The 139,874-nt window shown below is 35.1% G+C and overlaps 19 protein-coding genes, 4 long non-coding RNA genes and 1 other non-coding gene across 26 annotated transcripts in view; 13 read left to right on the plus strand and 11 right to left on the minus strand.

The window, feature by feature from the left end:
• Positions 1-284: 284 nt before the first annotated feature.
• On the plus strand, positions 285-10,102 carry LOC149730133 (von Willebrand factor-like). Its single transcript, XM_089885850.1, has 19 exons — positions 285-861; positions 1,082-1,202; positions 1,270-1,458; positions 1,543-1,898; positions 2,195-2,421; positions 2,742-2,959; positions 3,136-3,384; positions 3,648-3,834; positions 4,193-4,416; positions 4,500-4,643; positions 4,915-5,034; positions 5,347-5,487; positions 5,881-6,038; positions 6,404-6,569; positions 6,886-7,082; positions 7,399-7,679; positions 7,957-8,207; positions 8,615-8,795; positions 9,181-10,102. Exons 4-19 carry the CDS (start codon positions 1,633-1,635, stop codon positions 9,480-9,482), a joined length of 3,312 nt encoding a protein of 1,103 aa, XP_089741976.1. The 5' UTR covers positions 285-861; positions 1,082-1,202; positions 1,270-1,458; positions 1,543-1,632; the 3' UTR covers positions 9,483-10,102.
• A 1,192-nt stretch (positions 10,103-11,294) lies between these two features.
• LOC149730134 (forkhead-associated domain-containing protein 1-like) lies at positions 11,295-26,857 on the minus strand. The gene is made up of 28 exons (XM_089885864.1): positions 26,683-26,857; positions 26,218-26,424; positions 25,923-26,052; positions 25,584-25,703; positions 25,324-25,421; positions 24,647-24,950; positions 24,197-24,327; positions 23,701-23,778; positions 23,168-23,380; positions 22,634-22,761; positions 22,185-22,302; positions 21,838-22,039; positions 20,017-20,197; positions 19,705-19,840; positions 19,305-19,394; positions 18,967-19,086; positions 18,687-18,804; positions 18,301-18,437; positions 17,988-18,103; positions 17,589-17,705; positions 17,289-17,421; positions 17,007-17,145; positions 16,611-16,735; positions 16,344-16,448; positions 15,743-15,963; positions 15,219-15,384; positions 12,549-12,704; positions 11,295-12,341 (listed from the first exon to the last, which is right to left on the minus strand). Exons 1-28 carry the CDS (start codon positions 26,779-26,781, stop codon positions 12,189-12,191), a joined length of 4,041 nt encoding a protein of 1,346 aa, XP_089741990.1. The 5' UTR covers positions 26,782-26,857; the 3' UTR covers positions 11,295-12,188.
• A 1,115-nt stretch (positions 26,858-27,972) lies between these two features.
• On the plus strand, positions 27,973-37,100 carry LOC149730135 (uncharacterized). Its single transcript, XM_089886678.1, has 21 exons — positions 27,973-28,132; positions 28,326-28,401; positions 28,723-28,837; positions 29,150-29,329; positions 29,610-29,753; positions 30,261-30,390; positions 30,533-30,659; positions 30,947-31,176; positions 31,390-31,550; positions 31,835-32,003; positions 32,350-32,543; positions 32,806-32,928; positions 33,120-33,274; positions 33,541-33,682; positions 34,027-34,161; positions 34,362-34,575; positions 34,865-35,115; positions 35,228-35,372; positions 35,555-35,669; positions 35,954-36,033; positions 36,310-37,100. The coding sequence occupies exons 1-21, from the start codon at positions 28,087-28,089 to the stop codon at positions 36,444-36,446; spliced, it is 3,069 nt and encodes a 1,022-aa protein (XP_089742804.1). The 5' UTR covers positions 27,973-28,086; the 3' UTR covers positions 36,447-37,100.
• LOC149730136 (vacuolar ATPase assembly protein VMA12-like) lies at positions 36,898-38,323 on the minus strand. The gene is made up of 2 exons (XM_089886704.1): positions 38,156-38,323; positions 36,898-37,947 (listed from the first exon to the last, which is right to left on the minus strand). Exons 1-2 carry the CDS (start codon positions 38,300-38,302, stop codon positions 37,498-37,500), a joined length of 597 nt encoding a protein of 198 aa, XP_089742830.1. The 5' UTR covers positions 38,303-38,323; the 3' UTR covers positions 36,898-37,497.
• LOC149730137 (uncharacterized) lies at positions 38,317-42,006 on the minus strand. The gene is made up of 6 exons (XM_089886702.1): positions 41,866-42,006; positions 41,305-41,377; positions 41,020-41,082; positions 39,745-39,919; positions 39,347-39,524; positions 38,317-38,955 (listed from the first exon to the last, which is right to left on the minus strand). Coding segments are annotated over exons 1-6 (675 nt in total). The 5' UTR covers positions 41,868-42,006; the 3' UTR covers positions 38,317-38,771.
• LOC149730138 (sorting nexin-2-like) lies at positions 41,927-44,052 on the minus strand. Its single transcript, XM_089886695.1, has one exon. It carries the CDS (start codon positions 43,984-43,986, stop codon positions 42,421-42,423), a length of 1,566 nt encoding a protein of 521 aa, XP_089742821.1. The 5' UTR covers positions 43,987-44,052; the 3' UTR covers positions 41,927-42,420.
• Positions 44,053-45,682: 1,630 nt separating this feature from the next.
• LOC149730139 (uncharacterized) lies at positions 45,683-46,437 on the plus strand. The gene is made up of 3 exons (XR_016385845.1): positions 45,683-45,809; positions 45,864-46,011; positions 46,325-46,437. It is a non-coding gene; the product is annotated as an uncharacterized LOC149730139 (long non-coding RNA).
• A 665-nt stretch (positions 46,438-47,102) lies between these two features.
• LOC149730140 (uncharacterized) lies at positions 47,103-47,696 on the plus strand. The gene is made up of 2 exons (XR_016385843.1): positions 47,103-47,359; positions 47,515-47,696. It is a non-coding gene; the product is annotated as an uncharacterized LOC149730140 (long non-coding RNA).
• A 1,523-nt stretch (positions 47,697-49,219) lies between these two features.
• LOC149730141 (uncharacterized) lies at positions 49,220-51,294 on the plus strand. The gene is made up of 3 exons (XR_016385844.1): positions 49,220-49,261; positions 50,862-51,018; positions 51,179-51,294. It is a non-coding gene; the product is annotated as an uncharacterized LOC149730141 (long non-coding RNA).
• Positions 51,295-52,448: 1,154 nt separating this feature from the next.
• On the minus strand, positions 52,449-55,102 carry LOC149730142 (spindle and centriole-associated protein 1-like). Its single transcript, XM_089886687.1, has one exon. It carries the CDS (start codon positions 55,068-55,070, stop codon positions 53,073-53,075), a length of 1,998 nt encoding a protein of 665 aa, XP_089742813.1. The 5' UTR covers positions 55,071-55,102; the 3' UTR covers positions 52,449-53,072.
• LOC149730143 (L-2-hydroxyglutarate dehydrogenase, mitochondrial-like) lies at positions 55,091-57,482 on the minus strand. Its single transcript, XM_089886697.1, has one exon. The coding sequence runs from the start codon at positions 57,380-57,382 to the stop codon at positions 56,045-56,047; it is 1,338 nt and encodes a 445-aa protein (XP_089742823.1). The 5' UTR covers positions 57,383-57,482; the 3' UTR covers positions 55,091-56,044.
• Positions 57,483-58,864: 1,382 nt separating this feature from the next.
• On the plus strand, positions 58,865-59,682 carry LOC149730144 (uncharacterized). Its single transcript, XR_016385846.1, has 4 exons — positions 58,865-58,988; positions 59,043-59,136; positions 59,320-59,388; positions 59,510-59,682. It is a non-coding gene; the product is annotated as an uncharacterized LOC149730144 (long non-coding RNA).
• A 636-nt stretch (positions 59,683-60,318) lies between these two features.
• On the minus strand, positions 60,319-62,558 carry LOC149730145 (uncharacterized). The gene is made up of 3 exons (XM_089886700.1): positions 62,360-62,558; positions 61,646-61,830; positions 60,319-61,428 (listed from the first exon to the last, which is right to left on the minus strand). The coding sequence occupies exons 1-3, from the start codon at positions 62,413-62,415 to the stop codon at positions 60,953-60,955; spliced, it is 717 nt and encodes a 238-aa protein (XP_089742826.1). The 5' UTR covers positions 62,416-62,558; the 3' UTR covers positions 60,319-60,952.
• Positions 62,559-64,344: 1,786 nt separating this feature from the next.
• LOC149730146 (DNA-directed RNA polymerase II subunit RPB2) lies at positions 64,345-77,628 on the minus strand. Its single transcript, XM_089886677.1, has 24 exons — positions 77,481-77,628; positions 77,120-77,195; positions 76,645-76,795; positions 76,379-76,476; positions 75,824-76,058; positions 75,314-75,472; positions 74,810-74,974; positions 74,343-74,539; positions 73,939-74,122; positions 73,516-73,638; positions 73,141-73,284; positions 72,613-72,752; positions 72,281-72,401; positions 71,862-72,004; positions 71,185-71,383; positions 70,660-70,925; positions 70,300-70,448; positions 69,900-70,048; positions 66,721-66,858; positions 66,379-66,480; positions 65,868-65,987; positions 65,367-65,527; positions 65,018-65,222; positions 64,345-64,510 (listed from the first exon to the last, which is right to left on the minus strand). The coding sequence occupies exons 1-24, from the start codon at positions 77,494-77,496 to the stop codon at positions 64,430-64,432; spliced, it is 3,522 nt and encodes a 1,173-aa protein (XP_089742803.1). The 5' UTR covers positions 77,497-77,628; the 3' UTR covers positions 64,345-64,429.
• On the plus strand, positions 67,257-69,804 carry LOC149730147 (uncharacterized). The gene has a single exon (XM_089886684.1). The coding sequence runs from the start codon at positions 67,392-67,394 to the stop codon at positions 69,711-69,713; it is 2,322 nt and encodes a 773-aa protein (XP_089742810.1). The 5' UTR covers positions 67,257-67,391; the 3' UTR covers positions 69,714-69,804.
• Positions 77,629-78,601: 973 nt separating the features above from the next.
• LOC149730148 (claudin-1-like) lies at positions 78,602-80,553 on the plus strand. Its single transcript, XM_089886701.1, has 4 exons — positions 78,602-78,899; positions 79,284-79,420; positions 79,774-79,972; positions 80,241-80,553. Exons 1-4 carry the CDS (start codon positions 78,727-78,729, stop codon positions 80,413-80,415), a joined length of 684 nt encoding a protein of 227 aa, XP_089742827.1. The 5' UTR covers positions 78,602-78,726; the 3' UTR covers positions 80,416-80,553.
• Positions 80,554-80,845: 292 nt separating this feature from the next.
• Positions 80,846-85,086, minus strand: LOC149730149 (poly(A)-specific ribonuclease PARN-like). The gene is made up of 10 exons (XM_089886690.1): positions 84,826-85,086; positions 84,435-84,540; positions 84,087-84,256; positions 83,770-83,938; positions 83,406-83,597; positions 82,992-83,181; positions 82,599-82,758; positions 82,173-82,282; positions 81,738-81,944; positions 80,846-81,507 (listed from the first exon to the last, which is right to left on the minus strand). The coding sequence occupies exons 1-10, from the start codon at positions 85,022-85,024 to the stop codon at positions 81,082-81,084; spliced, it is 1,929 nt and encodes a 642-aa protein (XP_089742816.1). The 5' UTR covers positions 85,025-85,086; the 3' UTR covers positions 80,846-81,081.
• A 2,748-nt stretch (positions 85,087-87,834) lies between these two features.
• LOC149730150 (metastasis-associated protein MTA3-like) lies at positions 87,835-98,698 on the plus strand. 2 transcript variants are annotated; one of them, XM_089886689.1, is made up of 18 exons: positions 87,835-88,005; positions 88,703-88,770; positions 89,377-89,470; positions 90,077-90,200; positions 90,468-90,531; positions 90,674-90,791; positions 91,139-91,241; positions 94,270-94,369; positions 94,684-94,872; positions 95,240-95,373; positions 95,701-95,774; positions 95,998-96,158; positions 96,395-96,614; positions 96,910-97,038; positions 97,378-97,476; positions 97,641-97,672; positions 97,887-97,978; positions 98,323-98,698. In XM_089886689.1, the coding sequence occupies exons 1-18, from the start codon at positions 87,975-87,977 to the stop codon at positions 98,465-98,467; spliced, it is 1,977 nt and encodes a 658-aa protein (XP_089742815.1). In that variant the 5' UTR covers positions 87,835-87,974; the 3' UTR covers positions 98,468-98,698. The 2 variants fall into 2 exon arrangements, with proteins under 2 accessions (XP_089742815.1, XP_089742814.1); XM_089886688.1 differs by having other exon boundaries at positions 87,836-88,005; positions 97,378-97,485.
• Positions 93,766-93,838, plus strand: Trnar-ccu (transfer RNA arginine (anticodon CCU)). Its single transcript has one exon. It is a non-coding gene; the product is annotated as a tRNA-Arg (tRNA).
• A 418-nt stretch (positions 98,699-99,116) lies between the features above and the next one.
• Positions 99,117-107,032, minus strand: LOC149730152 (vam6/Vps39-like protein). The gene is made up of 21 exons (XM_089886683.1): positions 106,814-107,032; positions 106,515-106,609; positions 106,061-106,288; positions 105,616-105,726; positions 105,278-105,410; positions 104,809-104,952; positions 104,452-104,572; positions 104,127-104,244; positions 103,686-103,809; positions 103,271-103,413; positions 102,835-102,972; positions 102,427-102,568; positions 102,133-102,216; positions 101,899-101,972; positions 101,726-101,824; positions 101,377-101,494; positions 100,959-101,084; positions 100,459-100,607; positions 100,084-100,221; positions 99,704-99,838; positions 99,117-99,402 (listed from the first exon to the last, which is right to left on the minus strand). Exons 1-21 carry the CDS (start codon positions 106,884-106,886, stop codon positions 99,229-99,231), a joined length of 2,667 nt encoding a protein of 888 aa, XP_089742809.1. The 5' UTR covers positions 106,887-107,032; the 3' UTR covers positions 99,117-99,228.
• Positions 107,033-111,124: 4,092 nt separating this feature from the next.
• On the minus strand, positions 111,125-124,212 carry LOC149730153 (glycogen phosphorylase, brain form-like). Its single transcript, XM_089886681.1, is given in 22 exon segments — positions 111,125-111,538; positions 111,850-112,057; positions 112,325-112,446; positions 112,676-112,775; positions 113,141-113,262; positions 113,472-113,597; positions 113,863-113,943; positions 114,267-114,368; positions 114,655-114,784; positions 115,084-115,247; positions 115,648-115,887; positions 116,267-116,410; positions 116,802-116,884; positions 117,280-117,391; positions 117,631-117,777; positions 119,975-120,111; positions 120,765-120,795; positions 120,797-120,913; positions 121,319-121,471; positions 121,969-122,082; positions 122,400-122,584; positions 123,925-124,212. Coding segments are annotated over 22 exon segments (3,000 nt in total). The 5' UTR covers positions 124,118-124,212; the 3' UTR covers positions 111,125-111,349.
• A 1,134-nt stretch (positions 124,213-125,346) lies between these two features.
• Positions 125,347-126,098, plus strand: LOC149730154 (histone H3.3A). Its single transcript, XM_089886705.1, has one exon. The coding sequence runs from the start codon at positions 125,426-125,428 to the stop codon at positions 125,834-125,836; it is 411 nt and encodes a 136-aa protein (XP_089742831.1). The 5' UTR covers positions 125,347-125,425; the 3' UTR covers positions 125,837-126,098.
• On the plus strand, positions 126,036-133,651 carry LOC149730155 (rac GTPase-activating protein 1-like). Its single transcript, XM_089886692.1, has 16 exons — positions 126,036-126,246; positions 126,485-126,579; positions 126,755-126,862; positions 126,972-127,075; positions 127,193-127,364; positions 127,556-127,612; positions 127,882-128,014; positions 128,336-128,403; positions 128,605-128,682; positions 129,075-129,209; positions 129,518-129,706; positions 130,003-130,116; positions 131,768-131,965; positions 132,216-132,348; positions 132,560-132,653; positions 133,075-133,651. The coding sequence occupies exons 1-16, from the start codon at positions 126,132-126,134 to the stop codon at positions 133,133-133,135; spliced, it is 1,854 nt and encodes a 617-aa protein (XP_089742818.1). The 5' UTR covers positions 126,036-126,131; the 3' UTR covers positions 133,136-133,651.
• Positions 133,652-133,971: 320 nt separating this feature from the next.
• Positions 133,972-139,874, plus strand: part of LOC149730156 (hepatocyte growth factor-regulated tyrosine kinase substrate-like) — an 8,032-nt gene continuing 2,129 nt past the window's right edge. For both annotated transcript variants that reach the window (XM_089886685.1, XM_089886686.1), the window contains exons 1-15: positions 133,972-134,162; positions 134,496-134,659; positions 134,959-135,051; positions 135,245-135,368; positions 135,595-135,647; positions 135,857-135,925; positions 136,267-136,391; positions 136,747-136,822; positions 137,067-137,243; positions 137,522-137,602; positions 137,803-137,931; positions 138,209-138,416; positions 138,670-138,842; positions 139,217-139,363; positions 139,538-139,580. In XM_089886685.1, coding sequence (XP_089742811.1) covers positions 134,126-134,162; positions 134,496-134,659; positions 134,959-135,051; positions 135,245-135,368; positions 135,595-135,647; positions 135,857-135,925; positions 136,267-136,391; positions 136,747-136,822; positions 137,067-137,243; positions 137,522-137,602; positions 137,803-137,931; positions 138,209-138,416; positions 138,670-138,842; positions 139,217-139,363; positions 139,538-139,580 — 1,699 coding nt within the window. In that variant the 5' untranslated portion in view covers positions 133,972-134,125. The remainder of the gene's footprint in view (positions 134,163-134,495; positions 134,660-134,958; positions 135,052-135,244; positions 135,369-135,594; positions 135,648-135,856; positions 135,926-136,266; positions 136,392-136,746; positions 136,823-137,066; positions 137,244-137,521; positions 137,603-137,802; positions 137,932-138,208; positions 138,417-138,669; positions 138,843-139,216; positions 139,364-139,537; positions 139,581-139,874) is intronic.

Consider the following 139,874-nt stretch of genomic DNA (forward strand, 5'->3'; position numbering starts at 1 on the left):
ACCATCTGGAGAATATTACCCAACACCAGAACAATATGGTCCAGTTCCATGCCTTGATAAATATGTTCCAGAAGTTGGAGTTGGTGTTCCTCAACCCATCCCTACTGGTTTTGGCCCAAAACCGGTTGTTGAAATATTTGAAGAAGGTTATCTCTCTCCTAACAAAAAATTCTCACCTGAACCTTGCATTGAAGTTGTTATACCACCACCAACTCCATTTGCTCCCGAACCTTGTGTAGACACATTTATTCCATCATCTGCTCCATTTGCTTCTGTTCCATGTATTGATACCTTCGTACCAACTGTAGGAAAGGCTGTACCACAACCATCTGGAGAATATTACCCAACACCAGAACAATATGGTCCAGTTCCATGCGTTGATACCTTCGTACCAACTGTAGGAAAAGCTGTACCACAACCATCTGGAGAATATTACCCAACACCAGAACAATATGGTCCAGTTCCATGCGTTGACACCTTCGTACCAACTGTAGGAAAGGCTGTTCCACAACCATCTGGAGAATATTACCCAACACCAGAACAATATGGTCCAGTTCCATGCGTTGACACTTTCGTACCAACTGTAGGAAAGGCTGTTCCACAACTATCTGGTGAATATTACCCAACACCAGAACAGTATGGTCCAGTTCCATGTCTTGATAACTATCTTCCAGAAATTGGAGTCGGTATTCCTCAACCCATCCCAACAGGTTTCGGCCCAAAACCAGTTGTTGAAATATTTGAGGAAGGTTATCTCTCTTCTTCCCAGAAATTGCCACAAAAACCCTGCACTCAATCTGTTGAGCATGTTGAAATTCCTTGTGTTGAGAAACCTTTTGATTTGAAATCAACCAAAGCAAGGTATTTTTGTTCAAAAATGTTTTTCTGTTGATTGATATTGTGTTGATTCTTTTCCACCTTAATTTCCTTTTTTTGGAAATTTGTTATCTTAAAATGTTACTTTAAATGTTACTTCTTTTACAAAAAAATAATGTTAAGATTTTCTTGTTTATTATTAACAAACATTTTATTTTTCTAATATTTTATTTCTGGAACTTTTTCTAAAAAAATTTAAACACAGAGTTTGTCCTGGTGTTCCTCAAAATGTTGATATTCAATGTCCTTGTGATACTTATTGGGATGGTAAAACTTGTGTTGGAATCCATGATTGTCCATGTGTTTCTGAGGATATTATTCGCCAGGTATTATTTTATTCATAATTCTTTTAGGACTATTTTATATACTACAAGATGTTTATTTCTTTGTTAGACTGGCTCTGTATGGAAAGAGGATGAGGGTTGTACAAACTGTATTTGCATTGCTGGTGTCTCAAAATGCACACCTCAAATATGTGACATCACTTCATGCAGCTTAGGATTTAAACTTGTTACTCCAGTTGGTTCCTGCTGTCCAGTATGTGAACCTATTGACACTACATGTCTGGATGGAAGCAAATTGGTATGTTTTTATACGGTTTTCATAAATGTGTTTTTAATTTTGTATTTGATAATTGATTTAAATTTTTGTTTTTGACCAATTTAGGTTGGTGAGACATGGACTGACAACTGTGAAGATTGCATTTGTACCGAAACTGGTGTGACTTGCAATCCTGTTCAATGCCCACCAATAGTCATGCCTGTATGCAGCCCTGGTTATGAACTTGTTCAAAAACTTGGTGGTTGTTGTCCAGTGTATGAATGTGTATGTGACAAGAGCTCATGCAACAATGAAGTACCAGTTTGTGAACAATACTATGAACCAGTTCCTATTGATATTGATTCATGTTGTCCTAAATATCAATGTGCTTGCAAGATTGAGTTGTGCCCTAAGGTATTCTGCAAGGTAGATGAAAGGAAGATCCGAGTCTATTCGGATAATGCATGCTGCCCAGAATACAGGTTTGAAATAATGGGAAAAATATTGTAAACCTAGATTACTTATTGTTTAACTTAAATCGTCACAAGTGGTTAGAATGCCTGCCCCTAGCCCATATTTGGTTTCTCTAAATCATCAACCATACATTATTACAATAAAAAAGAAAATCTCTTATCAAAAAATTATCACCTACAAAGTTACATATGTGATAACTTATGATCGGGCCTGAGGTGTATGGATTCGAACACTTGTTTTTATAACAACTTATATTTCTGCCATACGAAGAAGAATAGTAACATTATTTCATTCATTCAACCAGGTGTCAACGTGTTGGATGCGTAGACAGCAAGGGAGTTGAGCATGAAGTTGGTTCATACTTTGTTAACCCATTGGATTCTTGTTCTGAATGCTCATGTCTTAGTGATGGTGTTGTTTCATGCAAAGCAAAGGCATGTAACACACAATTCATCAGTGTATGTCCAAATGGAGCTATGCCACTTAAGAGAACCACATCGGACGGTTGTTGCACAGAATATGTTTGCGACTGTAAGTTTTAAGCTTACATCTATCACAGCCATATAAGTAACTAACGCCTTATAAGTTAATCAAGCCCCTTACCACCTAACCACAGTGGTAAAAACAATCACTAACGGTTTAGGCATAAAGTTTAACAATAATTGCTCCAATCTAATAGTTACCCATTCATATGTTGTTGAAATTTTTACTTTTACATGAAAGAATAAAAAAAGGGATTTAACTTGTAAGCAAGAATGGTATATGTGAAACAGGGTGTTGTAACAACTGTCGATGCCATTAAAAGATAAAGAGTTGACATTCATTTATAAAGTTGTACTTTTATATTCAAGGTATGTGCTCTGGTTTGAACTTTGGATGGAATACTTTTGATGATCGTTACATGTCTGACAACCAAGCTGGTGTGTTCACTGTTGTAAAGGATACCAATTCTAAGGACTTCTCTATATCCATCAACAAGGTTGAATGTGAATCAGGAATGTGTGTTGAATACATTCATGTAGAAGACTTTGTTGCTAAACATTCTGTCAAAATCTTTGGAGATGGAAAGGTATGTTATGTTTTTGATTGCCGGGTATTTAACAGTTTTATATAATCTTGAGTGCAGATTAGGTGTTACTTGAATGTTTAGTTTAATATGCCAATTCTTACCTACAAGTCATCTAGCATGCCTTGCTGCAGGAGCTTACCACTATAGATTACAACAGTGAACTCTGGTTATTTCAGGTTGAAATTGACGGTGAAGAAGTTTTAGTATCTGCTGACAAAGAAAGCACAATCAAGGGATTCAGAATTTCCGTTGATTCAAGTGGCGAATACAAGGTTACTTCTGAAGTAACTGGTATCTTTGCTTCTATTAGCAGCGGAGGTTCCTCATGGTCAGTAAGAGTACCTGCTGAATACAGCGGCTCTACCATCGGTCTGTGTGGTCAATGTGATGGAGACAAGTCAAATGACTGTTGGGATGGCGTCAAGGTATGATGGCTGAAATTACACTAAATGTTTTTGCTCATTTTTCTTCAACTCAGATAGTTTTTAGCAGTCTTATTAATTGAACAGAATTGAAACTGTTTGCTCTACAGACAATAAACATACACCTCTATGTCTTTTATTGTGTTGTAATCACTATTGTGTTACTTTTACCCCCAACCTGCCTATTTTTAGTACATTGTCAAAATTATTATTACTGCTATGAAACAGATAATTTACATTATTTTTAACACACAAATCTTTTGCAGGTTATTGACAGCGTTCAAGAGTTTGTCACTTGCTTCGGTGCTTCACCAACTATGCCAATGTTTGTGCCACAGCCAGAAGTCTGCATTGAAGGAGATAAATGTGCAGCCCTTATTACCAGCTCATTTGATACTTGCACAGTCACACCTGATATGTACATTCAATCTTGTGTTGCAAGCATTTGCAATGGTAAGTATAATGTTAGAAATAAAATAGAGTTGTTTATTTCCCAACAAATTTCGTGCAATAGCACAGTAATCAAGAGATTTAATGCCTATTGCTTCAATCCTACTAAAACTAATGTTCGCAAACAAGAGATTTATTGCTTTTTGCTTAAACTCAATGGCCACTAATGGGTTGTCAAGTTTATTTATTTACACAGAAACAAAACAAGGATAAAATTATGATCACCCACAAAGTAACATATGTGGTAACTTGTAAGCGGATACAAGTATGTATAAAACAAAGTACTTAACAACTGTTGTTTCTCCCCTGCAAGAAGTAATAAGTGACCATCATTTATTAATTCATTCAACAATTATCAAAGGTGGAGACGAATGTGAAGCTCTCGCCTCGATGGCTTCTGCTTGTCGATCGAATGGATATTGTATTGAATGGAGAAGTGACACTGTATGTCCTCTGACATGCCCAATGGATAAGATTTACAAAGCATGCGGTCCAACAGTTGTGAAAACTTGCGAGAACTACAAGACCTACGCCACACTACCAGTTGAATACACAGCAGAAGGATGTTTCTGTCCAGACAACTTGGTAAAATATATTTTAGGAATCTTGCAACATATCTTACAAATATAAAAAAAATAAATATTTATATTTAAAACCGTGCATTACAGGTGTACAGTGAAGGTAGATGCATTGCACCATCTTCTTGCCCAGTCTGCACTGACGAACTTGGCTGTGGAAGATATGCCGGAGAATTCTGGAAACACACAAGAGATGCTTGCATCACTTGCACTTGTACCAATGAAGGAACAATTGTAAGTGAACAACAAAACTTAGGCTGTTTATTTTTACCACTACAATTTACTAATAAATATTAAAGTTTATCTTGAATTAATATTCTTATTTTAACCTTAACTTCTTGAAAACAATGTTTACTTTAATTTGTGTAAATTAAGACTATTTTAACTTAAATTTGTGCGGTTTAGAAATTATGCCTATTTATACTATAAACTATACTTACTCAAAAGTAAACTAACTTTAACTCGTGCCACTGAAAATGACACTGACTTTAACATATACCACCAGGTTCAATCTGCTGTGACTTGCTCTAGCAAACCAGAATGTGCTGCTGATGAAAACTTGGTTATGATTCAAAATGATATCTGTTGCCCAGTTTACGAATGTGTACCAACTGAGAAATGCCAGGTACTTATATTGTTTAAAGGTATTACAGTGTTGAAAATATAAATCGTAAAGCTGTATTGTATTAACAGTAGGTCTTTTTTTACAAGGGAACAAACATGACGCTAATAAATTAATTAACATGATTTAGTTTCCAAATAGAAAATGTTTAGAAAGTTTTTCTATCCAGATTTAGAGCTACAGAAACACCATTCCTATAAAAAGTCCTTTAAATTATAAATTATCTATGATGTATAACCAGTTCTATTTCATAGGAAAATACCAAAGTTAAATTTAAATGTAAATTAAACAAATTTAAGATTTCTTTTTTCACAGAATGTTATTTGTCCTGTCTACCCAACACCTGTTTGTGGAGCTGGGGAAGAAGTTGAAAGCATAGTTCACGACGAATGTTGTGTTGAATTCAAGTGTGCTTGCAATGCAGACTTGTGTCCAATCGTTCAAGTAACTTGTGAGGTAAGTTGGTTTCTCCATTACTGTGAGCATGTCTCTTTCAGACGTAGAAGGGTGTTGGGGTAATAGGCCAAAGTCGGCCGAAACCCCAGGTCCTGAAGGACCTTACCCATACAGAATAAAAAAAAACAAAAATAATTGGTTTATCCTGATTTCAAAGTTAACTTTTGTAATTATAAGTTATGTGTAAAATCACTTCGATATAAACATTTAATGCATACATTTTACTGATTTATTTGGGCAAATCTTTACTATACAACAAAAAATTACATGTTTGAAAAATTTTAGCCACTTTTAATATTTCAGACAATTTGATGATCTTAGCTATAATGAATTAATTGCAAAAATAACTTTTTTTTTAATTATTTTTATTCAATTTGATTTGCCAAACAATAGGAAGGAGAAGAAATTATGACGGTTCCCAGCAAATGCTGCGAATCCAAGGTATGTGATTGCCGACCAGAGACATGTCCTGAACCACCAACTTGCGAAGAAGAAGGTTTCGATCTTGCTTTGGTCAGCTGTGGAAGATGTTGCTCTACTTATGAGTGCAGGTATTTAAACTTTATGTAGTGATAAACCAATCTGGCTTAAATCATAAGACTGATGTGGGACCTTACCCTCACAGAATAGAGCTTGGACTCGTGTGTATATGAGTAAGGTCTTATGACAAAGATCGCCAGGAGATTTACTTGTGTTACCAAAATAGGTATAGGTACCAGAATAACTGAATTGGGCAGCGAGAATTGTTTTAACACAGGTGTTTTGTTTCATACACCTTGTGCACGCTTTTGAGTTACCACATAGGTAACTTTGCAAGTTTCCAGGTTTATTTAAACACCATGGTTTGGTTAGCAAATGCTCTTGGATTAATTAAATTTTAAACAGAGTTTAGTAAGTAAGGCTTATATGTTACCAGATGTACAAGATCTACTTGTCCAGTTGATGTTATATTGTCTTGCGACCTTGGCGAAGTTAAGACAGTCAAGAACCCTGGTGAATGTTGCACCAAGTATGAATGTGTTTGTGACAAATCTACTTGTCCTATCGCCATCAAATCTTGCCCACAAGGATATAAACTTAAGGTGAGAAAATATTTACATATTTGATTATTGTCGATTATTTATCCTTGCTTGGTTATGCAATTTCGGAAGTTATAATACAGGTATTTTATTTCATACACCGCTTGCTCACAAGTGGTATGTAACTTTGTGAGTAATTGTTTTTTTTTATGTCTCCATTATTTGACAATTGGAAAAATACATTAGGGTCCTGTCCAAGCACCCACACACTCCCATAATGGTGGCACTGTATGCCCACAACAGTGTCATCATCAAGCCTAGACCCCATTATCCTTTGATGTCATAGTTCCATTAAATTAATCCATGTATTATATCCTAGACCACAACTCTTGAAGGAAAGTGTTGCTCGGAAGTTACTGAATGTGTTTGCGATGAAAGTGCTTGCCCAACATACAAGGGAGCTACATGTGATGCTTCTGCTGGTTACAAGGCAGTTACTACCGGCTCAGTATGGACCACATACGTTGTACCAGACTGTTGTCCAATCATCTATGAAGAAGTCTGTGTTTGTGACAAGTAGGGACTTTATTTTTACGCAGTAGTTTTTAATCCATTAATAGAAATTTTAGAAATATCTAAAACAAAATGATTGGGCTGTTTACCAAACGATTTAATACATTATTTCAAACATTTTATAAAAATATATAAAAGAAATACATACATTGAAGTTATACAAAAAAATATTTAGTTTTTGTGTCGTAATATAACTGTAATTTTTCCATTTTTTCTCATATTATTTTTACCTTTGCTACTGCTATCAACTAGAAAAAATAAAATATATTTATCCTGTAATAGATTTAAGTGCTTAAAATTACCGTTTTTAAATAACCAGGTCTCTCTGCCCTGCTGTTGAAACACCACAATGTGAATCTTACCAAGTCATGATCCAAGAACCAACATCAGCTTGCTGCACTGAATACAAATGTATCTGCGACATTACACGATGCAATGTTGGCGTCACTTCTTGCCCATGCAACAAACATGTTGAGATCACAAGAGAGAATGAATGTTGTGAACTTGCTACTTGTATCTGCAACACATGCGTTGAACCAACACCATGTAAAGAAGGATGGACCGCTGCTGATCTTACAGATGACTGTGGCTGTATTACTCGTAAGTTCGAACAACTTTATCATTTATTTTATTACAATTATTATTTCAACTTGAAGTTTTATTTTGTATACTATTTTTTATTATGGTTCCATTACTCGTAAGTTCAAACAGAATTTATAGATCACAAAACAAACAATTTTTAAACCTCTTTCAGGCCTATTATACACCCAGCGACAACGTATACAATAATTATTATAACATATTTTATAACAATAATACATACCACATAATTATAAAATTGTTATACAACAGAATTTATAACAATATTATATTTCAGGAACATGTTCACCACCCCAGAAATGTGTATACAGCGGAGAAGACCACGCACCTGGTATCACATGGCAAGAAGACATCTGTCTTGAATGTACTTGTCCAGCTTATCCAAATGCTCTTGGTGAATACGTTGCTGAATGCACAAACATCCAATGCGGAAAGTGCAGTGCAGGATACACCTATGTACCAATTCCAGGAGCTTGCTGTGGTGATTGCGTTCCTATTACATGTCACTATGAAGGAACTCAACATTCTGTAAGTTAAATTTTTTATCATTTTGTTAACATGTGCAAATTAATAAACTATCTTTGGTGTATTTATAAAATGAACCATTTGCACCTGGTTTAACAGAACAAATAAAACAACTTTTTATCTTTGCTTGTAGGCTAGTTACCACATATGCTGTGTGAATGATTCTTAAACAGTTTCATATTTTTACACCTGTGACTGCTTAAGTTAAAATATGAGTGAATATTTAATTTTCTTGCATTACTGATAATTAGATTGACAATTTATTGAATACGTATACAAGATTCTATTTAAAAAATAAAGTGAAGATGCCATTTTTAGGCGAAATTTATATCTTTTTTTATACAATTGGTTGGAATTTTTGTCTTTTACGTTGTCATAGCACCGGATTTTAACTCCACATTGCTTCCCAGGTTGGACAAACATGGTCACCATCAGGAGATCAATGCACAACATGCATGTGTGATATGAACTCCATCACTGGGGAAGTCTACACAACATGCACGGCGGTGGCTTGCGCACCAATGGACCCATCATGTCCTGCTGATAAGATCCGAACAACTGGAGATGGATGTTGTACTTATTGTGATCCAAGTAAGTTCATTGTGATACATTTTATTTCTAATTTGTATTAATTGAATTATCAAAGCTTGGCAAAAGATAAGTTCCTTAAAAATTTGATTAATTGAGATATGCACATTTTATTTGTACTTTGTCCTAACTGATGAAGGACATCTGAATTTTATTTCTTTGCCAGTTGAGTTTGGCATTTCCAGTTTAACTAATGAATGAATGTACTATACATAAGCTATCTATATGTTTTCATTATGATAATTGTCTATTTTTTTAACGTTGAATTTTTTAATTAATTGACCTAAAATTTATTGTGCCAGAAATTCAGTTCTAAATGTATGTTATGCCCTATGAAAAATTAATGCTAATTGATTGTTGTTAAACTTATTCTACTTTTTATTTCTAGCATATGTGGTGGAAACAGGAGGTTGCGCACCAAAGCAGAACGCTCCAGAATTCCTTACAATGGATGGATGTACAAGTGATGAACAAGTTTGTATCAGCACATGCGAAGGTGCTTGTGTCAGCAAGTCAACGTATTCTCTCGAATCCAACAACTTCACACGACTGTGTAGCTGTTGTTCAACCACCGAGACAGAAGAACGCACCGCAACACTCACTTGTCCGGATGGATCCAAGAAAACAGTCACCTATAAGGTGGCTACAAAGTGTGGTTGCCAGGCTAGCAAATGTGAAGCTATGCCATAGGTCAACTGCCTTGAAATAACGCCAACAAATGTATAAGTTATAACAAAACTATAATCAATATATTTCTTACTCTATTGTACTTCATTAACTAAATGCTGAAACCAAAATTTTGGTGTAATTTATACAACTTTGTTACCAAACCCAACCCAACCCCCCCCCTCTTTTTTCTTTATTTATATTTCCTTGTGTGAACTTTTATAAAAAATGCAACTCACACTCAGCTCTGTATATCGGTAGCAGCCAGGAGCTTCGACTTTTGTCGTTGGTTTCTCCAGGATTGCTCTGGCATTGAGTTTGATGTGGTTGTCGCTGTGATCTTGTCATAACTTGTGGCTCTTCTACTTTGGTCACTTACGAACCAACTTCATTATTGACTTTCTTTCAGGTTCTTAAGTCTTTGTGTTGTTTGAGTTCGTAACTTGTATTGAAAGTACCAGAAACAAACTAACATTGATATGTTTCACATGCTTCCACCTTATATTCATTACGAGCAAAATGGACGGAGAAGTCGTTGGGGGACGCTTCAATGTCATTGTTGCTGTAACATTTTGATTAGTTGATAGTTTCATCCGCCATGTTTAAAACCAAGTCGCACAAGGAAATAAATCATTGCATTAAAATCAAGTGTGTTATGTAATATAAAAAAAGTTTGGAACAAAATGTCCAGGTTACAAAACAGCCAGGAATAAAATATAAAGTTTAGTAAATTTAACAAAACATGGAAAAAAGTTGGACAAATTATGGACAGAACATAGAATAAAAATTTAAATAAAAGATGAAAAAAAAGAAGAACATGACTTACTGTATCAAACCACTGCCCAAAATTTATTTTTTCTATGTACCCCTCTTAAATTTTCAAACAAGAATAAATTTTATGGTTGTAAAAATTGACTTTATTAAGGTTTATGTGAAACACCGTAACATATGTTATTGTAGATATCATTATTATACACATAATTACTGTGTACTCTCATTCTAAATTATACAGATTGTAACAAAATAAAAAAAATACTTTTTCTATGTATAACCTCTCTTTTGCCTGGTTGATTTCTGACATTTTTTTTAACTAGAATGAATTTTAAAATTGTAAAAATCGACTTTATTAAGGTCTATGTGAAACACATCATTGTAATTAAAAAAATGCGAAAGCAAAAACAAATTACTATCATATTATATGTTACTGTAGATATCATGATTATACACAAAATTACTTAAAAACCAAACCTGCAAATTTATTATATTTCTTGTGTTACTAAATTTTTTTCGAAGAAAGCTGTAATGTACTACTCTCATTCTAAATTATACAGAATTTAGCAAAATCAGGATTTTTTAAAAATTAAAACAGGTAAAACCGCTGCCCAAAATTTATTTTTCCTATGTATACCCTCTTTTTTTGCCTGGTTGATACTTAATTTTTGTCAATATTTTAAACCAAAAAAAAATTCATAGTTGTAAAAATTGACTTTATTAATGTTACACAGTACTGCAATTAAAAAAATGCGAAAGCAAAAACAAATTACCACCGAATTATATGTTACTGTGGATATCATGATTATACACATAATTACCTCAAAACCAAACCTGCAAATTTATTAATTTTTTTGTGTTACTGATTTTTTTTCCCAGAAAATTGTAATGTACTACTCTCATTCTAAAGTATACAAATTTTGACAAAATCAAAAATTTGTTTATATTTAAAAAATTAAAACAGGTAAAACCACTGCCCAAAATTTATTTCTCCTATGTACCCTACATGTTGCATGTCTGATACTTGATTTCTGTCAATTTTTTAAACCAGAATAAATTTCATAATTGTAAAAGTCGTCTTTATTAAGATTTATGTGAAACACATCATTGTAATTAAAAAAATGCGAAAGCAAAAACAAATTACCGCCGTATTATATGTTACTGTAGATATCATGATTATACACATAATTACTTAAAAACCAAACATGAAAATTTATTACATTTTTTGTGTTTCTGAATTTTTCTCAAAGAAAATTGTAATGTAGTACTCTCATTCTAAATTATACAGATTGTAACAAAATGAAAAACTTGGTTTTGTTAAACAATTAAAACAGGTAAAACCGCTGCCCAAAATTTATTTCTCCTATGTACCCTACATGTTGCATGTCTGATACTTGATTTCTGTCAATTTTTTAAACCAGAATAAATTTCATAATTGTAAAAATTGACTTTATTAAGGTTTACGTAAAACACAGCATTGTAAATTAAACTATAAAAAAAATGCGAAAGCAAAAACAAATTACCGCCGTATTATATGTTACTGTGGATATCATGATTATACACAAAATTACTTAAAAACCAAACCTGCAAATTTATTAAACTTTTTGTGTTACCTATTTTTTTAAAGAAAACTTCAATGTACTACTCTCATTCTAAATTCTACAGATTTAAACAAAAAAAAATTATTTGGCAAATTTTGGTAAACATGACATTGTACTACAGTGACACAACTAAACAGTGGTATGAATATTAATGCCACAAAAAACAACAGTATTATAATTTGTAATTTAATAATGTGCTATTTAAAAAAGAAGTAAATATTACAGTAAGAGCAAAACTTCATATTTAGTAAAAAAAGAACAGAATTTAGTTTATGATTCAATACAAACAAATCTTTTAGAAAAACAGTTACTTTAAAAAAGTGACTTGTTTTAAAATGCTCGTGAAGTGCAGACAGTCTTAGTCAAAACAATATTTATCATTTTCTCTTTCCATTTCTCGTTCGTTGTAAATACTCGATAATTCATCTGTTGGATCGTCAGAAAGAGTTGATTTTAAGTTGACAAGACGAGCAGTTGTTTTACATAAATCTGATTCTTTTCCATGAACTTTCTGTGTGAACAAAAACACCCAGTGTGAAACAGTTACATAAGTGGTAAGCCAGAACAATGTGTACGAGAATGTTTCAAAAAAATTTAAAAACCCATATGTTCTAAACATTCACAAAATTTGTGTTCATATTTTGGAAAAAAAAAAATTTATGCAAAAAAAATCAGTCTTGTGTAATAAGTTCAATAATTAAAACAAGAAGGGTCATACCTGTTTCAAAACATCTATTTCATATTGTTTTCGTTTCATTCTTTCAAGTTGTTTTTGTTGTTTCTTTTCTGCCTTAAATCTGTTGCCATCAGCTTGGTAAGAAGATCGAGCTTTAGGTGGAGATTGTCTGTAGTCAAGATTTTCTAGATGGAAGGTCTGTGGTGTAATAAAAATAAGTTGGGTAAGTTGGGTGAGTTGACTGAGTTGAGTAAGTTGGGTAAGTAAGTTGGGTAAGTTGGGTAAGGTGGGTAAGTTGACTGAGTTGGGTAAGTTGGGTAAGTTGGGTAAGTTGGGTAAGTTGGGTAAGTTGGGTAAGTTGGGTAAGTTGGGTAAGTGGGGTAAGTTGGGTAAGTTGGGTAAGTTGGGTAAGTTGGGTAAGTTGGATAAGTTGGATAAGTTGGATAAGTTGGGTAAGTTGGGTAAGTTGGGTAAGTTGGGTAAGTTGGGTAAGTTGGGTAAGTTGGGTAAGTTGAGTGAGTTGGGTGAGTTGGGTAAGTTGGGTAAGTTGGGTAAGTTGGGTAAGTTGGGTAAGTTGAGTAAGTTGGGTGAGTTGGGTAAGTTGGGTGAGTTGGGTGAGTTGACTGAGTTGAGTAAGTTGGGTATGTTGGATAAGTTGGGTGAGTTGGGTAAGTTGGGTGAGTTGGGTGAGTTGGGTAAGTTGGGTAAGTTGGGTAAGTTGGGTGAGTTGGGTGAGTTGCGTGAGTTGGGTAAGTTGGGTAAGTTGGGTAAGTTGGGTAAGTTGGGTAAGTTGGGTAAGTTGGGTAAGTTGGGTAAGTTGGGTAAGTTGGGTAAGTTGGGTAAATTGGGTAAGTTGGGTAAGTAGGGTAAGTTGGGTAAGTTGGGTAAGTTGGGTAAGTTGGGTAAGTTGAGTAAGTTGGGTAAGTAGGGTATGTTGGGTAAGTTGGGTAAGTTGGGTAAGTTGGGTAAGTAGGGTATGTTGGATAAGTTGGATAAGTTGGGTAAGTTGGATAAGTTGGATAAGTTGGGTAAGTTGGGTAAGTTGAGTAAGTTGAGTAAGTTGGGTAAGTTGGGTGAGTTGGATAAGTTGAGTAAATTGAGTAAGTTGGGTAAGTTGGGTGAGTTGGGTAAGTTGGGTAAGTTGGGTAAGTTGAGTAAGTTGAGTAAGTTGGGTAAGTTGGGTGAGTTGGATAAGTTGAGTAAATTGAGTAAGTTGGGTAAGTTTTGTAAGTTGGGTAAGTTGGGTAAGTTGGGTAAGTTGGGTAAGTTGGGTAAGTTGGATAAGTTGGGTAAGTTGGGTAAGTTGAGTAAGTTGAGTAAGTTGGGTAAGTTGGGTGAGTTGGATAAGTTGAGTAAATTGAGTAAGTTGGGTAAGTTGGGTGAGTTGGGTAAGTTGAGTAAGTTGGGTAAGTTGAGTAAGTTGGGTAAGTTGAGTAAGTTGGGTAAGTTGGATAAGTTGAGTAAATTGAGTAAGTTGGGTAAGTTGGGTAAGTTGGGTAAGTTGGGTAAGTTGGGTAAGTTGGGTAAGTTGGGTAAGTTGGGTAAGTTGGGTAAGTTGAGTAAGTTGGGTAAGTTGGGTAAGTTGGGTAAGTTGGGTAAGTTGGGTAAGTTGAGTAAGTTGAGTAAGTTGGGTAAGTTGGGTGAGTTGGGTGAGTTGGGTGAGTTGAGTAAGTTGGGTAAGTTGAGTAAGTTGAGTAAGTTGGGTAAGTTGGGTGAGTTGGATAAGTTGAGTAAATTAAGTAAGTTGGGTAAGTTGGGTGAGTTGGGTAAGTTGAGTAAGTTGGGTAAGTTGAGTAAGTTGGGTAAGTTGGATAAGTTGGGTAAGTTGGATAAGTTGGATAAGTTGGGTAAGTTGGATAAGTTGGGTAAGTTGGGTAAGTTGAGTAAGTTGAGTAAGTTGGGTAAGTTGGGTGAGTTGGATAAGTTGAGTAAATTGAGTAAGTTGGGTAAGTTGAGTAAGTTGAGTAAGTTGGGTAAGTTGGGTAAGTTGGGTAAGTTGGGTAAGTTGGGTAAGTTGGGTAAGTTGGGTAAGTTGAGTAAGTTGGGTAAGTTGGGTAAGTTGGGTAAGTTGGGTAAGTTGGGTAAGTTGAGTAAGTTGAGTAAGTTGGGTAAGTTGGGTGAGTTGGGTGAGTTGGGTGAGTTGAGTAAGTTGGGTAAGTTGAGTAAGTTGAGTAAGTTGGGTAAGTTGGGTGAGTTGGATAAGTTGAGTAAATTAAGTAAGTTGGGTAAGTTGGGTGAGTTGGGTAAGTTGAGTAAGTTGGGTAAGTTGAGTAAGTTGGGTAAGTGGAGTAAGTTGAGTAAGTTGGGTAAGTTGGGTGAGTTGGGTAAGTTGAGTAAGTTGAGTAAGTTGGGTAAGTTGAGTAAGTTGGGTAAGTTGAGTAAGTTGAGTAAGTTGGGTAAGTTGGGTGAGTTGGGTAAGTTGGGTAAGTTGGGTAAGTTGGGTAAGTTGAATAAATGGAATGTTACTTATTTATCTCTGCGCCCTAATGAAGTCTTGCTATATGGCAGGGAACGATTTTATACCAAAGCTGCCCAATGGCAAGATTTACTACATTTACTTAATATTTTGTTACTTCTGCTACCAGGCATAATGTAAATAATCCTTCAATGGCTCGTTTAATTTAAAAGAACGTGGTGCACTAGAATATTTACATTTACAGAAAATGAATATTTACATGTACATAATTCTGTGAAACATTAAACCAAACCAACCTTTCTTTGTTTAATCATCTTATTCAACCTCTTCTCAAGTTCAAGAGCTTCCCTGCATCTCACAAGAGCTTCACGGAGATGTTCAACTTCCTCGGCTTTCTCCATCAACTCATGCGACATTACTTCAAGTCTCCCGGACTTTTGGGAAGCAAAAGTTTCGGCTTCTCTGAAATTTAAGATGTTTTTGTTGTTTATAAGCCAAACAAATAAAAGATTAATCTTTATGAAAATAAAATAAGATCGCCAATTAGTAAGTGTTTCAAGGACAACAAATCTTACCAACTCTTGATCTCCAATTTTAAATTGTTTAAAGTTTTATTTATTTTAAAAGAGGTTGGTGGGTACAGAGCATTATTTTGTCTTCAAAATAAATTGTCAGCCCTAAATTTACAAAAAACTAAAACAAGGATCAATAAAAATTGTTTTTATTATTGAATTTAAGCCAGTTAAAGGTTATGTTCTCAAGAATGCTAATTAGAGTAATCGGTGTTAAAAATTATCAACATAGAGCCAAAGTTGCCAACCTTAACTTTGTGAGATCTTTTTCATATCCTTGCAACAATTGTTCCTTTCTATCCAACCTCTGTATCAAAGATTTAATCCTTGATGTTATCTTTTCAAGATCTGCTCTACGATTCGCAGACAACCTCTCTCTTTCATCTTGTGGTGCGTGTTGTAGAGATGACATTCCATCAAATGCATTGATACCAAGCATACCTCCAACGCTGTTCATGAGGTCCATGTACTGAAGAAAAAAGTGTTAGAAATATAAAATAAAATCATGTTAAATAAATGTTAAATTGGTAAAAAAAACATTAAAAAAGAAAATGTTAAAAAAAGAAAATATTAACAAAGTATATATTTGTATAAATATATGGTGTTGCTACCATGTGAACTTAAGTCTAAAAAGGAACCTCTGAGAATTTTATTTATATATTGAAGGACCATCTGCCATACGTATAAATAACAGCAATTTATATTTCCATTCACAAGGTCTATGTACTCAACATATTTGTATATACATATGTATATATATGGTGTTGCTACTAAGTTATTACAGATCGCATGGAGATCTTCTGGCAATTATTTGTTTTGGGATCTTGTATTATCAATTATATAACTTACACATCTTTCACTGCATTTCACGCTTTCTTCAATTTGCTCTCTTGTTGTTCGTTCAATGGAAGCTTGGGTGGTAGCTGACTTGATTTGTTGATGAGCATCGACCACCTGTAAGTATCAGTGTTTGATAAATATTAATATATTAAATGAATGTTACTTATTTATCCTCGATTAGCAGGGTAAGGACAGTAGTTATAACATCTTTCAAAAAAATATTCAAGATTTAGAAGGAGTTGAAAGAATTTCATTCTATAATGGGACTAAACTTACATCTTGGTCAAGCGACATTTTCTGTTGAAATTGTTTGTCTTCTTCCATAGCTTGCTTGGCACGAATTTCTGATAAATCTTTCTTCAGAAGAATAACTTGTTGGAGGGCTTGCTCTTGGCTTGGTACTGTGTATAAAACATGCTTGTTAAACAGAGTAACACAAACCATAAACTGGTGTAGTGACATAGTGGGCATAGTGCTTGCCTCATAACCAGAAGTTACATTTGGGCCTCAGATCAAAACAATTTAAAAACAATGTCATAGAGCAACAAGTAATGGAAATACAGGGAAGTATTTTCAACATACTTAGTAAGCACCAAATACCTTGGCATAGTTTTTCACCCATATAGCATTAAAAAAGTTAGAAATAAATATATATCAAATATATCAATGTACTTGGTGGCCTTATCTGTTCAAGTGCTTTGACTCTAGCTCTCAATTCAGCGAGTGCTTCTCTCTGTTTTAAGATCACATCTTCGTGTCTTTCCCCACGACATTGGGCTCCCATGGATGACAACTCGGAACTTAGTTTTCCCTAGGAAAGAGTATTATGAGTGATCAATAGGTGACAAGTGCTATAATTGTATTAAATATAACATTTCCCCTTCCCTGCTGACTATATGGTTACACTGTGAGTCATTTTATATAAAAATAAAATTTTAAATATCAGAGATTTACTTCTTTCTCCTTGATTTTATTTTTCTTCTCCAATTCTTTTCTTTCCATCTCTTGTTGTTTGTGTTGCTCTTTTAAACTTAGGTCAAGCTCAGTTGCCGTGCTGTTAGTTTCCCTCAGTTTGGTTTCATTTAATCTGTGTGGTTTGTTTATTAAGTTATTTACACCTCATGCTCACTGTCAGGTTATAACAAAAGTGTATTTTAATATTTGTATACACCAGACACACATAGTTTATCCATACACCTTATGGTCATTTTGAGTTAAAGTATATTAGTACAGTTTCAAAACAAAAATTTTTACCTCAGTTGTTCTTGCGACAATCTGATTTGTTCTTTTTGCGAGTCGACCAACCCTGACATTTTCAACAACTGTTGGCGTATTTCGTTCAATTCAACTTCCTGATTCTTGACAAGATTTCTGCAGATACAGTGTTTTTTTAGTAACAAAAATGTTTTTGAAAATTTGAGTAGTTTCAGGTAAGTGAGGGTGATAAAAATAGATGGATCGAAATCTTTTTTTTCATAACACCAGTTTTTGTATATAGCCGGTATTATCGACTATCATTTTACTGATGATTTCCTTCTCTCCGTTGTTTTAGGTTATATAACTTTTTTTACTGTGATAGAAAAACAATAAATAAAACTATTTTATGCTGTGGGACCCCCTTATGTATAAGATCAAATAATAAAAAGTCCAAACCTGTTATGTTCCAGTTCTTGTTTCTGAGACTCACTAAGTTCCCCGATCATGTCCGACATACGAGATTGTGCACCGGATAAATCTCGCTTCAAACCAAGGATCGTGTCTTGCTGGACCTAGAATATCCCATATTAAGGTGCTGAATATATTTAAATGAATTTAACACATATATTCAGGAGTTGCAGGGCTATGACAATCGTCATAACATGGGTGTTATACCTCATACACCTCGTGTCCGCTTACAAATTACCACGAATGTTTCTTTGCGGGGGATGGTCATTTTTGATGCTGAATTTTCATGTAGATTTTATACCTGTAGTTGTCTGTGAGAGTGAGACAACTCGAGTTTAAGAGCATCAATAGTTTGTTCAAGTATCGTAACATCTTTGTTTGTTGCTTCATATGTTCGTTGGGGAACATGGGCGGCTTCCCTATGTTGTGACTCTGATTCTGTAGATTAAAAATAAATTTTGAGTGTTAATCACAGTTTATGTAGGCTACCCTAATAAAATTATTGTCAAAGAGACAAACAAAAACATGATGTTTAAAACATGCCATGAAAAAATTGTGGTAAGTTCAATTAGAAAATTGCACCTCTCAGATAAATTACAACAGAGGTAAAAAAAACATGCCAGCCCATTTGTATAATACATTTATCATAAAAAAAAAACTGTTTTTAACACAACTAGTACAACATACTGTTTTTTCTTCCTTCAATTCTTTTAATCTTTTCTTCAGCTTCCTTTCGCTTGTGGTTTAATTGTTGTAACTTTTCCTCTAATGATACGATGGTTATCGAATGCTGGTGAATTTCCTCCTGGGGTGGTTTATAACAAGTAGAGTTAATTTCAATTAGTATTAATTGTTACATTAATTGTTATATCGTATATTATAACTTGTAAAGTGACAGCAGAATAAGTTAAAGACATTCATTCATTAACAGTCACAACCACATGCATTCAAACACACCATACATTACCTTGTACTGCATAAGATCGTGATCAAAATCTTTCCTTAGTTGTTCCATATTTGCATTCACAGCATTAAGTTCCAGCTTATATCTCTTCTCCAATGCTGACATCTCAGTCCTTAGTTCATGCTGGAGGTATTCAAATGTTTAACAACAAAAATAAAGCTATTCGTTTATGAATGGTTTGTATTTTACATTTTTATAACTAAGAGCTGTGACAACTTATATATTTTCTGTAATGCTGACTTCTCAGTCTTTAATTCATGTATTTATTGAAATAAATAAGATAGTAAGAAGATAAGCATAACAGGTTGCCCATTTATGACAAACCATTAAGTTTAATTCACCTCAGCTTGTTTATGAAGCTCCATGTTTTGCACAGCATCTTGAATTCTACGTTTGTATTCATCTAATTCAATATTCTTCTCTTCCAATAGCTGCAATATAAATAATATAAACCACATCATATGTAAAATTTTCTGGCAATTTATTTCTTACAGTATGTAATTTGTGGCTATAAAAATATTAATACTATTCTATAAGTGTTTAGCTTACCACTAGGTTAGAGCAATGTCTGTTAAGTTTCGTGCCTAAAATCACATACACCTATCAAAATCTACATTCAAACTCAGGATCATTCGGTAACTTCCAATATAACCATCTAACCACTGAGCAAAGACTCTGGACTTACATTACAATTGCATAACTAAAAACATTTCCCTTTTTTTTATTGGGTCACATATCCACCTGTTTAAGTTGATCAACACTGCAGTTAGCAGAAGTAACTTTCTCCTGTTGACTCATTAAAGCTTGAAGTCTTTTCTCTTCTTCTTTTGCTCGTAACTCTTCCACAGATTTCTCAAACTCTTGTTTTTCTTGCATTCTATAAATACAATCAAGTAATCACAACCAAATTATAGTATCATCATAAATCATAATATCTACAAAATATTTCAGTTGGCCAAAAATATATAGGTTTAATTTCTTTCTGTATTTTTTTATATGAATTGGGACTCTGTCACTGTAACCAATAAAAATCTAAAGTTATATCATGTTCACCTCATTCTTTCCAACTCATCAGCCAATTTCTCTTCGTTTTCTTTGAGCAATTTATTGACATGGCTCTGTAGCTCCATCTGGTGCGAAGACTCAAGGTCTGCAATTGATTGAACGACTTTCTTCACTTCATTCTTCTCGTGGAGGAGGGCTTGGTGTAAGTGAGATATATGGACAGCTGGGTCTGTAAGTGTGTAAAGCATTAAATAAACATATGATCGTGTTATGTAATCATGTTATACTAATATGTTATCATGGTATATGCATTGACACAAACCCTATAGGAAAAAGCTGTTCAACCATAAACAGAGCAGCTTTGATTCTATAAGATTAGTTTAACAAATATTGCTCAATCAAATGGTACTAGGTTCGAGGTTCGAAAAAAATTATGTTTTGTATTTTAAACACCCTTTATTAGTATTGTACAGAAGGCTAATGTCATAATTGGCAGGCAATAATTCTAACAGTTTCCAAGTTACATAACACTGTGTACCGGTAAGCTGGTTACACGTTAGTGATATATAACCTAATTAATCAATACATCATTACAAGTGTGAGTTTAAAGCACACAACAACTATTTTAACAAACAAAACATTAATAATAATCACCATCTTGCGAAGTATCACTGGAATACGATGTCTGAGCTGAACTGTTTGCTTTCTTCTGCTTCCTTACTTTACGATGGGAATACTTTGTATATGATGATGCCAGTGGCGATGGGTACCTCGCATATTTCTCAACTTTAACTGGCCCACTCATACTAAATATTAATACCTTTCTATGTATAAACTTTTTTTAATAGCCTATTATATATATATTGAAGCGCTTGTGACAAATTTTAAAAAACAAAAATTAATTTAAAAATTATGCATTGTAAATCATAATTAAAGTCAATAACCTTTCATCTAAATCTGTTTAATGAAGTTTATTGACATTAATCTGTATATATATCTACAATATATAAGCTTCTGCCATTGCTGGCTTGCTGCCACACAAATCAGACTAAGCTTTTCTATCAATTTATTTTTTGCAACTAATGTTTTGATACTTTTAAAATATAAAGGCTACCTGAAAATAAGGGAGAAACATTTGTTTTTCTATAAACCTGCAAAATTTGACTTAAACACCTGAATAGTATGGGCGGAGTAATGCCCTCCTATTCTGTGTAATTACATATCTACCCTCAACTATCATATCATGTTTCATACTTTCTTTATGATCAAACAATTGCCATTCATACAAACAATCCTTTCTATCAACCAAACAATCACCAGTAAACCAGAAACAAAGGTTTCCGAGGTTCTTGAGTTGAATTACACGCTTAATTCAATGCTTAGTGCGACATATGTGGAACTTGTTGCCAAAGCTAATCAAGCAAGGGTGAGTGAAGTAGTTTAACAATAGTAAGTATGTGTGTTAAATTTACCATGATTGTTTAACACTTAATCTGCCATTAAGATCATTAACAATACATTTAAATGCTGTTGCTATATTAGGCTTACAATTATCTACAGATAAACTTGATTGCAATGCTTGTTTTAATTAAAAGTGTTACAAAATTCTTATTTTTTTACACTAAAAATACGCCAGTCATTTGTCAAGTATTTTGCAGTTACTTATGTACTACAAATGTAATGCTTTATCATACTTTTTTAATAATCTACAAAACCGGCACCCCACACTTTGCTACGTAAGCAACGTTTAGTGTTAACTCATAAGATTTTTAATCTGTCTCTAAACCCCCTAAGACTAGATTACTATAAAAGACATGGAACAAAAACATCTTTATTATTAAATAATGAAAATTGTCATTAAACACTTACTTTCATCACTGATTGTGACATCATAACCAGCTTCACAAAGTGCTGAGTCAACTTGTTCTAACCATGACTTCTCACTCTTCATATAACTTGCAAATACTTGGAATATCCATGCCAGAGATTCATGAATGTCAAGCGTGGATAATAAAACCTGGGATTCTTCACTGAGTAGCTTTGTATGGTGGCCTCTGCTTGATATTCGATCCTGATGAAAATAAGATTGTTTTACCAAATTGAAAGTATGAATAATTTTTTAAAAAATAACAGAAAAGCTCTCTCAGACGTACAGTATGCCTGGCAACAAGGACCTCACCCATATAGAATGGTATATAATCATATATGATGCATACCGTAAGTTCATTGAGTATCTGTTGACAAGTTTCATGAGTTTGATTTATGTCAGCAAGATCTGAATCTTTTAAACGAACTTCATCTTCAAGTTTACGAATCTTGTCGTGACTTTCGGTTCTGAGAAATATTTGCGTTATTCAAAAGAAATATAAGTCAAGTTTAAACAAGATTGTTCTGTTGCATAGAAGATAGATAAGCCTGGGGTTTCATGTCCCAACCCAGCTTTTGAATAAAAATTAATAAAAAAAGTATTTCAAAATAAAAAAATATATTTAAGCTGTAATCTCATCTTTCTAACATCAGAACTTTGGAATGAGTATTTCCAATTGTGCCATGTTAAGATTTAGATTTTTCCGCCGGAAGGCAATATTGTACTAACTTTTTTCCTAAATTTTCTAGTTGCACAAATATTCTAAGAAATCTTAAGAAGTTATATTAGCATCTTCACCTGTTTTCGATGATCTTCTTTAAATCGCCGAACAATTTATCATCAACTACTGCATCCAGATCATCAGGAGCAGCTATCCCTGGTGCTGAGTAAACTACACGGACACATCGGGTGTGGAACCGCGCAAGCTAAAAACAAGGTTGAATTTTATATGGATTGAAATTATTCTTGCAAGTGTTTTACATGAAAGGAATTATTATGTGTAAATTTATATGGAATTCAAAGTATTACGATTATTAATGAAATATGATTATATTGTGCTCAGTCAGCATATGCTGAACTTCATACACGATACACCATGTAAAATATTAATTTTACCAGTAAGGGGCAATAGGCCAACTATGGCCTAAATCTCCTACCCCAGGTATAACAAGTCAGAAGAACACTATTATTTCTGAGCCACCATATTTTTAAAGATATAACCAAAAAGGGCAACAATAGTCATTATAGCACAGGTGTTCTGTTTTCTTACACCAATAGAATGTTACATCGTAAAACACCAACATTTAAAATAAACTTCCATTTAATACAAACCTGTGATTTTGAATGTTCAATATCAACTCTTAGCAAGCGTTCTTGTCGCTGAACTTCATAATATTTCTGTTTAAATTCTTCACTCTCTTTTAATGCTGAGGTTTTTTCTTCAACTGTTTGCTGGTTAACCGCTTGTTGCTTGCGCACTTCTTCTTTGTATTTTTGCAGCAATTCAAGTTGGTCTCCGGCTCGACAGTCGAGAGATTTTAGTTTCTGTGGAAAATTAATAAATGAATGAACAATGAAATTTATTTATCCTCTCGTGGGGGGGTAAATGTTAAATCAGTTGTTTGCATTTAAATTGTTCAAAGCATGATATTAATCTCGATCTAATAAAGCTATTTTGTTAAAATTTATTTGTAAACCAATATATTTTTTTATTATTATTTTGCAGAAATATTTCATTTGTAAACCATCATTTTTTCAAAAAACCTTCATTAGGATAACGGCAGAAAAGTTTTTTCTTAGATTTATAATATTGTCCAACAACAACAGTTTATTTTACATCTACTGTTGGCAATTATTCTACTTACAAGTTTGAGATCTTTGACTTCTTTAGTAAGCGCGCTATTCAACTCATCTTTGCTTTTATCTTGATGGAGTTGAGTAAACTAGAAGCAATTAATATGAAGCAGCTACAATTACAAGCAATACTACATACATGAGGTTTAAATCAATAACAATAAATGGGAAAAGGTCTTGAAGTAATTAAATGGAAACTAAAGCATGTTATACAGCTGTAAATGCTCTTATAATACATGGTGTATTTATGTAAGTACATGAATGGGTGTAAATTGAAATTCATTATGTTTACATTAAATTACCTACTTACTGCCATTAGATTAGTTTTAAACTAGTTTGTAATTATTGGGGTTTTATTTTTAATTATTGTTCTAATTTAAACTGTGTAGTCAGTATGTTGATTCTGATTTTATATTGCCAAGATGTTTCCTAAAAAGTTTAGGAACCCATTTTATGTATAGTGTTTGCAAGAAGTGACTATATGACTATGTCTATTTGAACACCAACCTTGGATGAGATGGATGAAAGTTGAATGTCTTTCTGTTTAAGTTCATTTTTAACATGAGCCAGTTCTTCGGTTTTCTTCTGCAATTTCAAATCTTTCGTTGAAATTTCTTTTTGTAAAGATTGGATGAGACCTGCAACAATATAACCATGTTTATAGTTTAGTAGTTCAATGGTACTTGAGGGATTTGAAAGGGAAACAAAACCAAACGTATATTCATAACTCAAAAAGTCCCATTGTTGTTACACTATGAGCTACATGTGTGGCCCAAAAGCAAAGGATCTACTTTTTTTCTTTTAATTGCAATTTTTCAATAACAAAGGGTTTTGCTACAATTGTCATATGTGCACATTTATGCAATTACTGAAAGAGTGTAAGTTCCATTGAACTGTGAAATAATCAAGATTTGTTGACAAAAACAAATACTAATAATTTATATAGCACAAAATTACCTTGTGACATAATGTGTTCACGTTTCAAAGCATCCAGTTCTTGACGCAAATCATGAATTTTATTTTCTTTATCTGAGAGCTGAGTTGTCAATGTTGGTGAGGTGTGTAACTTTGAATTGACAGAATCCAGTTGTCGCTTAAGATAAATAACTTCGTTTCTTCTTGATTCAATCTCTTTTTCAACACTTTGTAATTTACTAGCAAGCTGGTTACCAGTAATGAAATGTTCACTTGATATTTTATCTTCAAGCTGTGACAGTTCCTCACGTAAGTTGGAAATTATTGAATCTTTTCTTTTTGATTCCTGGAAAAGATAAATTAATGTCACCTATTTATGTACGTTTGGTGGTCAATTTTATAAGCTAAAACAGGGATGGCTAATTGGTACACATTGTCTAGTCATAAGTTATAATTTATACAGACTTGTGGGTGATTGATTTTTGTGTTGCTTATTGGCTGACAATTTCAGTAATTTTTCCCCAAGCACACATACATCAACACCAGTAGAATCATTGGGCCGGTTTCTAATGAAATACAGTGATAAATTTTTTGACATAATATTGAAGCCATTCAGTTTTTCTGTACACATGGAATATGCTGTACAAAGTTCCCATAAATTATAATACTAATACATAACATAAAATATGCATTTCCTTAATATAAATACAACAAGTAACCTGCTCAAACACTGCCAGTCGATTAATCTCGTCTCCCATTCGAAGAAGTTTTTGATCTTTTCCCCTTGAGTTGTCCACGGTACCCCCGTATGTCCATGCTACGTGTTATGTTAAGTTGTAATGGAATGATTATACAACAGATTCCAATTTGACATAATGTAGACTTATAATATGTAATATGGGTGTCTTCTTATACACCAGACACACATGATAGATTCATACACCTCATGCTCACTTTCCAGGTAGAACAGCACACTTACCTTCTCTAGGAAGTTGATTAGATGAATATTGATTATTAGCAGCACCTGCGCTATGAGGTCGATATCTTAATGGAGGATGAGGTTGAACTGTGGTCTTGCTGCCATTGGTTGTTGTTCGTACTGGATGTACAAATGTATAAAACATATGCCAAGCTTTTTATTGGTTCGATTGAAAAAAATATCCGTTGTGATAAATAAATTTAAAAAAAAAAGAATTTACGGAATTATATAATTGTAACCTGCGACTCTAAAAGAGCGTTGCTCATTGTTAAAAAACACAATTAGAAAATAATATGTGCTAATGATCTTCTTCCACAGTATACATTTCCATCAACTTACATGTTGGAGCTGATATATTGATTAATGGAAGAGAAGTTTGTTTTGAGTCAAAATCTCGTGGAGTTGAAACCATGACTTGTATCGGGGCGGTCCATGATGGTCGTTGTTGTACGGGGAGGTATTGAGTGGACTGGAATGTAGATGTGGAAATATATTATTATGGTGAATAGTGTAAGGGAACACTACAAGTATTTTAAAAACACAGAAAAAAACAAATTTAGTAAACATAATATAATTATGGTGAATATTAATATTATACAAAAAACAGAAAAAAATTAAACAGATAAAACCTCACCCCTGCCATTCCTTCAACCACAAGTTGAAATGACCTTCCATTGAACCCACACTTAATAACATCCCCTGGTGCCAATCTAACCGCTGCGTTCTGTACCCGACAGTCGTTAACATAAGTTCCGTGTGGTGTGTTCAAATCATGAAGGACAAAGCAATCTTCTTGCTGACAATACTCAACTACTGCATGAGTTGTGTCAGATATGGAGCCCTGGGTTGGTGTAAATAGTTAGTTAATTACCAACACATAAAAACCCATGGTATATAAAAACAAAGTGCACGTGATATGTGAAACAAGTATGATACTTGTACAATAAAACTAAAATCACGCGCAAAGCTACATACAGAGTAATTCGTATGCAGGCACATGGTGTATGAAACATGGCACTCATGTAATAAGCAGCCCCAAAACAATAAATGATCATTAAACTATCAAATACCATGCATAAACACAGTCATTAAAACTTACATCATAAATAACTTCTCCACCATTTTCCCCGATTAATGTTCGTGTTTGTGAAAGCTCAGTGATGTCACCACCACTCTTCAAATATGCTTTCCCAATCATATTTAGTATAACAGCTTAAAGCCACATCTTAATAATGTACAATCTAAATATCAAAATGTAAAATTAATAACAGATTTTAAATATTTCAGCAAACAACATGTTTTAACACTAGAAAAAGTGAAAGTTTATACATATATTGATATATACATATATATATATACATATATAATATTAATTTTATATATACATATATATATATACATATATATATATATATATATATATATGTATGTTTAAAACCTTCATCCCAAAAGCACATTATTGACTCTCAAAGATTTAGACTAAGTCTAACTCTTTTTTCAATCTATTTTGTATAATAAATCACTCTGTATTTACATTTTATTACTAACTTTTATAATTCTGGATAAAATTTTATGTTTTCTCCTTGTATTAAACATATACGTTTATCGTATATTATGTATCTACATAGCTAAACCTTGTACTTGATATATAAACAGTTTGTGAAGTGTTTGAATTGTGTGTTACACCCGACACGCGAAGTGATTTCGATTGTTTACGAATCGGCTTCGCCACCTGTTACCGTTGTTACTATGCCAACTACATAAAAATGTTATAATTTCCACCCCGAATATACAAAAAAATATTTTAATAAACCTTCCAAGCTTGTATAAATTAAATATTTTTGTTATATTTAAAGTTAAAGATGTTGCGTTGTTTTTTGAGTTGTTTAAATGCTAGTAAAATAGTATGGTGTGTTCAAATAGTACTAACTGCAATCATATATAATTGCTTATAAAAGCATTCAAATAACAACATTACGTACAAAAGTATACTTTTGTACTTACATTTAAAGAAGCAAGACTATTTTAATGAAAATACTTTAAACACGTTTTTGAAATACTTTGGGCAGCACTGCGCTTTGTGTTTTGTTTACATTGGTTGTCTTGGTGCTTCTTATAAATTTATACGTGTTGTACCTTTGTATACATAGAGACAGTACGTCTTTTGTTTGTCTTCTTATATTGACATGGATTCTTCCATTAACCAAATATTGACACAAATCCTAATAATCTGAATGACTGTGTTATTGAATAACTAATAACGCATGAACACAGTATGGAACATTGTTTTCTGATTTTTATTTTTTATGATTTAACTTAAATGTATTAGGATATCAGCAAATAGGGATAATCTATTTCTAAATATCTATACAACAGAATCAGTATAAATACAAAATTTATAACAGTTTATTTATTGTTGTTAGGATATTTCGTTTATAATTTCTTTATGAACAACTAATAGATTGGATATTTAGTATACTGTATGTTTCTACTACTATAACAAATGGATGAAGAAGCTTCTATCAGTTCGAGTCCTCCAAGAAATAGAGGTTTATATAAAATCTGTGACTTAATTTTATAGAAATATACCAATTTTAATCTGTACTTTTTCATAAATTCTCCATAGTGGATCTAATAACTCACAACTGTCTTTTTGTCATAATTCATATATTTCAAATTGGTGTGATCTTAGTAATTGAATAAGCTCACAGAAGTAATATGCATTTTATGTATAAATTCCAGGGGGTGTAAATCACAACATTGATGATGATGAGTTTACAAACATACAAGAAACACCAGATGATGTCACAGAAGAATGGTGGGTTGTGGAATAATTGTTTGTCATGAAAGAGTGCTTGCTCCTTACAGGGTATCTTGCTCAAAATTGTCGGCAGAAAAAGGCACTTAATAGCAATTTCTCCAACCATGCAGTTTCATATGGGTTGTCTAAATTGTCAGCTATGCTAAAAATATGAAAAAAAAGTAAATAAATTGTGATAACTTTTATGTGATACTTATGTGATAACTTTTAAGCGGGCACAAGGTTTATGAAACAGAACCTGTATTATAACGATAGTGCTTGCCCCAACATGCGAGGATAAATAAGTTGCATTATTTGTTTATTCAATTCATTTGATAGGTTTGAGCCACCACAGAATCACAATGAACTGAACAGTTTACTTCAAACATTGGATGACAAACCACACACAGATGATGAATTTTCATTTGAAAAAAAGAAACTACCGGAATATCATGTAATTGAAATTTTATGACATTTATTAATATTACTTTATTAGATGTTTTTACCTAACATTTTTTTATTCTATAAAAATAAATACGAATCATTATGTTTTTCATAAACTTCTTAACAAAGTTTAGCAATTTTTTTTTAAAAAACAATAACTTCAGTGTGCTACTGTCCATACAGAAAAAAACAATCATACAATCATTATGAACATAAGTGGAAACTTGTTTTGGGCATGGAGTGTACGAAACAGAACCCCGTGTTATAACGACTGTGGTTGCTCTGCCGTGCAAGGATAACTAAGTTAAATACCTTTATCCAGACCAACATTGAAACCCTTCGAGATGAGATGGAAAAAAGTGGAACCTCACTTAAATATATGGAAGATTTTGAACACGTTGTTGAGAAAGATATTTTGATGATTGGTTCAGTCAGTATTGAAGATTTGGAGAAACATGAAAACAAACAGAAAGAGGAATATCTTCAAATACAACAAAGACAAGTAAGTTATATCTGATAATGTGGAGCACTTGTTGTCAGCATGTAAGAACATAACAGAAGTTTAATTCAGAAGAGCATTAAAACTTGCATTTTTGCAAGTAATTTTATGCATTTTTGCAAGTAATTTTAGTTCTCTTTTAGATTTTATTTATTAAGATTTATTGTAGTAGGCTAATAAACAATGTTAAATGAATTATAATGTTATATCACGATGGTATTCGAAACATAATACTTAAGACCCTAAACTTAAAAACAAGAACTTAAACTTAATTATCATCTAGGTTGCTTTGCAACAAGAAAGAACAAAAGAATTAACAAAACTTGCTGAACTTGCAAAGGAAAGAGTTTGGTTGCAACTTAAGGAACAACAGAAAGAAGCGAATATAAGAGAAGAACTACTTGCTAAACGGGAGCGATTGTTTCAAGTAGGAATATAATTAATTTTATTTATTTGTTTAAACATTTCGATTTTTTCCTGGGTAGTTTTACACAAGATGACAAGTCTTTTATTTTTTATCTTTATTACTGTAACCAAAAGAATAACTTATAGTTACTTTATGTTTTATGTTAAAAATATAAAGTCGTCCGGCGCCGTGGCGTAGTGGTTAGCGCGCCTGCCTCTAACCCAGAGGTAATGGGTTCAAGGCTCGTCGCTGCTACCATTGTGGGCGTATGTGTCCTTGAGCAAGACACTTAACGACAATTGCTCCAACCAAGGGGTCACTAATGGGTTGTCCAAATTATCAGCCATACATATAAATGAAAAAAAAAATCCAAAAAAAAATAATCACCCACAAAGTAACATACTTGGTAACTCGTAAGCTGGCGCGAGGTGTTATAACGACTGTCATTTTCCGGCCACGCGAGGATAAAGTAAGTTACATTCATTCATTCATTCATTCATTCATTCAAATTCAATGTTAAATTAACAGGAGCAGGCGCAAAAGTCATTTAGACAGTCAGAAAACCAACTGAAACACGCACTTGAGAAGCGACAAGCAGAAGTGAAAGCTTTCTATGGAGATCTTACACTTGCTGATAATCAATATGGGGATAGTAAAGGTGGGTATGGCATTCCATCTTAATTTGATTTTATTAAAGACAAGTTAATATAAGATAAAACTCCTTGTTTATTAATATTGTAACACGGAATTTATAATCATATTTGTAATGTTGCTACAGAAAAACATTGTTTAAACTCCAGGTCGTAGATGGAGGGTAGAATGGTCAAAAACTCCACAACCTGTGCAGATTAAACTGAAAACTATTCGTGGAATAAGAGACAAAGTTCCTAAGGGAAGATATGTGGTTATGATATCTTTATACGACAGGTTGGATGTGTGGTTTTTATTATGGTGGAGATTTGGGCAAAAGTTGATCTGTTACCTAAATATACTGTTGTATTTTATTGTATATGGGCAAAGTCCTGCGTGGCACGCGATGGGACTTGAGATTTATGTCAGAGTTGGCCTATCATCCTTGAACTAACTTACAAGGGGTCTTGATGTAATTGTTTATGTATAATAATAATATAGAGAGCATTACCCCTACACTGTACAAATATTATGTAAATCTGATACATAATTATCGTATTGACATATTATATTTCTTCTTATAGATTGGGAGGCCATGTATTAAGATGGTCCAGAAGGTTGGGCCAGCAATGGGGAGGTGCTACACTACCTGTATATCATGATGGGCATTACTCTAACACTGAGATACATCTCGAACAAAGTGTGTTCACTGTGTTACCACCTCAATGGAAAGTTCAACCTGGAATGATACTCGTGTTTGAGTTGTTTCTGTTGAGAGGATCAATCAGTCCAATTGATCGAGTGGTGGCTTGGGGTAAGTCGTTTATTGTGTGGGAATGATAGAATATAAATGTTTAATGGTGTAACTGTAAACTGATAACATTTTAGGCTTATTTACGTGCATGTACTAATATTGGATAAAAAGTGCCTTCGTCATAATTACTTAGAAAGAAAGAATAAATTGTTTTTTTTTAAATTCCTATTTAAATACTTTTTTTTAATTAATAAAAGTATTGTTTTTTCTCAGGTGCTTTTCCAATATGTGACAGCAACTTTGCTATAGTGCAAGGCCATTATAAGTTGCCTATGTTACGTGGACATATGGATTATAGGATCACTAAACATGAAACTATAGAGAAGTTGATAGCATCTGATATTGATCATTGGATATCCAATCTTTATATTCAGGTGATTGAGTTGTGAAAAATGTTGTAGACCTCATGCTCACTGTCGATTTTTCATATGTACGCAAAACTGAATATGAGTTACCACATATTTAGCTTTGTGGATGTTTTTTACGGTATGACTGGTTTGGAACAATTGTTGTAAATTCCTGCTCAAGGTCACATACGACCACAATGGTAGCAGTGACCAGCCTTGAACCAATAACCTCTGGGTTAAAGGCAGGTGAACCCACCACTGTGCTACAGCAACGAATTATATTGTTCCCCTTAAATAGAAACTTCATGCAGGTCGTTCGCTTGCCGAGATATTTATCGGGACAGAAAGAATATGAAGTTGAACTCCAGTTTACATCGGGATTGCTGAGTCATCCCGACAGGATCGAGAATTCTGAGGAAGCTGTTGATGGAGAGAAGATACCGATTATGGAGGATGGAGAAGATAATAATTCTTCTACAGGTGTGGGGTGGTTGCTTTATGTGAAATATGTGTCTCATACCATAGGTCATTTAATATGTATTATGTTATAGGTGAGTCTAGGACTTGTTTACGCCAGTCGCATGAACAACTTACATAAGGCTTCTTGATTGTTTGGATAATGAGGCCAAATTTGGCCTAAATCTTAGGTCCTTGACAAGAACCTAACCCATATAGAATGTACTATAAGACCAAAGTTAAATTTGTTTATAGAATTGGGCAGCCAACTACCCCTCATTTTAAAAGTTTGGCACCTATGATTTTATATACAAATGAATCAGGGCCCACAATTTATAGTCATACCTAAATACTTGCCACAAACCTTCAGATGATCGTAGTTCCAACATCAGCATTAAGTTTGGTACAAGTGGGAAGAGCGGACCATCAGTTGATCTTACGTCTTCCACATCCGGAGTAAAGTCCGGTATGAGCAGCTCCATCAACGAGGGAAGTGGGAGCAACGTTCTTCGGAAACGGAAAATGTCGCGAACATCTGTGGAAAGACATTCGCCAAAAGTTGATGTGCGGATTTTTTTTAACTTTCTTATCAAATTTAATTTGTTCAATAGTTTAGGTCAGAACATTTATCCTAGTGTTGTATAATATGCACGTATTAGTTTATATGAGTAAGTTTCTATGGCGAGACAAGTGTCTTTTTAGGAATAAATTGTAATAGTTATTTGTATTGGTTACTATATGTAGCTCATGCTATAATTTAGAGTTGCACTGCCACGCGTGGATAAATAAGTTACATCTACTTTATAAATAATGTTGATTGTTTCAGTTGTTTGAAGATTTGGATTCCGAAGATTCAGAAGACACAGATGAACTAATTCCAGTGAAAGGACAGAATGGAATGTTTTATAAAATTCATTATAAAAACCCAGTGGAAGATTATAATGCAAAGGTTAGTTTATGTTGTCTATAAATAGAGTGTAACGGTCACGCCTTTTTCCATGACCAAGTTTTAACAACTGCCGTTTTACCGCTACTACCCCTTTTTATTGCTTTTATAAACCTTTTCGTTATCCTGCTTTTTAAATGGTTATCGTGCCTACAGAGACAAAATAAACCACATTTATTCATTTACCCACCCAGGTGACAACCCTTCTACCACAAACCCCTCATTTGAAGAAGAAACCACCCCCACCCAAACTTACGCGCATGGAAGAACTTGAACGACACACCTTCAGTGTTCAACCTCCATTTTCAAGCAAGGGGAAACTACAGAGGGTTGCTTATGATAGAGCTGAGTGAGTTTTTTTTTAAATTGAATGTTTTTTTTCTACTTTATTTGGTTAAAAAGATTCTATAGGGTGGAACATCATGGGACCTGAGGTTTAATTCACAGTTTGTCTGTTATTCCGGCACCCAGGGTGGTACAATTGAGATGGTGTTACAGTTATTGACCACTAAGTTTGAGAAATAGTAGCGTGTATTTTTACAGCACAGTTTTAGAGTTGATAATTAAAAATATCACTTTTAGTTAATTCCACATGTTTTTTCATATATATTATAGGTATGTAAGCCGAATGTTTATTTCTGAAATGGGATTTTCACTTTGGAGAACCAAAGATTTCTGGATAACCATATTGTTGTTGGTGTTGCTGTGGTTTGCACGACTGTACATTCATTACTGTGGGCAGTGGTTGTTTTTACAGGTAGGGTTACTTTGGATAAATGTAAAGATGTAGTTAATTAACCCTTGCGTGACAAGGTAACGATAATCAAACACAGGTGTTTTGTTTTATACACCTCGTGCCCACTTATAAGTCACCACGTATGCAAAAAGCGAATTATTTTCATTGTATGGCCAACATTTTGGGCAACCCATTAGTGACCACATGAGCAACTTTGCTTTATATATATATATATGTTGTGACTCCTAACTTGTAAGCAGCAGGAGGTGTATAAAACAAAACACCCATGTTATAACGACTTTCATTGTCATAAATGAATCTTCCCCTCATCCATCCCTATGCTTCCTCACCCCTCACCTACCCAGGCACTCCGACTACCAGTCAACACCTTCATATTCTTCCCATACACCGTTAACTTGAACTACCAAGCTGATCTTCTAACAACAGCTGAAGAAGTTGGTGAAGTTGTACTTGGCCCAATATCGAACATCATTGTGCAGGTGAGATATATTGTGTGTGGATGTAAATTGTTAGGATTTGATACTCAATACTGATACCAATGATAACGTTGTGCCATTTTGCATGGCACTGGAAATTTAACAACTGTTGTTTTGCTGTTGATTCCCTTCTTTTCCTTCTTACATAATCTTTGCTATTATTTTCGAAAAGATAAATCAAAACTATATTATGTTTCCCCCAGGTTCTGCTTGTATTATTCTCGTGGGTGAGCCAGAAAGCTCTCGGATCATTCCCTCTCATCTTCTCCAAGTTGATCCTTGCTTTCTCCTTATGGGTCGTCTTTGATCCGATTATGATCCTCATCGTGGATGCTGCTCTGGGTCGATACACCAACTCCGCATCTCAACCTATCGGAGATGCATTTAAGCTATATTGGCACTTCCTTAGAGTTGAAGGTATTAATTATATTATACTTTATATAACTTGTTATATGTTTATTTACAGTTACCACTATTTCATACAGAATGTATGTAACTTCTTTAATCTTGTGTGGCGGGGCAACGACGGATAAATAAGTTACATTAATTCATTTTTCAAAACAATCACCGAAAAAGTTACATACCTAGTAATTCGTGGGCAAGAAAGAGGTGTATAAAACAGGACACCCGTGCTATAACGATTGCCATTACCCTGCCACGTAAAAATAAATAAGTTATATACATATATATTTATATCTTCTTGCAGGCTCAGGAGTGATCGGCATCCCTATGGTTATCTTCCTGTATGCAGTAGTGATGTTCACAGCGTTCGTCATCCTGTATTTATACTTCCTCAAGCTTCATAACAATGGAAGGATCCTTGATGTCTTCCACCGACTCTGTGGGAAGGAGGAAGCTTTCTTCGTGCCGTATGACCTCGAGTTGAGTAACCAGGAGTTGAGTTTCATTGTAAAGAAGGCCGAACAATGGAGAGGGGAGGATGGGGAGAGAAGGAAGGTTTGTGATGTCATTATAGGGTTTGTGGAAAGTAGGATATGCTTGAATGCATCACTGTATGACCTCACCCATTTATAAAAGTAAAAAATAATTTACACCTATCTTACCCCAGGTAACAGTCTACGATTACATCTGGAGTGAAGAGATAGATCCAATGAAAGGAGAGAAAGTTGAAGAAGTTACGACGCACATCGCGATACATACGTTACATCTGGATGGACTGCGTGAAATATATCGACACTTTCTAAGATTGCCAGGTTAGTGGGGTTGGCGTGTGATATAACATGGTGTTTTATTTCATTATATCTGCAGTAAACTAAATATGCTTTTTCTGTCCATTGTTTTTCATATTTTTTGGTAAATAATTTTGACCAGACTTGATCAATTAACCCAAACTGAGTCACTTTTTCAAATTTAAAGGATTATTTTCCACCAACAGATGGAGCAATAGTTGAAGTGTTCGGGGAACTTGGGACAACAAACTTAACACCAGATGTTAAAACTGCTTTGTTGAAACGAGCAAATAGTTTGGAAAATATTTTCCAAACATCAAGGTAGAGAGAGTATGTAATATATTTGTTCACGCAGGAACGAAAACCTCACTTGAGTTTTCTGTTTTATACATCTCATGCCCGTTTATGAGTTTCCACATATGTAACTTTGTGTTTTTTTGTGTATGGCAGACAATTTAAGATCTTTTATGCAACTCAATACTGACTGCTAGATTAAATTATCTTCAAGTCTTCTTAGTTAGTAGCACAGGTTGTAACCATTAAACCACATACGTCTATGGAGTTGAAATAATAGAAGTTGTTGTATTATCTTTGTATATCAACAGGGAACCTTCGTTAGCATCAGTGAGAATGACTGAACAATTAGTGAACAGAACAAACCATTTACAAGTTCCATCTACATATGGTATATAAAATTATAAATAGACTTATTTTTTATTATATACAGTTAGTTACATAAACGTTTAGTTTTACTTCTATGTCAAAATACCAGCTTATGTTTACAAACCTTTTTTCGTGTATTTTTTAATCTAATTTTTAACATTCATCAACTTTTCTAAAAAGTCAACATATAAGATGTAAAAACACTTGTCGAGTCGACTTATGTATGAACACTCTTCCTATATTAACACACTTGGTATATGAACACTTTTCATATATGAACACTTATCTCATTCACAAGGATTTGATGATCGTCCGGTGACAAGTGATTCAATGAAAACTCGAGAAACGATTCACCGTGATAGCGATTCATCAGATGATCTCCCAACAACACAAATCATCTTCAATGATCATCAACAACAATCTTCAACTGCTTAAATCTTCTAGACTGTTTTGTGACAAGCCAAACATACCATATCATTATCAAATGTAACCAAATATCTCTTAATAGACTAAATATTAAGCATAAAGTAGCTAACCTTTATTGGGTATCCAATTTTCAAATTTACATTTTCTCCAACTGACGTAAGCATACAATAAAACGAACTAACTTTCCACTAACACTTACAATGCTTTGTGAACCACTGTAGTTTAAATAACGAAAATCAATACCAAATATTAAACGTAAACTAATAACACAGCTTTGACTACCCAATTTTCAAAACTATGTTTCAAACAACTTTTTGTAAGTCTAAATAATAGCAGTTAAAATGCTTTATAACCACTGTAGTAGGCGACCAAACCAACTTTAAACATGATATATCACTGTCTTAAACAGTGACTAAGCAATAATACTTGCAAGTCATCATAATTCTGCACTGTCGTAATACTTGTTACATATTATCATTGTGTATTTATAACATGATATATTTTTACAAATAATCACTGGAATTAGACATTATAGTTTTGCACTTTTTGTATCATTTTTGATTCTTCACTGTAAAATATTGTTTAGTGCCGTTAAGGTTTTTAGCAAGTACGTTTTGAGATACTCACAGTGCAATTGTTGAATATATATTTTAATTTACCGCATTCATAGTAATGGTAACTAAAATATAAGTAGAAGTAGAAAAAAAAAAAAAACTGCACAAATACTGAGTTTTCATTGAACAACAAGATTTCATAACAATTGCACCAATGGCACAGGTTTAATTGATAACCTAACGAAGTTCAGTATTAAATGCTACAAAATACAGACACAATTTAGTTTGACAAACTGTACTATGACTACGAGAGATATATTTCGCATTGAAAGGTATCACCAGTCTTTCATTTAAATAGAAACTATGCAGACAAAACTATGTTTTTATCATGTTGACAAAACAGAAGTTTTAAGTTCCAAATTAGCTTTTGTGCAACATTGCCAACAAAAAAGAATATACTATTAGTTACATTAGAAATCAGATGTCAGAAGATTTTTAACAATTTCTCATTTAGATTTACGAATTTCTAAATTCTGTTTATGTTCTTTTAGTTCAAGTTCTGACTTTTCCATTCCACGTATTGCAAGGAATATCTCAATACACAACAACACAGTGGCTGCTGCAACGCCAATACCAACTCTTAACATTAAGTTTGGCACAAGCGACTTTAGAATGAAAGTTGTAGCAAATACAGTGGCAATCATGGTCACAGCAAAGTTGAGACCACTAATAACGGGGGCTTTTGAGCCACTTTTTAACCCAGTGGGTGTGGTAATGTTAGACACCATGTTTTTGTATCGATAATTTTCTTCAGCAGCGCGCAGTTTTTTTAATCTTTTTTCCAACTCTGGATTTGAAGGCGGTTTTTCCAGTTCAGGGAAAATAAGATCACTATTACGTAATATTTCTGATAAACATGGTTTTAATGATTGATTCTTGCATTTCCAACGAGAAAACTAAAAAATAAATTCACAATTGTTAATATGTAGTAATTGCACATCTATTTAACAATTATTTTTACCAAACCAGCCAATCAGTTAAGAAAGTAAGTTATTGGATTCATTTAAGAGTATTTTAAAACTTGAATAAGTTACGTACACTTAATATTAAATCCCACAGTTCACCGAGAGTTGTTAAACCAAATGATATGAAAAACATACCAACCTGTATCACTGTCTTGATTGAAAGTTGAAAATTTTCTTCACAATTTATTTCATTCTTTACTTCAGCTGGCAATCCGTCATTTGAAGCGAATAATTTTAACTTTTCCCACGAACTGGGAGTAAACTTAAGTTTTAACTCACTACCCATCACTAAATGCAATATTCTAAAATAATAAAAAGCATGATGTTACTAAATGAGATGAAACTAAATACAAAACATCCAACGCCAGTGCTTTATGTCCTACCAAGGGTCCTTATAAACCCAAGCCTGGTGTGGCAGGGAAAGCAGATTTTTGCACTGCATTAATCAGTAAACATTTCAACCAGGGAGTTAGATGTACTTTCTAAAATTGTAAGATTAAATATCCCTAAAACTTTTAATACATGAGAATAAGGAATAGTTAACCATGCATTTCTTTGAAACATTAACTAAATGGTTGTAATGTTTATATTTATTAGTTATTCCGTTGTGGAAAACTTCAGAGTGAGCCTGCCAACCCTGCCACTCTAGATTTGGCGAAAATATGAAACTGGCTTTTTTATGGTCTTAGTTATTTGCAAGCACCTCAGTAACAATATTGTCAAAAATTCAAAATAAAGTTTCGCGCAAATTAAAACTAAGAATCATCTTTTTTTCGCATGTTCCGACTTTTTTTAACATTTGTTTTTCTTTTTTTAAAGGCAACAACTTCGAAAACGGCATCATCGGAAGCGGCAACAACAGTTTTTTCCTCGAATTCAATCTTGGGAGGAACTTCCTTAACAAATACAGGAGCTTCGTATTCATATGTGGGCTCAGGTCTGAAAAACAACAATATTTATAATAACAAAGATACAAAAAAAGTAATTAAAAAGTTAAATAAAAAATGTAATCGAAAATATAATCAGTTTAATCATCCAATAAGTTACAAACGCGGTAACTCCTAAGCAAGTACAAAGTGTATGAAACAGAACACCGTGTTGTAACAACTGTCGTTTCCCCATCATGCGGGATAAATAAGTTGGATTCACTCATGCAATACCATTCCTTATGCAAGAATGCAACAAAAGAAAAATCACCCCTTTATATCACATGATCATCCCAAAAATGAATAATAACATTCTAAAAGTACAAAACACAAAACTACTTTTTAGATGAACATCTTAAAAAAATATAAACGTTTGAGAAACCAATAATCAACAAACAACATACTCTTCCTTCTCCACGGTCTCCCAACTACCATACGGGTGTGATGACTTGGATGATGATGATTTAAATGTAGATGATTTAGGTGGTGGTTTGAATGTGTTGGTGGTTACAGGGTTAACATGGGCCACTGTGTCTTGAATTTTCCGCTTCTTAGGTTTTGCAATAAGGTGTTCCGTGGATGCTGTGTTTAAATTATAATCATAAATTTTGTGCAAAGTAGAAAAATTGATTAATTACAGTAGCAAAGATTAAGTTAATTAATATAACAAGAAAGAGAAGGGAATTACCACAAACGACAGTCCATATACCCACAGTTTGGGTAAAAACTACTTGAGTAAAATCACCAGTTAAAAGCATAGCTGCTTAACACACAAAAACTCAGTAAACAATAAAATGTTGACCTGCACTAGTTTGTGGCAAAGGTTGAGGTTTCTTTGGTTCAAGATGGGCAGGTAATTTTAATCCCTGCAATTCAAGGTCTTTCCTATATTGTTGTATAGCGGCTGATTCCATCCGTTTTAAATATCCATCAGCTCGCTGGTTTGTTGCGTGTTGTTGTTTACTATTCTTCTTTATCTGGATAACAACGATTTAACCTCCTTTTTATTTATTCTTTCGTTTTTAATAACAAAATTCACAAGTCAGGAATGTCTGGAGTAGCATGTCGCTCAACTTTTAAATGGCCTAAACACACCCCACGTCACTTTTATTTTTTATGGTAAATTCATAAAACGACCGTTTTATTGATTCCAAAAATACTTTGCTTATTAGAATTGGTCCAGTATAGGCGGAGATATTCGTCCTCAAACAGTGATCTCTAGCGCTATCTTTTTTTTACTACGAGCTCCGTGATTGTGACGTAGGAACGTACTAGTCACGTGACTGATTCATTCGTAAAAGCGAAACCTGTGTTTTTTTTTGTGCTTTTTTGCGTTTTTTTTTGTTCTCGCGTTTTTCGCTGAAAACACTGCCTCTCACCTTTCTGAATGAGAGCGGCCACGCTTCAACAATTTTGTGACGTGTTTGTCACGTGGGTAGTACACTTCTCAATTTTTTTCGCCACGCAACTTTCAAATCAGTTTTTTGAATTTCACGGTGTTTGAGCTGGAATATCTTTGGTTATACAGAACCGATTAAAACAAGTAAGGTGTCGTTGGAATTAGAAAAACACACTCTATCGATTAAAGCGAAGTACATTTGGGGTGTGTTTAGGCACTTTAAAACGGAAGTAACATCATATGTTTTAGAACCCTAGTTTTAATCATAAAACAGCTTTTACCCTGCTGTTAGGTGTGTATTAATCAAGAAGGTTTAAAAATGTATAGTATAATAGAATAAATAGATGAAGTGGTTAAACAAATTGAGATACAAATACAAACAAATTTAAAATAAAAGGTTTAATATAAAGTTTATTGTTTGGTTTATGAATAAAAAATGTTATTGATTTACCATTTTACAAACCTAAATGAAAATCCCTTGCATAAAACATTGAATCTCATTCATTTTAGTGGTACTTTATTTAAGAAAAACAAAAACAATCTTAAAGGAAATACACAAACAGTTATATTTCCTGCGAGTTGTTTATTTTAGACTCGATTACTCTGTATGTATGAACACACTGGCAGTGGTTGGTACATAACTACTTAATATTGGTTAATATTTTACAAACAACTGACTTGTTCAATCTGCCGTTCCTTTTTCGCCTGGTGACTTTTACCTCGTTCATGAAAGTCTATGCTCTGAATAAAAACATATAAATAATATTTTTAAGAATGCAGTATCATACTAAAGAACTTTAAACGTACACCATTTTTAAAAAGGAAAAATATTAACTGCATAACATAATAGCTGTGGTGGAGTGAGTAGCACACCTGCATGTAAACCACCTGATAAAGGGTCAAGGCTTGGCGCTGCTCCCATTTAAATATAAAATAAATAAAGTCTTTAAATAACTCACTGACCGCTTTGTTGTCACCGATCCAACATTTACAAACTTCGCAAAATTTTCTGGGTTGAGATTTCCAATAAGATGCCCTGGAGTAAATACTTGGTCACGAACATGTACAAATAATATTGGTGAAAAAGAGGGGACATACTTTTATTTACACTGCGACTGCATTAAAAGGTTAGCGATAATAACAGTAGTTATTACATGGGAGTCTTGTTTCATACACCTCATGCCTACTTCCAAATTATAGTGTACGCAATTTTGCAAGTTAGGGCTATTGTTTTTAAGCCAAGCAGAAAATTTGTACACTGCAATAAAAGGTGTAACAATACTTAGGCAGCATCCCAGTTTTATACCTTCAACTTTTATATATAACATAGGTTTTCACTGTTAGGTGTCTATACAAACAGACAGAACGAAAGTAAATTGACACAATAATCAATAAGGTACCCTATGTTTGATGAAGTGAATTTAAAAAATGTCACTCAAGATTTTATTAAAAAAAAACTGACCCCTAGGTAAGAATCTAATTAAATATAATTAATCAAACTTATTTTAGGAAACAAAGACTTACATGTTCTTCAGTTATCTTAACTTGACCAGTTTCAAATCATTTTAAACAACTCTAACAACAATTTTCTAGGAGTAATACACATGGAGTATAATGTTATTAACTCAATCATGAATCACTATGTGTGAATATCTTGCTTCAAATTAAGCACTTCTGTAATTCACAGAAACATAATATTTGCATCAAGTTACACAAACACACATTGCACTTTTGAAAGGTAATAGGAAATCAAACTACTTAATCGACCAAAAATATTGTTTAGCTTGAAAAAAATTACAGACATAAATTGCTTTTAAAGTGTAATCAATTTTTTGTTATTTACAAAACACATTTTTCTCATTGAGTTATGACTCTTGGGATACAAAAATGAAATAAACATGTTACAATTATGAAATATAAAGTGAAACTCACACTCTGGCACACAATGTATTGTAATATAAGACGTGAAACTGCTGAGTATGATATCAGAAATGACATTTTATATCAATATTAGAATTACTATAATGAAGTAATACATGTGTTGCTATCAATCAGTTAATATAATGAACCTTTCCCCCACTAAGCAATGGCCCTTGCCTCTGGCATAAATGCTTCCCAATTCTTAATGTTCTGCTCCTGACTCTTCATGAGATTCTTAAGGAAGATGAGAACTAACTGTCTGAAGTCCACCACGCGATCTTGCTCGAAAGCTTGCATCTCTTTCTTTATCTCTGCGGACAGCTCGTCAAAATCGCTCTTGCATGTTTGGACTCTCGCTTCCAGTTCTTTAATATCCGCTTGAATTTGAGCGATTTTATCCGTCCTTCCAGAGGCTTGCATCTTAGCTTCAGCTTCTTTCTTTCTTTGAACGTTTTGCTCTGCGTTCTGCCAGTTTTGCCAGCTCTTCACCCTGACCATGAAAATCTCTTTGATTTCTGTAATAATACGCAGATAATCAGCAAGTGTTTCAGCCACAGCGTAGTAATCTGTATTAGATTGTTCCTGATGAACATTCTCGATTTTTTCGAACGCATCGGAAAGTTGCGCAAGCGCACGAGACAGGGCAGTGTGCTCCTCAGCATTTCCCAGTGTTGCCGAACTCTTTGCAAAAAGTGCAGTGTTGATCGCAAGCTCCTTTCTATGATGCACAAGACTTTCAAAGGATGCGTGCAACTTTCTAAGCTGCTGTTCCAAGCTTTCAATTTGTTGTTGCTTCTCTTCAAACCATGAATCCTCTTCTGTCATCTTGATAGTTATTTTGCTCAAAGCACCTTCAACATTTTTCACCAACCTCATGACCCCAGCTCCACTCAATGCTCTGGTGTTAGTTGCTTGCGGCAGCTCCTCTTGCTCAAGAAAATCTCGGAAATCCTGGTCCTGCACAAGTGTATTGTGCCTCGCAACTCTGTTCAAATATCTCTCCAAAGCTGCTCTTCTTTTTTCAACAAAATCAATCGAAACAGCTTCCTCGTCGGTTTTCGACATTTTAATTAGGGTCATGCCGACTATACTTTTTTCAGGGGCGGGCGGGACTATTCTACCAGCGTGGCGATGTTTTGCCAATAACTTCTCATGAATACCAAGGAAATCACTGAACCTCCGGTCCACTGCCAGTTCTGCTCGCTTGAAACTTGGGATAGAGGTCTTGGTACGAACTCTATACGACATATAAGCATTCATACCATCTCCTACCTTATGTGGGTCGGATACTTGGATAGTGATATCATTTACTTTAGAATCATACTGTGAGCTATGAGATGCTTTGCTATAATCATCCTTAGCAGTATCCGTGTACTTGGTTGGAACTTCAATTGAAATATTTGGCAAGTTTGCTGAAGCAGACGCGCTTTCAAACATATCATCATCATCGTCATCATCCAATAACTCTGGCTCCACTTTTACCGGCTCCGGAGCCGCGGCTTCTTTAACCGCCGGAACCGGGTCAGGTTCAGTAACAACTGTCGGCTTGGTGACAACTTCTTCTTGAGAAACAACTTCGGCTTGTTTGACACTTTCCTCTTGATTGACAGGTTCTTCTGCTGCATCATCATCAAGGTTGATCTCTGTTTCTACTGGAGCAATCTCACTCCCAACTTCTTCTGTTTCTTCATCATCAAACGGAGGCGGTTCTCGGCTGTCACTCATTTTGCTGAAATATTTTTACCGATCTATCTAAGTCAACACTTTTCACTGTAAATAAAAAACAAACAATGTTAATTTACAGGCCACAGAAAGAGGGTGTATGCCAAATCTCGTATATGGAGTGGCAGGAGTCCCATGTTATAGGACCTCACCCACGTAGAATAGAAGAGAACGTGGGGGATAATAAACTAACGACGGGCCAAGTCTTACTACACATGGTGCAGAATAGGCTACAGGCTGATAAATAAACTCTTCATAGCAATTAGCATAACACGAAACTGCTACAACAAATTAAAACTAGAGACAGAATGCGAGAACAAATATATATACTGTAATGTTGTACGAAAAATAACGAAGACAAGTATTCTATAGAAACCTTAAACAGTATCACATGATAAGAATTGCGCTCAGGTATACTTATAACGTGCTACCCTGAAATTCTCCGCAGTAAATCACTTAAAATGCGGATAATGAATTTCCACACTTACACATATTACTGCGCTTACACAAAACTACGTACACGTGAACTAAGGGGTACAGAAGTTAAGAGTCAATATTGCTGTAAATTATTTGTCTTTGCGTGGATGGCCAACGACATACATTACAACATGGGTGTCTTATTTTATTTTACACAACTCTCGCCCAGTTACAAGTTACCACATACAGCTCATACTGTAGTTTAGAGGTTGGAATTGCTATAAAGACCGTCAATCATTTGTCCCTGCGTGTCAGGGCAGCGACAGTCGTTATACCATGATTGTCTTGTTTTACAAAACGCGTGCCTGTTTACAAGTTACCACGTACAGCGTCTACCGGAGTTCGGAAATTGAAATCCTTTTTACCATAAAAGACCGTCAATAATTTGTCTCTGCGTGTCAGGGCAGCGACAGTCGTTATACCATGATTGTCTTGTTTTACAAAACGCGTGCCTGTTTACAAGTTACCACGTACAGCGTCTACCGGAGTTCGGAAATTGAAATCCTTTTTACCATGAAAGACCGTCAATAATTTGTCTCTGCGTGTCAGGGCAGCAACAGTCGTTATAACATGGGTGTCTTGTATCACAAAACGCGTGCCTGTTTACAAGTTACCACGTACAGCGTTTACCGGAGTTCGGAAATTAAAATCCTTTTTACCATAAAAGACTGTCAATCATTATTGTTGCTGCGTGACAGGGCAACGACAGTCGTTCCAGCACCGGTATCTTATCCTTGTTATGACGGTTCACGATCGAGGAAACAAGTGTAGCAGCATGTCACAGGCCTGCATGTAACAGCATTAGAACGCCTTTATCGGCCTTCTAACCCAAGATCAATATTTAATTTTTTTATAAATTTGTTGATATTAGGTACATGCTGTTAAATTATCATTCATACAAAGCATGTACACAGCACGCGTCTATTCACCCCGGACTCTAATGAACGTTGGTTGCAGATATTAATAAACCATCATGCATTTTATTGTTTCTAGATTTTGCTTGTGTGTGTAGCCTCATATAGCCTACATTTGTTTTTGGTTATCGACCTACGACGTATACGCTATCAATGCTGTTTTAACATCCACGCAGTTGTCTAAGTTATACGAAGTGGAAAATCACCAAGGCAATATTTCGGTTTAACATTCTGTGGTGTCGAAGGGTTACTTAGAAACATCAAGGGAAGTTATTAAATCAAAGAAACTTCACGTGATCGTTTCAGTGAAATCGGTAGAGATAAAAAAAGAGCTTTTTTCAAGAAAAATGCTTACGCGTTTGATAACCACCACGCTCGTAATAAAAGGCGGTGCGTTCTGGTAAGAAATCATCTCTTCATTCAGAAGGCAACAAAGTGAGTGGTTGGTTTGATTTACTTGTGTTTTGTGACTAATATTTGTTTCTGCAGATGAATAAGTCAGCGCTTCTCCTCTTGCTTGTCATCGGACTCCTTGTCTCTATGGAAACTGCCGTGGTACATGGATTCTGGAGAGCCAGCCCTACACCACCACCAGATACGCGTCGCCGATGGGGAGGGTGGAACCAACAGCAGAATGGTAGGAATTATTATTTGTTAACTTTCTATGGTTACATATAATGTAAGAAATGGTCAGTAGGTCACTGGTCATACGTCATAATGTATAATATAAGTTAAAATACAGTATTATATCATTTTTTATTAAGAAGATAAATATTAAAAAAGAAATGTACAAAATATGTAGCACCCAACAACTGTTATTTTTAGTTGGAACCCGAGTTCTAGACTCCTCATAAAATAAGTTAAGTAACCTGTGGGAACCAGTTTTCTAGGGGAACCAGATTTCTACGACACCGGCTTACGTATATAACGCGACATTTAATGTGTTTCAGTCCAAGACTTGCTGGTGGACGAGTTAGGCGATCTGGAAAAGATGTTGGACAATTAGATGATCTAAAATGCCTAATGTTGGTTGCAAACAATAATAAACCATCATGCATTTTAATGTTTCTTGATTTTGTTTGTTTATGTGTAGCCTCATATTACAGTTGTTCTTGTTCACGACAGCCGATTTATTACCCTATATATTGTATGGAACGGAGAACGAGTTCGCAGAATTAGTCCGCAGGTGAAGTCCTACGGGTCAAGAATCGGGACAGAAAACGGGGCTTGGCCGGAACACTAGAGTCGGAACATGAAGAAAAAACTTCACTACCGCGAACACATCACTTCCGGACGTACAAGGGTGTTGGGGTAATGGGCCTAATCTGCCCTAAATCCCAGGTCCTCACCCATACAGAATAGAAACCGGCATAAAACGAAACTGTTACAACAAATTAAAACTAAAGACAGAATGCGAAAACAAATATATATACTGTAATGTTGTACGAAAAATAATAAAGAGAAGTTTTCTATAGAAACCTTAAACAGTATCACACATGGCGCCCTCTATAGAGGTTTCACATGATAAGAATTGCGCTCAGACGCAGGTATACTTATAATACGCTACCATATATATATTCTAATAATAATCCTCCGCAGTGGAATTGGCATTAAGACCATCGACCATTTGTCCCTGCGTGTCAGGGTAGCGACAGTCGTTATAAGTTATTAAATCAAAGAAATCGTTTAATAACCAACACCACTTACGCGTTTAACGAAATAAAAAGCGGCGAGTTCTGGTACGAAATCATCTCCTCATTCAGAAGGCAAAAAAGTGAGTGGTTGGTTGGTTTTACTTGTGTTTTGTGACTAATAATTGTTTCTGCAGATGAACAAGTCAGCACTCCTCTTGTTTGTCATCGGACTCCTCGTCTCTATAGAAACTGCAAATGCTGCCGTGTCAAGTGGGCCCTGGAGTGACCCAATACCTTCACCACCACCAGAGACGCGTCGCCGATGGGGAGGGTGGAACCAACAGAAAAAAAGTAGGAATTAGTATTCGTTAACTTTCTATGGTTACATATAATGTAAGAAGAGTTTATTTTAAACTTTTAAAAAGTTGCACCTATGCTGGTCTTATACGAAGGCAAGTTCATGTATACCGGCTTGTGCATATAACGCGATATTTATTGTGTTTCAGTCCAAGACTTGTTGAGCGAGTTAGAAGAAGAAGATGTCAATTTGGAAAACATGTTGGGCGATTAGACGAACTAAACTTCCTAATATTGATTGCAAGCACTAATAAACGATCATGCATTTTAATATTTCTTGATTTTGTTTATGTGTGTAGCTTCATATACAGTTGTTCTAGTTCACGACAGCCGCTTTATTACTAGCTACCACGCAGCCTACATCTGATAAGTCTAGAAGTTAAAGTCATTATTGTAGTCAAATATTTGTCCTTGCGCGGATGGGCAACGATATACATTATAACACGGGTGCCTTTTTTTCATAACTCGCGCTCACTTACAAGTTACCACGTACAGCTCATATACTGGAATTTAGAAGTTGGAATTGCAATAAAGACATAACTATTATATCCTTGCTGCGCGACAGGGCTACCATATTATTTACAACATGGATGCTTGACCCATGTCGAACAAAGTCAAAAGAAACAAATCGCTCTACGGATTTTGACGATGACCCACGAGTTACCACATTAATAACCTGATGAATATTATCGATTAAAGTGCTTTGCAAGGGACACACACGCCCTCAGTGGGAGCAGCATCGTGTCTCGTAAGCAGCTTATTTAGCAGGCCGCACTCTTGTAGCATCAGCAACGTCAAACCAACTTTGTTCATTTTTACTGATTTTATTGAAACGATCACTTGATGTCTGATTTTGATTTAATAACTTAAACTGAAATAGATTACTATGGGTGTAATTTTGTAAAGTAGAAAATAAAAATTGAAAGAAAAAAATTGTATTCGCCTGGCGGAGCAACGACAGTCCTTGACACGGCTGTTCTGTTACATACACGTCGTGCCTGCTTACAAGTTACCACGTACAGCGTCTACCGGAGTTCGGGAGTTGAAATCCTTATTACAGTGAAAGACTGTCAATAATTTGTCTCTGCGTGTCAGGGCAGCAACAGTCGTTATAACATGGGTGTCTTGTATCACAAAACGCGTGCCTGTTTACAAGTTACCACGTACAGCGTTTACCGGAGTTCGGAAATTGAAATCCTTTTTACCATAAAAGACTGTCAATCATTATTGTTGCTGCGTGACAGGGCAACGACAGTCGTTCCAGCACCGGTATCTTATCCTTGTTATGACGGTTCACGATCGAGGAAACAAGTGTAGCAGCATGTCACAGGCCTGCATGTAACAGCATTAGAACGCCTTTATCGGTCTTCTAACCCAAGATCAATATTTGATTTTTTTTATAAATTTGTTGATATTAGGTACATGCTGTTAAATTATCATTCATACAAAGCATGTACACAGCACGCGTCTATTCACCCCGGACTCTAATAAACGTTGGTTGCAGATATTAATAAACCATCATGCATTTTATTGTTTCTAGATTTTGCTTGTGTGTGTAGCCTCATATAGCCTACATTTGTTTTTGGTTATCGACCTACGACGTATACGCTATCAATGCTGTTTTAACATCCACGCAGTTGTCTAAGTTATACGAAGTGAAAAATCACCAAGGCAATATTTCGGTTTAACATTCTGTGGTGTCGAAGGGTTACTTAGAAACATCAAGGGAAGTTATTAAATCAAAGAAACTTCACGTGATCGTTTCAGTGAAATCGGTAGAGATAAAAAAAGAGCTTTTTTCAAGAAAAATGCTTACGCGTTTGATAACCACCACGCTCGTAATAAAAGGCGGTGCGTTCTGGTAAGAAATCATCTCTTCATTCAGAAGGCAACAAAGTGAGTGGTTGGTTTGATTTACTTGTGTTTTGTGACTAATATTTGTTTCTGCAGATGAATAAGTCAGCGCTTCTCCTCTTGCTTGTCATCGGACTCCTTGTCTCTATGGAAACTGCCGTGGTACATGGATTCTGGAGAGCCAGCCCTACACCACCACCAGAGACGCGTCGCCGATGGGGAGGGTGGAACCAACAGCAGAATGGTAGGAATTATTATTTGTTAACTTTCTATGGTTACATTAAATGTAAGAAATGGTCAGTAGGTCACTGGTCATACGTCATAATGTATAATATAAGTTAAAATACAGTATTATATCATTTTTTATTAAGAAGATAAATATTAAAAAAGAAATGTACAAAATATGTAGCACCCAACAACTGTTATTTTTAGTTGGAACCCGAGTTCTAGACTCCTCATAAAATAAGTTAAGTAACCTGTGGGAACCAGTTTTCTAGGGGAACCAGATTTCTACGACATCGGCTTACGTATATACCGCGACATTTAATACATTTAATGTGTTTCAGTCCCAGACTTAGTGGACGAGTTAAGCGATCTGGAAATGATATTGGACAATTAGATGATCTAAAATGCCTAATGTTGGTTGCAAACAATAATAAACCATCATGCATTTTAATGTTTCTTGATTTTGTTTGTTTATGTGTAGCCTTATATATAGTTGTTTTTGTTCACGACAGCCGATTTATTACCCTATATATTGTATGGAACGGAGAACGAGTTCGCAGAAATAGTCCGCAGGTGGAGTCCTACGGGTCAAGAATCGGGACAGAAAACGGGACTTGGCCGGAACACTAGAGTCGGAACATGAAGAAAAAACTTCACTACCGCGAGCACATCACTTCCGGACGTACAGGGGTGTTGGGGTAATGGGCCAAATCTGGCCTAAATCCCAGGTCCTCACGAACCTCACCCATACAGAATAGAAATTAGCATAAAACGAAACTGTTACAACAAATTAAAACTAAAGACAGAATGCGAAAACAAATATATATACTGTAATGTTGTACGAAAAATAATAAAGAGAAGTTTTCTATAGAAACCTTAAACAGTATCACACATGGCGCCCTCTATAGAGGTATCATATTATAAGAATTTCGCTCAGACAGGTATACTTATATTACGCTACCATATATATATATATATATATATATATATATATATATATTCTAATAATAATCCTCCGCAGTGGAATTGCCATTAAGACCATCAACCATTTGTCCCTGGCGACAGTCGTTATAAGTTATTAAATCAAATAAACTTCACATAATCGTTTCAGTGAAATCGGTATAAAAGTAAAATAAAGGGCTTTATCAAGAAACATGTTTACGCGTTTGATAACCACTTCGTCTGTAATAAAAGGCGGCGAGTTCTTATACGAAAACATCTCAGACTTCGCGGAACAACAGAACTACTTCTTCTTAAATCGAAGCGTTTTAGCGTTTAATAACCAACACCACTTACGCGTTTAACGAAATAAAAAGCGGCGAGTTCTGGTACGAAATCATCTCCTCATTCAGAAGGCAACAAAGTGAGTGGTTGGTTGGTTTTACTTGTGTTTTGTGACTAATATTTGTTTCTGCAGATGAACAAGTCAGCACTCCTCTTGCTTGTCATCGGACTCCTCGTCCATATAGAAACTGCAAATGCTGCCGTGTCAAGTGGGCCCTGGAGTGACCCAATACCTTCACCACCACCAGAGACGCGTCGCCGATGGGGAGGGTGGAACCAACAGAAAAAAAGTAGGAATTAGTATTCGTTAACTTTCTATGGTTACATATAATGTAAGAAGAGTTTATTTTAAACTTTTAAAAAGTTGCACCTATGCTGGTCTAATATACTTTGGAAGGCACGTCTATTGTACCGGCTTATGCATAAAATGCGACATTTAATGTGTTTCAGTCCAAGTCTTGTTGAGCAAGTTAAGAGATGTCAATTTGGAAAACATGTTGGACGATTAGATGATCTAAAATGCCTAATGTTGGTTGCAAACAATAATAAACCATCATGCATTTTAATATTTCTTGATTTTGTTTATGTGTGTAGCCTCATATATAGTTGTTCTTGATCACGGCAGCCACTCTATTACCTTTCTAGCATATGGTAACATACCCTTTTTGAATGGTAAAAGGTAATGTGAATAGCGTCCCGCATTAACTAGTCATTATGATAACTCGCTTGCCGCGTTAATTTGCATTGTCAGTGGTTTATGCGCGTATCAACATTAAGTTAGCTTATTTTAGCGCAATATTGTTAAATCTAGTTTATAAAAGAAGTTCTGACACTTTATGGGGCTATTACCAACTAAAAACTTTAAAAATAATACCCGAAAAAGTTTAGGCTCCTAAAAGTGAAGCTGTACTTCCACCATACTTTTCTTTACTCGCATATTGCGAGTAACAACCAACTTCCTACACCAGGAACAAGCTTATGATGTTATGCGTGTTAACTTCGCTTTTGCGAGTACTTACGCGCATAAAAGCATAAAAGTGACCATGCAAAAAAGGTATATATATACAGTAGGACGGGGGGAGATGGGACACTTTATAACTCTATTTTCTGGTCCCATTTAGTAGTAATCAAAGAACATTTAAAGAAATATGAAACTATGTCTTTATGACTCTTACAGACCGTTGTTAATTATTTAAAACACGATCATGATATCTGGATATTTTGTGCTAAAGGTGTCCCATCTTCCCCCACCCTACTATATATTATGCGCATAAGTTGTCGCATATTCACTCGCTTTATTCTAGTAAAGAAAAATAGGATAAAAGAATTTTACCACACAAAACCTGTTGCTGCTGCTATTGCTGTGGACAGAAATATGTCCTTGGCCCGTGTTATAACGACTGTCGTTTTCCGGCCACGCGGGAATAAAGTAAGTTACATCCGTTCATTCATCTACTTGCCACATACTCATGTATTGATTTACGTTAATAAAGAAAATTTCTTCTTAACATCTATTGCTTCTTGGGGAAACTTTACGTCTTTAATGTTGCTTACAAATAATAAAAATTATCACGCATTTTTAGATTTCTTGTTTCTGTTTAGTGTGTAGCCTCATATATAGTCGTTCTTGATTATCGACATGCGCTATCTATGCTGTTATAATATCGACGTATCATACGCAGTTGCTCCGCACGGGAAATTATTAAATCAAAACCAGATATCAAGTGAAATATCTAATCTATTGTAATATAAAAACAATGGCCGAAAGCTAGTGAACAAAAACATAAACATAGTAGATATAGTAGAGTGAGGGAAGATGGGACACCTTTAACACATAATATCCAAATAGCCTGATCGTGTTTTAAACAATTAACAACGGTCTGTGGAAGTCGTAAAGATACGGTTTTATAATTCATTGAATGTTCTTTGTTTACTACCAAATGAAAGGAGAAAACTAAACGAAAAGGTGTCCCGTCTTCCCCCACCCTACTATAATTAAGTTTGAATATAATAGCAGCACGCTACAATTAAAATGGAATTAATTTTTACCTACTACAATATATAGTCTTTAGTAGCAGCATGTGTGCCAACTTCTTAAAATGCAGGAAAGACAAGAATAGTTAGATGCGCATTTAGGCATAACAAATTCAACTTATTGGTTTCAATGTTTACTAATTTTAGGGTAGGCTTCTCCATGCTGCCAGCCCAAGTTTTGTGCTTCTTGCATTGGGAGAAACTTTTTAAAACACAGGGGAGGCAGGGATAGTCAGACCTACTCCTGTAAAACAAAACTAACCCGCCAGGCGCCAGCGCAAGTTTGGGCCTATACGAACCAGTGCCGTTGTTATGACCTTGTCTCCCCCCTTCTTCTTGCAACCAACCTCTGCAATCTACTTTGAGCCTCGGCGTGTTGCTTGTTTAACTCAGATATCCTGTCCTCAAGGCTTGCTTGAGTTTTCTTTATTCCTGTCAATATTTCTTTGTTCTGGTGTTGTGTAACTTGAGGGGACATGAGACTTGCGCTTGAAATTGAAATTGAGCTACTGTCATCACCTTCCAATAGATCACTGCTGTCGTTGTCACTTTGCAAGAAGTCAAGGTTATACTGCACACCATGGGAGGGCTGGGGGTTGGGTTTGGTGTCTTTGCACGGAGGAGAGTTTGATCTTGGTTGTATTAGTGGATAATTTGTGGGTTGTGTAAAAGTTGCAGGTTGATGCACTGCAGTGGGTTGTGTAAAAGTTGCAGGTTGATGCACTGCAGTAGGTTGTGTAAAAGTTGCAGGTTGATGCACTATATTGGGGGTTGTTGGTTGTATATGTTGCGTCAACTCATTCATCCTCTGTTGTGCTTGTTGGTGTTGTAGTTGGAGATGCTTTAAGTGGCTTTGCACGGATGCAATTGTATGAGAAGCTTCTTCTGTAGTTTCCGTTTCCAACAAATATGGTTTGAAATGAGAAGTTGTTTTACTTGCTTCGCTGGTTGGAACGGCTGACTTAGCGTTCTGTGATTTCAAAGCAGTAAGTAAAGCTGTCATGTCAGACTTTAAACCTGAATCATCAGTTTTATTTGTTTCACCACCAAGCGCAACAAATTCAATGTCATTTACTTCATCTTGAGCAACTGGTTCACATTTCTCTTCCAGTTTTTCCACTCTATTGTTTAAAGCTGCAACCTGATGTTTCAATGTTTCGTTATCTTTTAAAGTTTCTTCATTTTTATTGTTTAATTGCAGAACGACCATCTTCATTTCATCAACGACTGACTTTTGTTGTTTCATTTGTTCAACCACATTCATTAACTCGAGTGTCAACGCGTCATTGACTGCTGTCTGGTGCGCTAATTTATCTTCTAATTCAACAACTGTTTGCTCGACTTTGTTAACTTTCATTTCACCTTCACCCACATAACTTGTGAGTCGAGTAACAGCATCGAGCAGGGATGCCGTGAAGCCTCCTAAACCATCTGATACCTGCATCTTCTGGACCTGTCGTCCACTCTTCTCTTCAAAAGAAGAAATATTTGTGGCGACATTTTGCATGGCTGACTTTAAATCATCATATTTTGGTTGAATCATCGCAGAAGAAGCATTTAATTTTCCCTGCAAAATAGAAGCATCTTTCGAAATGCGTGAAATATTGTCTGTGATGTTTGATTTTTCATGAGATACTTGATCACAGTTGGTTCTTGACAACGTTCGTTTAACTTCTTGCGTGCCATTCAAAGCAGAATATTCTTTATTTGGAAAGTTTTTATTATTCTGTGGGGTATGCAGGAGGTCTTCAGGTAGTTTGCTAGGTGCCTGATTACTTGAATCTCCAAGTAAATGCAAATAACGATCAGAATCTGCTTCGTATTCGTCCACACTATCATTAGTCTCATTCAGAGTCTGGTTTTCGCTAATAAACCCTCGATTAGGTTCCTGACCTGGCATTACTGTCATGTTCAGATTGCCAGACTTGCATGTTGAGGAGTCTTGGAAAATATCCTTTACAGAGGACATTGTTTCATCTGTCCTTCGTAAAACTTCGGATAAATCATTGTGATCATAAAGAACATCCCGGAGAATCGCCAACTTCCGCATTTCCAGCTTCATCTGTCCAGGAGTCAACATCAGATCAACAGGGATTCCTCTTTTTCTGGCACGAAGCTCTCTCCTTGCAGCATCTGCATTTTTCGATTTTCGCTTTATTTGATTCCGCAAAATATCTTGTGGACTTGCAGCGTGAACAGTGAGATCATTAACCGTTCCATCCCAATCTGGTCGGTTCAACGAATTATTCTTTTTATGTTTTCTCATTGGCAGGGAAGATTTTTTACCAAACCTACTACGATGAAACATCTTGATCAACTTAATTGATGCTGCAATTATAATAATAATTATTAAACCAAATTCACACAAGCACCACTTATTCAATAAAAGTAAATTGTTTATTCTTAAATGGCAATGACAACTGTTATGACACACGGGTGTTCTGTTTCAAACATCCCGTGCCCGCTTATAACCTACATATCTAACTTTGAAAGTTCATCATTAAAAACCATCAAAACATTGTTTTCACCTCGTTTACAGCAAGATAAATTTAAAGCAACAAACCAATAATCATGCAGTGCAAAAAAAAAGTTAAAAATTTTACATGAATGATCATGGCACAAACTATATAACACATTTCATCATATGATAAACACAATTTATAACAATAACCAGTAACCACTTGAGTTTTAGTTTTGCTTGTACAAATGTAACACTACATTTTCATTGCAACTGATAGCATTCAACAAAATGGTATATAAAATAACCTACAGTGCATGACCGCATGAGGTTTGCAGATTAATGTATCGAACAATTTTTAGTTTGACTGAAACATGATGCAGATCATCAGCACAAAAACAATCTAGTATGCTAACTTTATTAATTTGTTTTAACAATAATTCAAATATTTCATTGTAAAACAAACTAATGTAGGCAATAAAATAAAACATTGCACTCGGGGATTAACACTAAAACAATTGCAATGGTTTAGTGGCTACCATATTAAAAAACTGTGATGTAAATTAGTATAGCAATGTTTTAAAATCTTATTAAAGAATAAAATTTAATTAAAATAAGTGCATGGAAATCTAAGGCATAAGCACCAAACCTAGGGTGGCAGGGTCGGAACGCTCAGGAATTATCTGCACTGCATTAATCGGTAAACATTAGAATCAATAAGTTAGATTTGTTTCAAAGAAATGTGGTTTAACTGTCACTGCCTCCCTTGCATTTTAAAAAGTTTGGCGCCTATGATTTGAATGACACACAAAATATTTCATTTGTTAAAACTGATATTTTGTTTCCACTTCATCAGCAATCATTTTTGCAATTGCAAGTGATGAGGTAGCAGCAGGTGAAGGAGCGTTACGAACATGGAGCATGTTTGTACTCAGTTCTCCCTTACCGCTGTCGAACACAAAATCATCCACCAAGTTTCCTTTATCATCAAGGGCTTGTGCACGAACGCCTGAAGGTCCTTTGACGACATCCTCCTTTTTTAACTCAGGGATAAACCTCTGTAGGAGTTTGACTTGAGCATTCATATTTGCTACCCTGTATAGTTCGTTGACTCCTGCCGAAAAGTTTCGGAACACAAGTTTTTGAAGACCAGAGAACAATAGCGCTTCAGAAAGGTCTTTGAAATTAAAATCAAAGAATTTGTAGCCTTCTCGCTTAAATGCAAGAACAGCGTTGGGGCCGAGCCAAACGCTGCCGTCCATTCGTGGTGTATAATGAACACCAAGGAAGGGAAACCTAGGGTCAGGGACTGGATAAATATTCCCCCGGACTAAATCTCTTTTGCTTTCCTTAAGAACAAGGTAGTCGCCACGAAATGGGACGATTTTAGGGAGAATTTCACAGCCAGATTTAGCTGCAAGTCTGTCAGCATATAATCCCCCACAAACAATCACATACTTTGAATGAATTTGTTGGTTTGGGTCTTTACCTTGGATTAAAACACCAGAGTCCAACTTTGAACTTTTCTTAAAATTGGAAACTTCAAAATTTGTTCGAATTGTCCCACCTCCTTCTGCAAACTGTTTTCCATACGATCGTGCGACGACAGCAAAATCAACTATCCCAGTTTTCGGGGAATGAATCGCTTTTAAACCTTTACAATGTGGCTCGACGTCTTTTATTTCATGTTTATCCAACATAGTAACAGTGCAACCATTCTGCAATGCTCTCTTGTAAATGTTATCAAGTCTGGGAATTTCTTCTTCTTCAACTGCTACAATAAGTTTACCAACTTTTTTGTACGGAATGTTTTTCTCGTCGCAATATTTATACATGAGTTCCAAACCTTCAACGCATAGTTTGGCCTTCAGACTGCCAGGGGTGTAATATATCCCAGCGTGAATTACACCACTGTTGTGTCCACTCTGGTGCAAACTTACTTCGTTTTCTTTTTCAACAACGGCGTATTTAACTCCGGGGTGACGAAGCAAAAGCTCTCTTGCAGTAGCTAATCCAACAATACCACCCCCCACAATGGTAACGTCGTAAGTATCTTGAATTGCGGCGGTAAATTTACGGTTCGAACAAACCGTAGACAATTTAAAACCTTGCAAATGTTTCAAGGCAAAACTACTTCTTCCGCACAACATTATCTTGTTCATATTTTTTGCATAAAAACAGACAACACAAGAAATAAAAAGCAACTACAACGTACAACCGGTTAAACCAGAAATTCAATTTTTTAAAACAGTAATTTCCAAAATGATTGAAGCGTGACGATAACTACCAGAAATAAATTAACAAGAGAGCTGAATTATAAAAGCAAAATATTAAGGGAGGCTATATATTAAACACTTTTTTGGTATGTTTTTTTGGTATGTGTTAAGGGGCGAGAATTAGACTGGTTAAACTCTACAGTACGTTTCGCCTTAACATCTTATGGCTGTTAAGACAACGTTACATGACGAATAGCGAAATCACATTGCAGACGAAAACAGTAGAACGGACGAGTTTCCGTCAGGTCGCCTACTGTCCTGTTTCTGGCCTCTCTGACGCTTAAAAAAGGAGGAGTTTTGAATCATGCCGAAAGCAGCGCAAAATCGTTACTATTTCGCGTGCATACCAAACCAGCTTGCTGTTTAATACCACAACACATGCATGCAGGTTGTTTATTACTATTCACAACCGATCTAAGCGGCATTAGACACGGCCCCAGGTTTTACTCCATTTATCAATCAAACAATAATTACCACGAAAAGGAATATAAGGAAAAGTTACAGGAGGTTGGTGAAAAAAAACGAACATGTGTATAAAATCGGTATTTGTTAACTTAACGTTACATTTACATAACCTAAAAGACGTACCAGCCCTTGATCAAACTATCTTATTGTACCAGCCCTTGATCAAAATTTCTTTGTTCATCTATCCATTTTTCACTGAAACGATCACGTGATGTCTGGCTTTAATTTAATAACTTCCCGTGATGTAGTCGCTGAGTGTCAATCAATATCGAAAACATTGACATTGGTTGTAACAGAAGAAGTGCGTTTTTTGGATATGAGTTTAATATTTTCGCAGTTTCGGTAGTTACTTTACAACGCTGCGTTAATCCAAAGCTATGCAACTAAAGGGTTGTTTCCAAACGAGAGTAGCCTATTTTTACTATTCTATATGGTATGTGCAATGTGAAAACCAAAATATTCCAATAAATTAGGCCTATATAGTAAAATTATTAAAAAAATCTTTAAACGAGCGTGAACTTTTGTGTGGTTTTGATTTTACCTTTCCGTGATGTTTTATCTGACTAACTACATTGCAATTACAGTCGTTATTAGCCTATATACTGCTTAGGGGAGATATATGTTGTACTTGGCTACTTCCTGTTTCTTTCATGCGTTATTTTAATGCGTTTTTGAAGACAATGCCACAGAGCACCTAAAAGTTATTTTGATGTATTTTGGATTAATCGGCACCAGAGAAACAAAGGTTACATAAAAAGTAAGTGCTTTGTAGTAATTAAGTGTAAAAAACAACATAAACTTATGGGAGTTTGCAAATTAAGCCTTTAATGACAGTCACTTTAATGCCGGGAACAATTGCTCTATCAAAACTTCGAAAACATCTCAGACTTCGCGGAACAACAGAACTATTTCTTTTTAAATCGAAGCATTTTAGCGTTTAATAACCATAACACCACTTACGCGTTTAACGAAATAAAAAGCGGCGAGTTCTGGTACGAAATTATCTCCTCATTCAGAAGGCAACAAAGTGAGTGGTTGGTTTGATTTACTTGTGTTTTGTGACTAATATTTGTTTCTGCAGATGAACAAGTCAGGACTTCTCCTCTTGCTTGTCGTCGGACTCCTTGTCCTCACTGATACTGTACATTGTCGCAGATTTGACCAACAGCAAAATGGTAAGTGGTTCATACATAGTGGGGTGGGTTAAGATGGTTCATTGTATTTTATTCTCTCGTTTGGAAGTAAACAAACATATTTACAACATTTTATAACTGTAGCCACGCGACTGTAAACTGGCGTTGTTAATTGATAAAATACATTTTACCTCATACTACAAAACTCAAACTTGTTAATCAAAGCGGATACATCTATGATGAGCAGAGATGAAATAAAAGATTCAGCACGTTGGGACCACGCAGTGCAAAGAGGTAATCAATTCTTTACCGCTTGGTTAGGCTTCGTTTTAATGCTTGACTTAAATATTTAGACATTAAAAAATAATAATTCGTATTTATCCTTTGGGTTAATGCAAGATTTATCATTTTTCAGTTGACGAAATGTTGGATGAACTAATGCATTAAATTAAAACGACGACCGCGAAATCAAGAATATGACCATTTATTTAAAGAGAAAACTCTAATATTCATTAACAATAAACATAATGTGCAATATACGCAGAATACTGGTTGTCAATAAAATAAACCAGCATGCATTTACAATTACATGTTGTGTGTTTCATGCGTCGTGGTTTGGTAACTTATTATCTGTTAGTTTTGTTTGGGTAAAAGCACATTAATGAGTGTCACTTAATTATTCTAGCGTATAGCAACCTTACATGTTATAGTGGGGTGGGGGAAGATGGGACACCTTTAGCACATAATATCTAAATATCCTGATCGTATTTTAAACAATTAACAATGGTCTATGAAAGTCGCGAGGACAAGGTTTTAAAATTCCTTAAATGTTTTTTGTTTGCTACCAAAATGTACAAGAAAATAGAATGAAAAGGTGTCCCATCTTCCCCCATCCTACTATATAAGGTAAATGTCCTATTACAAACATTTCACGCCCGCTTACGAACACATGCAAATGCACTCGTATTAAAATGTTCTACTAATTTCCCAAGTCATGCTACGAACGTAATGAGAAACTGCCCCTACAATATAATGCTGCATATCTCTCTATTATTTCCGTTTCGAGTGGCGTGCATGCCACCGCAGACAAGTTGTGATATCTCTGTGTCTTTTCTCCGCCACAAATTGAACGTTTGCGCTTATTTGGTGAGGCAGGTGGTGAAAGGTTGATGAAATCTACATTTTGCCCGAGGCCCAAAACGGGAAACAAATACCACAAGATCATGAAAGTAACAAAACAACATGTTATTGGCACAAATTCACAGAGGTAAGGCGGCAGTATATGATACCCTCATAATTAATAATCAACTGTAAGAATACAAAATGTACAAAAGCAAAAAATATGCAGCGCATATTAAAACACAACACTGCAGGTTGTAAACGGAGGTCACGTTCATACCATCAATGCGAATTTCTCCCAAACCGTTGACGTAAATCGCCTCTGATTTAGGTTGATTGTTTGTGCACCTACCGATTCGTGCGTCAGTGCGATGCAGACAAACAACTTAAGCAAGAAATTAAAATGAAAACGATGTTTCGGTAAATGTGCAAAGTGTTGAGTTATACCATGACGATTAAACCCATTTACTGACTAATTGACTGCGGATATCAATGTCTGTTTGTGAAAGTTCATACTTTACACAAATAAACCTTCACAATGTGATGCCTCACTTTTGTAGGTTGGGGTAAGATGGTTTATGTTCATTCAACGTTATCTTCCCAATCGGTAATAACAAAGAACACCTAAAAAACGATATACCCGTATACAGCATTGTTAACTGTTGATAACATGCTCAGGAAATAAAGGATATTATGTGCTAAAAGTATCCCATTTTACCCCACATTACTTTATACAATGTTATTGTTTTACCGGCCATGATCTTAGAGGGAAAGTGGGAAGTAGGTAAGGATATATAAGAGCTGGCGGGTTGGTTTCTTCATCCACCCCTGTAGTAGAATCATCGGGTTGATTGAATTGTAATCTCGGGTTGAAAATATCGAATGATGAATGGCGACCACATAACAGGGGATTAATAATTTGTCCTAGCATGGCCGAGGTTTTTGTAAGCAATGCTGACCCGTCAAAGTTCGGCTTCTCGACCTCTGAATCCGAGAGTGACCTTCTGCCGTTCAAGTCAAGATGATCCTGCTTCTCCGAAACTTCGTACCGACTTCGTTTTGACATTGCTTCCGGCTCTTCGTGTGATCGCTTAGGTGAAGTTCGAGTTTCGTTCGTTAACCTGTCATCCTCGGCCTCAGACGTCACGCCGTCGTTACATGACGCCACGGCATCGTTACATGACGTCACTACATCGCAGGGTTCCTTTTTCTGCGCTGAAATATCAATTACAGGTTTACAATTTAGAATTTACAAGTATGTAGTACTGTGGGGTAACATGGTAACCATTATGACATAATATCTGGTATTTCCTGAAACGGTCATAGTTGTGTATATATATACTGTGTGTACTACCAAACGAGCCAATAAAATGGAATAAAAATATATCCCATCTTACCCCACCTATATACAGTAACAAACATATCTACATACCTCCTATAGCCAGCAGGTTTCTGAGCAAATTGTTCTCGCGAGTCAATGTTAAATTTCTAACTTGTAACATTGACACTTCATGCTCAAGCCATTGCATTCTAGCTTTTTGTCGATCCCTAGCTCTCTGGGCAGATTCGCGATTTCTCAACTTTTTTCGAAGTTCCTTTTCGTCAACGTCTGCGTATCTGTATTAAAACAACTATTACTTAATATGAACGAAATTTTTAAATGCTACGAAATACTCGAGTCGTATTGTATAGAAGATATAGTACTGTGGGGGAATATGGGACATTTTTAACACATATCATCCAAATATTGTGATCGTGTTTTAAACAACTGACACCGATCTATGGGAGTCGTGAAGATTCGAGTTTTATTATTCTTTAAATTTTCTTCGTTTACTACCAAATACGACGAGAAAGTAGAATAAAAAGGTGTCCCATCTTCCCCCACTCTACTATATATATTTCGCCTCAAATAGCCCCAATAGTCTGTTATTTAAATAGGTCACTTGATGGCAAACTGTTTAATTGCCATTTACTAAAGTTCAACACAAATTATTTTAAGTAACACTCAAAAATATACAATATCCAATCAGAACTGCGTTTATATGTACAATTTCCAGAACGAAACATATTGTGTTACAACTGTTACAGCACAATCACACGTGTTAGAGTTAAATTTATCACAAAGTCTGTACATTTAATAACCTACCCATCGTCCTGTTCATGCTCTAACATTGAAATTCGTTTCTTGTCTCCAATCATCATTAATACTCAAACTTAATAAATCTAGACTACTTTTGACTATTAACTTTTCTGCTCTACAACAATGTTTGCATTAGCGATAATCTAAAAAAAATACTAAGCAACAGATATAGAGCGGTATAGTAACTGTACAACACAACAACCTAACTCAACGAGGGCGTACGTAGTCTTTATGAGGCTAAAACACAAATCTCCGAGAGGCACAACACTACCTGCACGTAGCATGCAAAATACTCATGACCGTCAACAGCTATTTGGTCAGACTTGCCCGCCGGCATACGTTAGGCGATCACGTGACTGTTTAATTGCCAGTATTTTGCTGCGTAACAGCCTCGGTTGAACCTACAGCGAGGCTGAAAAACACGAAAGGAGAAACGAAATGCGAAAGCAAAAAGAAGGGAAAATGTGGTAATTAAAACGCGAGTGCTAATTCAACGGTGGCCAAACTGCATCTAATGCCATGAGAATTTGTTTCAGGATATACTAACAACTTCATGATAATTAACAACAACTACTTATTCATATTGATAGTTTTATTGCAGGAAAAACAAGCTAAAGTGTTTACGATGCTCATTCTACCCGCTTGTCGACCTTGTACTTTATAGTAGGCTGGATCCTGTATATACCTATTACTGCCTCACTCAAGGTCCATCGTTTTAAACCTTTTCTGTTTTCTGTATGTTGTATTTCAGCACAAACAGCCAACAATTTGTGTAAATGCAGCCAAATGACATTAAATACGCCATAGTTTTTAAAAACTTGTTGTTTTCGAATAAAAATACTCGAAGGAAACCATTGTCTGCGTATTCTTGAATTAAGACAATGATAGTGTTTTAAAACAATGATCGTATTATGACATCACAATAAAAACATGTTGATTCCCGAATTCGAATAACATAAAATAATTTATTTGTTATCGTTACCACAAAACCCATAATGTGGGTTTTAGCAGTCACGGTTTTATTTGACACAATTATTAGCGTGCTTTTATACAGCTGCTGTTTTGCTGCTATTCCTTTTTTTTGTGGTGTCAATTAATTTTATCTTGGCAACCGTATTCAAATAAATAAATAAAAAATGCGTTCGTTTTTAGTTTATATATAGGTTGTAGAAATCAATATTTTCTTTGTGCAGTATATAGGCTATGCTAACATTTTCTGTGTATCTACCCAAATGAAAAAAACAAATAGAGTGATTCTTGTCAGATAGTGCCTTAACCACTTTCTCAACATGAAATTTACGTTAGAAGTAAAGTTTTTGCCGTTTTGATATTGGACATAAAGGTATAACAAGACCTGTACAGCAATATTACACCCACGAGAACTAAATTGAGTGTAGACTTACAGCGCAGTCGTTTTACAATAAAAAAGTGTCAAATAACGCTTAGGTTTCTTATGACTTGCTATTTTGATCATATATACTATCATTGCAATTACAAAAGACGGATTTGGCAATTCTTTGGTGTGGAGACTAGCCGAACATATGGTAGGGAGGGGAAAAAAGGAACACCTTTTCATTCGATTTTCTCGTTCCATTTGGTAGTAAACAAAGGACATTCAAGGAATTATAAAACCATATCCTGAAGACTTCAATAGACCGTTGTTAATTGTTAAAACACGATCATGATATATGAATTATAAAAAATATTTTTGTACTGGGTTTGTGCAATAACAGTTCACCGTCTTGGCCAAGCCGATCACATACGTCCTCAAGGGTAGCAAAGTCGAGAGTCGAACCCACAATACTAAACATGAGCGATCCAAGCAAAGAGATTTGAATATGTTGGTATACGTTTAAAACGTGTTATAACGACCGCGCTTTACTGTTAATAAACATATTTTCGCTTTGGTATACTTTTCAACCTTCGTTAAAGTTACCGAAAAAAACAAATATTTTCGTCTATCACAAAATACCAACACATGAGACATCATATAACAATATTCACAAGATGCTTTTATTAAAAAGTTCAAAACTGTTTTCATGGTTGAATGATTTTGGCAGTGATGACGTAATGGTATCACGTGACCATCATACGAGGAGCGATAGACATCGACATGAGTTCTTGGAACAAAAGTTTGCAAGCGTATGGCATCCGTACCTGATCATTAAATTGAAGTGGAAACAAGGATTAATAAGTTGCATTCATTTATACAAATTATTTGTATAAAGGAGGCTATACACAGCATCTGGTATGCGAATTCGCTTGCGAAGTCGCATGCGAACCCCATTACCGAGTTCCAATGCGGCAGCGAAATCCGGACAAAACAGACAAAACGGACGAATCCTGAATACTGTGTAGTCTGTATGTTTGGGTAATAGACGAAACCTGGTATTAATCTCTGGGTAAAATGGTTTAGGAATAAACTATAAATTTATGAGGCAACAGACAAAACTTGCAATTTTCTAACCAGAAGATACCGGTGTTATAACCTACAGAAAACCACCCACGAGGTAACATAAGTCATAGGCAGGCACAAAGGTATGAAACAGGACACCCTTCTCATAACGACTGCCTTTGACATGGAAGCGAGGATAAATATGTTACGTACATCCACAATATAAATTCTCATAAAAAAACTGGTTTAGGTAAGAGATGCCCACAAACCTGTGAAATGTGTGTTTTGTTCTTACAACCCCTGCATTCAAAGGTGTGAGACCTTAGATTAGCGATTGCGATAAGTCCACACAAATTACAAACATGAACACGATACGGGTCAGATGCTTCAAATAATCTTTCACGTAAGAACTGAGCTGCACCATGAGCGATTTGACAATCTCTTTCCATCTCCCCGAACCTCAAACCACCGTCCCTATTTTGTGGAGAGATTAAACAGGATTAGTAGTTAGCGATGAAAAAATAGAACAAAAAAATTAAAACATTTTTTTTAACATTTTGTTTTAATTTGTCAACAAACACCCCACCCCCTTCAGCCCCATCACCCTAACCCACCCACCTTGATCTACCCTCCATGGGTTGTCGATTTAATATTTGCACGGGACCTCGTGCTCGGGAATGAATCTTGTCGTCCACCATATGTTTCAACCGCTGATAATAAGTTGGACCGAAGAAAACTTGGGTGTTGAGTTTGCGACCTGTGTGTCCGTTGTACAACACCTGCGCATATGGTCAACCATGTATTTAATGATTTAGATATACATATAGATTAGAAATATAAATAAATCAGGAATACACACTGTGACTGTTTCTATGCTTTATGGTATATAGTACTTTGGGGTAAGATGGTTGGAATATAATGTCCCATGTTTCCCAATCGTTTTTAACAATAAGCAAAGATTTTATACAGCAATACAGGTGTTGGAACACAGTTCTGTAAATAAAATTTTTTATTACGAAATATAATGATGAAATAAAATTAAACATTTTCTATCTTACTATATCTACGTTTGAATTACTGTAACTAAACATTGAAAAAAACAAATGCGTATTATCAAACCTCATTTCCACGCTGCTGGTATCCATATTCATGCAATAAGTTTGATATCTTCTGTACATTAACAGTGTCATTGAATGGAGTGGCATCTCCTATTTCTCCTTTATTTGCTGACACTTTGCCCTAAATGAAAATCTTTATTGAAAAAAAACTTTTTTTTTAACCCAATGTACTGTGGCAGCAGAATCTACATATATTTATTTGTATTTTCATGTCATATAATATTTTGCCTAAAAATTAAAATCTTTCACAAAAAAATCGATTCATAGAAATATCTTGGTAAACAAGCGACTGAAGTAACGCATAGCATTTCTTTTTATAATGATACTTTTTAGAAAACTAACGAAAAAATAAACTGCCAACCTAGATTTATCTTCAAGCCAGATACCGCCATCAAAAAAGCAGCATCAGATTTTTGAGCCATAAGTTTTACATAAGTATGTCTTAGACAGCTACTATTGTGAAAACATATAGTGATATATACTTACATCAATTAAACCTATATCAATCTTACCTGTATGCATTCAATTAAATGGCCAATGGTCATACGAGATGGGATAGCGTGAGGATTAACGATAAGATCAGGTTGAACACCCTCGCTCGTGAATGGCATATCCTGAGAATATAACATTTCTATGATTCTCTATCACTTGGTGTTGCTCTTGAGTTACAAATTCAGGTTTTTACAGAAAGGCACGTCATGAGACCTGAGATTTAGGCCCAATTGGGTCAGTACCTCAAAAGTTCAAAACACTGTGTTCAAAAATTTGTAATGTATACCCAGAAAAAAATGGTTTGATTGGCAGAAAAACAGCCAATCAACAGCAAAGAACAAACAACATATAAATATAATCACCTCAGCTCTGTAAGTGATACCACATGTTCCTTTCTGTCCGTGCCTACTTGCAAATTTATCTCCTATTTGTGGGACTCTTACAGATCGTACTCGTATCTTTGTAAACTTGTAACCATCCTGGTTGATGCTTATCATCACCTGTCAATCAAACATTATATATATTATGCTTCACAATAATGTGGTCAATTATCTTCAAATAAAAAACAGCTAAATAATTCTAAATGAAGGTAACTTATTTATCCTCGCGTGTGGGGCAATGACGATCATTATAACAGGAATGTTCTGTTTCATACACCTCGTGCACGCTTAAAAGTGACCTCATATGCTAGTTGTGGGTGATTACTTTTTGCTGTTTTGTACTCTATGAAAAAAAAAATTGGACAACCCATATGTGATTGGAACAATTGATGTCTTGTGCAAGTACAGCTGTGCCAACAATGACAGCAGCCTCAAGCTCAAAACTTGTAATCAATATGCCATGGCAGCAGATAGAAACGCTGCATATGTTTTATGCTGCACCAGCAAACTGTTTGTATCATCCAGTCATATTATGACATCACAGAATACACAGTGAAGCAGGAACCACACATTATGTTTATGTGTGGGAACAATGATGTCACATCCTGTTTCCACTTGTGCCATGTATTTAGTGGTTGGTGCTTTATTTCAAAATGGAGTTGATTGAATCTGACTTTATAGAAGATATAGTTGATGAAGATGAATTGAAACTTGTAGATAAACTCAAGAAGTTGTGTGGTGACGATGGAAAGGAGATGGAAGGAACGCATCTTAATTGTGCTGCAATATTTTATGACTTGGCAAAGATTTATGAAAACAAAACCAAGTTACAAAAGTTAAATATTATTCGAAGTGCAGCTTTGTATAATGCGGCTATTGTAAGAGATCCAGAAAACCAGCAATTTAAAGTTGATCTTGAAGTTTTGTGCTCTGCAGTTCTGGTGAAAGCAAAAGCAGTGAAACTTAATGCTAATTTGATTTCTTTAGCTGCTGAGGTGAAAATCAAACTGAATAAAGATCGAAAATATTTTGGGGAAAGTTTTAATCAGCTTGAAATAATCCCAGATGTCAAAGGTGATCAACTGATTGAGGTGGAAAAGAAAAGAATCAAAGATGTTCAAAGAATTCAAGATGAAGTAACGAGAAGGTACACCGAGTTAATGAGGTTTATTTCTGGTGAATGCATCAAGATTATGGGAACACCACCATGCAAATATGCTGTAGTTGGAATGGGTTCCTTGGCACGGTCGGAAATAACACCATATTCAGATTTTGAACACATCATCGTCCTTGAAAATGATGTTGCAGATCAGAGGATGATCATGAAGTACTTCAGATGGTTCACCACAATCTTCAACATTATTTTAATCAACCTCGGAGAAACTATGATCAACTGCGTTGCAATTCCAAGTATAAACCCAAGATATAGGTACTGGTTTATGGACCATGTCACACCAAATGGGATAACGTTCGATGGGATGGTAGCTCACGCTTGCAAACTCCCACTTGGACGACCAAAAACTAAAAACAAACCTTGGAACACAGAGCTTATTAAACCAGCAGATCAAATGGTTCAATACTTGGACACAGAAGAAGACCTTAAAGAAGGTTACCACTTAGCTGATATTTTATCTAAGACGTGTTTCGTAGCTGGTGAGGAAACAGTTTTTCTTGATTACCAAAGAAAATCACATTCTATTGCCCAGAAAAATGATGTAAAAAGTGATTTCAGTGGATTGATTAAACAAACAGATGATGATTTAAAGAATTTTGGAATTGTGAACCAACAGTTCAACGCATATGAAGGATTCAACACTTTTAACATGAAGAGAGTTATCTACAGAAGTTCAACAATCTTTATTGCTGCCATAGGTCGCTTGTATTCACTGCAAGAATCATCTTGCTTTGATGTGATTGCCAAATTGAAAGAAATAGGGGGATGTAGTGAAAATATGGCACACAAACTGTGCTTCATGGTGGCAGTGGCATGTGAGGTTCGCGCCAAAGTTTATCATTCAAAGAGACAACAAGATGATGTTTTGGTGGATAGTTCTGACAAGGAACAAGTTATTTCAGCTTTAATGAAACTAATTGGAAAAGAAGGTTTAATTTCTTTCATGGGAGTTGTCCTTCATTTACACTGGTACCTCATAGCTGCAAGGGATGACAAAAAGAATCTAACCAATCTCAACATTGTACAAAACGAACAAAGAGAATCAGAAATTAGATTTGCAGTCTTGATTCTTCTTGACTTAACTGAAGATTTATCAGAAATAATCAACAACATGATCTCAAAAACACTACAGCCATGTGATGCAGATTTATGCTTGCGTGTCATTGATTTACTGTTTAAACGAAGTGAATTTAAAGCTGGATTAGATTTGTGCACGAAGGCATCTCCTCTTCTTCCTCCATTCAAAGTTAAAGTGAATATTTTACAATTCATGATTGAACTAGATCAAAAAATTGATGAAAAACAGATAGAAGACTTAAACAAATTGAGAGAAGAAGTTGACATCCCACCAAATGAATATTGGCAACATTCGTTCGTTCTATTCAAGTACGGTCACTGCTTAAAATATCTAAAACATAACCCAAACTATGTTTTTGAAAAGTCTTTGGAATACTGGAGAAAATATGACCAAACCGCAAGTGGTAAAAGTGAAAGCAAGTTTTTTAAAGCGAGCACCCTTGTTCGATACGCAGGTTGCCTTGACACCCATCAACACCTTTATATTGAAGCTCTACTTAACTTACAAGGGTCCAAACCTACAACTGACCTCCACAGAATAGTTTACCTAAATTCATCCATTACTTATTTTAAGTTGAACAAACTTTACGGAAGTTTTATCTTGCTCTACCAAGCTACCAGAATTGGTAGAATGAATGGTTTCCCACCAATCCCTGCCATTCATCAACAAATGCGAATTCTTTATCGAATATTATGCTCTACTCAAACAGCTTCATTAAACTAGTTTTAATATGATCCCTGTAGTATTGTGTTTGTTTAAAGTTAAAAAAACGTGTGGTGTTATACATATTCCAGATTCATCATATTTTAACAGATTTTTTTCACATTTATGTAATCTAAACGTTATTATTTTGTTTTCACGTAATTTAAACAGGAAATAAATTGGAAAAACCTAGATTTTTTATCTTACTTGATCCACGATACCAGTCTCACTAGTCCTGAGGAAAGTTGAAACATCTCTCTTCTTAAATCTTTGGGTCGTTCCTTCCAACTCGTCTTCGTTCTCTGGCAACATCACCGTCTTCCCGATCACAACGTCATCTCCGGACACACGGATACCTGCATCAATCAAACTGATGTTTTATAAGGGACATGATATTATTTTAGTATATGTGTCTTCTTAAGGGTAATTACTTCAAGCCAGTTGTTACTAATGGTTTGTCTAAATTGTTAACTATTTACATCACAAAAGAGGAAATTATATATCAAAAATGGTAGCAGCATTGAGCCTTGAACCAGTGTCCTCTGGGCTAAAGCCAAGGTGCTAAGCACTGTACAATGGCGCTGGACATATAACATCATATCATTACCTGGAGATACCAATCCATCATCATCCAACTTATCATATATCGCGTGTCGCATCCCGGTGCAGAATGAACGCTCAGGCCGTTCAAATGTTTCCTCTTGATCGTAAGCGCTCTTGTTTTCGGCATCTTTGTAAGATCGGTAGAACACAGATCTATACATAACTCAATATTAATAGGTGTATCGGTACTCAAATAGATGCCGGAAGAACTGTTTTAGAAAACGAAAATTGTAGCCTAGTTGAATGCAATAGTTTATACATAGATTTTTTGTCATTTTATAAAATTTTCGGCTTCTTTTTCTAATAACAGTGAAGTCTTTTTTACTAGTCCTTGGTTCTCCTATGCATAAAAAAATTAACCAACCTGAAAAACCCACGATCCACCGAACTTTTATTGACAATAATTGAATCTTCTTGATTATATCCTGTATATGTAGAGATTGCTACTATAGCGTTGATACCGGCTGGTAATTCACGGAACCGAAGATATTCCATTGAACGAGTGGTTACGAGAGGTTTTTGTGGATAGTAAAGCACGTGTGCGAGTGTGTCCATACGCACATGGAAGTTGGTGATGTAAACTCCCATGGCTTGCTTGCCCATAGCACTCTGGTAAGTGTTTCTTGGGGACTGGAGGTAAAAGCAACAAATTTAGCATAAAAAGCTCTAAGTAGGTCTAAAACCAGATGAAATCTCATTAAAAAGATGGTACTTTAATATATTGATTCATTTTGTATAAGTTTTATTTTCAACTCAAACATTAAAATTAAGAGTTTTATAATGACTATTATTGTCAGCCATAAAAGGATAAATAAGAAACATTTATTTATTAAATAATCAACTCAGGTGCTCTATGCCATACACAAGAATAAACCTATGTTAAACCAACCTGGTTATGATCAGGGAACGGGATAATAGAAGCGCACACACCAAGTATCATGGCAGGATGAATCTCACAATGTGTGTACGTGCTGCAGTATTGTTCACCTTTATCTTGTAAATCTTCAGGAAACATCGCTAACATGATCGTCTCTTCTTCAAGTGGGTCAATATATTCAACTACACCACTTGCTACTAAGTCTTGCCAACTGTGGAATAATGGGAGTAAATATTTATTATCAAGGTATAGTAATGTTAGAGGTTCCAACTGTTAAAACAGATGACTTAATGGGAGTTATAAATAAAGTAAAAAAATATGTTTATGGGGTTATTTATTGCTGTATAACACGGGTGTTGGTATGATGACACTAAAAAAAATAATCTTTCTTAATTTTGATCATATCGTGGCATATAAGGGGTGCCAACTAAAACAGGGGTAACATCATATTAATGGGAAATTTATGTTGGTGTTGGTCGTTGGTCACTTATGGGTTGTAGCACCTGGGGTAACAGGGTAATAGGTCAACCCTGTGCTAAACCCAAGGTCCCATGGCGTGCCATTGTAGGAGCTCACCAATATATTGTACAATGTGTATACTAATGTTGGGATAATGAGCCAAACATCAGTTCCCATGACGTGCCATAGAACCTTACTCATATAGACACATCCTCAACCCCACGCCCCACCTGTAACTATTATAATCCTCCTTAAGTTGATCAATATGTCTCGTTTTAAGAAGCAGCTTCTGGTTTTCCACGATAAGCAAAGGTCGGCAAATACGACCGGCGTCCGTGTAAATACGAATCTCACGCTCACGAATATCACGAACCTAAAATCACATAAATGTAAGATGATGATTTCACAGTTATAATAGGTTATTAGGTTGGGGTAAGATGGTCCATGTGTAATCATATTTTAGCGTCCTTTTTGACAGTAAACAAAGAGTATTTCAATATAAACAAAAATAAGTTTGGGGTTTCAATACCAAAAAAAAATGTTGATTTTTTTCAAATGGCGGGATTGCGACACCCAAAATCCTCCCTGGCTGTGCTACTAACTATAGTGGAATCTGCATAGAAACTGTGGCCCAAATTACACAACCCACCATAGAAACTTCTGACACAATAATATCCATCTGTCTTCGTAGCTTTCGTAGTGTGTTCATTAGTTGTTCAGGATCTCTATGGATGCCTACCCAACATCCATTCACAAATATCTTCGTGGCACTATGTAATAATGGTGTATATGATGTCATATATGGATCAAAAACTGCTAAATAATGAAAAACTTGGAATTAATATTTTTTTTACTTTTAGGTTACCATGCATACCAATCTATAAGTGACCACTGGGTTGTGAAGCTGCCAAACGTCTTTAAAAGTTAAAACCCACAACACAGTTCCACGCCATAAAGAAAGCTACCAATATAACATGTTACTTTGCAATAGCAGAAGGAGATATTTCTTCCAAGTTTTCCATGGACCATTCCTCAAGAAACTCCAATATAGGACTTGGTTGTGAACCAACAGATATATAAGCCATTAATGCAAGGTTCTTCACTAATCCCACAGCGTGACCCTATGTATTACATTGTGTTTAGCTGCATTTCATAAAAGTAAGTATATCATAATGTATAACTTGCTAGCTAATGCTGTTGAGCCTAAAAAATCAGTTATAACTGTCAATCATATCAAATTTTTAGACAATGTTTAAAAATTAATAAATTTTAAAATAACAAGGTAAACTTGTTACTGTTGGAAAGAAGTGACATTTAATAAATTATACTTATACAAATTTAACAGAAAATTATCAAGTGTCATTAAATTAGTGTAAGATTTTTGTGGCTTAGCAAAGGCAAGTACTAACATTAGCCAATCAGTATCAAGCATTGAATCCAGTAAAATTTGGTTATAATGCAAACCCCTATCAAATAAGCCACAGCGCTGGACATCACATAGTCACCCACCTCAGGTGTTTCAGCCGGACATATCATCCCCCACAGTGAGTTGTGTAGTTGACGCGGTTTTGCAAGTTTCCCGTCACGTCCGATGGGTGAATTTAATCGACGTAGATGGGATAACGTGGATGCGTAAGTTAACCGGTTCAATACCTGTGTATTGGTCAATGGGCATAGTAACAAAAAATATATAAATATTTTATGTATATAACTATTTTTTATTTCTGTCTTTTTAAATGAAAATTTATTTTTTCACAAAAACATGTAAAAATTAGAAAATTAATAAACTGTAAAACTGCATAGCATAACTTAGTGATATAAACTTGGTCAACCCAACTGTAATTATTAGGTATCCACTGCTTGGGATTAATAATAAAAGAAAACCTGCGAGACTCCAGCTCTTGCTTGGTGAGCTTTCTTCTGATCTCCCCAGTTACCAGTAGCGAGCGAATATTTTAATCCATCCGTGATTATTCGGGTTTTTATCGCAAGTTCAAGGTTGAAATCCTGGATAAAAGATGATTAAACAAAAGATATGAGCAAAACTGAATAAAGCAATCCGTAAACAAACAAAAAATCACAAACCCTTTCAAACTATGCATACCAAAAAATAGATAGAAGCCAAACAGACTGTTGCACCGTACCAAAAACTTCAATCAAAAACCACAAACAGAAGTCTTTATCACCAAACCTGGCATAAACCTTTTGTTCTAAACAAGGACTTTACCCATAAAAAAAACTAAAAAATCACAAAACAGAGCCCGCAACTCAAGGCCACAACTAAAAGTCCTAATAAAAGCCAAAAACCTTTCCACGGTCGATAAACTTCTGCGCATAAAGTCGAACTTCTTTCATTAAGTTACGGAACAAACCACGGAAGAGAAACGCGAGAAGAGGACCTGCAAGATCCAATCTCTTGTTTCCATAATGATCCCTGTCATCCAGCTCTCTTCTTCCAAGAGCAGCCGACAGTAGACGATGCACCATGTAACTGGGGATGGTTATATAAATAAGTGGGTGTGGCCATAAAAGATAAGGTGTAGTTTATTTGAAAGTTCCGTAAAACTAGTTTAACAAAACAAACTAAGTAATGTTCACAATCACCATGTAAGGAAAGGTAAAACAATGGATTTTTTCCACATGCATAATCTTGGGGGTGCCTGGGGACTGGAGTAACATACCACCCCAATTTAACCCAAACTTAAACTCACCCAAGAAAATAAGCTTTCTTTGTCTCACAGAAGTCACTGATACCAACATGTGGCAACATCTCCTTCTGTAGAATTTCTCTCGCATATTTAATTCTCTTTTCCTTTGTAACACCAGGCTTCGCACCTCTGCTACCAATAAAATTCAACGCAACATTTTGCTCCTGGATGACAAACGCTTCGTCCAATGAAGGTTTAACCTGCGGGGAAGTTGTGTTATATTAGTGACGGTAATTAGTTGTCCTAAAACTTTTTTTTTATGGAGAAAGCCAGACCTTATAAAATTACAGTATTGTATTTAATAAAATATTCTGCTAATGGAAAAACCAGGGCCCAGGTCTCCCGGCATGCCTCAGCATAGGAACTCGCTTATATAAAACAAAATCAACTTTTCTAGTAAATAATTAGGCCAAAAATGTAATAAAATAACAACATTAGGTGGTGCACATCAACAAACAAGTAAAATCTACCATTTCCATCATTTCTGGATCATCAAAATCATAAATAATATGCTCCAAGATATCACGATCAGATACGAAACCAAGAGCTCGAAACACGATGATGATCGGAATCTCTTGTCGAATGTACGGGATGATTGCAGTGATGCGTTGTCCGATGGCACTCTTCTTTACACCCTGTTGTGATGTCATAATGTTGTTATGTCATATTGTTGTGATGTCATAATGTTGTGATGCATTATATTGGAATGCCATAATGTTGTATAGGTTTATTATTAAACATACCTAACTTTTAAAACAAGGGTGATATATTTTAGTTGGGATTTAAAACAGCTTTAACCCTGTTGTTAGGTGTCTATACAAACAAGCAGAGCTAATGTATATTGCATCCACCTTTTGCCACATCAATGAGGTAGCCTATATTTGACAACTATGAGTAGAACTGAATCACAGATATCCCTGTTTAACAGTAGGACCTCACCCATACATACATAACATTTAAAACCAATAAATTACCTGGCCGCCTCTAGCCAACATGTTAACCCACATAGAACTTGTTGGTCGAGAACTATTTTCAAGTGAACTCCTAATCTCACTGGTGAAAGCATATTTTGAATCTTTTTTCTTGAAAACATAGACTGTGTTTGTGGCCATCTTCTCTTGAGCAATCAACACCTGTGTAAATATACAGAATGCATAACTTTATTTTGTATGTAAACAATTGTGGTCTATGTCATAAGGGCCAAATCTGGGGTGGTAATGTAAAAGCATTTTGGGTGTGATGCTCGATACTAACCTAGCTGTTATGGATTCAAAGCTCGTTGCTGCTGCTATCATTATCAGCGTATGTGTTTTTGGACAAAACACTTAACAAACATTGCTCCAACCTAGTGGTCACTAGCGGGGTGTAACACCCTGGGTATCAGGGTAAAGGGCAAAAATTGATATAAACTTAAGGTACCACGGCATGCTTTGTTCTAGATCTAACCCATAGAATAAACTGAACAATAATATAAATAAAATCACCTTTTCTGATCCATTAATGATAAAATAACCTCCTGGATCGAGTGGACATTCATTCAACTCAGTTAAGTCACGATCAGTGAGTCCACTTAACAAGCAATAAGTTGATCTTAACATGATGGGGATTTTGCCAATAAAGGTTTTCTGATGTTGTGTTTCAACCAGCTGTGCTTCGTGTTTAACGACTGTCTTTGTGATGTCAACGTACAATGGTGCTGAGTATGTCAGGTTTCGCAATCTGAACAAAAAGTAATAAACTTGTCACAACACATGTTTTACACCAAAGAAAAAGCCACCAAAACAGTTACTTCTTCTTCATCCACAGTTAGGGATGACTAGAACCACTTTTTGCACCCTTTGAAGACCTTAAACAGGTTTTACTCTGCTGTTAACATCTATACAAACAAGCAGGGCCAAAGTATATCGCATTCGCCAAATTAATCGATGAGGTTCCTATGTTTGAAGAGTAGAGAATGTAAACTGCATTTAAACAATGTAAACTCAACCCGGTTGCTAACAAAAATACAAATAGGTTACGCATATGCATAAACTACCCACCTTGCCTCATTAGGCATCATAGGACTAGGCGCTCCATCTTTCTCCCAATGTGTTGGTTTCGATAAATAAATTTGTTCAAACTTCAACAAATATTTTGTCTGCAAAAAATATATAAAAATTTGATTTTTGTAAATATATAAACAAACAAATGAAAATTATTAAACAGTAGCAGACATCCAAAGATTGCATATTACGAAAAACAATGAAGTAGTGAAACATAATGGGCCCATTTTATTTTACAAAGAATATTTGTAAAACAAACTTACAGGCACTGAGACTTCTGTTGATGTATGTTGGGACTCTGCTTGTAGTTCAATAATTGGAGCATCTTCCACGATGCGTTGCACAGACATTTGGATGAATTCATCGAAAGAATCGAGTTGTTGGCGTACCAAACCTTTCTCATCAAAGTAGGAACTGAAAATACGTTCAATATATTAAAAATTATCACTTGTTGCGTTAAGATATGTGTAATGTTGTAGTATTAGGAAAAAAGGTTATTTTTGTTTGTTTCTAAAAAATGAAATGCAGCAAGTCAGCAACTAAACTGCATCTTCATTATGACCCGATGTGGAGGTTTACTTTTATTCATGCAATATTTTATGCCTTTTTATGGCAAAATTATGTTTTAGGCCTATTGGTATATTTAGGCCAGAGACTTTGTATTTGGAAATAAGGGTAAACCTAGAAATTTGGGGGTGCAATTTTAGCGTTAACACATAGAACATTAAAAATAGAAACCTTATTACAATCCAGCAAGCCTCCTGCCACATCTCGGGGGAAATTTCTTCCTCTTCCTCAGCTTGTAAATCCAAGTCTGTGAATATAAAAGGATAATATAGATGAAAAAACCTCTGTCTTTATATATAGGTATATACAGTTAACACAAAAATGGGTATAACTGTATTAAAAACCCTTTGTTGTATTATTTAAGTATATATTATTTATATAAGGTCATATAGTAGGTGTTGACTTTAAAAATGGAGGGAAGGCAGAGATAGTTGGACACAATACTGTGAAACAAATCTAACTTATAATGGTTGTAATGTTAAGAGATTAGTGCAATGCAGAAACGAAGTTATGAAATTACAACATAACGTACCATCATCTTCATACATGGTGTTGAGAGTTATCACTTATCAGCACATAAGAAACCAAGAAACAACTTTAATATTCAGTATACTCGGTTAATAGGAATTCTCCTGCGTGGAATATTAAATCGTATATAACCTGGAACCTCTATATTGTATATGCAGAGAAATAATTAATAACAGTTTTGTATTTGTTGTGCCATTAAAGTTTTTACATAACACACCGCGCTACACACTTGTGCGCTGATTGTTGAGTGATTGTGATGTCATAAATCACCACACAAATTGTGCGGCGCGCGATTCTATAGAAATGTTATAAAAAGGAATCGATTTTTTGTTGTGTATGTTTTTGGGAAAAGTTTGGACAACGCATTGGTGACCACTGGGCTGTAGCCATTAACGTGGCACAGTGTTTAGAGCACTGGCCTCCCAACGAGAAGATACGATTATAGTTGGTTGTATAAATAAAGCCGTTCTCCACTCGACACAGGACCAACTTATGGTTCAAACTTTAACTTTTTATGAAAACATTGGAGACACTTCATTTGGAGATTCTTTGACACCTGAACTTGAAAGACCCAATAAGTGCCTTCATATTGTGTGTGAATTGCTATATAATAGTTGGTATAAAATAATAATAATCGTAAAATAACTAACGACCTACGCTTAGCGATGTGTGTGTGTGTGTCAGGCTTTTTAATTGAGCTCAGTGAAGCTTTTGTTCGAGGTCGAGAGGATTCGGAAATATATGTTAATTCAGGCCTACCATATAGGTGATGAGCCCAATATGTAGTAATTATGGACTGGGCGAAGTGGTTAGCGCGCCTGGCCTGGGTCTATATCCCAGGCTTTACGAGTTCGAGGCTCGGCACTGTTGTCTAAAATAGAACATCGGGGTTATATTCCCCTACCACGCAAAATTGAATAAGTTACATACGTAGTAACTCGTAAGCGGGCAGGAGGTGTATGAAACGGAAATTTCGTGTCATAATAGGGTGGGGAAGATGGGACATCTGTTCATTCTATTTTCTCGTCCAATTTGATAGTAAACAAAGAATATTCAAAGAATTATAAAACCGTATCTACAGGACTCCCATAGACCGTTGTTAGTTGTTTGAAACGCGATCAGGATGTTTAAATATTATGTGCTGAAGGTGTCCCATCTTCCCCCACCCTACTATATAACCGCAGTTGTTGTCCGGACAAGTCCAAAAACGTTACATTTATTCATACACAGATTCCATTAGATTGAATGTTATGTCTCAAAACGCGGTCCAACTTGCCGGCCTAGTGTTCGGCTTTGCGGGTGCTTGCCTACATACAGTGGCGATACTTCGTGCTGATTGGAGGATAAGTGATCCGGGTGGTCCAGGAAAGTCAATGTCGAAAAGTTGGATCCATATTGATGGGTTCTGGAAGGAATGCATTGGGTAGGATACTTAAATGAATTCATGTATTTTCCTCATGTGGTGGGGCAAAAGTTTACTTTTCCTCGCGTGGTGGGGCAAACAACAACTTATAACAGAGGTGTTTTGTTTCATACACCTCGTGCCTGCTTAGTTACTACATTATGTAACTTTTTGAATGACTGTTTTTGTTTTTTGTTTGTGTTTCTCATTTTTTGTATGGTTGACGGGTTTATAATTATAATTGGCGTATCTTACTCTCTCCCAAAGACACACGTACGCTCAAAATGGTATAGCGGCGACACATACGCTCAAAATGGTATATCCTCAAACCCTGCTATGCCTGGGCTATAAGTGGCGGGATAATCATCAATTGGACATTTTGATTATTATGCATTGCATTTCAAGGTACACGACTGGAGAATGGCATTGCGATGGATTCGGAGATTTCTTTCTTCGTTTCAGCACTTACTTAATATTAGGACGAACGTTGATGATTGTCACCGTCGGTTGTACAAGTCTTGCTGTATTTCTATCGTTAGCAGGTAAGTGGTTGAAATAAAATGTCTGTCACTTTGACACAGGTGCCTCTATAATAGGCATGCGGTATAATGGGTTCGAGACTCTATACGTCACTATATGATAAGCGTATATGGCCTTAAAAGCAAAACACGTAACGGCATTTGCTCCAAACACAGTGGTACCGTAGTACACTTCAGTATACTATACAGTGGTACTTTGGGAATTGTATAAACTGCCAGACTGCCCAGACATATATAGAAAACAGTCACCTACAAATTTGCATAAGTGGTCGTAAGCAGGCACAAGGTGTTTGAAACAGAACCTCGTGTTATAACGACTGCCATTGCCCTGACACGAAAAAAAACTCAAACCGCAGGCATGAACTGTTCCACGATGCTTCCCGAAGATAGTTCAATAAAACATCGAGTCTACAAACTGTCCGTTCTACTATTCCTTCTATCAGCTATATCAGCCACAGTTATAACCCTGTGGTCAGCCATACGAACTTCCTCTGAGTTCTACGCATGCGTACAACAACAACGAAGCGGGCAGATTAACAAAGGTCAATGTATGAGGTGAGTATAGGATAGGCCTATTATGTACTTAGCACCATAAAACATCAGTTGGTTTTGATATACCCCATCAACGGCATTAAGTGTATAGACCTATGAAACTCGTAACAAATATTTTTACTCGCGGTATAGAGGATAAACACTTAATCCTCGATCTGGCTACCATTGTGGGGTACCTTGGGCCAGCTTTGACTTACTATACTTTAACATTCAGACTGCTTTATGTACATCGTTCATGCGAACAGTATAATTATACCATATAATGCCACAGATTTGGACAAGCTTTGTATATAGCATTTGGTGCAACGTCATTCTGCTATATGGCACTTATATGTGGGGCATGTTCAAGCAACCAAACTAATGATCCTCAAGATCGATCTTTCAAGATGTACGAACGACCACCATATGTGTATAACAAAACCAAGCAGACACAGGAGTATATATAGCTTAAATGGAAGCCGGTATAATGTATTAACGGCTCCGTGGTTAAAATGTGTATATGCGTCAACACTTGTTATTTGTAACTATATAAACCACTGTAGGCTACGCTTGGAATTTAGATGCTCATTTGAAATAAACTATGTTCCTTTGTAAAGGTGTAATATATCCGGGGTCTTATGAGCCAGTGGTCTGTCCGTTTGCATTTTAAAAGGAGGTCACGTATGTATCCTTGAGCAAGTGTCTCATTACCCAAACACCAGGGTTCTACAGCCATTAGTGACCACTGGTTTGGAGCAATTTTCTGTGAAATGTCTTGCCCAAGAACACATACGTATAACAAAGGCAGCAAAATCAAATCTCGTGCCGTCAAACTTAATGTGCTATGCTGTCTATATATTAATTTCATTTTAAATACATTCATATTAATTGCGTCAATTTAGTGGGGTAGAAAATGTGATATTTATTCATGTGATGTTGAAAACGTTTAGAAAAGACGCGCTTTTTCAACTATTGTGATGTCATCATTCTACCTTCCATGACATCATCACTGATTATGTATGACGTCATCCATGTATAACGTCATGCTTGCATGACATCACCATTATGTGAAATCATCATTGTATGATGATTATCATTTTATATGACGCCTTCGTGGTATGACGTCATCATTATTACCATTCATCTGGAACATGAAACGTGGAAGTCGAGTTTTTCACTTTAGTTGTTGTTTGTTTGACTTCTGTTTCTTCTTGTTTGTTTGTTGTTGTTGTTGCGCAATCTTCAATCGATTTCTGTTTTTTCAACTCTGGTTCATCTGGTGAACGTGACGCATGCGAAGTGTCGAAAGGTGACGTTACTTCCGACTGTGGGCGTTTCCTCTGCGCTGATGACGTTGTTGTGGGCGTGTCTGTTATCTGTGCAGCCTCTACTATGCTGATGAACGATTTGGTGGCAGAGCTTGGACGGAAGGGAGAAGATTGTCGGCCGTTAGTTGCTGTTGGTAATGCCGATGTGGAATCACTTTGATATTCTTTGTAAGTTCGAAGACGAAACGAATCGTTTGAGTTTCCACTTACAAGACTTTTTACGTTCTTTGTCTGGAAATATATTTTATAAATTATAAAAAACTGTTTTGTCGCTATATCCTGGCTTTTTTTGAATATCTTTTAATCTTCGCCAATATAATCAAAACTAATCAAGGACAAATAAAAGTTGGTAATATTGATATTTTAATTTAGGTAATGTTACTCCTCATACATAAGATGCCAACCATGTTTTAAAAGTTGTGGTGCAATTGCAACCCTAGTTTTACACCTATGACACAAACCTGTGTTTTGTTGTGAAGACCAATCCAACACTGAGTTTCATTTATCCATGATATATGGATTTGGCCAACAGGTGAGAAAAGTTGGCGCAGGTCGTTAGATTTCCACAGCGCAGGGAACTCAAGGTGAAACACATGGTCCCGACATGGGGATAAATCGGGACCACTTAAGTTCAAATATGGGATGTCAAAACTTCGCATCAAAAATACCTTGGAAAAAACAAATATTGTTACATACGTGGTAACTAAAAAGTGTATGAAACAGGACACTCATGTTATAACTTTAAAAATTGCCCCTTAAAAAAAATTTTAAAAATTCAAATTTACATCTTATCATGGCGATTGGCTAACATGGCTAAATGTATATTGTAACAAACTGCTATATAACACAGAACATAACATATACATATATATATTTATTATAATACTTTCCCTTACTTTGTTAACATAAGGTGAAATCAATGAACAAAGAGATGAAAACGAAGTGAGAATCTTTTTATTTGTTTGAAACGACTTCAAGTAATTTACCATTGATAGAAAAGCTGAACCTGTGAAATAAAAATATTGGTTTTGTCATAATATCATAATATGCAATGATTTACATCATCAAACAGCAGTTGTTACATGGGGCAACAGCAGTTATCAGATGGCTGTTTTACTTCATACACTCTGTGCCTACTTACAAGGATTGCGTATAGAAATAACTGTGTGTAATTTTTATTTATTGTATAGCTGACGATTTAGACAACCCATAGGAAAAAACACTGAATTAGAGCAAATGTCGTTAAGTGTTTTGCTCAAGAACCTACTTTTATACTCCATGCTAAAGACAGAAGTTCAGTAAACCATATTAAAATATCCCACCTGTTACATAGGCATCATATGCTGCTTCATGTAAATTTGAATCTTGACTTTTAGTTGACCCCACGTTATATTTACCGGGTACCATGATGTCCGGCGGTTGGAAGGGTGGTTCACGTAAACGCGCGTTCATATCACCCAGTGCTGTGGTTGATAGTAGGTCCTGGTCAAGATTGCTTTGGTTGAATTGACTACAAATGTTTATGCCCATAGTCGGGATATATAAGGAAAGGGTTGATGTACATTTTCATTATAATACTGCCACTAGTTAGCAGTGAAAATTTCCAATAGTCTTTAATCAAAAAATTACAAAAAAAATACATTTTTGTATAATTTTTTTTTTTATGAAATTTGCAATAAAATTAACACCACGCTATATGTTGAACACCAACTCACCCTAAAAGGCAGCATGCTCCCCATCAGTTTTGTGTCAAGAAGTTTAGGAAACACACATCCCACAAGTGACTTGAACTCTTCAAGCACGTCGGGTAACGGGCAAACAAACTGTTGTATCGTGTAAAAGACATCAAGCAACATATTATGGCCAACTATCAGTTTTTGACTTTGACTCAGTTTCTTAACAATCCTGCGAGTGAAATAAATGAATTAATGATTTCTTGGAAAACATAATCAAATTTGATAATAATAATTTGGTTCAGAGAAATGGTAAAAATACCAACAAATAATCCCCCACAAAGTTACACACATGGTAACTTATAACAGTGCACGAAGTGTATGAAACCTGTGTGATATGACTGTCATTGCCCTACCATGTGAGGATAAATAAATGACATTCTTAAATCAAATTACTTCGAGAATCCCACAGCCTCTTCCAGGTTGCTTTCCTCTTTAACTTTGGCTTGTAAGTTTCGTTCCTTTTGTAACGAGGCGCTCGCACCACGTACCACCACTATGTGGCGCTGATGAGTCTGTTCGTCAGTGCGCGACTCGACCAGGATTTTACCGGGAAATGCAGCAGGAATGTTCTCAAATAATATTTTTCTAAAAATTTAAAAAAAAAGAGCAGAATAAAATCAACTGTTAAGCGAAAAACTGGGGTGATAAAACATGGATATCACCCCTACTTTAAAAGTTAGGATGACATGTTTGTGTCCAAGCATTCCTAGTCTCCTATGTTACACTTATGAAATAAAACCTAATAAGGAAATCTAACCTTAGATAACTGTTACATGGTTCCAACACAATTTCCGAATCTTCTGTGTTTTCCAAAAAGTTTTTAATTTTTGCGACAACTTTTTCTGTGAAATCTTTCGTTTTCTGGTCGGTGATTGGTGTGGAAGGCCCTTTGGATGAAGGGCTACGACCAACGCCGTCAAACTTGGCTAAAATAACAAGTGAGTGATTTAAATAAGGGATTGTATTTGTAAAAAAAGATTGAGATATTTATCCCCAATGGTGGAGCAACAACGGTGGTTGTAAAACAAGTGTTCTGTTTTATACACTTTGTGAGGGTAGCAAGAGCAAACACACCTGGTGATTTGTAAGTAGATTGACGATAAGCTTGTTTTTCTTCAATCGCAGATCTAACAGAAGCTTCTTCACTTGGTCGAAGAAATGGGATCCCTTCTTTTATTGCTTTGTTGAAATCAAAGTCTTGTAAAGTCAAGAAATCAAGACTTGAAGCTTGGCATGAAAATATCCTGTAGAAAATGGCAAGCGGTTAGACACACATTCCTATGAAACAAATCTTATTGCTTCTAATGTTTACTGATCAATGCACGGTAGAAAATTTAAGGGATAGGCTCCTGCACACAACACACAGGAAAAACACCCACACAAAATTTACATGCATTGTAGTTACCAAATAACTTGACTTACCGATCAGGAACTCCAGGAAACGAGGAACGGAACGGGAAGATGTAAAAGTTAAACGCATCAACTTGATATTTTTGTTCGTCTTCCTTCCATGAAAAAGTGCACATTCCTGTAATCAATGCTGCTGTGTTAAACTTTAATAAATTAGCAAAAAAGAAACTTTTCATTCTGGTATAATGTATTATAGATATATGTTAATACGTACATTACAATTTAACCTTATGAAAAACATTAAGTCAATAATGGTGGACTAGTTAAAAGCAACTGTCTAAATGATTCTTTATATAACATCGGTGTTCTGTTTTACACACTTCATGTCAGATTTTTGAGGAAATGTTCTCTTTTTTAAAATGTATGGTTGCCATAAAGATGATGATTAAAACATGTTACATACCAAACTGCAGCAGCATAAAATTTTCTGTGTTTGAATGCAATTTCAAATAACGTTCCTCTGGCGAATCATAGGACGTTAAATTATACCGATGGTTCGTTAAACCGGTGAATTCCCCATCAATGCAGATAAAACTTGATTCGTCAATCGCTTTGCTGACTATCGGTAAAGTTTCGGTAAAGTTTGCTCGTGTTATATCCATATTTGTATCGGATATTGTAAACTTTATTATAAAGCATCTAAGTTGAAATTAATATAATATATAAATAAACTGGTTTGATAGCAATAACAGTTTAGCAGCCACGCTTCTTAACTAATGCTTATAATTTGAGTCTTCTATTTATTTTTTCTTTTGCGTAGAGCCGTAGACCGTCTTGATATTAAAGCCTAATTATCTTGATTTCGAAGTATTCCATATGTCTCACTGATACCCGCTGTATAATAATAGGGCGTTCGTGTCGAAAATTAACTTTAAAAAGGCGCAAAAACATGACTACCGTTACGCATTTTTCTTAATAATGAACACGATTTTCCCACCAATAAAAATAGGGAAATTCCCCGAGCTAAAGCAAACGTGAATGTTATAATAGAAAACTAACTGATGCTTCTAAAATACAAAGTCTGTATATTACTTATGATTACTATGAACCAATAGAAAATGTAAACCATCAAAAAGGTATTAAAAATCGTGTAGCAATGTGTGTTGTTTTATCTTGAAATAAGTTCCGACATAACACTTTTGTCTTCTGGTCGGTTTGTGTTTGGGGCGCCTGCTTCTAACGCAAAGGTTTTGGATACAAGTCTCGTCGTTGCTACTATCGTAGGCGTATGTGTCATTGGACAGACACTTACCGGTTATTGCTCCAACCCAGCGATTAATAATGGGTTGTCTGAAATATCAGCTATACATAAAATACAATCACTCACAAAATTACCCTACTTTGTAAAGCGGCATGAAGTGTGTGAAACAGAACACCTTTGTAATAAGTCACATCTTTGCCCCGTCACGAGTAAATAAATAAGTTACATTCATTTATCCATGGTAGAAGTAGCGAAACTATAAGACAACTTGGCGATCGTAACATAGATCATAGAGGTTCAACCTGGGACAGTGCATTCACAGCAAATTAAAACATTAAATACAGTTTATTTATTAATAGGTTTGCTGCTAGTGGCGTAAGGGTAATGTTAATATGGTAATTGGTGAATTTACGAAACGATATTCGATGCATCGTTAAAACAGCGGCACCATTCCTATAACGCAGACACAATGCTGAGTTTAACTGTCAGCCATATAGTAAGGCGGGGTAAGTAGGAACCTGCTTTAACTTTAATCATTCCAAAGAGAATTAAAACATGCCCCACCATACCTCACACTACTATAGATCCGACAACACCAAGCGGTCACGAATCTAATCCAGACAAACCACATAAGGACAACACCAATTATCTGGCTGGTCATAATGACATATTCCGCTTAAAATTAGCTTTAAAAAATGTCATATTATTTTACATACCATTATATATATCCTGCCAAGCATTCGTTTAAACACACAAACAATAAATCGTCTAGCAAACGAACGACGTACCTTTATATTCACAACGATTGGAAAAATATTCACATAATGAAGACGTCATAAGTTAGAGCTCTAACTAGACCTCACTGAAGCAGAATTGTGATTGGTTGAATAAATATCTTCCGCATACGTCAGAGCTATACATCGTATGTTTGTAAGTGGGTGTGGGTCAGGTCATCGAAACCACGCGCTGCCTTGCGCAGGTTATGCTTATGCTTACGTGTTTTGCGTTTCTTATATATTTCTTTGGTTTTGTAACTTGTACCTAGACAAACAATACACGCGCACACACACACAAACACGCACACATACACACGGATATATACACAATAGACCGCACCACAAAAGCATTATTAGTGGACGCAAAAATAGCCTTACAACCAAACGTCAACTATTTAAGCTATAAGTGCATTTATGTTTTTGAACCTCCAAACCAAAATACACTAATTTGGTTTGCACGTTTTGCCTCAAACTTCAGAGCAACATCGAAAATGCAATTCTTGACTAGCATCACCAGAAAATGTTTCCAAAACGTTGTTCTGTGCTGTGCGTTTTGTAATATTACACATATGTACATATTGTATGTCCATACCAATCCAGTAAACACAATACCATGCACAAGAGCGTCACAACGTATTTAAACAGTATCTCCGGCTACTCTATTGAATTCAGATGTTTTTACAATATTTCAAATAGGATATATTACTTAAATACGTCATAGCCATAAAAATAACATGATAAAAGTTTACATGTGTGTTGAATTTGCAATATTTCAGTTTTATTCGTTCCAGGGTTGATACTCTTTGTGGGAGTTGGTGAGGAGAAACGAACGCTGAAAGCAGACATTCACAAGTTACGTGAGCGTTTCATGAATGAAAATTGTCAATCACGTCGTGATTCGTGAGATCGTATTTGACCACGTGTTTCCGCCATAGGTCTCCTGCCCTGCCACAAACGCTGTACTTCCATATTCACCTATTGTTTTTTTCTTATACTTGGTTACCAATATTTACGGTTTTGTCTTGTTATTTATTTCTTAAAATAAACAACCCACATTACGTAACGATTACCGGGTTTTAACTTTCGTGGAGTTTTTAACGCGGACGCAGTTTATTTGCTCATTACCTTAAACGTTAAGTAATGGAAGTATAGGAAGACAACATGTGTAGATGTAGGTGTGTTTTGAACACGCTACACTTGTATGTTGGGAATAAACGTTTAATCCAGCAGATTGCGGTGATTTGCCCTTCAAAACAGAACAGTATAACTGCCTAATAGTAATTGCAGTGTGCATTAATTACCTGAGTAGTTGGTGACGGGTAGTAAGGCGTAGTTTTTGACTGATAGCTACATCGTATGTGACAGCCAGCAGTCGTAATAACGGTTGGATCAAATGGTAAACGCAAGAAAAAATATAAGGCCCACAACGTGTGACGTCATTTACTTTTGTTCAGAGTCTGACGAGGCGCGACAGACAGGTTATTCTGGCGGGGGGTTAGGAGGCCCATGCAGCGATAATTTAGTTGTTATTGCAAAAAATTTATTAATTATTTAGGTCTAAGGAATTACCACACCATGGCTTCTAGCAATATGTATAGAATCGGAGGTAAGCGGTAGATAATTTCATTTGTGTTGACGTTTTCATAACAGCCAAGCTCAGTAACTAAACTTTCTTAGACGACGGAAGTTTTCCAAAATATTGTTGGGTAAAATACGTTATATATGTAAATGAACGGGCATTAAACCGAGGCAAAGATTTCTTTTTGCATTTGCGCTTTGGTGTGCAGACGTGCGATAAGTTATCAGTGCGATCTTGCCGGTTAAATTAACTGATTACACGAATGGAGTAGTTTTGTTATCTACATTTAACTTTAGTTAAGAGCAATTCGCTCCTTTGGCGGATGAATATATTAACGTTCCGCATTCTTACATTCATTTTACCCGCGTATAAAATACAACTCTAATTAATTTATTAAAACAATTAACAAATGAACAATAATTATATATTAACCAATTTCCGTAATTTTGTAATTTTTGATGAATATTTTAAAAACATAAAATTTGTTAACGTTTTTTTAAAACACATTTTTTGTAAATATTATATTTTTATAAAAAATCTTGGGTTATTTTAGTAAAAACAGATTTTTTGTAATAAAATTAATACTGATAACAAAAAGTTACAAACATTTAATGTTTAAACATTTTTTGGGCAGGTTCATTCAATTGTTAATATTTTTATTGTGGTATATATTACACATTTTTACATATATTATATATTAAACACATGTATTGTATTTTTCTAGATTACGTTTACTTTGAAAATTCCCCAAGTAATCCCTATTCAATACGACGTATAGAAGAATTAAACAAAGTAAGATGGCAATAATATTTCGAAAAAAAAATATACTTATATCTTTAATTGTTCTATACAAGATGTATACTTGGTATTTCAATTACTGTAACAATATATTAATATCAGGTTTTGGCACACTACTGCCTACTGTATGATATACTGTCACCCCTTATTGGAAAGCATCATCTGTGAATTTATTATTCATATACTTTATTTTTTACTAAAATTTGCTTAAATTCCGAGATTTGAAAGCAAAATCTGTTTCCAGACTATTGATAATCAATATTGGTCTGTTAACCCTTTAGAAATATATATAAAATTAAAAATCCAATAAAATAGCCTATAGCCTACAACCCTGAAAATAATTTTTTTGTCCCTGATAAAATTTGACTTTTTAATGATGGTAACAGGCATTGCCTGCAACACAACAGCATGTTTTCAAATACTCTAAAGTCTTTAAAGTGCAGGGGAGGCAGGAATAGTTAGATTCCTATAAAAATGAATCAAACTTATTGGTTGTAAATGTGTATTGTTAATGGCTGCCCACCCTGCCACCCCGGGTTTGGCGCCTATTATTGTTTGTTATACTTACCAACTAATGTTCGTTTGTTCCCAAATTTCTAGACCTCAAGTGGAAATGTTGAAGCAAAAGTTATTTGTTTTTACCGAAGAAGAGATATTTCCAACAGTTTACTTCTGCTTGCAGATAAGCATGCAAGTAAGTTCTGTATTCCTATGTAACCTAGATCATGATAAAAACGTTTCACTTTAAATTGTACACAGTACCACTTTTGCGTTTGGGTTTCGATTTTGTCCTGCTTTTATACATATGGGTATTTTAGGTAATGTGCTGCACTTTCTTGCACATGTTTTTTAAGTATTTGGCGCCATAGCACAGTGGCCGACGTCCCTACCTATATGACCCAGAGCTTTAAGAGTTCAAGGCTCCGCCGATTGTGGGTGTTTGTTTTCTTGAGCAGCCCTCAACATCAATTGCTCCAACCCAGTGATCACTGATGGGTTGTCTGAGTTATCAGTCAAAACAGAAAAACAACAAAAACCAATCACCTATAAAATAACATATTTGGTTACTTGTAATCGGGCACGAGATGTATGAAACAAAACACCTGTATTATTAAAATCCTTATTCCCCCAATGAGGATAAAGCAAGTTGCACTCATTTATTGATTCAATTCTTTTATAAAAATATTTGGTGCAAAAACCACTGTGTCATAGTGTGGTTACTCAGTGAGCCACAAATCAAGACTTAGCCTATAATATAATATGTTATATATATTTGTTCTAACTTGGTTTGTTACCACAGAGGACATGGAAGAAGACATGGACGAAGCTTCAACAGATTTAAGTGAAAATGAACGACACCAGTTAAACCACAAAGAACTTTATTTATCCCGCCAACTCGACAGTTTACCCGCCACTTATATAAGGTTGGATGAACCTTAAATGTAACCACTCTAATAATATATAGGATTGGTGGTTCCGTAAGAAATCCAATTTTTTTTTTTAAATCAGTTTTGTCCTTTTTTTAGTGTGATGTAACAATTCCAATATAATGTAAGATGTAACGTAGATGCTTGTCTCGTTATGTCTGTAATAGGTTTTGTACTAAATACTATTACATGTTATTGTTATACATGCAAATCACAGCAAAATTATTAAGACAATTGAAATATTATTAACTCTTTTATTTTCAGGGGCAAATGCAGCGTAACTTTGTTAAACGAAACTGAAGATTTGAAGTCATATTTAAACAAATCTGTAAGTGACACTGTTAGAGACATATTGAAAGTTATTTTGGGGCAAATTGATAACACTACTTTTACCCCCCTTGAAAAAGTATTTTAAGTTATGTAACGTGTTAAACAAACAGTTTTATCACGCCCGCATTATTCTCCACCAGGACACATTCTTTTACTCACTGGTATACGATCCAGCACAGAAGACACTTCTTGCAGATCGGGGTGAAATAAGGGTTGGTTGCAAGTACCAGGCAGAAATACCACCTTTGATTAATGAAAGTAAGTTGATTGCTCTTTATAAGTTTGCCAACCTTTGTGTTGCATCAAGGGCCTTATATTAATGTTATTGTTTATATATATGCATAATGTGAACTAGGCTTTATACCCCTACAGACAAAGGTCTAATATTCACTTTAAACATATTTCTAAACTAAATAAGTTTATGTTTTTCAGTGTAGTTATTATAGCATTGTAATTTTCATTAAAGTTTTGATTAGTATTAGTAATTGTTGATTATATGACTATTGTATTCTTGCAAAATAAGTTCTGTAAAGTATGATGCCCCTCAGGTAAACAACATATCTATTGACACCTTTTTATTTAAACATAAACATCATATACTACAGATGGATACGACGGGAAGGAGGATGAAAGTCGAGAGGAAATGGTTTGGAATCCAAATAATGAACTTTCGAAACAACAAGTTGATCAATTCATGGTCATTTCAAGGTTTGTACAACAGCTGCTTCTATATTAAGGTGTATACTTATATCAAGGTTGTGTTCAATGCTATACAACAGGTATATAACAGGGGTTCATATACTTTTCAAGGCATGCCCCTTTGGGTAGAAAGGTACACCCCACTTTTTTACCCAGGAAAGCATGTTTTAGTATGTATTTTTTCTTTCTTTCTTTATAATAATAAAATGTCCTATAAAGCTTTGTATTTCCAAATGGAAGCTGATTTAGAATTCCTGGTATAAAACAAATCTATGAAACATATTGTTGCTGGTAGAGAAGCCATATTGTGCTTATTTTGTGTAAATCATCTTAGAAAATATTTCTGTGTGTATAGCCTATGCCTATATATATACAATTGTGATTAAGGACCTTTATTACACACTGTATCAATGTAAGGTGGAGTTATTACATTTCTGCATTCTTGCTTAAATGTTAAATTTCTTGATAATATTTCAGACCTAGTATGTTGTATGTTTTGTTGTTGATAAAGTTTCTTAGTTTTATTTCCTGTCTTGTTAACCTTTAACCTGTTGTTTATTTCCTGTCTTGTTAACCTTTAACCTGTTGTGCATTCAACAATATTTCTCAACCAATTTATTTTAAAGCAGCTTAATGCATGCAAGGATCATACCCAAGATTACATTTAAAACTTTGAAATATTGATCTTTTTTTTATTGTTCTTGTATTTTAGTTTGGTATAGGTTTCTGGCCTTATTTATGCTAATTAAAACTTACACCACCACATCTTTCTTAAGCTAGGATGATGTTCACAAATGCTATGCAATACCTGGATATATTTGCACAGCTGCAAACAGTGTTCTAATTCATAGTCAATATAAAGGTCAATATAAATGTAGAATTTAACGAAATGCAGCTGTTTTTATTATAAAAAATGGAGTAATTATTGTTGTATGAGAAAGATTTTTATAATTTGTGAAATAGTCTGTTTTATATGGTTGAAGTGTTGTTTGTTGGGAACCTTAGCCATAGGTGAGTTTTATCCCACTGCCACATACTTGAATAATACTCTAGTTTCAAATCACTACTGTAAAATTAATATCATTAGTAGCTGGTCGTATTCTGGACATTTTTGGTTTGAAATTCATGATATTTTTTCAAACTTGTAATAAGACTGAATTTTGGTTTCAAATGTTTTTAAAAGATTGTTTTCATTACTAGAAAGTTGGTTTGTGAAGTTTGAAACCAAGTTATAAATACTTGACTTTTAGGTTCTTAATAAAAGTTGGATTTTGAATCCTTTCTAGTGTCTAGATGCAACTATGACTTCAATGTAATTGTTTATCTCATATGGAGTGATCTTCCATATGATATATATATATGTATCGTGTTGTACGTTCACTGTGTTGTATATTAATCATTTCATAGATTGTGATTAATTTGTTTTCTATATTTGCATACAAACACGGAATAATATTTTAGAAGCTTGGTGCTTAATGTTTCAATTTTAACTAATGTAAGTTAGTTGTTTGGACTTTTATTTTAACCTTGTATTTGTAATGTCTTGACATTTTGATCAATTGCTACTGTAACTAAAATATAAGGAGACAAATATAAAGTTTTTTTTCATTTAATTAACAACTATATAAGTAGCACCATAGTACAACATGTGTTGCAACATATGGTCATGGTTTTGTATTACAAACTACATTCTATACACTGCACTCAACCCACAAAAGTTAACATGGTGTTTCTATATCTTTTAAGTGTTTGATTATTTTCTTTTCCATATAATGACGTCATTGCAAACGTCATTTTACTGTTAACCACTAAAGTATATGCATTGTGATATTGTAAACACATTGTAGATATAATACACCGAATTTCGCGTTCATTGTAACGGCCATTGTTGCGTGATAATGAACTTCATTGTTACGTCACACTAATTATCCATATATAAGTTGCACCACCAAACTTATGTTTGGGGTAAATACGTGTTTGTGTATCATATACACACAAAGTAGTTCCGTGGTTTCATATTCATCCGCCTGGTATCCACCCACCAACCCCCCACAGTGGATCTATATGTTGTTGGTTTTTCTATTTCGGTTTTCCTCCGCCGTGAGTTCTAATTTGGTTTTGTAACGGCTCATATGATGCGTATGTGTGTGTTGTGTGTGTTCGCGCGTGCGTGCGTGTGTGCGTGTCCCCGCGTGCCCGGTCCGCTGACGTAGGACGGCCAATTTTCGCACTCGTGAAAACATAGATCACGTGACAAAGGTTTTGTCCGATTGTAATTGTAATTCAACTATGTGACGTCACATACGCCATATTTGCACCGATGCGCGCGCCATTGTGAGAAAAACGCGTTTTACGATATTTCCTCAAAATACGGCGATCGCGAAATAAAAATTTGATAAAATATGTTTAGAATTTGATTTTTTATCAAATAATCGCGTTATATTGTAAATAATAGAAAAATATAACGTAACACCAGACGCGCGGTAACGAAGCGGTGATATAAGAATGCATTATTGATGACGAAAAGTCGTCAGCCCCGGTGGCCTAATGGATAAGGCATTGGCCTCCTAAGCCAGGGATTGTGGGTTCGAGTCCCATCCGGGGTGGTTCAGTTGGTATTTTGGCAAAGTCTTTTGTATTCATTATAAATGTGTTTTACACATTTTAAATTATTTTATTTTAAGTTTTTAATAATTTTTTTGACAATGTTTAATAAATTTTATGTAAATTATAGAAAATTGTGATTTTATTTTAAAAACTTTTGCTTATCATTTCTGAACAGTTATTTTGTACCAGAAACTATAAATATACAGAATTTTATTTAATTTATTATTAAACTTGACTTCTATTGTATACATTTATTTAAGTTAATAATATATTTTTCAAGTATAGATTTAAAAGCGTGTTGATTGTAATTGTAATTATCTTTTTACATAAATTTATAATTAATTTATCTTTACAATAATTATTAAAATAAATATTCTTTATTATTAACTAATTAATTAATTAATTAATAAAACAATAATATATTTTTTAGATCTGTTGGCACATTTGCGCGAGCACTTGATTGCAACAGTTCGATCCGACAGCCAGCATTACATGTTAGTGCTGCAGCTGCATCAAGAGATATTACTTTGGTAAGTTTATATATGTTTAGTATGTTATTATGGGTTATAGTGGGTTTATTTAAGGCCTAAAAAAGATTTACCCTGCTGGTATGTGCATATGCAAACAAGCAGAGCCAAAGTGTATTGCATAACTACTTTAATCAATGAAGTTCCCTATGTTTGATGACTATGAGTGTAACTATATTTTACAATGTCACCCTGAAGTTCCCTATGTTTGTGTAACTGTATTTTACAATGTCACCCTGGATTTTACTAAAAAAAAATATATAATCTTTAAAATTTTTAAGAAATTAAAAGAAAATTATTGTTTATTCTCTATACAGTTCCACACCCTCACATGCTTGCATAAGAATAAATACAACATCGCCGATGCAATATCATCATTGGTGCCCAAGACAGGCCCCATGTTATGCAAGGATGAGATGGAAGATTGGTCGCCTTCTGAAGCAAATCTCTTCGAAGAAGCGTTGGAAAAATATGGAAAAGATTTCCTGGATATAAAACAAGACTTTGTGAGTATAGAAAATAAAATGCTTATATGATTATACAAGTGTTATATAAATTAACAAATAAAAAATGAATTTAATCTTGCAAGTGGTGTGATAATTAATATAGTACTGTGGGGTAAGATGGATATTATGATAGTATTACTATTAGCACCTAATTATCTTGTTTTTTACCATGATCAACTCTCTTTTGACTTTTATAGCTGTGAGGATACGAACATACGGTTATATATTTCTGTAAATATTCTTTGTTTACTACCAAATGTGGCAGTAAGTAAATAGCCTATTAACCATCTTACATTTTTTACAGTCTACTATACCTTGATTTTGTGATTTAATGTTTGAAATTTTTTACGATTTTGTGTCATTGTAGTTACCATGGAAAACCATAGCCAGCATTGTGGAGTATTACTACATGTGGAAAACATCAGATAGATACGTTCAACAGAAAAAATTAAAAGCTGCAGAAGCTGAAGGAAAACTTAAACAAGTTTATATTCCTAATTAGTAAGTTGTGTTGGTTTTTATTTGTGGTTGAAATAGGTTTATTTTATAAATTCATTTATCTCTTGGACAACAATATTGGAGACATAACCGTTAAGGGGCTTTTGGTTACGTGTCATTCCACATTTTAAACAGGGGTAACATAGTGTGTTTTAGCAGCCAGTTTTACACCTTAATACAGCTTTTACCTAACTGTTAGGTGTCTACATAAACAAGCACGCAGTAATCAAAACAGTAACCAATTAGCTTCCCTATGTTTAATGACTATGAGTGTAATTGCATTTTACCTGCGTCACCCCAGATTTTGTTAAAATTTAAACCTTATTTTAGCAACAAACCAAACCCGAACCTAATCAAACCAGTAAATGGAGAAAGTAATGGGAAGGCTTGCGAAGGATGTTTCTGTAAGTTGTATATCTTTATGCTTGTTTATGTTTAGTTTGTGTTGTAATGTGTTTGCTCTTGGGTAAGGCACGTGACGAAAATTACTTCAACCCAGTGGTCACTTTTTTTAAAATTGTCATAAGAAAAACTTTAACTACTAACTAAAAAACGAACATGGTAAGTCGAATTTACCACTTAGATGTATAAGATCTAAACTGTACTAATATACGCCATTATTCCAAGGCACATCTTCATTCCAATGGTACACATGGGGTCCGCCTAACATGGGTTGTAGATTGTGTGCTACATGTTGGATGTATTGGAAGAAATACGGAGGTTTAAAGATGCCACCTTCAAGTAGATTGGAACGGATGCATAATCATAAGATTAAAGGAACAGACAAAGTAAGAGGGGGTGTTTTTGTTTTATAGCAAAGGTATTCTTAGATGTAAATATTAATAAATGCTCCAACCCAGTGGTCACTAATTAGTTGTCTTAATTGTCAACCAGACCGAAAAAAACAATCTACACACAAAGTTACACACACGGTTACTTATAAGTGGGTAAGAGGTGTTGTTAAAAATTTTTGATTATTTAAGCAGTACATTATGACACAAAATAACGCATTATGACATCACAGGAGCTACGTTACCGACCACCAAACAGCGGTGTTGCCATCGTGGCCACTGGAGGGCCTCACAGAGCACAGCGAATTTCCCACAAGACCAAACAAGCTTTCTTCTTAAACGCGACGAAACTTACACGACTTGCCCGTCGTTTGTGTAACGAGACATTCTCCATCAGACACTACAGTAGAAGGCCGTTCGAAGCAATCAACATTGCTGCTATTAAAGCAGAATGTAAGTTGTTATGTTATTAATGGTGTTGGTAGGTTAGTGATTTTATAGGTAATGGGCCAACTGTGGCATAAATCTCAGGACACCTGATGTGGCTTACTGTAGTATCTCACCCATATAGAGTAGAATGTGCATATACAGCTTATATATAACACCTTTCCTAAGAGAGTTTTTACCCCTTGGGTGTTGTGTTTTGCCGATTGTCATTTTGCTTCTAACTTCCTTTTTGCTTTAATTCATCCGATCTTTGTTACTCTATACAAATAGATAAATAATACTTATATTTTTATCATTCTAGGTCAAGTAAGATTGTCTTCTTCACCAAAAGTAACGACAAAATTCCCTCAGAAGAAATGGCCTCCATTGTCAGTTGTTGTTGTTCGATTGTTGACGCTTCGACCACAACTTACCCATCAGTCCGTTAAAAGTAAATTTAACTCATATTTATGTTTATGGTTTACCACTTACTATGTATGATGTGTTTTTTTAATTTTGGACAAAATCTGAGGTGACATGGTTAAAAAACAGTTACTGCTCTAGTTTTTGATGTATAACAACAGGGCTTTAGCTTTTATAGTATAAGACAGGTGATAAAACATTCATGTCACTTCCGTTTCAAAAGTTGGACCATCTTACCCCAAGCCATCACCAATATAATAAAAGTTGATAAAAAAAATTGTAAAATAATGTGTTAAAAAAGTTTTTATTAACATTAAAAGTGGTATGAATACAAAATGTTTGTAATAATTTGATTAATTTGTTGCAGAATCATTGTCAAAGATAAAAACATCGGTCGAAGTCGCAACGAATAATAATCATCATTTATTACCAAGTAGTGGAAGCTTAAAGAGGAGTCATCATAATGGTATTGCTGGTGGGTTATTATGGGGGATAATGCATATTGTGATATCATAGTTAATAACAGGGGATTATTATGTCATAGTCATTTTTAAAATATTGTTTTGACATTGGAGGGGGGGGGGGCAATTTTTTAATTTTTGATTTTATGTTTGGTATTTTTTTATTCAGGTCAGAAGATGGGGGATAATGGATCAATTTATGTGAGTTGTTGTTTTTATTTCTGTTTATAAATAATATATTTTGGGTATTGATATATATATTAATACCTTGTCTGTTAATTTCTTATCTTAGTTGTAAAAGTAACAAACTTAAATTAGGGGTTGGGGAATGCTGGAAGCTTTCCCGCTGGGTGGGCGAAGCTGTATTTGTGGAACATTTAAGTGATGAAGATATATAATCAATTATTATTTGCAGAGAGTTTCAAACGGTCCACAGAAGAAGAAAAGGTGTTTGAATTCAACTGATGCTTCAGATGATATGTTGTTTGTATGTACTGATCGTATAAGGTAACTTACACCATCATGTATATCACATTATGCTGATTCCGTTATTGTTTTATTATGAGCGAATATAAAAAAATAGAAGAAACTTGCAAACAATCTTATGCAAAAAAGTAGTGGTAAAGTACCTGAAGTAGTTTTTGCTTGTAACATGTTTTGACGACTGTTGTTTTGTAGCTAATTTCCTTCTCTTCGCTGTTGTTCTTGTTTAATCTACGTTACCCTATAATAAATAAACAAAAAAAAGTTTTTTAAATACATAAAATATGTTTTAAATAAATAAAAAAGGGGATAAATTAAATTTATAAATTAAATTATATAAATAATCACTTTTCTTATTCACCATCCAGGGATATACGGAAACGAATCAAATCATCAGACCAACGTAGTGCTGCAAGGAAACCAACAAAGTTCCTAATCAACATGCCGAAGTTTGCAATGAAACCACCACCTACAAAACATATCAACCCTGAACCTATAGTGATAGATGATTAGCTTGTGTGGTCCTTGTTTAGGGGATTCACCCATGTATCAGTCCGGCCACGTCGGTGCTTTTCGATGTGAGGTCCACAAACCAAATTGTCGTTCAAGATAAAATTATTTATTTTTCACTTCCGCAGCTGCAGACATTTCCAATAATACTGTCACATGATTGGCTATGATGTCACATGGTTGACTATGATGTCACATTGTTGGCTATAATGTGAATACAGTTTTTTCAAGCAATGTTTTGTGTTATTTGTGGGTGTTTCTGCACCTCATGCTCACTGTCTAGTTTTATTTACACCTCCTGCTCACCATTGAGTTATAACATAGGTGTCTTCCTATACACATCATGCTTACTGTTGAGTTATATAATATGTTCGTGCTGTGTTCTGTAAAAAAATAAGTCTGTCCCTACATCCTATACAAGTCATCTTTGTCAGGGTGATGCCACTCAACAGCGCAAAATTGGTTAAGTACTTACTTTCTCTTACAGTGTCATGGCACAGTAGTTACTAGTTATCGCCCAACTCTAAGGTCACTGGTTCAAGGCTTGTCGCTGCTACCATTGGGGGTAAGGAGTATGAAATGGAACACTCATGTTATAACGACTGACGTTGTCCCGCCATACAAGATAAATAACTTGCCATCATTCATTCAATTGACCATAAATAAATAACTCTCATATTAGCAATCAATAGCAATACTCATAGATACATATACATATAAATCAGGTATTGCACAGTAATTAAAAATGCCACAATCGTTATATCTCAAGAAACAATAGGTTGAATATTTTTGTCTTTGCAACAGAAATAATGAAGTACGACATCGTTCGGAAACCTCGCAAATGCGCAGACACCAATTTTCTTCCGACAAACACGACACGTGCGGTCCTCAGTTATCACACATTTGTTGCTTTCGTGGAATATTCTTTGCTCGTGGACCTGAATATAAAAATAATCCATAAAGTTTTTTCATTTCCTCGAATACAGTGGACATCAAATTTAATAAAACTCTGAAGGGAAGGGATTAAGCAGCTAAATGACGGATCATGTAACTTTTGATTGGGAAATGATTATGTTCAAGTTCAAGTTCTTTGGCAATGTCCGGTTTCCGTGTCAAAAAATTGAAAATGGCAGGTTGTAGCACCCGGGGTGTCAGGGTCATGGGTCATGTCTGGCCTAAATCTTATGTCCCATGGCCATGTACGACCTCAACCCTGTTAAACAGAAACGGAAAACATACCTGGTGACTCTCAGACACCATAAGAGAATTAAGAACTTGTGCTTTATGTTTTTTCTCCGTCTGGTTTTCCAAAACTTTTTTAATAAAAACTTGAATATTTGATACGATGACATCATCAGGTAGTAACTCTAATGCCTGGAGTGAAATAATATTGAATGTGACTTATTTATCCTCGCATAACAACAGTTGTTATTACATGGGTGTTCTGTTTCGTACACTTCGTGCCCACTTACTGAGTTACTAGGTGTAGCATTGTGGGTGAATATTTTTTGCTTATAATACTAACAGCAAGAGCTTCAAACTCGTAGCCTCTGAGTTAGAGGCAGCAATGGTTACTACTGTGTTAGACATTGCCAACCCATTAAAGATTGAGGTCTTACTTTTGCAGGTTCCATTTTATTTGAATGTTCGTACATAACACGTAATGCTGCATGTAGATTCATAGTCGGGGTGAATTGGAATTGTTTGTCAGTTGTAGATTTTGGTTGAAGATACATTTTAAGTAAATGAATGAAAATCTGTTGAAATAAATGTCATTTAGCACATGGGTCTTATTTTAAAGACTGTGTTGACACCCTTGTCAAACACTTGTACAAGTTGCCATGTATGAGGTGCTGAAAATAAGACAATTGTGTTTGAGCAATTACTGTTACATATTTTTCACACGTCCACAATAATAGTAGCGACAAGCCTTGAACCTATACACTCTGGGCTAGAAGCAACCACTCCAACCACTTTGCCACAGTGACACTTACATCCTTATTAGCTGTAGGATCTTGGTCATAAACTTTATGGCAATATTCCTCAGCCTTAAGAGGATCCTTGAGTGTGTGTGCGTACAACGCAAGCGCTTGTTCATATCTTCCCAACCTACCAAGTAATATGGCTCGCTCCTCTGTTAGCTCTGCAACATAAAATCAACTGTATTTTGTTCCCTGGTTACAGTATTGAAAGACAAAATATTATACCAAAAGTACACATACACTCATTAAGACACACTTAACAACAATTTCTCCAACCCAGTCGTAACTTATGGGTTGTTTAAATTATCAGGCAAACACCTTACATTTAATCACCCAAAAAGTTATGTATGTGGTAACTTGTAAGCGGGCACGAGATGTATATAACAAAACACCCGTGTTATAACAACTGCAGTTGCCCCGCCACGCGAGGATAAACAAGTTACATTTATTTGTGCGCTAACCACTATGCCAGAAAAATTTTATTTTATAAATATTTTCATAAACAAATTTACTGTCGTTTGGAAATTCATGCAGAATCCTCCCCGCTTCGTAGTGCGAAGATATTTCAAGGAAAGATAACAATTTGTTCCGTGTTTCTTGAAGTTCAACCGGACCTTTGTCCAATGATAATTGCTCCACTGTTGATAAATGTGATGTCTTAATTAAAATAGTGTTACAAAAAATATGTTAGATTAAACTAGATTGCATTAACCAGTGTTCCACTTTTATTATTGCAAGCCGTTTTTAGGCATACAAAAGTGGTGTTTTAAACATAAGGCTATACGATATACCAATCTTTAAACATTCTATGTTTACTACTAAATGGGATGAGAAAATAAAATGAAAACAAACCATCTTACCCCACCCTACTGTATATATATATATACATGCCGTTGCAGCCAATTAATTTACGACTAAAATACAAGAAACCTTCATTATTGGACTTGAAATATTCCTTCATTAATTCCAACACACAATCCTTGTATGAAGTAGCGAGTCTGTTGTGGAACTCTGGTGTTTCATCATTGCATTCGTATACCACGTGCTCCTGGGGGTTTATATGTTAAAATAAAACACAAGGGTTGCTTTTAATGCATTATTTTCTTAGCATTCTTCGCAATAAGATCTTAGATTAGACTTTTAATTTGTTTTTCAGGTTAAATGCTTCTTATATAATCTATCATTTCAAAGTTTAAATTATCAATAAAGAGGTAACCTCTTTATATTAAAATGCTTAGCCTTGTCAATTGAAGAATTTCATGCAGTTGAACCCTCTTACCAAATAAGCGAGCACCAATTTCTTGGAAACCCCGTAAAGAAAATCCAAAACTTTTTTCCTCGGCAAACTTTCTACTTCAGCTAGATCCGCAGTAAATATCTGGAACAAATATGAAATCATAAAGACAATTTATGATGTCATAATAATAATAGGCGATGTCATGAATAAATTACCTTTAGTCCTTCTATCGGATTTTGTTTCAAAATTCCCGGAGAAAAATGGAAAATTAGATCCAGATGTTTCTGACCTGGAAGTATTAAATAAAATAATTAAATGTTAAAACCTAAAAAAAATAAAAAATCATTGAAAAAAAAAAAGATTAAAATTGGGAGAAAGAAAAAGGACAAAAAACCATTACCACCAATACAAAAAGGATAAAAAACAAAAAAGGCATGAAGTATTTTTACCAAGATGTTGCAAATATTCGATCATATTTTCTTGATTTTCCGGTTTCTTAACTTTTTGTGATTCTTGTAGCAGAAGGTTCAAAGCTGGCGGGTAATTTATTAAAATTATATAGATATATATAAGATTTTTATGAATAAATAAGCATTCTTTATTCTCGTGTAACAGGAAAAGATAATCGTTTAACAGGGGCGTTCTGTTACACCTCATGCCGCTTACGAGTTACCACAAATGTAACTTTGTGAGTGATTATTTTTCTATGTTGGAAACATGCATACACAAGATTAGAAAGATACCTTTTCTATGCAATCCCTTCTTCCTGTAAAGTTCAATCAACTCTCGTTGTTTATTCCATTGTTTTAAAACTCTTTCTGCTTCTTCCACGTGGCAATTGTTGTCGGGTAACCTCAACAAAGGGGCTACGAGTGCATCGTTTGTCTGCAACAATACCCATTGTTTAATCATAGATTTTGGGGTATTGGAATAACAATACAATGAATGTAAGTGTTAAAGAGATCCTCTGGCAATTTTTTTAAAGGATTAGAATTTTATTTCATAATAATAACAAAAAAATTTGGATAGTATTTAAAATATTAAAAAACAAATTAGATAAAAACTAAAAAAAACACAATAAAATCTTTTTACTATACTTTCTCAATTATCTAGTTTAGTTTGAAAAATAATTAAAAATTCCAGCATATCACCTTCAAATAACACTTGAGTAATGTTGTGTCTATGATTTGTAAAAGTTGTCGTTTCGAACTAATCGTAGAGTTTCCTTCCACCATGGGATAAACAACAGGTAATTGTTGCGTAACAATCGATACGGTTTCATTTCGTTTCTGAAAGTTAACTTACAAATGTAAAATATATATAAATGTATGTGTTTTAGTTTTGTGCGTGGCAGGACAATGAGAGTCATTACAACACGGATGTTCTGTTTCATACACCTCGTGCCAGCTTACGAGTCACCATTACACTGCATGTGCATTTTACCTTTGTAAAAGAATAAATTTTAGGACTTTTTAATTTTCTTCATATTTCTGATAATTTAGAAATCGACTTTTGCAACTTAGTTGATTTGTTTTTTTACATTTTTCTTATGTTTTTTATTTATATAAAGAGTCATGGAATACACACCTGTGTTAAATACTCGATAAGAACAAGCAACCCATTATCCAAGACATCCGGTTTCATAGCTGGGACTTCCCCAGGATATTTTAAATTCTTCTGGTAGCCCGAAGGTAACAGGTTCGGAAATAATCCGATAATTTGTGATGTGTCTAAAATTTATATTGGTTTATTCTATGCTACAACATATTGGTAAAACTATTCATATACTTTATATGAAAGATATAAAATAAAATCAATAGCAGAATACTAAGAAAAAAGGTACAGTAATTTAAACCAGTGCTGTGACCGAAGTGTTTCCATTTGTTTTAGTTGAGTCGCCTACTAATTAAACAAAGTAATATAATTTTAATGAAATACTGAAAACCAATATACAAGTGAAAGATAAAATAATTGATTTAAAAATTTTAGCAAGGTAACCGACCAATATTAAGGGTTGTGAAAGTCTTTAAAGCTTCGTTGAATTGAAATCGACAAAATTGATCGAAAGCGAGTAATTTCTGGATGTGACGAATACGATTCTCGTTGTGGCCCTCGGTACAAGATTTCTATAGCGGAGAAAATTTATAGTAAAATTTATCGTTTGGTATTTAACAGTTGATCTATTTGTTACTTTTTTACAATTTTGTAAACCACTCGGCATTCTTACCTTGACTTAAAAGTTATGAATTTATTCAATTAGTGTCATATCGTGTGCCATTCATAAGTATATGTTAAGTTTCTACTTTCCATATATAGTTATGGTTACCTTTAATACCATTCTAATCCATTCTATAAGGGTGGGGTCCTGTACTGTTTTATATTAACATACTAGAATAAAATAAACATGTTAAACACTGTATTAAAATAATCCAAACATACTCACAGCAAGTTGTAATGCGAGTTCAAATTCTTTATTCGGCAAAAGTTGTTCAATTTGTGTTTCTACGGGAACTTTACTTAACGACCATATATGGGTTGTTGATGCAATGAACGTCCATTGTCTGCAATTAATATTATTGTTATGTCAAAAAAATAGACTTGGATAAGCAGCAAAAAACATTAGAAGTGCCAGGAATGTAACTACATTTTACACAATGTCACCACAGATTTTACTAATAATTCAAAAACCTTACGCCTATAGTCTAGTGATACCCTGTTTTAACAATAATCTTACAGTGAACAATATATGTCTATGACATCATAATCACCTCCATGATGTAACCATCCTAGGTTTCTGTAGTTCAATACTTTGGATAAGTCGTTTAGGATGCAGGGTCCGAATCTCAACGTATTTTGGTAAAATACCAAGTACGTATGGTTCTTCAGATTCTGTTTCAATATGGAGTTTACAAATATGTTCTGCGCTGTGGCACAGTAATTAGTGAACCTGCCTGTAGTATAGGCTATTGGTGCTGGGCCCAATGTTGCTACCTTTGTGGACATATGTGTCCTTGAGCAAGACACTAAATGACTATTACTACAACCCAGTGGTCACTTATAGGTTGTCAGCAAAAAAAGGCTTACAGATTCGGTGTTATGACTTTACTACATTTATTTACACTTACCAACAGCAAGAGGAACATCGGACCACACGAATGAATTCTTATTAACAACCTCCCCCTCGCTATTAATGAACACGCTTGTCTCATCCTTCAATAATATAAGTTGGTCGGATCCTATTTTCCCGATGACTGGTTCCATTGATTTGCCTTCAAATTTATAAGGTTTCTATGAGCAAGGCCTGGTAAGTATGCTACTATCTAGACTCAGCTTATAGCTATTTCATATTCTATTCTATAAGCGTGAGGACCTTTTAGGGACAAGGGTTTGATGTAGGTTTATTAACCCAACACCCAGGGTGCTGTCATCTAGACCCCACTGACGCACTTTATAAACACTATGTTCAGGTTTTCAATGTGGTTCACCTGAGACCTGGAACTTGGCTCCATTAACCCATTTCCAAACACCCAGTATGTTACCATATAAACACCCACAAACCCCAAGTATCTCTACTGACACCGTGTGACCACTTACCGGTTGGAAATAATTCTTGTAACAAAGAGTTCCCATCAAGTTTCACGAAGTAAAAATCTCGTTTAAACCCGAAACAGATTGAATCTTTGCACCACGCCATGGATTTTGGGGGTTCCGGTAATGTGATGTCATTCTATAATAACAATAGCCTTTGTTAGAAACAAATAAAACAATGACATTACAATCTTTGTTATTATACCTATTAAATAAATATATTAACGTAACTTATTTATCGTCACATGGCGGGGCAACTTTAGAAGTTATAACACGGGTGTTCTGTTTCATACACCTTGTGCCAAAGACAAAAATAGTTAATAAATAAATACTAAGATAAATACATGAAGCTGAATAAAGTCATGATTCTTCCAGAAATATATTTGTAACTTCCTTTTCACGGCAACACTTAACCTCAACGCATACGCTGCGTCCCCTCGTAATGAAACTTTCTCCTGTGGAATAATAAAGTGTGATGAATATTAATAATATATCTATATGTAAGTTGTTGCTGCCATATTATAACTTTATAAACATTTAATCGCAACATTAAATGATTTATGTTTTGTATAAAATATATCTTTCTATATCAAAACATTAGTATTTAAAAAAATGCTAAAACAACTGTTTCAGAAAAAAAAGTAACATGCCTTAAACGATAAAATCATGTTGTGATCATAATGTGATCATGATTTTATCATGTTGTGATCATGATTTGATCATATTGTGATCATGAGTTGATCATGTTGTGATCATGAGGTGATCATATGAAAACTAATGAATATTTACCTCTAAATCTGCAGCGAACATGGAAGCACCTTTAGCTCTCTGCATGCTTGTTATAAGTTGGTATGTATGAATATCATGTACGGATACCAAACCATCAGATAAACTGATGATGATTTTAAACTCAGGTGACACGTATAGTTGCTGGATTGGTTTTTTCGAAAACGATCGATTCGTTCGCTCCAATAGTGTTTCTATGTGGGAAGGGGAACCACCGGGTTTCCTTCTTACCTGCATGCAGTGTGCAAAGTACGAATACTGATATGTTAAACAAAAAGAAGTTTCTAATATTTCTGCTGTGGGACATGAGATTTATGCTAAAGTTGGACCATTACCCCAACATTGTACATGCACATTCTAATTTTATAAGGGTAAGGTTCTGCAGCATGCTATGCTCAGAGGCTTGAGATTATGGCAGCGTTAGATGGTGATGTAATTATATAAATAGAAATCATACGTTATAAACAAGTAAATGTCCGGGTTTCGTTCCAACGAGTAGTTTCTTAAAATTTGTAATTTGAGCATTGCTCTCTTCTTCTTTATCATCGAGACCTGGATGTATGATGTCATAATATCATAAATGACGATATAATGTTACAGATGATGTCATAAATTATGTTGGCTGTTGGTTTTAAGTTTTGTTTATGAAGTTAGTGAATAACTTGATTGTTTTTGTAAAAAAAATATTTTAAATGCTGCCAATACAATACCACTGCAAACATATCTTGCCAAATAAATATTGAATGTTCCACTCACCGTAAAACGCAATACTTTCAATTGCTAAAGGTAATCTCTCCAATATAGGAATTGCTTCATATGCATCATGCATCACGAGACTTTGTGATATAATGAACACTTATTCTATTACTATATGACGTCAACTATACGTCATAGGGTAATTAAGATATAACTAATACATTACAGCTAAGAACTAAGGTCTGTGCAGATATTCTAAAATTTTGAAATTTTTAGATTTGTTTATCATTTCCTTTTCGGGGGTTTCCCAATAAATCATGACGTCATACCCTAACTATGTCGGATACAATGTAGTAATGTTAAAATACGATCTGTATTGTATGTTAGGTACTGTAGGGTAAGATGGGACACATTTAGCACATAATATTCATCGGTCTATAGGAGTCACGATGATACGGTTTTATAATTCCCAAATGTTCTTTGTTTACTACCAGACGAGGCGAGAAAATTTAAAAAGGTGTGCCATTTTACCCCACACTACACACTACTGTATTCATAAAAAGGATATTTTTTTACAGTTTTGATTGAATGAATGTAACTGTAACTTAATTGGCAATGCCTTTATGATTGCATTCTACCTACTGCTACAGTGAATGAATGAATAAATGAATGAATGTAACTTACTTTATCCTCGCGTGGCTGGAAAACGACAGTCGTTATAACACGGGTTTAACACCTCGTGCCAGCTTACGAGTTACCATGTATGTTACTTTGTGGGTGATTATTTTTTTTGGATTTTTTTTTATTTTTTATGTATGGCTGATAATTTAGACAACCCATTAGTGACCACTGGGTTGGAGCAATTGCCGCTAAGTGTCTTGCCCAAGGACACATACGCCAACAATGGTAGCAGCGTCGAGCCTTGAACCCATTACCTCTGGGTTACAGGCAGGCGCGCTAACCACTATACCACGGCGCCGGTAAACAGTGCTACACTGTCACAAATGACGACCGAAAGCAGCTTTGTTGGTTACTTCTGGTTCGTCTCAGTCGACCGTGGAACGAATCAAAATTATAATTTTTTAACTTGCTTCGGCCAGAGCAACAAAACACACAAATCAACTGCGGTTTTTGTTTTCATTTTAATGCATTCGAATTCAAAGAGAATATCAGTAATTAATACAGTAGTGCAAAAATTTGTACATCCAAGAATTAATCGCCTTCTGAAAAGTTAAAACAGAATTAAAATACCTTCATAATTTACGTGGCTGGCGTTGGTGGAAAGCCACTACGGCACGACAAGCCCCCAGCCAATGGTAGTGGGTTTCTGCTTAGGTGAGAAACCCTTGCGGGATGTTACTGTCCACGCAGGTTAAATTACCCCCATAGACAAAAACGATACAACGAATGCACATACACATGTGCACGACAACAACGGCAAAAAGACAAAAATGAAACAACGAGGTGCAAATACAAAAAGTGAAACATGCAACACACACAACAGCTCAATCATTACCAAAAATGGAACGGTTACAAAAAGTTAATTACCGCGGACATAATCATTGAAACATCTTCAAAGAAAATATGGTTCAAATCCTGAAAGATAATCATCTGCAGTGTACAAATTATTAAATGTCCGACTACAAAAGTCGAAGCCAATAACAGCTCCGCATGTTCCAATCAAAAGGAAGTCGCCATGTTGGTACCGCGATACTCTCGTCGTATCTTCACGCAATATAATATCGTTTGGATGTTACGCACCGCTTCGACCGTTACGGAACTGCGTCAGGTTGTTACGAACCGCATTCACAGTGACCTAAATAACCGAGCGTAGCATCACTGGCGGCGACGTCCACGCAACAACCCAACAGTAACGTAACTCAATCTAGAACCGTGACGTAACCGCACCAAACGCTGGGTCGTAAAGACCCATCGACATCATAGCGTAATTGCAACGTGGCCAGCGTCACAATTAGGCTTTTGTAGAAAAATACCAGTATAGGTTAACAGGGACATTTAATTAATGAAAAGGTACATTAAATCCAAAGGTTTAACTGCGTGTATAAATTATAATGCGCCTGGATATTACTCAAGTATTTGTATACCAACATGCCGTTCTTAACAAGCGATCAGAACAATGCAGAATCGCTAAAAGATTCGACCTTTGCAGAAGAAACACATAATGACGTGTACAACAACAAAATCCGATCCTGCAAGATGTTCGTCATAGTTTCATTGCATACATTTCAGTGAAATGCAAAATGCACTAAAGTAGTGACTGACAAAAAGGCTGGCCACATTAGATCCAGCGAAATGAGACACAAATACAAATCCGGCAACACTGTAAGAGTGCTTCAGCAACCACACCACAACAACACACAACTCCTAAGCCTAAGCAAAACCTCAAACCGGAAACTTTATCGTCGTCATTGTCTTTGCTTTTTGTCTGCAATATAAACATAAACTACAGGTTGGGGTAAGATAGTCCGTGACTTATATATAGGAATATTATGTATTTAAACCAATGTTTAAACCAATGCCCTACAGTAATTTTTTTCCAAAAGACACACTTCATCGTCACCGGTTCATTTTATATAGTGATGTACAATGTGTTTTAACTTTCTAACAAACATTGACTAATTTATGAACTAACTTTGGCAAAATAATTCTTATTGTTAGTAATAGAAAATAATGTAGCCTACACTAACTTGTGATCTTCTTTTGCATCATGTACACGCTGACTTTTCTACATCAATAAAATAGATGAATGTCGGGTTATATTATGACGTCACAATTACCTTCATTCCCGATTCGCGCTCTTTTGTCTTGGTCCTCTGTGACGTCACTTACCATGTTCTAAAACGAAAAAAAAGTCGTTTTAAATATATATTTCATAAAGATTGTGACGAAACCAAACAACTTACGAAGTAAGTTCTTCTGTTGCGTCATCACCACTTCGTGACGTCACATCTCTAATGTCATCTAGAAAAGAACTGGTGTACGTAACAATGCCTATTGTGATTTATACTTTACCAAATCTTTGTTCTTCGGGTTTCATTTTGTGCTAACACCACAAATATACTTAGGAGTAAAATTAATATAAAAGTATAAGTATTGTGCCTTGCGACGACGCAAAGCGCGCATGGGGCCCCATGATAAAATCTCGCGAAAAGCAAGCGCATATAAGAAACCACAATGTAACGTCGCAAACGTGGGCTCTCGGGTGTGAACCGGACTATGACATAATATTCGCGAGCGATGGCGAAGCGGGTATAACGCGATGTCATACAGACATTTTATGACGTAACAAAGCGATTGTGTACGCCGATGTCACGTCGCGAGTGACGTGTATAGGCTAATGTATGAAATTGAGAACCGTAGCGAAATTCCCGAAATATAAAAATACCAATCGCAAGGCACAATACTAAAATTATTATAATAGGGTTTACACATACTTATGTAATATACTCATAGATATTATTATCCTAGTGTAAGTATATTAAAATATAAAATTATAACTAGGCAACACTAAATAATCAAATAAAAACAGTTTATATTGAAGTAATACTAAACAGTAAAAATAGTACTTAACTTCATCTCTCGTAGAACAAACAAATATAATCCTGCACTGAGTATATCCAAGAGTGTAGCTTTGTCGCTGTTTCATCCAAACTGCCCTGTATAGTTGCAACGTGTTGCAAGGACGACGTTTTACATGCCCGGGGAATCAACAAAAAGCGGGAGACGTCGGATAATTAAAATTTTTTACGTGTTGGATTGAAATTCTCCACGTTTCTCGGTTGGCCCGCCTGTGCTGTTGTACTGTATAATTGAGCACGTAAGTGGTTAAATAGGTCCTTGTTCGTAGACCAGTACCTAATTACCGCATTTTTTTAAGGCATGCCCACATTCACGAAAACGACTTTTTTAAGCGACAAGGTTTACTAGTGTAAGTTTATACAGTTCAATACACTGTGTTAAGGTTGTGTTTATGAATTCATTATACCTACTGCTACACGGACACAAATAACGACCAACACACGCTTTGTTGGTTACTTCTGGTTTGTTTTAATAGTCGACCGTGGTAGTAAAAGGATTAATAATTAAAATTATGCTAATTATATTACGTGCTCATTCATTCGAGATGTGCTCTTTTGTTATTTTAAGCTTGCTTTTTTTAATCTAGTCTCTACATGTTATTTTAATCTAGTCTCTCTACATGGATGAGGTCCTACGGCCAGACACTAAACAGGGAAATTACGCAGTCTTTTGAACATAATCTATAACTCTAGTTGCCAAACTTTTACTACTTCCGAACTAATTATCTTCTTTCACCCATAAACCAAACTTTCTCAAAAACTCAATCAAATGTTTGAATGTTAAGACAGTGTATTGGCAGATAACGTGCGAAAATAATTAAAGGAACAAATTTTTTTAAATGTTTCTTTATCACCAAGTAAGCTGAATTAAATACAGAAGCAAAAGTTGACTTTCCAAGCTTATATATATTTGCTGGTTACAACTTAACAAAACTATCAAATAAATAACGAACTTTATGTGAATATACTGCAGCAGGTATAATGCGTTTGTGCAACTTTAGAAATCCTTGTAACCTTCCGATGTCTCGGCACGTTCCAGGGGTTCATGAGGTGCCGGTATCTTAAGATCTGGTTGTGGCTCAACGCCCCATATTTCACGAGCATATTGACTAATGGTACGATCACTAGAAAACTTTCCAGAAGCCGCAATGTTGGCAAGACACATCTTTGTCCATTTCTCTGTGTCCTACAACAACAACAACAACATAATGTTAAGACATAAATGTAAAAATTGTGAAAGAAATTAGATCTAACTGAGAAAATTAGATCTTTTCTGTAAAACTAAACACTGCAAAGAAAAAGATGGTTCAGTGGAAAAACATCTATGTACCAAAGAAAATAAAACAACAATTGTTAAAAAGTAAATTTTTTGCATGAACAAAGAATTGGTATCATAACGATATGTTTCTAATCCATTTTTTGCTAATTTTTTAAATTACATAATTTTAACTTAGAACTATAGACCTATCTTTGTTAGTTAAAACACCCTATTCCCACCTTGAAAGCCTCACTGACACGATCCTGACACTCCACGTAAGCTTTAAAGTCGGCCAACAATTTGAACCGATCGTGGTTGATCAAGTTCTCCACGAAGTGGGTGAATTGATCGGCTTCCATGGGGTTGAAATATCCTGATGATATTTGATCAAGTGCCGTCTTTAACTCGGGCACGCTCTCGTAAAACTGACGAGCGTTGTAACCAGCCCTGGTGGGTGAATAACAATTTTTTTTTTTCATGGTCAAACTTATTAAAATATTAGTAATAAAAAAATAAATTAAAAAAAAATAGTTTCAGATTGTATATGGGTAAGGTCCTGCGAAAAGGTACGCCAGGGGATCTGGGATTTCTACAAGAATCAGCCCATTGAAACACAACCTTACGAACTCTAACCACAGAATAAACATTGATTTTTAATAAAATCTATGTTGAAATTGCACCAGAAGATCATTACCCAAAAATCATCCCACTCACTTATCAAGTTCTTCAACCTCATGAACTTTCATCCCAAATATGAAAATGTTTTCCCCGTTCATTTCCTCGGCCATCTCCACGTTAGCACCATCAAGTGTTCCGATTGTAAGCGCTCCGTTCAACTACAAGAGGTTTATGTTAAAACACCTTGTGCTTGCTGCCGGGTTATATAAGAGTGTCTGCCTATACATCAGACATACATGGTGTATTTATACACCCCATGCTTACAACATGGGTCTCTTCTTATATACCAGGCACACGCAGTTTATTCATACACCTCATGCTTACTGTCAAGTTAAACATGGGGTGTTTTCTTATACACCATACACCTCATATAAACATAATATTCACCATAAACTTCATGTTTCCAGTCCCTGAAGCCTCGGTACCAGCGGTCGAAATTTGTTCCGAAAGATCGGCCGCAGGAATCACCTTTTCAGCCAATGAGACCCTGTGGGAATGGATGTTAAACATACTGTAAGTGAAGGAAATAATTTATATAGTAGGCCAAGTAGGGTGAGGAAAGATGGGACACCTTTTTATTCCATTGTCATGTCCGTTTAGACTTTAGATAGTAAACAAAGAACATTTGAATTTATAAAACCGTATCCTAACGGCTTCTATATACCATTTTAAATTGTTAAAAATTGAATAATATGTGCTAAAGGTGGCCCATCTTTCCCCGCCCTACTAATGACCCTACTAACACAAAACATCGTAAATAACAAGTTTATTATATCTGATAACTTAAATTTCATCAGGATTTAGCCGCTTTGCGAAGAGTAACAGCAAACATCACTCTAAACTACTACCCACCTGTAATTCTCAAGATAAACCACTTTAAGTTTATCCCCAACTATCGGATCATGGTTGACCATGGCAGCAATATTGTTGATCAACTTGATTATCATCTTAGCTGTGTGGTAACCTGGTGCTGCCTGTTATTATTAACCTGATGGTTAGTATGGTAAGAGCAGCAATCATTTAACAAAATTGGGCAGAAAAAAACAATAAAATGTTACCGCCAACTTAAGTTTTTAAATACCGAAAGAAACATTTCAAGCATTAAATAGAAAATTTTAGGTGAAAAAACGGTCAAAATATAGAAATAAATAATTAGAACAAGACTATTTTTGTTTCAATTTACCTTTCCACCAATCATAACTGTTCTTGGGACAAACTCCTTATTAGGGTTTGCCTTGATCCTGTTGTACATCACCACGATGTGTAACGCGTTCATCAATTGTCGCTTGTATTCGTGGATACGTTTCACCTGTGTGTAATGATGGTGTGAATGAATGTAATTTCTTTCACATGGTGAGGCAAAGACAGTCGCTAAACACAGGTATTCTGTTTCCCACACCTCGTGGCCACTTAAAGAGTTACCAATTTGCCAGTCAATAAAAGTAACAACAGAATTAAACAATTGCCATGTCGTTATCTACTATGAAAAATATAAAATTTCTGTGGTACAGCTTCCACAGCGATTATGTTGTTGCAGTCAATTTCAAGACTTATGTCATACTGTTACATCATACCTGTACATCAAACATAGAAGCAACATTAACATCAATATTCCATTCCTTCTTTATGAAACGAGCGAGTTTCATCTTGTTTTCCTGTAGATTAACGATTGTGAATATTGTTATTTGTTAGTTACCCATATATATATGGTAGATTGTACTTGTACATATGTATTAGGGTGGAGGAAGACAGGACACCTTTAGCACATAATATCCAAATATTTGGATCCTGTTTTAAACAATTAACAACGGTCTATGGGGAGTTGCAAGAGTAATGTTTTATAATTATTTAAATGTTCTTTGTTTACTGCTAAATTGGACGAGAAAATAGAAGGAAAAGATGTCCCATTTTTCCCACCCTATTATACTACACTTGGTTATCGTTTTTTCATATGTATAAATGTAGGTTAAACAAACACCTGTTTGACTTGTCCAATACTTCTAATGAAAGTAGGATTATCAATCAATGGCGTCAACTCACGCAACTGGTCCAAGTTCTTTGGCCAATCTTCACCAATTTTCTAGTTAAGGAAAATTTAGTCAAATATCTTAAGTAGGTAGGTTCTATTTATTAAAAAGACAAAAAGAACGACATACGTTTGTTAGGTTATGTTAAGTGTCTTTACAAACAAGTAGAGCCAAAGTATATGCTTATACCACATTAATCAATGAAGTTTCCTATGTTTGAATAATATTGAGTGAAACTGTATTTTGTCCTGCCGGATATAGCATAAAATTTTAAAATGTTGCATCAAATACTAAAAGACCCGTTTAAGTTTGATTATTATGTAACAATAGTGAACTCACCTCAGCAATAAGATCAGCGAGACCAGGATTGCACAACAACAACCATCTACGTGGGGTTATACCGTTGGTTTTGTTTTGAAACTTATTTACTTCACCCATCTTTTCGGATAGCTCAACAAAATCCTTGAAGCTGGAAAAAGATTTCGGATTTATTAAACTTTTTAAAGATTTAAGTCAAAAAATAGATCACTGGATTGGAGCAATAGTCTTTTATGGGCCCTAAGACACAGTTGCGGTTGTAGCATCAAGCATAAAAAAAGGATAAATTAATTAGTTTTTTATTCATTTAATTACCCACAAGTTACATACATTGTAACTCGTAAGCATGTACAACGTTTATGAAACAGAACATCTGTGTTATAACAACAGCCATTGCTCAACGAGCCCGTGAGAATAAACACATTTATTTATTCATAACCACCAACTTACACTGAATCTTGAATAATCTTTGAATGAATGGCAGCCACCCCATTAACAGCATGCGATCCCACAATACAAAGATGAGCCATATTGATCCTCTTCTCCCCATCTTCTTCTACCAACGACATCCTTCGTAGACGATCAAAGTCACCAGGAAAGTGCTTGCTGATGTTCTGGGGAGAATAGAAAGATTAAAGGCATCTTCTAAACACTTTATAAATGCATACGTATTAAGTGTTGTTGGTTGGTAAAAAAACTAATCAACTAAGTTATCTTTTAAACATTATTCTGGAAAGATTATGATCAGATTGGTTGTCTTCTTATTACAAAATGAATGCTAATATAAGGGAAAGGTATAATAACAGCCAAATTTTTACTGTAAGGGAAGAGAACTGTGTAACAGCAGGTTTTTTAAAAATTACTATAAGACCTATGTCAAATAAAATTATGCCAATTTTCTCGAAAGTATTGATTTTATTAAAATTGGGGCACATTTCTTCACACATTATAAGATTGTCTTGAATGCATTGGCATTCTATACAGCCTTTTATTGCTTTGCTACAAAAAATTTACCTCAATATGCTTTTGGTTGATCATATAAATAATCTCCAAGTGTCTCGGCAACATTTTCTCCATCAGATGCACCGGCCATCTTTCCAAAGCTTCAGGAAGCACCGTATGGTTAGTATAAGCACACGTGTTCACCACGATCTTCCACGCACGATCCCATTCCATCTCCTCAATATCAATCAACAATCTCATCAACTCAGGGATGGCAAGTGAAGGGTGCGTGTCGTTCAATTGAATGGCAACCTGGGTGTATAATGCACATGTAGCATGTTATATATACGATGAAGCACATACTGCACATCCAGCACATAATGAACATAATGAAACAAGTTATGCACCAAATGCACATGTGGCGAGATATATATGTAGCACATAAATCAAGTGTTGCACATATTGTGCATGAAAAACTTTATAGCCAAGCGTCATGAGCAGTGGGTAGGCATTTTCAACGCAACCGAATGGGTTCATAACAACAGTAGCAACACTTAAACAACGGACAATACATGGTAACTGGTAACCTGACATGAGGTGATACACAACACCTATGTTATAACGAATGTTGTTCTTCTACCACGGGAGGATAAACAAGTTACATTCATTGATTGATTTATATTGAAGGCACCTTATCAGGGAAAGCATCGAACGAGGTACGAACAGGATCCCGACAACCAAAGATTGAAGATTTGAATCTTCGTATGATATCCTGCAGTGTGGCGCACACAACAAAATACTCTTGTTTCAAACGAAGTTCCTTTCCTTCAAAAAACTGAAAGAAAAAAAAAATTAGAGTAATTTATTACACGGTGTGTGATGTCATTTCCTTCCATTGTGTTTTACACCCGGTGTTTTATTGTCAGGATATTGTGACGCGATAAAGAAGTACTAACATTGAATTGGTACGATTTTTAAGTAGGAGGATGGCTAACTTAATACTATTTATGGGTAGTTAGGTACATATGACAGACATGATTTGGTATGTATTTTGTATTCATATGATGTTCCTATTATGTTATGTAAAATATATATACGCATTAACACATACGATGACAATAACAAATGCAACATACTGTTTAAATAAGGTTGTTTAATTTAACCGCTACCATTTGGTTTAAGTAAAACTGTATAATACACAAGGCATTCATATACCATACACTTACGTTGTCATTGGGATAAAGAACTCTGGAAATATTCTCGGCAAGATTTCGGTCGCACACTGCTTGGATGTAATCTCCAGTGTTGACTGGAATGTATAGGAGTGTGTGTTAAGGGAATATGTATCATGTTGCTATGTTTTATCAAGAGTGACATTGTTACAATACAGTTACACTCATAATTGTCAAACATCGAGAACCTTAATAATTAATGTGGGGAATATAGTATACTTGTGTTAGTGTTGTGGATATAGCTGTATAGTAGAGGCATTATGTGGTTATTTTTAGGTTATTAACAAAACCTGGGGTCGATTTATCAAAATACAGTTACCTAGTTTAGTTAGTGTGGTGAATGTAATATGATTTGGCTTTTGCTTGTTTGTATAGACAGTTTATAACAGAGTAAAATCTGGATTAGGTGTAAAACTTTCACCCCGCTTTTAAATGTTGAGACTATGGGTGTAAATTAACACCAAATACTTACAAACACCAAGGTTGAATGAGTTGGGGGATTTAGCGGTGTACAAACGTAGAGTGTTCACTGTGTTGTTGCCATACCCAGGTGTTGGGGTGTCGTATGGCATTGCAAACACAACCTGGGATATAACACTGTTAATAAATACCTCATATATTCAGTACGAGATTTAATTTGAAATCAATATTCTTATGAAGAAAATACAAAAAAACTGATAATAATATGGCTTGGTTAGTTTACATTTTATGAAATGACACATTTATATAATATTCTTTATCAAAGAAGCCGAAAAAATAAAATATTTTACAATTTTTTTTATAAAACTCTTTAAACTTCTTAAAAGTGTGAAAGTGAACCGACCTGTGAATTAACCCACTTGCATGGTTTACTCCAATCACCATCAGGTCCATGCTCTACATTGCCAAAGAAATGAACAGGAACCATATATTCAGGTCGTGCCTTGTCCCATGCGTTGCCGTAACGAAGCCAGTCATCTGCCTCTTCTACCTGAGAGGTGAATGGTAAGGATGATATATTAATTAGGTGAATGGATTCTGGTTAAAAAAAGACGAATATAAAAATTAAGTGGGGTAAATAAGAAACTTTAAAGTGGGGTGAATAGATAAATTAAGTAAATGAATATCTAGTTTAAAAAAGGTAAATATATTAATTAAGTGAATGAATTTTGGTTAAAAAAGGATGAACATATAAATTAAGTAAATAAATATCTATAATGAATTATGATGTAAATATTAGAATGTATAAACTAAGTGAACGAATCTATTCTACATGGGTGAGGTTCCCCAGCGTGCCACGTCATGAGCAATAGAACTAAGATAATCAAAATATTCTGTTTGTGCTATTAGGTATGACGTATGAGGTATCATTAAATGCTGTATAACGGATGAAATTTTGTCAGGTTTATAAAATAAACCCAATATATATATTACATATGTATATATTTATATAAATATATTACTAACAAAATCAGTATAATAAAATGTAGTTGGTTTCCACAAAGTAGCCAGTCGGCAACATTGGTATTGTAAAAAACATAACAGTAAAAAATGAATAATACTTCCTGACTGGTTATAATGGTAATTACATATTTGATTAAGCAAAAAAAGCTTTGTAGGGAAAATAGTTGGCCTAGTGCAAAACTGCAAACAAATTAATGAATAATTGATAAGTAAACTGAAAATCTAAACTGAAGTAAAATTTGACTGAGAAAAATTTATGTTTAAAGCGATGTACAAAAATATAAATGTTATAATAAAATTATACAACAGAAAATTATAAACACGAACTAAATTCTGTATAAATTTTTCTGGCCAAATGTTTGATACAAGTCAGAATAATTTATCTACATTGTTAATCAATCTACTGTAGACTGTAGTAATCATCTGCAGACATGAACGTTATACAACCAGTACGTTTAATTGACATGAATTACCAATTAAATTTCAATGCAGTACTTTACAGTAATTAATCTTAAACGTTGTTGAAATAAATGAAACTTGTTTATCCCCACATGGCAAGGCGGGCAATGACAGTGTTTATAACAAGGGTGTACTATTTCATACACCTTGTGCCGCCCACCTACAAGTTATAAAGTATGTAACATGGAATCAATTTTCTAAAAACTTTTTAATATAACCTATGAGTAACAACTGGTTTTGTGCAATGGCCATTGCCACTGGCGTAAAGTTACGGGGTTGCAGGGTTGCCTGGCAACCCTTTGATTTTCTCCATACTAATAATGCGTAAGGAATTACGTTCGACCAAACGAAGACGCCATTATTACTGCGAACAAACTTCGTTTACGTTCGTTAAAATATGTCAATACCGATGCGTCATTCACGACACAAATGCATTCAACTGGTATTTAAACTCCTGTTTGCTAAATAATTCACGTGTGAATCGCTATTGTGACGTCAGTAATCAACGTGTGAATCGCTATTATGTCGTAATCAATTGCCCAGTTCAAACAACCGCTATTATGATGCAATGAATCCACGTGTGAATCCCTACTATTTCGTAATAAATATGCTGCTTGCCTGAGGAAAACATTGCATATAAATATAAAGCAGTGTTGGAAATTTTTAGGCAGTTTATTCCCGCGATATTTCGTTCTAGAAACCTACTATTTCCGACGGACGGGTCTTCGTTTGTAAGATAACCACACACTCGTGCGGGCTTGACGAAAGGCGCATGCGACATAGCTACTGTGACGTCACTCGCCAGGCAGTCGGATTCGACCGTTTCTCATTACACGGACTCGCCGAACGCGCGTAATTTTAATTTGTCTCATCCCTACGTAATTCTGAATACGTTTACGTTTGTATGAGCTTTAACAAAGCACATATTTAAAGGGTTGCAAACCGAAAACAAAGGGTTGCAAAAGGAAGACTTCCTTTTTTTCTGGTTTTTGCAACCCTAACGTTTAGTAAAACTTTACGCCTATGGCCATTGCCCAAAGACACACATGTCCACAAAAGTAACATCATCAAGCCTCAAACCCACAGTGAAAAGTGCCCAAACCAATAAGTCAGAATGCCAGACAATTTAATAAATTTGTCCTTAGTATGCATTCAAGCGAAGTAATTTAGCTTGCCTAAAAAAAACATTACAAAGAGAAGTATATCGACAACCCTATTTAGCCTATTATAAACATATATATAGATAGAGAAAAAAAAACACTTACTTGCCACCCCTCTCTTATCTTCTGATTAAAAATCCCGTATTCATAACGTATTCCATATCCATATGAAGCCAAACCAAGTGTAGCCATGGAATCAAGGAAGCAAGCAGCTAATCTGCCTAAACCTCCATTACCCAAACCTGTGATATATATCATTGTTTATACAGTGTAGTAGGTTCCTATATTACATTTAAACTGCAAAGTACATGGCATAGCATAGGACCGTAACCTTAATTCTGTGACTGTTATTGTGTTATTGTGTTTTGAACTATGACTGTTTTTAATTAGTTTAATTCATTTTATTTTATAATGGTATTAGTAGCCTGTATATACAGATGCTGCCATCAGCTATACAACATAGCTGTTAGATTCTATGCTGTCCCATTGGGAGACAAATAAACTTGTGCGAATTAACCATGGTGGCCACTACCATGCCTGCAGTTAAGTTGCTGTAGTTATTGCAATCTGTGGTATAATACCAGTCTCCACAGTGGTTTAAATGTCATTTTCTAATTCTGTATCATACACCTCATGCCTGCTTACGAGTTACCATATATGTGACTGTATGGTTGATTATATTTCAAGGAATTTCTTTTAGTAAGTCATTATAACTCTGGTGTTTTATTTCTACACCTTATGTCCTAGTTACATACATAGTAACCCATGAGCTAGCACGAGGTGTATGAATCCCAGAGCATTAATGTTATAACGACTGTCTATGCCACGCGAGTATAAAGCAAGTGAGATCATTCATTCATATTGATTCAATTATAAGTTACAAATTATACGATACCTGCATCTTCTTCTAATTCTTCAAGTTCCTCAAATATCAAGACCAAGTTGATACATTGCTTCATCACATGAGCTTTGTATTCCAAGGTTCAACATTGTGTTTTGCAGTGCACGTCCCATGTAGAACTCAAGTGACAAGTAATACACTCTCTGTAGTATAAGGAGATGGTGTTATAAAACATACAGAAACAATAACAGTGGTCTTATAATAAGATCTAAGTGTTAAATGGGTATTGTGGCAATATTTTAATGGTGAACTTGATTTGGTCAAAATCTGGGGTGACATTGCTAAAATGCAGTTAAGTTGTCATTTGTTAAACACAGGAAACAAACATCTTGATTAATGTGGCAAAAGAAAATATATACTTTGGCTACGGTTGTTTGTATGGACACCCAACAGCAGAGTATATAAGGGGTCCTAAAATTTATAAAGTCACCCTTGTTTCAATGTTACCCCTCAGTAAACTTAAACAAGCCTAACATAGTAACATACTGTTGGTGATGCGAAAACGTAAAAGTTAAAATTCAAGTCTAACCAATTGTATATTAAATCACCTTTGGATCCTTCTCATAATAATACTGCTGTGTTCGAATCCATCTCCCAACCATCTGGTCACGAACAGTGTTGGCTAAAGCAAAGTAATAATCTCTACCAGTCGCCACATTACGGTCCTTCACTAGTGTATAGTGGAGGTGACGATTGAATGACTGCGGAAATATAAATCAGGATAAAAGATCTACAGACAAAAATCCAGCCTAACAAAAAGTATAAGAGATATGTTCCGCCTTAAATAGCATCCTCAGTCTCTTATTCAATTCAACCAGTCTAAAAATATATTATGTTATTAAAAGAGTAGAGTAACAATTCGATTAAAACTGAAAATAGCCTAGCCTATAGGAATAGGAGTAAAACTAAATCATTAAATGAAATGTGAATACAAAAAATATTGAATGAGATAAAACAGATTTAATAAATTATTTATAGAGTTCAACCACAGCCTATGCCAACCTAGGCACTTAGGGGTTGGAGAATGCTGGAAGCTCTCCCAGTGAGTGGGTTTAAACAAGTCCTTTTACTGATCTTCCGAAAAAGAGTTTGTTTTCTAATATAATATTTCTGGCACTATACTTAATGTTCAAATCAATTACAATGAGTCAATGACATATTGTTATTTTAGAAGTTGGTACACCTTGTTTGCCCTTACCTTCTTAATATCAGACACTCCTTCCAACGAAGCAATACCACGAACAGAAATTTGTTTTCGCTTTTCTTGATCGGTTACTGGTTTCGATGCCATTAGTGTGTCTTTGGTTGACTTCTCATAAACAATAGAAAGTTACTTAAACAGCAGTCCGCAGGGTATGTTAATTATGGCAATATAGATTGTTTTAAATGTGGGCAAACCTAACAGAACAACAATTTATTTATCTCATCGAAAACAGTAACCAAAATAAATTATTAAAAAAAACAAACAGAGGAGAAGTAGTAGCAAAATTGACAGGCATTAATCAATAAGGGTATGCGTGAATAAAATAGATATATAGGTCTATAGTTATATACAATTTTTTAGGCTAAATATTTTAGTAATTATTGACTATTGTAATTGCTAGAATGCTACCTAATACAAAATATCACCGTTTGAGATGCTGAACCATTTGCTGTCTTAGTAGACTTTGTATTAGCTGTTGCACAACCACTACCGTTCTGTGTTGACTTTGGGGTTGGTTTGACGTTAATTTTCGGGATGTTTTTTACTTCATGCACTTTCGCAGCTTGACAACTATCAAGTTTCTTGCTGGGCACTTTATTGTCCTTACCTGCTGAAAAACGAAAATAATGTAATGTGAGGGCTATTATATGGAATTAGAATAACATATTTTCAATTTTAAGTCCCTGACTAAATGTGCGAAATAACGAATAACATTTTTTAAGCCAGTCTTTCTGTGTAGCAACTGTGCAAAAATAAAACCTAGACCTGCTTTTTTGACTTTTTGTTTAATTTATTTTCATGCGAATATTCAAACGTTACGGATTCTAGCTGGGCGTTATTTAAAACTAACAGTATAGAACTGTATCTAGTTACATTCTGCAGCGAATCTCGGCCAAGCAATGCAAAGATTTACTTTTCTACCGCTCACTTATAGGAAAAGAAAAAGGCAGCTACAACAAGTATAGCACGCGCAAAGCGATAAGACGAATTCGCCTTTCAACATGATGGCAAGTACAAAACACATCTTGAAGGTCGACAACATACAACGCTATTAACTAAATATTTTTAGCGCAAGGTCATAGCCACACTACACAGCATTACTAAGACACATCTAAACATTGTCCTAATGTCTCGAATTTGCATTTTACCTTAACGCGACTATGACGTGTTAATAGTCGGTTTAGGAAGACAGGCCTTTTTCGACATTTTTATTTATGTAGTATTGTAGTTTAACGTGTTTTTTTATGACTGTCGTTTTGCTGCTAATTCCCTTCTCTTGGTCGTTTTAATTTATTTGGTCTTAGTTACCGTATTCGAACAGATAAGCAAATGTATGTCATGTTACCGCTATCCGTGCATTTTGTAACATGAATACGTGTTTACCGGCACGGAGCAATGGACGCCTATAACATAAGATCCATTGAACTGTCGCGCGTTACTCGTCGATTTATTATGACGTCACGGGTATTCGTTGAACATCTTAGCGAGTAAACGTAAAGCTAGATTTTATATAAAGTTCCGTGGATTCGGTAACAGTCTATATTTAATCTAAGTTCTAAATGTTACACCATTAGCATTATAAGCTGTTGTAATAAATATGCGCATTATTATATTCGCTATATTTTCATTACCAGACTTGTTTTCAGCCTTGTTCAAATACGGCGATTGCTAACTTTCGACGAAAAGTTTGAAATTTTGCGATATTTTGATGACGTCATAGTTGTCGCCTAGATTCCGCGTAATATTCTTTCAACTTTAAACGTTTCTTCACAATTATGTACCTGGTGACGTCATATTCGTATAAATTAGTGACGCCGTATTTTAGGAACAAAATGACGTCATGCATTATATTTCAATTGCAAATATTTTTTAATTGCGTAAAAATAAACTAAACAAAAATTTGAATTAAAACTAAAATACATTTTATAATAACATTTTTTAAACATTTACCTGTAGCTTTCCCTTTTGGAGCAGCAGCAGCAGCAGTAGTAGAAGTAGGGTTTTTATTTCGTTGAAACATATTTCTTGGAGCGAACTTGATCACAAACAGAAAGAACAAAAGTATAAACGGAACTAAGACAGAACCGACCACGCTTCGACCCACAAGTATACTCGTGCTCAGCAGCCAATTAAATGCCTCCATGAATGCAAGACAGGTCCCGTGGCAAATCAGCAAATTACGCTCCAGGCAAAACACGTCTACAATAAACAGGAAAATGCATCGAATTTTTCTTATTTTTTTGATCCCCGATTACTGAAATACTGATAAATGTATGATTTCGGCGACTAAAATAATTTCTATTGTTACTTAATAAAATCTATTGTGACATATTTAAACGTAGTTTTGTAAGATAAAGTTCATTTTAACTTTAATTTGTAACTAAAACGAAGATGTATTCACGTATATGTTTCCACATTTAGTTATAACTTTGTCATATTTAATATTTCATTGTTCAATGTAAATTGCATTTAGGTTAACGTTTCAACATTATCTATTTATAGTTATGCATTCTGGATGTCAATCAAAAATGACGCTCATAGCGCACTGCGCACCTTATATGATTACAATTACTTGTGGCAGTTTTGGTACTGGTAAAATCTTGTTGTTTGGGTCAATTTTGAAATATTCTTAAAATAAATGTTTGTCGTAGCTAAAAAACAACGTTGGTTGCTTCATCAATGTTTGTTCCTTGCATAGCAAACAAAGGTTACCTGCCGATCTGCCGTTAACAGTGGGGTGCTCGAGACTTATGCAAGCTGGAGAGCGAATGTAAAACGCAAAATCTTAAACAGACATCAAGCAATTGAAAAAACGCGTTCATAGTTTTGTTCCTTCGTGTAATTATGTTACAGGTTGTTCGATACTTTCATATGACACGTTAAGGTAATGGAGTTTGTACATATCTTTCTGTATTATAATGGGTGTCCCGTGTCGTGGAAAACCACTCTTGTCTTTGGTTTTTTAACCGATATGATTTCTATTGCGAACGAACCAATGTTAGAATAAAGCGATTACGTCATTTTAAAAAGGCGGTCAAGAAATCGAATTTCCAAAATCTGTTGAAGCGGCGAAATAGTTTATTTAGGAAAAACTATAAGATTCTTTGTTATAAATAAGCCATTGTACGTTGTGCGCAATGCTATAGTGACTGTCCCTTTAATGCATCGTAGTTTACAGAAGTTTTATTAAAGTAAGAAAGTTTTTTTGTACAGATTTTCGTATTTACGATATTTTAAGTTTTCGCCTTTAACCAAGTTAAAATTAAAAATAGATGTTTTAACACAACTTGTAGCGGTCTGTTGTTTGAATTAATGTTATATAATTGTATTTCAATGTGTATAAACAGCAAAAATTAGCTTTAGGGGGGTTTCGGATTATTTTAAAATTAATTTATTTTAATTTTTAGTTTAATAAAAACAGTGTGTATAGTTTTTTCTGTTATTAAATAAAATGGCAAGAACAAAGCAGACAGCTAGAAAATCGACAGGAGGTAAAGCTCCACGTAAACAACTTGCTACGAAAGCTGCTCGTAAAAGTGCGCCATCCACTGGTGGGGTGAAGAAACCGCATCGTTATCGACCAGGAACCGTCGCCCTAAGAGAAATCCGAAGATATCAGAAATCCACGGAATTGCTCATCCGAAAGTTGCCATTCCAGCGACTTGTGAGGGAAATTGCCCAAGATTTTAAAACTGATCTTCGATTCCAGTCTGCAGCTATCGGCGCCTTGCAAGAAGCTAGTGAAGCTTACTTGGTTGGTTTGTTCGAAGATACAAACTTGTGCGCCATCCACGCTAAGAGAGTCACCATCATGCCAAAGGACATTCAGCTTGCTCGGCGGATTCGCGGAGAACGTGCTTAGTCATCTTTATTCAGCATATTATAATGTTGCTATGCCATATTAACTCAAAACTTAACAAACAATGCAAATAAAATCCTTCAATAACTTTCTTCCTACTGTTCTTGTAAAACTAAACAATCTTGTTTTCTTTTCAAATCTTAATAATTAAAATAAACTTTGATTTTTGTTTTGTGGTTTAAAATCAGTAATGCTACAATTTTATTTTGTTTTTACCAAGCTGACATTCCTGTTTTACATGTAAATACTCTAACCCTGTATTTAGGTTTGTATTAGTTATGTTATATTACCAGCAGATATGAATTCTAAGAACGCTTATAATGAAGCTGGCTTCAATAAGTTGTCACTTGTACGTCAGTTCGATGAAGTACAGCGAGCTTACACAACTCTACTCGAGGCTAGCTGTGAAAAAGGTGCTTAAATTTATTGTAATTTTTTAGATGCTAAATTTTTCTGTTGCTCTTTGACCCTAGTAAACACAAGGTTCATTATTGAAAACTTTGTGCTTTATTGGTAACTTTTCAAAAGCTAAAATTTATATTTTGTTTAATATTGACTATTGAGCAAGTTTCAGTAATTTGAATTTTGCATTAAAACTAACAAAAACAAAACTTTTTGTTTAGTTTAAAATATTTCTTTATTTGTATTCAGAGTTCCTTCAGTTTGCCCACTGTTTCGAAGATTGTCGTATAAAATGGGATCTAGCAGAAAATAGATGTTTAGAACTTCAAGAAAAACTAACTAAGGTATTTATTGTTCATAATCACTGTTTAGTGGTTGTTTTATGTGATTTTCACCTAAAATGGCATAGCCACTTTTAAAGTATAATACCCTATGTATACTTTTATATAGTTTCATAACGCCGTTTGGCTACAACCGCATGTATTTACTATCTAACCTTTGTAACATCACGACAAACAGAGTGAAGCAGAGAAAAATGCTTTGTTGATAAAACTGAAACATGCGAGAAGACAAATAGAAGTTGAATTACAAGGAAGACAAAAAGCTGAGCAAGACAGGGATGAATTGGTAATTAATTTACTAATTTAGTCTGTTGTATATATATATTTATACATCATGATTATTTTGTGTTATAAACTAAACCTAAACTAATATAAATACATGTTGAATTTTAAAGGATCAACAAATAATGTTGGTTCGTGAACTTCTATTGAGTGATGGATCGTCAACTGCTACGTTAAGTGAAGAACAACAAAGAAAACTGGATTTTCTAAACGCAAGGTCAGTGTGGTTTATATAAGAATATAAGACAATGCTTGTCCTGATCTAAGAACCCTATTTTTTCCGACCACCTCTCAATTCATTAATGTTATCACAATGACCATTGTTATGTAACAGTCGCTACCAGTCACCCCGATGCATGAGAAACCACAGACGTCTCGATCCAATCGATGAAACTGGTTCAATGTTGTCGGATTATTCCGATATTTCATTCGATGTAACAGAAGATGATTTGGATGGTTCAAACTTAAGGAATGGAAAGCAATGGAAACGTGGAAGGGCAGCAAGGGTGGGTTTAATGTGGAGATAATTTGTTCATAATGTTTATTTTTATTTGCAGTATGACTATGTCTATGCCCACAGTTATTAGCCTATGCCTGCATATTCCAGAATTCTATCATTTTTTAAGTTTCACAAACCATGAGACTATCATGGGAGATATAAAGTGGAGTAACATTTTACATTTTGTTGTTTTTACAGCGAGCGTTTGCTGGAGACGAAGATGCAGTTTTGCCGAAGAGAGTTCGTGCTGATGCTGTAAGTTGAATATATTCACTTGAATATATTATTATGCACTTCTCTCACAAGCTTTTGATCTCGACACATCCATATTTGTATTGTGTTGAATGTTAAGTGAAAGACAAAAACTAGATTTTGTAAGAAGGTTTTATACTTTGGTTTGCATTGCAATTTTCCAGAGGAAATGTTCTAATAATAAAAGTTTAGTGCCTGTGCTACTTATTTGGCAGCAACCTGTCAATACATCTTATGGTTACAACTAACATAGCATACAACATACATTCCAGGGTGAATCACTACAATGTACAGTAGATGGGCCAGCCACCATGAGAATCGAGAAACTTGAAAAATCTTTCAGCAAACCCAACCCTCACCAAGGTAGAAGACGACCCTCGCGTGAACATCGACGTAGAAGTGCAGGTTGGTGATTGTGTGTGATTCATGTACTGTAGTTTTGTTTGAAAAGAAGTTTCACTGTATGTTGTAAATGAAGTGGTATTTTTATAGTGGCAAACTTAAAATGTTAATGTTATTGTGCTTTGCACCATAACCAAGTTGTGATAAGCAACCAGTGCCGTTTCATACAGTTTGATTTGTCATAGAATTTACATAGAAATGAAGCATTACTTTGTGTAAGAATTATATTCTTTTTCATTGCTATTTATTCTTTAAACTATTAATAACAGTTATCTTTTTAATTTAACCCATTATGATGTCATAATAACCATAATTACATCACAGCTACATCAGATTCTGAAACACAAAGCAGCGAAGTGGAAAATTTCTGGCCAAATCTTCCTCTGCCCAAGGTGACCCTTAATTGATTGTTTAAACTTAAATATCGGTGCATCATTTACTCGAGTGATTGTAATTTGTAATTTTTGCTTATTTTTTATTATATCTTACTGGTTTAAAATTTTTATTTTAACTCTATTATGATATGTATAATTTGTTAAAGATTTTAGGTCAATGTTTATTTCATGTTAATATAATGTTTCTATTTTTTTTAGTCTCCTGCGAAGCCTGTAGGAAAGAAACATACTCTCCAGTTAAAACCTTGTGTGATTACGAAGGAAACTTGCAAGCCTGTATGTTTATTGTTTCATCTTAATTATTTCTGTCTTAAATTTCAAACAGACGGTGCATTGAGTTATAAATAAGAGGCACAAATTCTCTTTGCTCTGCCACCATATGCACCTTGCTTTAGTGTTCCTTAATTTCTAAAAGATAAAAGTTCAAGAATATTACCTTAAACCTAGTAATAAATCTGTCATTTACCCAGCACCATGGCTGAGTGCTTGGGCATTTGTATTGTAACTGATGGATACTGGGTTCATTGCTCAATACTGATAGGCATATGTGTTCCTGAGCAAGACACTTAACAGACATTGCTTCTACACAGTGTTTGCTGGTGATCTATCACCAACAGTGATGTTACCCATATTGTAAATAAACAAAACATACCTTCTATGTATTATAGTGTGGAAAGAGAATACAGTTTGGCAAGAAAGCTTTGAAATGTTCCAACTGTCACCTTGTAGCTCACTCTGAATGTGAGGAACAATCCAAGTCCCATCCGTGCGATTCCTCTTCTCCATCAGCTGCCAATCAAAAGGTTTGTGTTTAATTGCATTGTAACTTTTGGGACGGGATACACTATTTTACTTTCAAAAGGTTGTTGAATTTGATCCTATTCCTGGTTTGGTTTATCTTTTTAATTTATCATGAATTTGTTAACTAAATTCATGTGATAATAAGTCTTATCATGTTTTTGATTATGAGTAAATCATTATGTACGTTATTTAACCATGAGCATAAAAATTATCATCATGAATGTGATCATGAGTTCTTCATGCTGATTGCATATTTTGAGGATTTATTTATGAAGTTTTAAGCTTTATTCACCAATATGAATTACAACAGTGCACAGTTGAAGACTTCCTCGTCTCAACCGAATCACCCCAGATCCCTCCCATAATATACCACACCATACAAGAGATAGAGAGACGTGGTTTGGATGAGATTGGGTTATACAGGATACCAGGGATGCTGAGGATTGTAAAGGAATTAAGGGAAAAGTTTAAAGGAAAGAATGTTCCCAAGTTAACTGATGTAAGTTGTTTTACTGATTCTGGTTTCATGTATTTTAAATGTTTTTAGTGACTAGACTGACCAGGCACCTTAATTTTTTGAACGGGGTTGATAATGTGACATTATATGTTCTAAAATTTTAGGCTTTTACAGCTTTTACCCTAATGTTAGTTGTCTATACAAATAAGTAGGGCAAAAGTATATTGCAATCACCACATTAATCAATGAGGTTACCTATGTTTGACAACAACTGTATTTAACAATGTCACCCCAGATTTTGTTATAATTCAGAATACATGATGTTTATTAACTTTTAGGTATCGGACATCCATGCTTTGTGTTCACTTGTGAAAGATTTTCTACGGGTAACTTTGAAAGAACCAATCGTTACCTTCAGCTTACGTCCACGGTTTATTAAAGCTGCTAAACAAGTAAGTTATGTGGGTGTGATACAGAACACTCGTGTTATAATGACTATCATTGGCCCTGCCATGCGAAGATAAATGAGTTTTATCTATTTATTTAACAGACAGAAAAGGATTTAAGTACTGTGTCTAGTGTGTCTATGTCTATTACATATATTGTTACTTGTAAGCCGGCAGAGGGTGTATGAAACAGAACACCGGTGTTATGACGACTGTCATTACACCTTTTCACAAGGATAAATAATAGGGATGTGCCGAGCCGAGCCCGAACTCAAAAGCTCGTGCCCGAGCGTCTCCTTTTTTGACGCTCGGCGCTCGGTTGAAAACTGGGCCGAGCGCCGAGCCTTATGCTATAATGTTGCACGCGAGAGCGAAAAATATTAAAAATGAAAAAAAAGTGAAGCTACTAAGAGATAACGAGACTGGTCAGCGTAGCTTTCTCTTTTATTGTTTTTCGTTCGTTGTGAACTTGCTCTCTCGCAAGTAACGAATCGCAACGTCAGCAATTTGCCCGTATCGAATTACAGCCGGTGTCGAATTACACGAGCGCCCAATGTTTTCGTATCAGATTTTAAATAAAAAGCCAAAAACTCTTTAACTTTTTTATAATGAAATATTATAAATTGCTGCAACCACATGACAGCCCCCTTAACCGCAGACACGCACGCAACCAGAAAATGCTAAGACGCACACACACGCGTTGCATTCAATATAACATTCCTTTGCTTGGAATTGGAACAATTTTTCATTCAATTATTACATCAGGTGTCCTATCGCAAGGTAACTATTAAATATGACGTTTCATAATATAACAATCGGGAGGAATGTGCCCACTGCCCAAATTGGGCAGCCAAACCAACCACGAGATCAAACCATGGTGTATCAGCGTCACATTTTTACACTCTGCGCCGGCGTATGAAATAAAGGAAGACGCATGCGGTAGCATACATTCCACACGTAACAAACGAAGCAATCGTTGTGAATTTATTCTCGTGAAAAATGATGTAATGAAACTCTGTTTCTCGTGCGGTGCCATCAAACGATGTTTTTTTGGCTTCAGTCCAAGCTCGGCCGGGACGATACTTTGTAATATCATATTACAATTTATGTTGGTTCCCATTTACTGATAGCGTCGCTCACATAATCGCGATTTACCTGCATTTAAACTAATCATCAGAAACAAAAATTATACACAAACTGCAGATTGTATAGAAGCGAATGAAACACGATTGTTTTCAACAAAGTTTTCAACAATCTCGTTTGTGATGTAACGATCGTAAAGGTTTATTCTGACGTAAATAACCGTTACCATATCCAAGATGAACATGCGTAGAAACTTGCCAGCTGCGCCACTGGCTGTAACAATTATATATATTTTTTTAATTAAATACTTTTTGTATGAATTTTACATTTTGCAACAGTATAAATTACGAAACGAGACGCGTCTTTAACCGCAAACCACGTGTTCTGTATTATTTTGATTAGCGACGCTTTTCGGCTGAATAGGAACGCATTCTCGTACGCCTTTCTCCTTGATGACGTCATAGGTGCTCGGGCTCGTGCCGAGCTTTTCGTTGAAGCTCGGCGCTCGGCGAACCCGAGCTTTTTCAACTTCAGCACATCCCTAATAAATAACTTACATTCATTTAATTAACAGACTGAAGATGACATGATGTATGACGTACTGCGTGAATTAGACAGCGCAAACAGAGACACGCTTATGTTCCTTGTTCTTCACTTCCAACGTGTGGTAGCCAACCCAACGACTAGGATGTCTGTTGAAGGATTGTCAAAAGCTGTTGGTCCTTCAGTTGTCGGGTTCAGTTCACCAGATCCTTCAGTCAGTGCATTGCAGGTAGCTGTTATGTTTATGTTGTTTTATTCAAAAGTGTTGAGTTAGGGTGCAAGGAGTGGCATGTCACCCTGTTTTTAAAGGGAAATGAGTTTTAGGTTTGAGTTTTACACCTTAATGCAGCTTTTGCCCTGTTACCCCAGATTTTGTTTAAAGTTCAAAAAGGGTAATACCTATGTTTCTATTCCACAAGAATGACAAGATTTGCCCGGAGTTATTTCATATATAATATACAAACATTTTTCGTTTATAGAATTCTGCCCATGACCAAGAAATCGTTTTAACTAAACTATTGAAGCTACCCGCTGACTATTATGTCAGTCAACTACAGAAAGCTACATCATCTAATAGACCTCAGGCACCTGGCACACCTGATGCTTATAAAGGTAAGTTGTGTCAGGTAAACAGAAGCTCCTAATTGCTCCATATTAATTAATGACGTTTCCTATGTTTTGAAAACTAGTGTTAACTACATTTTACCAATGTCACCTAAGACTTTGTTAAAAAATAAAAAACCTGATGGTTATGGGTTTTACTGTTTGCAATTTGCATTATTATGTAATATTCTGTTTGTTTTATAAAACTTTTTTGTTGCAGCCCCTGAATCTTACTTAGGTTCGTTATCACCGCGGAAAACTCCATCCAGTAGTTCGATAGCTGAACGTGCAAGGAAGTATCTTGGTGGAACACCGTAAGTTAATTATGGTTTGTTTGAACAAGGGTGGTGGGGTTAGAGTGCTCGTTGCGTAACTAGAGAATACAGGGTTCGTAGCTTGGTGCTGCCACTGAGTGCCACTATTGTTGGCTTGTGTGTTTGGGCCAGACATGTAACCACATCTGTGCCAACCCAGTGGTAAGATTAGGTTATCCAAATTATCAGGCAAACAGAAAAGCAATCCTAAAAATTGAACAGCTGGTAACTTGGTAAGCGGACACAAGGTGTATACAACCGAACACATGTCATGGGTTGTAGCTTTAGTAGGTGGGCATTGTAATTTGTAGTAGTTGTTTATAGCCACCTCATATGCTGTATTGTAATACCACGAAAAACTTCGAATCACCACATTTGGATAAATTAATCTGTTTTAATGTTGACTATTTCTTTGTTTTAGATTTGGACGTAGCAAGCGTGGAAAGGAGTCGTCATACTTTGCTTCTCCAAGTCTTAACTGAACCATATTGTATATTACCCATAAGCACCAAACCTGTGGTGGCAGGGTGGGCAGGCCTACTTCGGAATTTCGTGGATTGCAATAATTTGTAAACATTGGAACTAATAAGCTAGACTTTATATAGGAATGGACGTCTTACTTTCCCTGCCTCCCCTGCGTTTTACAAAGTTTGGCGCCTATGATATTACCTGATATTATCAGTATTGTTACACCATGTTAGAATATAGAGTTGTACTTACATGTTGTGCCTGCATAATGCATGATGCCATCATCACTTGTATGTGCAACTGATATATAGGGAGACATCTGTAAATATATGACAGCATTAAAGCATTGCCCATATTTTGAGAAGTTTTTATTAGTTTAAAATGAAATAGCTGCCATCTTCTGTTTTCATTGTAAACACAACCTGCAATCATTACTTTCGGGATATTTCAATAGAATTTCGCATGATTTCCCATTATAAATGCTTCCGACAGATTTTGTTTGACAGTGAAATAAAAACTTGTTTTTTCGACTTGTCGTGTGTTATTAGTTAAACCATAGATACCTAAAGATATGTTTAGCTATCTATGGTTAAACTGCATTGATTAGTTAGTTGGTTGTCCTATGCAGAAACACTGGTCCCTAATTTTACTGTAAAGCACTTGACAAGCCATGGAGTAGTATACAGAGAAAGAGTTTATTACACACATTGCAAAAATAATAAAATGTTAATTGAATTAATACCCCCTTAATTTTAAATATTAAATTTATTTTTTAATTGTGCATCACTGTTGATAATAAATTTGCCAGAATTTTAAATGACGTCAAGATCAGGTGACCGCTGTTGTTGTTCTTGTTTATAAAGACAAAACATCGTGTATTTATTAAATTTCATCTGAATTAAATTCGTTTTTAGCTACCTATTTAACAAAGAAACTCTTGTATAATCAACGGCATAAGTTCCGTGAAAATCTAATCTTTTTATTTCCAAATACTCACCGGAAAAATGTTTCGTTCAAAATCTAACTTTGAAAAAGTCTTCGGTGAGTCTGTTGTTTTATGATACATTTGAATAGATAGTTGTAATTTATTTATCCTCTTATATCAGTCTGACTTGGGAAATAACAACACAAAAAACGACTATATTTGTTCTCTAATTGTATAATATTTTCTCTTTTCTGCTCATTTTCTATGGCTGACAATTTACACAACTCATCTAAGTGACCACTGGGTTGAAACAATTGCCCCTAAGTGTATTGTAATGACAAATATGCCCACAATAATAACAGCGACTTTAATCCCGCATTCTCTAGCAACAAATATAAACCATCATGGCAGCTACCAACAAATCATTAACCAAAGTTTAAACTTTCCAGAGAAAGCTACAAGCAACCTTCTATTAGAACCTGACCTGGACAGTATGCTTCAATTATGTGATATGATTAGAGGGGGCGATGTTAAAGTTAGAGAAGCCGCAGCTTTGATTAAGATGAGAGTGATTGAAGAACCAAACCCTCATGTTCAACTATTCGCTATTCATGTAATTATTTGCTTGTTTCAATGATTGTAACTTATTTATCCTCACATGGCAGGGCAACAGCAGTTGTTATAACACAGATGTTCTGTTTCATATACCCGGTGCCCGCTTATGAGTTACCATGTGTGTAAATTTGTGGGCGATAATTTTAATATAATCGCCTATTTCTTGAAACCATTTGTAACAAAAACACAATCAATAATTTTGTCCACAATCAATAAAAAAGCAAAGGGAAAGCCATTATGTGTCATATATACATCACTACACGCTTTCATTCATTTAAAGTTAATTTACCATCCCAGGTAATGGACACAGTGATGAAGAATTGTGGAGATGAAATTCATAAATGCATCATTACTGAGAGTTATTTGGAAAAGTTGAAAGATCTTGTTAAGGTTGGAATTTATTTTATTAATTTTTATTTTGTTTTATTAATGTTTGATTGTAAAGTTGTGACTCCAAGGTTTTACTAAAAATTTTAAAAATATTCTAAAAATTCAATGTGTCGCCTATGGCTATGAGCTATGAATATAATAACAATAACATACTGTGGTCATATTGTATATTTCAATAACAATATCCTTACAGACAACAAAAGCTGAAACAATAAAGACAAAGTTACTGGACATGATACAAGCATGGGGTGTTGGCTTCAAACAAAGCAAGGATTACAAAATATCAGCCGATCTTTACAATATTATGAAAGCTGAAGGTATGTTATATAGTACTGTGAGGAAAGATGGGATATTTTTAGCACCTAAATCCATGTTTCTTGTTTTTTAGCAATTAACAACCTTTTTTAAAATTGTGGCTCTATGGTTTTAACTTTTAATTATGTAAATATTCTTTGTTCACTATCAAATGAAAATACTAACGGAGTGTATATTATGTATTCGATATTGTTTTCATAAATATTTTATGTTATGTTTATGTTTCAGGTTACAAGTTTCCACCAATGACAGACACCGCTGATATGTTTAAATCAGAAAAGGTAATTGGATCGTTCTAGAATCTGGATCATTATAATATAAAGTCATATATATATATGATGGTACATCAGTACTGATGATAATAGGCAGTAAAATAAATTCTAAAATAATGCATGCTTAGAGGATCCAATGCATTTGGTCTGAATTGGTCCATTACCTACGTATTGCTAGTTGATTTTTAACTTTAATATTGTTGTTAATAAACACATAGGCACCAACCTGGAGTGATGGAGATGAATGTATGAAGTGTAAAGCTGAGTTTGGTGTGATTCAACGCAAGGTAATGTTATTTTTATGCTACGATTGCTTGTAAGTTGTGGGTGCAATAAATTCACTGTGCAATTTTCATCATAAAACTGGCACCCAATTTTATATTGTATTGGCCCCAACACTAAGTAAAGTTCCCTATGTTTAATGACTGTTTTTTACAATGTCATCCCAAATTTTACCCTGCTGTTAAGTGTCTTTACAAACAAGCAGAGCCAAACTATATTGTATTCACTACATTAATCAATAAAGTTCCCCTATGTTTAACTAATGTTTATAACTGTATTTTAACAATGACGCCCCAGATTATGTTCAAAAACCTCTATAAACTAAAGTTGTATTTCATAACCCCAGCATCACTGTCGAGCATGCGGGGGTGTCTTCTGCAGCAAATGTACGAGCAAACAAGCGATTATTCCCAAGTTTGGAATCGAGAAGGAAGTTCGTGTGTGTGATAGTTGTTATGATAGCTTGACCAAGTAAGTTAACTTTATACTCATGACAATGTATGTTTATTATGATGTAAATTGCTGTGTTAACATTTCCACCAACCTTTGATAGAGAAATTCTTTACACGGTTGGTCTTAGTTTACAGTTAGCTACCTATATATATGTGGTCATGATGAACTTTGTGACTTTGCAAGATATTTTGAAATTAATTTACCGCAAATATTAGCTGTCAATCATTGAAATATGCAAATTATTGTAGTTGTAGTTAGGTGATAGGGTTAGGATTAAAGTCTACAGATTTTCTTAATAGGTGACAGGTTCATTCCATACCTCTTGTGCTGTAAAGTCATTATGCTTGATTGACAGTTTGTTTCTTTATTAAAGGAAAAGTAAATCTGGTTCAGCAGATGATGAATTACCAGCTGAATATCTTAACAGTTCGCTGGCTAAACAAAGTCAGGTAAATGTGTTTTGGTTATCCTACTTTAATAAGATAATAATGTGGTTTAAATTGAATATCAACAACCTATGCAACTTTCTGGAATAAATAAATTAAAAAGTTACATTGGTTGTAACTTGTAAGCAGGCACAAGGTGTATGAAACAGAACGCCCATGTAATAACCACTGTCATTTCCCTGCTATCTGACGATAAATAAGTTACATTAATACATTCATTTAAATCTCCATCCACCTAACAACCCAGGAGCCTCCACCTCGAGATGAAGCTGCATTGAAGGAAGAGGAAGAATTACAACTCGCTCTCGCGTTATCCATGGATGAACAAACCAACAGGGATCGAATCAGGAGCGAACAGATTAACAACAGTGTGTATGGGAGTGTTGTCAAACCTTCAACACCACCTGCTCAACCCCATGTTGTGGTAAGTTATGTTAAAGTTGTAGCTTGTCTCTGTTTTCTAAATTGTAACAAAAAAATTACAGTTTTAGCCAAAGAATATTTAGTTTTAGCAAAAAAATTACAGTTTTGTAAAAGACTATTTTAATTTTTTAATTGAACTCCTAAAATGCAATGCCTTTATGTCAAAATAAGGAAGCTGTAAGTCTGTATTTGTTTTGTTTATGTTTGTGTGTGCATAATCATGTCATAACAATATATGAAGTTGATGGTGATGTCATAATGGTATATTATAACACACAGGATGCCGAAGTAGATCCTGATCTTGCTCGTTACCTTAATCGATCCGCGTGGGAGAAGAAGAAGAGTGAACAGGATAAACAGGTTACTATTTCCATGTGTTTATCATATAACTATACTAGACAACAAACCCGGGGTAGCTCCTGGCAAGATAGGCCGGCCAATTCCGAATTTTCTGCAATGTATTCATCAGTAATCAGTAAACATTACAAAGATTGAGTTTTAAATTACTTTTAGTAAAAACTAAAGTTTGAACAACTTCAAAATGTCAAATTCTACATCAGAAACGGAACAACAAAAGCAATGAGAAGGTTACCACCTCCACCACTACTACCAACCATAAGGTGATAGAAGATACTGATGTTGTTGTTGTTAGTGAAGAAAGTAAAGTGGAAGTTCAAAAACAAGAAGAGGTGAATGCTGTGGTTGTATAAAACCATATATGTATATACACTTGTTCACTAAAATGTGTTCCATATTGAATTGCTGAAAAGACAAGAAAAAATAAGGAAATATCCTGAATTAATATATACCTGCAAATGTTGTTGGTTGTAAACAAGCATTGGGTGTATGAAACATAACACCCATGTTATAATGACTGTCCCCGCCACATGAGGACAAATAATTTACATTCATTCATTCACTTGGCCATAATTCCATTCATTCAATATTGAAACTGTTGAACTACAGAGTTTACAGAATGGAGGGGTGAATGATAACGAGGAATTTCTCAACAATCTTCGAACCAGTGTTGAGATATTCACCAATCGAATGCGATCGAATAAAATGCGAGGACGATCGATAGCGAATGATTCAGCTGTACAAGGATTGTTTCAAAGCATCAACAACATGCATCCATTGCTAATGAAGACAATGAATGAATTGGAAGAAAAAAGATGTGAGTGCTAACTTCATAGTTTCTTGTTTATAACATATTTTACTTTAACCCAGCGGTTCCTTATAGGTTGTCCTAATCCATATATTACCAAAAATGGAAATCCTCTTTTTGCTACAAAGTTACATATATACGGTAATTCAGAAGCAAGCACGAGGTGTATGACACAGAACACCTGTGTTAAAACGATTGTTATTGCCATGCCAGGATAAATATGTTTATTTTTTCTCAACTTTTAATAGTAATACTTCTCCAGTGCAACAAGAAGCATTGCAAGATAAGTTGGTTCAATTACGCGATGCACGAGCTGCGTTGGATGCCTTGCGGGCCGACCACGCACGTAAGGTCAGACAAGCTGCTGAGGAAGCTGAGAGACAACGCCAGATACAAATGGCTCACAAACTTGAACTTATGAGACAGAAGAAACAGGTTTGTGATGTCATAATAATGTCATTGTAATAACAAGAGTAAGGCTCAGTGGTTAGAACGCTCACGTTGTGATAAAAGGATACAAGGTCCGGGGTTTGAAGCCGTTATCATTGTGCATATGTGTGGCTTTTGGCAAGGCACCTAACAGTAATTGTTCCAACCCAGCAGTCCCTTAGGGTTGTCTAGATTGTCAGCCATAAATATAAAAAAAATCCCAATGATATAAAACACCTAGAGTTACATGCATATGGTAACTTGTAAGCGGGCACAAGGTGTATGAAACAGAACGCATATGTTATACCAACTGTCATTATCCCACCACGCAAGCATAATTAGGTTACTTTCTCTAATATATAATATCAAATACATAACAGGAATACCTCGCATACCAAAGGCAGATGGCATTACAAAGAATGGAAGAACAAGAAGCAGCACGTCACGCTAGGTTGGAACAACATAAACAATTCATTCAACAGCGAGCCATGCAACCATCTATGTTAGTGGCCGGGTATAATACACAGGTAGTAAAATTCTATTTGTCTATCTTTTAGAAGATCTAGGTGTTTTTTTGTATTATAACTTCCAGGACTACATGTGCCCTAGGTTTTACTAAATACTTTGTTAAACTTATGAGCTATGGTTTGTGATGTAATAATGATGTTTATTTTATCATAAATAAGTTTATTAATTCACAGCAACTACCACAACAACCGGAGCCTGTACCAGAATTCAACCAAGGTATGTTTTGTCATTAGTTGTGACGCACAATGTGAAAGGGTAACATAGTGGTACCTGTGGTGACATCATATGTTTAACTCCCAAGTTTTATACACTATTATCGTAGTTTTATGATATGAAGATGTGCATTACAATGTTCGTTGAGCTACTACGTATTAAGTAACCAAGTCTTTATTAAAAACTTTATACATATTGTTTTAGTTGTCCTTATAATATTATGACAATAAATTTTGATTGGTATGTTAATGTTATTTCAATAACAAATAATGTCATTGATTTGTGTCTTGTATCTTA

Source organism: Ciona robusta, chromosome 10 (assembly GCF_009617815.1).
Source record: "Ciona robusta chromosome 10, ASM961781v2".
NCBI lineage: Eukaryota > Metazoa > Chordata > Ascidiacea > Phlebobranchia > Cionidae > Ciona > Ciona robusta.

Excerpts from the sequence above, each read along its gene's own strand:
- LOC149730133 (XM_089885850.1), top strand. The coding sequence starts at position 1,633 with ATGCCTGTATGCAGCCCTGGTTATGAACTTGTTCAAAAACTTGGTGGT. Across the intron at positions 5,035-5,346 it reads TACCAACTGAGAAATGCCAG|AATGTTATTTGTCCTGTCTA; the intron begins GTACTTATATTG and ends CTTTTTTCACAG. Across the intron at positions 5,488-5,880 it reads TCGTTCAAGTAACTTGTGAG|GAAGGAGAAGAAATTATGAC; the intron begins GTAAGTTGGTTT and ends GCCAAACAATAG.
- LOC149730134 (XM_089885864.1), bottom strand. The coding sequence starts at position 26,781 with ATGATTGGGAAAGCATATTTGAAGAGTGGTGGTGACATCACTGAGCTT. Across the intron at positions 19,087-19,304 it reads AGCTTCATAAACAAGCTGAG|CATGAACTAAGGACTGAGAT; the intron begins GTGAATTAAACT and ends GAATACCTCCAG. Across the intron at positions 17,146-17,288 it reads ATAAAATCAAGGAGAAAGAA|GGAAAACTAAGTTCCGAGTT; the intron begins GTAAATCTCTGA and ends ACTCTTTCCTAG.
- LOC149730135 (XM_089886678.1), top strand. The coding sequence starts at position 28,087 with ATGGATGAAGAAGCTTCTATCAGTTCGAGTCCTCCAAGAAATAGAG. Across the intron at positions 32,004-32,349 it reads AGATAATAATTCTTCTACAG|ATGATCGTAGTTCCAACATC; the intron begins GTGTGGGGTGGT and ends ACAAACCTTCAG. Across the intron at positions 34,162-34,361 it reads TATCGAACATCATTGTGCAG|GTTCTGCTTGTATTATTCTC; the intron begins GTGAGATATATT and ends TGTTTCCCCCAG.
- LOC149730136 (XM_089886704.1), bottom strand. The coding sequence starts at position 38,302 with ATGGGTAGTGAGTTAAAACTTAAGTTTACTCCCAGTTCGTGGGAAAAG. Across the intron at positions 37,948-38,155 it reads CAATCAAGACAGTGATACAG|TTTTCTCGTTGGAAATGCAA; the intron begins GTTGGTATGTTT and ends TTTATTTTTTAG.
- LOC149730137 (XM_089886702.1), bottom strand. Across the intron at positions 41,083-41,304 it reads GGATCGGTGACAACAAAGCG|AGCATAGACTTTCATGAACG; the intron begins GTCAGTGAGTTA and ends GTTTTTATTCAG. Across the intron at positions 39,525-39,744 it reads TTTGCCACAAACTAGTGCAG|CATCCACGGAACACCTTATT; the intron begins GTCAACATTTTA and ends ATTTAAACACAG.
- LOC149730138 (XM_089886695.1), bottom strand. The coding sequence starts at position 43,986 with ATGAGTGACAGCCGAGAACCGCCTCCGTTTGATGATGAAGAAACAGAA.
- LOC149730142 (XM_089886687.1), bottom strand. The coding sequence starts at position 55,070 with ATGTTTCATCGTAGTAGGTTTGGTAAAAAATCTTCCCTGCCAATGAGA.
- LOC149730143 (XM_089886697.1), bottom strand. The coding sequence starts at position 57,382 with ATGAACAAGATAATGTTGTGCGGAAGAAGTAGTTTTGCCTTGAAACAT.
- LOC149730145 (XM_089886700.1), bottom strand. The coding sequence starts at position 62,415 with ATGATGATTGGAGACAAGAAACGAATTTCAATGTTAGAGCATGAACAG. Across the intron at positions 61,831-62,359 it reads GAGCATGAACAGGACGATGG|ATACGCAGACGTTGACGAAA; the intron begins GTAGGTTATTAA and ends GTTTTAATACAG. Across the intron at positions 61,429-61,645 it reads AAACCTGCTGGCTATAGGAG|CGCAGAAAAAGGAACCCTGC; the intron begins GTATGTAGATAT and ends TTGATATTTCAG.
- LOC149730147 (XM_089886684.1), top strand. The coding sequence starts at position 67,392 with ATGGAGTTGATTGAATCTGACTTTATAGAAGATATAGTTGATGAAGAT.
- LOC149730146 (XM_089886677.1), bottom strand. Across the intron at positions 70,926-71,184 it reads CGTTCCCTGATCATAACCAG|TCCCCAAGAAACACTTACCA; the intron begins GTTGGTTTAACA and ends TTTTACCTCCAG. Across the intron at positions 65,223-65,366 it reads CCCATGGAGGGTAGATCAAG|GGACGGTGGTTTGAGGTTCG; the intron begins GTGGGTGGGTTA and ends TCCACAAAATAG.
- LOC149730148 (XM_089886701.1), top strand. The coding sequence starts at position 78,727 with ATGTCTCAAAACGCGGTCCAACTTGCCGGCCTAGTGTTCGGCTTTGCG. Across the intron at positions 78,900-79,283 it reads TTCTGGAAGGAATGCATTGG|GTACACGACTGGAGAATGGC; the intron begins GTAGGATACTTA and ends TTGCATTTCAAG. Across the intron at positions 79,973-80,240 it reads AACAAAGGTCAATGTATGAG|ATTTGGACAAGCTTTGTATA; the intron begins GTGAGTATAGGA and ends ATAATGCCACAG.
- LOC149730149 (XM_089886690.1), bottom strand. The coding sequence starts at position 85,024 with ATGGATATAACACGAGCAAACTTTACCGAAACTTTACCGATAGTCAGC. Across the intron at positions 83,939-84,086 it reads ATCTACTTACAAATCACCAG|CCAAGTTTGACGGCGTTGGT; the intron begins GTGTGTTTGCTC and ends TTGTTATTTTAG. Across the intron at positions 81,508-81,737 it reads GTCTTCACAACAAAACACAG|ACAAAGAACGTAAAAAGTCT; the intron begins GTTTGTGTCATA and ends ATATATTTCCAG.
- LOC149730150 (XM_089886688.1), top strand. The coding sequence starts at position 87,975 with ATGGCTTCTAGCAATATGTATAGAATCGGAG. Across the intron at positions 88,771-89,376 it reads GTATAGAAGAATTAAACAAA|ACCTCAAGTGGAAATGTTGA; the intron begins GTAAGATGGCAA and ends CCAAATTTCTAG. Across the intron at positions 94,873-95,239 it reads TGGATATAAAACAAGACTTT|TTACCATGGAAAACCATAGC; the intron begins GTGAGTATAGAA and ends GTGTCATTGTAG.
- LOC149730152 (XM_089886683.1), bottom strand. The coding sequence starts at position 106,886 with ATGCATGATGCATATGAAGCAATTCCTATATTGGAGAGATTACCTTTA. Across the intron at positions 102,217-102,426 it reads GAAGGGATTGCATAGAAAAG|CTTTGAACCTTCTGCTACAA; the intron begins GTATCTTTCTAA and ends ATTACCCGCCAG. Across the intron at positions 101,085-101,376 it reads TTTCAAGTCCAATAATGAAG|TGGAGCAATTATCATTGGAC; the intron begins GTTTCTTGTATT and ends ATTTATCAACAG.
- LOC149730154 (XM_089886705.1), top strand. The coding sequence starts at position 125,426 with ATGGCAAGAACAAAGCAGACAGCTAGAAAATCGACAGGAGGTAAAGCT.
- LOC149730155 (XM_089886692.1), top strand. The coding sequence starts at position 126,132 with ATGAATTCTAAGAACGCTTATAATGAAGCTGGCTTCAATAAGTTGTCA. Across the intron at positions 128,683-129,074 it reads CGAAGGAAACTTGCAAGCCT|TGTGGAAAGAGAATACAGTT; the intron begins GTATGTTTATTG and ends TATGTATTATAG. Across the intron at positions 132,654-133,074 it reads AAGTATCTTGGTGGAACACC|ATTTGGACGTAGCAAGCGTG; the intron begins GTAAGTTAATTA and ends TCTTTGTTTTAG.